This window comes from Homo sapiens, chromosome 11 (genome assembly GCF_000001405.40).
Source record: "Homo sapiens chromosome 11, GRCh38.p14 Primary Assembly".
In the NCBI taxonomy this organism is placed as follows: domain Eukaryota; kingdom Metazoa; phylum Chordata; class Mammalia; order Primates; family Hominidae; genus Homo; species Homo sapiens.
In genome coordinates, this window is record NC_000011.10 from 128,074,872 (window position 1) to 128,201,067 (window position 126,196).

The following is a 126,196-nucleotide window of genomic DNA, read 5'->3' on the forward strand; positions in this document are numbered from 1 at the left end:
GGATTAAAAATGTCTAGAAAAGATGGAAAATAAAAACAAAAACAAAAACAAGCCCTGAGCTTTGGGATGCTCAATGAATCCTAAGAAGGATAAAAAAGACAATAAATCTGGTAAAATTTCAAAACACAAAAAATGAAAAGAAGATATTAAAATCTCCCAGCTTAAAAAGATAGATTGTCTATAAAGAAAGAACAGACTCAGCCCTGACTTCTTAATAACAAGTGTGGTAAAAGCAGGAAAATTATGCTTTCAGTGTTCTGAGAGAATCTCAACTAATCATTGAATAAAGACAGTAGAATAAAGACATTTATATTAAAACAAAAAACAACAGAGTTGACACAAATGACTCACAAGTAAGTAACTTTCGCAAGATATGCTTCAGGTAGAAGAAAATGATCTTAAAGCATGTTTTGAGATATAAGAAAAAATAATAAATTAGCATATTATGTTCGCATATATGTAGAAATTCCTTAAAGAATGGAACTAGTATGTGGCTTATCAAACAGTAGAGGGGCAAAACAGAATATAAAAATTCAATAAATACTTTCAAAGACAGAAAAGAAATATGAAATGAGGGCTATAGAGAAAAAAATATTTAGAAATATTTCACAAACACACAACATACACACATAAAACATACAATTATAGCAATTATGAACAGATTAAACTTTCTAGTTAAAAGACAGAATATTGAACTTGTTTAAACCAATCTCACTATGTGCTGCCTAAAAGAAATTATTCTGAAATATAAGAACACATAAAGGTTGTAAAGAAGAGAATAGAAGAATAAGTATCAGATATATTTACTTTAAAAATATAATGCAATACCATTTAATAATAGAATTTAATAATAGTCTTACACTTTAAGCAAATAATTTAGTGATCTAAAGACAACCACTAACTAATTTTTTTAAGAGTTTGATTTACCAGTATATTTACTAGTACCTAAATTTTGTGTGCATATAATAAAACAGCCTCAAAATATATAAAGTAAAAAAGTATTTTTTAGAAGAAATTTACAAACTTGCAAACAGGGTAAATATTTTAACAACTCTCTTAATAATTAATTGACCAATAAGATAATATAAGTTAGAATATTAAGGACTTCTTTTCAGTATTCTTAAAGAAATTCCAACCAAGAATTTCATATCCACCAAATTAAGATTCATAAGCAAAGGAGAAATAAAATATTTTCTTTTTTTTCTTTTTTCTTTTTTTAAATTTTATTATTATTATACTTTAAGTTCTAGGGTACATGCGCACAATGTGCAGGTTTGTTACATATGTATACATGTGCCACGTTGGTGTGCTGCACCCATTAACTCGTCATTTAGCATTAGGTATATCTCCTAATGCTATTCCCTCCCCCCTCCCCCCACCCCACAACAGGCTCCGGAGTGTGATGTTCCCCTTCCTGTGTCCATGTGTTCTCATTGTTCAATTCCCACCTATGAGTGAGAACATGCGGTGTTTGGTTTTTTGTCCTTGCGATAGTTTGCTGAGAATGATGGTTTCCAGTTTCATCCATGTCCCTACAAAGGACATGAACTCATCATTTTTTATGGCTGCATAGTATTCTGTGGTGTATATGTGCCACATTTCCTTAATCCAGTCTATCGTTGTTGGACATTTGGGTTGGTTCCAAGTCTTTGCTATTGTGAATAGTGCCGCAATAAACATACGTGTGCATGTGTCTTTATAGCAGCATGATTTATAGTCCTTTGGGTATATACTCAGTAATGGGATGGCTGGGTCAAATGGTATTTCTAGTTCTAGGTCCCTGAGGAATTGCCACACTGACTTCCACAATGGTTGAACTAGTTTACAGTCCCACCAACAGTGTAAAAGTGTTCCTATTTCTCCACATCCTCTCCAGCACCTGTTGTTTCCTGACTTTTTAATGATTGCCATTCTAACTGGTGTGAGATGGTATCTCATTGTGGTTTTGATTTGCATTTCTCTGATGGCCAGTGATGATGAGCATTTTTTCATGTGTTTTTTGGCTGCATAAATGTCTTCTTTTGAGAAGTGTCTGTTCATATCCTTCACCCACTTTTTGATGGGGTTGTTTGTTTTTTTCTTGTAAATTTGTTTGAGTTCATTGTAGATTCTTGATATTAGCCCTTTGTGAGATGAGTAGGTTGCAAAAATTTTCTCCCATTTTGTAGGTTGTCTATTCACTCTGATGGTAGTTTCCTTTGCTGTGCAGAAGCTCTTTAGTTTAATTAGATCCCATTTGTCAATTTTGGTTTTTGTTGCCATTGCTTTTGGTGTTTTAGACATGAAGTCCTTGCCCATGCCTATGTCCTGAATGGTATTGCCTAGGTTTTCTTCTAGAGGTTTTATGGTTTTAGGTCTAACATGTAAGTCTTTAATCCATCTTGAATTAATTTTTGTATAAGGTGTAAGGAAGGGATCCAGTTTCACCTTTCTACATATGGCTAGCCAGTTTTCCCAGCACCATTTATTAAATAGGGAATCCTTTCCCCATTTCTTGTTTTTGTCAGGTTTGTCAAAGATCAGATGGTTGTAGATATGTGGCATTATTTCTGAGGGCTCTGTTCTGTACCATTGATGTATATCTCTGTTTTGGTACCAGTACCATGCTGTTTTGGTTACTGTAGCCTTGTAGTATAGTTTGAAGTCAGGTAGCGTGATGCCTCCAGCTTTGTTCTTTTTGCTTGGGATTGCCTTGGCGATGCAGGCTCTTTTTTGGTTCCATATGAACTTTAAAGTAGTTTTTTCCAATTCTGTGAAGACAGTCATTGGTAGCTTGATGGGGATGGCATTGAATCTATAAATTATGTTTGGCAGTATGGCCATTTTCACGACATTGATTCTTCCTACCCATGGGCATGGAATGTTCTTCCATTTGTTTGTATCCTCTTTTATTTCATTGAGCAGTGGTTTGTAGTTCTCCTTGAAGAGGTCCTTCACATCCCTTGTAAGTTGGATTCCCAGGTATTTTATTCTCTTTGAAGCAATTGTGAATGGGAGTTCACTCATGATTTGGCTCTCTGTTTGTCTGTTATTGGTTTATAAGAATGCTTGTGATTTTTGTACATTGATTTTGTATCCTGAGACTTTGCTGAAGTTGCTTATCAGCTTAAGGAGATTTTGGGCTGAGACAATGGGGTTTTCTAAATATACAATCATGTCATCTGCAACCAGGGACAATTTGACTTCCTCTTTTCCTAATTGAATACCCTTTATTTCCTTCTCCTGCTTAATTGTCCTGGCCAGAACTTCCAAGCTGGGAGCTGTGGACCGGAGCTGTTCCTATTCGGCCATCTTGGCTCCACCCCCCAAATATTTTCTAGTAAACAAGCACTAAGGGAATTCATGACAATTAAACAAAACTTACAAGAGATCCTTAAGGGAGTTCGACACATGGAAATAAAAGAATGATATCTCCTACCACAAAAACACACTTAAGTACATAGACCACATAACCTATACGACAAACACATGATAGAAACTAAAAATCAACCAGCTAACAAATTTACAATCTACCTCAAATATCAATATTAACCTTGAATACAAATAGTCTAAATGCCCCACATAAAAGGCATATAATGGAAACTTGAATTAAAAAAAAAAACAAGATCTATCCATCTTCTATCTTCAAGAGATTGATCTCACATGCAATAACACACATAGGCTCAAAGTAAAGTGTTGGAAAAGATCTACCATGCAAACAAAATAAAAAAGAGCAGGGGTTGCTATTCTTATATTAGATAAAATAGACTTTAAACCAACATCAGAAAAAAAAGAAAGAATTACATAATGATAAAGAGTTCAATTGATATATTCTAAATATATACACACCCAATATTGGAGCAATTAAGGTTCATAAAATAAATACCTCTAAACCTATAAAAAAGCTTAGAAAGCCACACAATAATGATGTGGTATTTTAACACCCCACTGACAGCATTACAGGGATCATTAAGGCAGAAAACTGACAGTCTGGAATTGAACTCAACACTTGATCAGTTAGAGCTAAGAGACATCTATAGAATACTCCACCCATCAATTACAGAATATACTTTCCTCTCATCAGCACACAGAACATAACTCAGGATTAACTACATGCTTGGCCATAAAGCAAGTCTCAATACATTCAAAAAATTAAAATTATACCAACCATAATATCTGAGCACAGTGGAATAAAAATAGAAATCAATACCAAGAAGAACTCTCAAAACAATAAAGTTACATGGATATTAAAACAACTTGCTCCTGAATGATTTTGGAATAAAAAGCAAAATCAAGGCAGAAATAAAAAAAAATGTTCAAATAAATGAAAACAGAAAAACAATATAGTAAAATCTCCAGGATACAGAAAATGCAGTATTAAGAGGGAAGTTTATAGTGCTAAGCTCAAAAAGTTAAAAAGTCCCAAGTTAATTAACTAATGCCATGCCTAGAGGAGCCAGAAAAATTAGAAAAAATTAACTCCAAAGCTAGCAAAAGACATGAAATATATAAATCAGAGCAAAACTGAATAAAATTGAGACTCAGCAATCCATACAAAAAGTAAATGAAACCAAAAGTCAGCTTTTTGAAAGGAGAAACAAAATTGATAGACCACAAGCTATATTGACAAAGAAAAAAAGAGAGAAGATCCAAATAAGCACAACCAGAAATGATAAATGTTATGTAACAACTGATCCCACAGAAATACAAAAGATCTTCAGACTATGATGAACACCTCTATGCCCACAAACTAGAAAGTCTAGATAAAATGAATAAATTGCAGGAAAAGTAAAACCTCCCAAGACTGAACCAGGAAGAAATGGAATCCCTGAACAAACCAGTAACAAATTCCAAAATTGTTTCAGTAATAAAAAACACCTACCAAGAAAAAGCCCAGGACCAGATGGATTCACAGCCAAATTCAACCAGATGTATAAAAAGAGGTGGTACCATTTCTACTAAAACTGTTCCAAAAACCTGAGGAAGAGGGACTTCTCCCTAACTCATTCTATGAAGCCAGCATCATCCTGATACTAAAACCTGGCAGAGACATAACATAAAAAAGAAAACTTCAGGTCAATATCCTTGATGATCATAGATGCAAAAATTCTTAACAAAATATTAGCAAACCAGCCAGGTGTGGTGGCACACAATGGTAGTCTCAAGTACTCAGCAGACTGAGGTAGGAGGATAGTTTGAACCTGAGAGGCAGAGGTTCCAGTGAGCTGAGATCACACCACTGCACTCCAGCCTGGGCAACAGAGTGAGACTATCTCAAAAACAAAACAAAACAAACAAACAAAAAACCTCTAAATATTAGCAAGCCAAATCTAGCAGCACATCAAAGAGTTAATCCACCACAATCAAGTAGGCTTTATCCCTGGGATGCAAAGGTGGTTCAACAAATGCAAACCAATAAATGCAATTCGCTGCAAAAACAGAATTAAAAACTAAAACCATATGATCATCTCAAAAAACACAGAAAGCTTCTAATAAAATCCAACATCCATTTTCATGATAAAAACCATCAACAAACTGGGTATCAAAGAAACATACCTCAAAATAATAAGCACCATCTACGGTAAACTCACAGCCAACATCATACTGAATGGGTAAAAACTGAAAGCATTACCTTCAAGAACTGGAACAAGACAAACATGCTCCCTCTCATCATTCCTATTCAAAATGGTACTGAAAGTGATAGCCAGAGCAATCAGGCAAATGAAAGAAATAAAAGGCAACCATATAGGAATATAAGAAGTCAAACTATCCCTCTTCACTCATGGTATGATTTTTTTTATGCTTATTGGCCACATGTTATGTCTTCTTGTGAAAAATACCTGTTCATGTCCTTTGTCCACTTTTTAAGGGGGTTGTTTGTTTTTTTTTCTGGTTAATTTGTTTAAGTTTCTTTTAGATCCTAGATATTAGACCTTTGTTGAATGCATACTTTGCAAATATTTTCTCCCATTCTGTAGGTTGTCTGTTTACTGTGTTGATGGCTTCTTTTGCTTTGCAGAAGTTCTTTATTTTAATTAGGCCCGAATTTTTCAATTTTTGTTTCTGTTGCCATTACTTTCAGCATCTTTGTCATGAAATCTTTGCCAGGGCCTATGTTCAGAATGGTATTTCCTAGGTTATCGTCCAGAGTTTTTTAAATTTTAGAGTTTGCATTTAAGTCTTTAATCAGCCTTGAGTTGATTTTTGTATATGGTGTAAGAAAGGGGTCCAGGTTCAATCTTCTGAATATGGCTAGCCAGTTATCTCACCACCATTTATAGAATAGGAAGCATTTTCCCATTGCTTGTTTTTGTCAACTTTGTCAAAGATCAGATGGTTGTATGTGATTGGCATTATTTCTGGGCTCTCTATTCTGGTCTACATGTCTGTTTTGTACAAGCACCATGCTGTTTTCATTACTGTAGCCCTGTAGAATAGTTTAAAGTTGGATAGTGTGATGCCTTCAGCTTTATTCTTTCTGCTGAGAATGGTCTAGGCTATTTGAGATCTTTTAAAATTTTTTGGTTCTATATGAATTTTCAAATAGTTATTTCTAATTCAGTGAAGAGTGTCATTGGTAGTTTGATAAGAATAGTAGTAAATCTATAAATTGCTTTGGGCAGTATGGCCATTGTAAAGATAATGATTCTTCCTATCCATAAGCATGGAATATTTTTTCATTTATTTGTGTCATTTCTTTTAGCAGTTTTGTAGTTCACTTTGTAGAGATTGTTTACCTCCTCATTTAGCTGTATTCCTAGATACTTTGTTCTTTTTTTGCTACTGTTTATGTGATTGCATTCTTGATTTGGCTTTCAGCTTGGATGTTGTTAGTGTATAGAAATGCTACTGATTGGCCAGGCATGGTGGCTCAAGCCTGTAATCCCAGCAATTTGGGAGGCCACGGTGGGTGGATCACAAGGTCAGGAGTTCAAGACAAGACTGACTAATATAGTGAAACCCCATCTCTACTAAAAATACAAAAATTAGCCAGGTGTGGTGGCAGGCACCTGTAGTCCCAGCTACTCGAAAGGCTGAGACAGGAGAATCGCTTAAACCCGGGAGGTGGAGGTTGCAGTGAGCCAAGATCGCACTACTGCACTCCAATCTGGGTGACAGAGTGGGACTCCATCAAGAAGAAAGAAGGAAGGAAGGAAGGAAGGAAGGAAGGAAGGAAGGAATGAAGGAAGGAAGGAAGGAAGGAAAGAAGAGAGAGAAAGAAAGATGAAAGAAAAAGAGAAAGATGAAAGAAAGAAAAAAGAAAGAAAAAGAAAGGAAAGAAAGAAAAAGAAAGGAAAGAAAGGAAGAAATGCTATTGATTTTTGTGCATAGAATTGTAGCCTGAGACTTTGCTGAAATTGTTTATCAGATCTATAAACTTTTGGGCAGAGACTATGGAGTTTTCTAGTATAGAATCATGTCTGCAAACAGATATTTGACTGCCTCTCTTCCTATTTGGATGCCTTTTATTTATCTGTCTTGCCTGATTGCCCTGGCCAGGACTACCAATATCATGCTGAATAGAAGTGGTGAGAGTGGGCATCCTTGTCTTGTTCTAGTTCTCATGAAGAAAGCTTATAGCTTTTGCCCATTAAATTTGATGCTGGCTATGGGTTTGTCATAAATAGCTCTTATTATTTCGAGGTATGTTTCTTCATTGATTAGTTTTTTTTTAGGGTTTTTAACATGAAAAGCTGTTGAATTTTATCAAAAGCCTTTTCTGCTTTTACTGAGAAAATTATAAGGTTTTTTGTTTTTAGTTCTGTTTATGTGGTGAATCACATTTACTGATTTGCATATGTTGACCAATCTTGCATCTCAGGGATAAAGCCTACTTGACTGCGGTGGATTAGCTTTATCTTGTGCTTCTAGATTCGATTTGCTAGAATTGTTCATGTTTATCAAGGATATTGGCCTGAAGTTTTATTTTTATGTTGTGTCTCTGCCAGGTTTTGGTATCAGGATGATGCTGACCTCATAGGACAAACTAGGGAGAAGTCACTCTTTCTCAATTTTTTGGAATAGTTTCAACTGGAATTCTACCAGCTCTTCTTTATATATCTGGTAGGATTTTGCTGTGAACTTATATGGTCCTGGACTTTTTCTTGCTAGTAGGCTTTTTATTACTAAATCAATTTTAGAAGTTGTTATTGATCTGTTCAGGAATTCCATTTCTGCCTGGTTCAATCTTGAGATGTTATATATTCTCAGGAATTTATTTATTTCATCGGTTTTCTAGTTTGTGTGCATCAAGGTGTTCACAGTAGTCTTTTGAGATTTTTTGTGTTTCTATGGGGTTGGTGGTAATGTTCCCTTTGTCATTTCTGATTGAGTTTATTTAGATCTTCTCTCTTTTTTTCTTTATTAGTGTAGCTAGTAGCCTACTAGACTAATAAAGCTACTAGACTAGTAGCTAGTACACTACTAGACTAATAAAGCTGAATTCTGTATTCAATAATAAAGAAACACATACTGTATTCACTGATCTTTTGTATGCTTCTTGAGTCTCAAATTCCTTCAGTTCAGCTCTGATTTTGTTTATTTTTGTCTTCTGCTCACTCTGGAGTTGGTTTGCTCTTGTTCCTCTAGTTTCTCTAGGTGTGATGTTAGATTGTTAATTTGAGATCTTTCTGCTTGTTTGAATGAGTGCTTAGCATTATAAACCTTCCTCTTAACACTGCTTTAGGTGTATCCCAGAGATTCTGGTATATTGTATCTTTGTTCTCATTTGTTTCAAATCATTTCTTGATTTCTGCCTTGATTTCATTGTTTACTCAGTAGTCATTTAGGTGCAGGTTGTTTAATTTCCATGTAACTGTATGGTTGTGAGTGATTTTCTTAGTATTAATTTCTATTTTTATAGTGCTGTGGTCTGAGAGTGTGATTGGTATGATTTTACTTTTTTTGAATTTTCTAAGGATTGTTTTATGGCCAATTATGTGGTCTTTTGTAAAGCATGTCCATGGGCAGATGAGAAGAATGTATATTCTGTTGTTGTGGGGGTTGAAGAGTTCTGTAGATGTCTATGAGATTTATTTGGTCCAGTGTTGTGTTCAAGTCCTTAATATCTTTGTTAGTTTTCTGCTTGATGATCTGTCTAATACTGTCAGTGGGTGTTGAAGTCTCCCACTATTATTTTGTGGGAGTCTAAGTGTCCTTGAATGTCTCTAAGAAGTTGCTTTATGAATCTGGGTGCTCCTGTGATGGGTGCATATATATTTAGGGTAGTTAGGTCTTCTTGTTAACTTGAACTCTTTACCATTACCCTTGTCTTTTTTTATGTTTGTTGGTTGAAAGTCTGTTTCATCTGAAATTAGGATTGCAACCCTGCTTTTTTCTGCTTTTCATTTGCTTGGTAGATGTTTTTCGATTCTTTTACTTTGAACCTGTGGGTGTCATTGCATGTGAGATGAGTCTCTTGTATACAGCATATAGGTGGGTCTTACTTCTTTACCCAACTTGCCATTCTGTGCCTTTTAAATGGGGTATTTAGCCTCCTTACATTAAAAGTTGATATTGATATGCGCAGGTTTGATCCTGTCATTGTGTTGTTAGCTGGTTATTATGCAGAATTAACAGAATTAACTGTGTGGCTGCCTTATAGTGTCAGTGATCTATGCACTTAAGTGTGTTTTTATGGTGGCTGGTAATGGTCCTTTTTTTCCATATTTAGCACTCCCTGAGGACCTTTTGTAAGGCAGCTCTGATGGTAACAAATTCTCTTAGCATTTGCTTGTCTGAAAAGGACCTTATTTCTCTTTCACTTATGAAACTTAGTTTGGCTGGATATAAAATTCTTCATTGGAATTTCCTTTCCTTAAAAATGCTGAATATATAGACACCCCCAATGTCTTCTGGCTTGTAGGATTTCTGCTCTTAGATCGACTGTTAGTCTGATGGAGTTTCTTGTGTAGGTGACCTGCCCCTTCTGTCTAGCTGCCTTTAACAGTTTACTTTCATTTTAACCTTGGAGAATCTAATGACTGTGTGTCTTAGAAATAATTGTCCTGTATAGTATCTTGCAGGGGTTCTCTGGATTTGAGTATTGACCCCTCTAGTGAGATTGGGGAAATTTTTGTGGATGATATCTTCAAATATGTTTTCCAAACTGCTTTTCTCCCCCTACAGGGACATCAAAAAGTCATAGATTTGGTTTCTTTACATAATCCCATATTTTTCTAAGTTTTATTCATTCTTCTTTATTTTTTCTTTATTTTTATCTAACTCAGTTATTTTGGAGAACTGGTCTTTGAACTCAGAGATTCTTTTCTCAGCTTGGTCAATTCCACTGTTAATAATTGTGATTGTATCATGAAATTCCAGAAGTGAGCTTTTAAACTTTATCAGCTCAGTTTGGATCTTTCTTAAAATGATCATTTTGTTTTTCATCTCCTGTATCATTTTATTGTTTTTATTAGATTCCTTGGACTGGGATTCAACTTTCTCCTAGATGTCAATGATCTTTCTTCCTATCCATATTCTGCATTCTATTTCTGACATTTCACCTATTTCAGCATGGTTAAGAACCATTGTTGGAGAACTAGTGCAGGCATTTAGAGGTAAGAAGACACCCTAGCTTTTTGATTTGCCAGAGTTCTTGCACTGTTGTTTTCTCATCTGTGTGGGCTGATATCCCTTCAATCTTTGAAGTTGCTGTAGCTTCAGTAGTTTTTTTTCTTTTATCTTCTTTGATGCCCTTGAGGGTTTGATTGTGATATAAGGTGGGTTTAATCAACTGGCTTGATTTTTGTCTGCTCTTGGGTCTTGTGAAACCCCCTATGATTACTGTCTCCAAGACTGCATTCCTTTTTGGGGTGCTCCGTTCCAAGGGTGTATCCTTATCGGGTCAGGCCTAATCTGCTGCCTGAGTGCTTCCTCAGGGAAAAGAGGGGTTATAGCTGCCCACAGAGTTCAGGCAAAAGTGGGACTGCTGAACTGGACATACTAGTGGGTGTAGCTAATCTGGCTATGAAAGACTAGGTGAGTGCAGTTGCCTGCCCGGCCATCTGGGTATTTCCCAGGCAATATGAGGCTGCACTCCTCAACAAATTCAAGCAGAAGTCAGAACACTGGACTGGAAGATCTAGAAGATGTGGCTGGCATGGCTATGAGAAGTAGGACTAGGTGGAGTCACCTACTCTGCCATTGGGAGTTTCCCAGGACAACAGGAGGCTGAGCACACTGGCTAAGTTTAGACAGAAGTGGGACCACTGGCCTGAAAGCTCTAGCAGGTATTTCCCACATGTAACCAGTAGCAGGGGTAGATCTAGTCACCTGCTCTGCCATCCCAGTGCTCTCCAGGACAACAGGAGGCTGTACCCACTGGCTGAGTTCACACAGAAACAGGACTGCTGGACTAGAAACTTTAGCCAGAATTGCCTGCCTGGCTACTAGCAGTGAGAATGGGTAGGGTAACTCACCCTGCTGTCTGGGTGTTTCCCGGGCCAATGGGAGGCTTTCCTCACTGGCTGCATTAAGGCAGAAGAGGGATCACTGAGCTGGAAGCTCTAGAAGGAGTTGCCTGCCTGGCTACTAGTTGCAGGGGTGGGTGGGGTTGCCCACCCTGCTCTCTGGGTGATGTTTCCTGGGACAACAGGAGGTTGTGCCCTCTGTCTGAGTTCACATAGTAGTAGGACTGCTGGACTGGCAGCTCCAGCAGGAATTGCCTCCCTAGCTACCTGTAGTGGCAGTTATGAAGTTGTCTGCCCTACTGTCCACGTGTTTGCCAAGACAACAGGAGGCTGTGGCTGCCAGCCGAGTCCCGGGAGAAGTGGGACAACTGAGCTGGAATCTCTTGCTGAGCCCTGTCCAGGAAAGGGCCATTGTGACTGTGGCCTCTGTTGGGAATATGGCACCAGTATTGGTCTGCTCTGGGGCTCATGTCTTGTAGTTTCTTTTGGATTGGAGAGTTTCTCTTGCAAAACATCCAGGTAGCTCTCTGTCTCAGTCTAGAAACATGTTGGGTGAGTGTAAAGGGGCCAAGAGGATTCTCCCATTCTCAGTCTTGCACAGGTCCCTGTGAAGAGTGTGAATCCCCCAGGAGGCTCTCACTCACTCACCCTTTCCCATGTTGTAGGAGTTCTCCTGACTTCATGCTGAACCCAGACAGGCTGGTGTCTACCTCTACTCCTGTCTGCTCTCTGTGTCCCCCTGCTGCCTTGATGAATCCCAACATGATTTCTCAGATGATCAGCCTGCAAGGTCAAGGTTCACTACCCATTTTGTTTTCTCTCTATGAAAGTAGCTCACGTGAGCTGCTTCTAGTCTGCCGTATTGGCCCATCCCTCAAGTATTTTCTTTTATGATTAATGTTATTTCTGTCATCTATGGACCTGGCATTTACATTTAGAACTACACTCTATTTCAAATTGACTTTTGTATATGGAGTGAGTTCAGGATTACAATTTTTATTTTTACAAATGAAAATACAGTCCTTCCGTAAAATATGGTAAAAATAATTTTCTTTCTTTATTGAGTTGACAACTTTGTCGAAAACCAATTAGATATAAATATGAAGCTTTATTTCTGGACTCTTTATTCAATTCCAGTGATCCATTTATGTAATATTGCACCAATACTACCAATAGTAACTGTGTCTTCGTTACTATGGCATTATATTGAATTGAAAATAAGATAAAGTTCTTCAAAGTTGTTCTTTCGACCTTCAAGATTATTCTGTTCTTATATATGCTTTGAATTCCTAAATAAATTATAAGTTTTCTTATCAAAATGCTAGTATTGGCTGGGTGCAGAGCTTCATGGCTGTAATTCTAGCACTTTGGTAGGCCTAAGGGGGCAGATCATTTGAGGTCAGGAGTTTGAGACCAGCCTGGCCAACGTGGTGAAACCCCATTGGCTCTACTAAAAACTACAAAAATTAGCTGGGTCTGGTGGCGGGTGCCTGTAATCCTAGCTACTTGGGAGGCTGAGGCGCTAGAATCACTTGAACTCAGGAGGCAGAGGTTGCAGGGAGCCAAGATCACACCATGGCACTCCAGCCTGGGTAACACTCCATCTAAAAAAAAAAGTAGTATTTTTTATTAGAATGGTGTTAAATCAATCAATATGTGCATTCTACATTATGTACCTCTTGATAATACTGTCTTCTGACCTATGAACATGATATATCAATCCACTTATATATGTCTTCTTTTATTTCTCTCAGCACTATTTTATTTTTCACCTCTTGCATGTGTTTTAAGGACTTTTTTTGGTATTAAATTTTTATGCTGATGTAAATAGAATTGCTGTTTAAAAATTCATTTTCCAATTGTTGGTTGTTGGGTGTCTTAGGGGTTTTTTGTGCTACTACAGTGGAATGCCTGAGGCTGGATAATTTATAAAATCATAATTTTTAATATAGTTCTGAAGCCTGAGAAGTCCATAATCAAGATGCCAGTATGCTTAGTGTCTAGTGAGGGCTGTTATCTCTGCTTTCAGGATGGTACCTTGTTACTGTGTCCTCTGGAGGTGAGAAAAACTGAGTCTTTAAATAGCAGAGGGACAAAAAGGAATGAACTCCCTTCACGAAGCCCTCTTATAACAGTTTTAATTTATTCATGAAGGTGTGGCACTCATGACTTAACTACCTCCCAAAAGGCCATACTATTTAATACTGTTACATTGGAGAGTTTTTTCAAGAGATGAATTTTGAATTATAAGGGACACATTCATACTATGGCATTCTTTCCCTGCCCTCCCCCACTAATGTCCTTCTCACGTGCAATGCACCTTCACTTTATCCAAATAGCCTCAAAAGTCTGTACTTGTTCCAACATCAACTCAAAAGTCTAAAATCCAGATTTCCATCTAAGTAAGTCAGAAATGGGTGAGACTCAAGGAACAATTCATCCAGAGGCAAATTTCTCTTAAACTGTGGGCCTGTGAAATGAGCAAGTTATGTACTTCTAAATACAATGGTGATACAGGCATAGAATAGACATTCCTGTTCCAAAAGGAATAAATAGGTAAGAAGGAAGAGGTAGCAGGTCCCAACTAAGTTTAAAACCTAACAGGGATAACAACATTAAATGATAAGGCTAGAGAATAGTCTTTTTGAACTCCATGTCCCACCAAGAGGACACACATGGGTGGGGATGCTCCCCTCCCCTACAGCTTCACTGACTGCAGCCCATGCCACAGCTCTCAGAGATAGTTAGGTGTCTACAGTCCTCCCAGGCAGGAGTTGCATGTTGGTGGCTCTATAGTTAACAGGCCTTGGGGATAGTTCTGACCCCACAGTTCTTCTGGACATTGTCCTAGCATGGACTGTATTTGGAGCCCCCACCTCTGCTATATAGTTCTCTGCCTCAGGAAGGCTGTCTGAGATATTCTTTGAAGTGTAAGTAGAGGCAGCCATACTTCCACAGCTTGTGTGCTCTGCATTCCACATAGATGATGCCAAAGTTTAAGGCATGTGCCCTTAAGTCACATCTCAAGTCACACCTAGGCCCACCTGCACCACAGCTAGGGTGGCCAAGAAGTAATACACTGGAATACAGAGAACAGAGAGCTAAGGTATCACAAGCACCCTAGGAACCTCTCCCCAAACTATTCTGACCCCAAGGTGAGGGAACTCTGGGCCTGTGATGCGCATGGCAGCCTGGAAGATCTTTCAAATGCCTTTAAGTTCATTCTACTACTTTCGTTATGAATAGTACATGGCTTTCTTCTATTTATACTAATCTTTTTATAAAATGATCTCATGTCTACATCCTTGATTTCCTTTCCTAAGCACACATTTTTTTTTCTTTACATGGCCAGGCTAATTTTCCAAATCTTTACAATCTGCTTCTCTTTTAATTATAAATTTTATCTTTAAATTATTTATTCCTTCTTCCCTTTTACTATAAGCAGTTGAAAGAAGCCATGCAGCATCTTAAGTGCTTTGTTGTTTAGATATTTTGCTGACAAATACACTAGTTAATCACTCTTCAGTTCTTCCTTCCACAGGGTCCTAGGTCACATATAATTCAACCAAGCTCATTGCCCCTTTTTAACAAGGATGGTTGTATCTCCAGTTTCCAATACCTTGTTCCTCATTTCCACCTAAGATCTCATCAGAATAGCCTTTACTCTCCATATTTCTACCAACATTCTTTTCATGACCACTTAAATAATGTCTAAAAAGGCAAGTTTTTCCCTATATCTCTCCTCTTCTTCTGAGCCCTTGTCAGAATTGTTCTTAATGCTCTGCTCATGGTAATACAAGCTTTTTTCTGCATGAATTTCAAAACAGTTTCACCTTCTACCCATTAACTGTTTCCAAAGCCGTTTTTATATTTTTAGGTATTTGCCATAGCAACACCCCACTCCTGGAACCAAGTTCTTTCTATGTTTTGTGATAATAAAACAGAGTACCTAAGATTAAATCATTTATAAAACCAGGAATTTATTTTCTCATAGATCTGGAGGCTGGAAAGTCCAAGATCAAAGTGTTAGTAGGTTCAATGTCTGGCAAGGGCTATTCTTTCTGCCTTCAAGTCAGTAGGATTTATAGTGATATCTCTCTTAATTACTAATATTTGTGGTCCATCTTTTCTCTTTTTCAGTTTGAGGATTTTATCAGTTTTGTTGGTGAACCAACTTTTGACTGTTGACTTTCTTCATTATTTTCTATTTTGTTGAATTTTGTCACCTTTTTATTATTATTTTTATCTCTACTACTTATTTTGGCTTTATTTGCTGTTTCTTCTCTTCCTCCTCATCTTTTTCCTTCTCCTTATCCTGCACCTCCTTCCCCTTCTTCTTTTTTCATTTTGTCTAATCTTCTTAACATGAAGGCTCTGAAAAGGGATTTTAAATATTTATTTTTAACCAAATATAAGAACTTAAGCCTACAATTTTTTGTTTACAATGTTTTACCTGCATTTCAAAAATTTTGACATTTTGTGTTTTTATTATCATTCTATTCAAAAGAAGGATTTCTTTTGGACTGATGAATTATTTTAATAATATGCTGCTTGATTTTTAAGGATTTACGTATTTTTTTTAAATCTTGTTATTGGTTTTCTCTTTAATACTGCCACAGTCAGAGAACATACTCAATAATTTCAGTCTTTTGAAATGTATTAGTATGTATTTTATGACCTAGTACATGGCCTATCATGGTGAACACTGCATGAAAACTTTCAAATAATGTGGATTTTGCAGTTTTCTGTAATGTTTTACTCATTTCAATTAGATTGAATTGATTGATAATATTTTTTCAACTCTTCTGTATATTTCCTGATATTTTTCTACTTTTATAACAAGTAGTTGTTAAAATCTTCATACATAATTGCATATATTTTATGTGTCCTTTTAATTCATTTGTTTATATATTTAAACAGTTATTTTGTTTATATATACTTATGAATGTTATAGTTCTTAATGACATATCCTTTTTTTAATTTTTGGTAATGTTCTTTGCCTTAAAATTTACCCTTCCTAATGTGAATATAGCTATAATTACTTTGTTTTTAGTTTAGTATATATAGTATATCTGTTTCCACCCTTATATTTTTAGTCTGACTACATTTGTATTTAAAGTGTGGATGTTATAAGCAGTTATCAAGCTGGATCCTGCTTTTGTATCCAGTTGGATACATTGTGTTCTTTCCTTGGAATGTAAATTAGAACAATATGGAAGTAATTTTATTTAAAAAATTTCCTTTAATTATTGATGTGACTTTTGTTAGTATCATCAGTTTCTTGTTTCTCTCTTATTCCTTTTGTGACCCTTTTGTTTTCTGTGGCTTTTGGGTATTTGGTTCTTCTATTGAATTTTTCTTTCTGTTCCTGATGTTATTTTTAGTGCTTTCTCAATAGAGTCATTATGCATCTTTACATTATCAATATATACCTTCACATGTTATATTACTTCACAAAAATCTTTCATCAGCATAATTCCTCCCTCATATTGTATTTTGAAATATAAAATTTTCTTTTTATATTTCTGCATCTGCATTATATATGTTTTCTTACACACCTTCTATAATTTTTATTGTTTTCTCATTAGCCTGCTTTTCTAGTGCTGTTTTCTTTATGATCTAAAAGTTATTAGGAGAGTAGGATTTCAGTTTGGTTTTGGTTTTTGTTGTTCATTGTTTCCTTTTAGCTTGAATTTATTGTGGACAGAGAAGGTAACCATATTACTTACTTTGGGAATTATATACATATTTTTAATTGACTATCCACATTTTGTAAATGTTCTATGAAGGCTTGAGAAAATGTGAATATTTATTTTAGGTACAATATGTTCATCTGTGCCTTTCAAGTATATTAAATTTATGAGAACCCTATAGTGGCTTACGTATCTTAGGTCAACAGTACTAATTTTAATGAAAAAAAAACTATTCTCCTTAATTTCTATATTGATTCCAATTTTTGTTAAATTATTATCAAATATTAGTAAATAGACATATCCATAGAGAAGTAAAACACTATTTTAAAATATGTTTTCACCTAATTAATTATTCTATAATATGGTTGTTTTTTCTTTGTTTATTGATAGCTATTACCAAAAGACTGAGATTATGCGTACTAACAAAATATAATGCATGGTATCCATAATTTACATAATTCCTAAACCTTTAATACAAAAAGAGAGAAAAAAATTAGAAAGAAGTAAAATCAATACAAATATTGTATTTTAAGGACATAATATATTTAATTATCAGTGCTATCAACTAACAAATCATAGGCACTTTGAGAGAAAAAGTTAATGTAACATGTTGCAATATAAAACTACCACTATAATTGCATAGTTCTGGTTCTTTCTCTAGGAACTTTGAGTGCCTCTGTAGACCACACAAAGTTAAAATAAGGATATTAAATAAACCTCCTTATACACAAAAATCTCATAATTCAAATGACTAAATCTAAGAGTTTATCTCAAACCATTTCTATCAGTACTTTACATACCTGATGTGACAAGGAATTAATGTGTGTGCTCTGTTACAATTATAATTTAACCAATTTTTATATCTATATTTTGTCATTATATATGTTAGCCGTCATTGAGAACATATAGGTTTATGACCACTATATTTTACTATATCTTAAAGGTATATTATAATATTTAATACAAAATGAATTGTGGAAAATGACTCTAGAGAAACAAAGTTTTAAGGATAAGTTTTCTGAGTTGGTTCTGTGGTTTCTCTGAATTTGTTCTCTAATCTGATTAGACTTAAATATGCTAATTACTCCATTTCCAGTAGTAAAAGGAGGACTAATAGTCCATTGAATAAGCTATTTATAGAGAAACAATATGTTTGTGGTAAGTACTCTTTATCACTCAGTTATGAGAAACAAAGAGCTAGGTGATTCTGTAGATGACACTTTCAAAGATTTCTTGATTAAGACCCCAAAAGCTCAGGCAACTAAAACAAAACGGCACAAATGGGATCCCATCAAACTAAAAAGCTTTTGCACAGCAAAGAAAATACTCAACAAAGGGATGAGACAACTTACATAATGAGAGAAAATACTTGCAAACTATTCAATTAATAAGAGATTAATAATCAGAATATATAAGAAACTCAGCTCAGCAACAATGATAAATGATCTGATGAAAAATATGCAAAAGATCTGAATAGATATTTATCAAAGGAAGACATGTAAGGGACTGATAGGTAAATGAAAACGTACTCAACATCACTAATCATCAGAGAAATGTAAATAAAAATCACAATAAAATATTCTCTTACCCAAATTAAAATGGTTTTTATCAATAAGATGAAAAATAACAAATGCTGGTGAGCTGAGATGAAAGAGGAACACTCGTACACTGTTGGTAGAAATGTAAATTAGAACAGTATGGAGGTAATTTTATTAAAAAAAGGTTTAATGAACTCACAGTTTCACATGGCTCAGGAGGCCTCACAATCATGGCGGAAGGTGAAAGAGGAGCAAAGGCACATCTTACATGTTGGTAGGCAAGAGAGCTTGTGCAGGGGCACTCCCGTTTATAAAACCATCAGATGTCTTGAGACTTATTCACTACCACAAGAACAGTACAGGGGAAACCACCCCCATGAATCAATTATCTCCACCTGGCCCCACCCTTGACCTTTGGGTATTATTACACTTTAAGGTGAGATGTGGGTGAGGACACAGCCAAACTGAATCAGAGCTTCTAGTTTTAAGTGGTGTCCAGAACAAGAGAAGGCCCTGCAGCAAGTCCAGCCTGCTGTGAGAGCTATTCTGCCACTTGGGCTATATAATTCAGCACATCCTATGGTGTCAAAGTATCAACTGCAGATAGGGATATTGTTTGGAGACTTTGGCAGGACCCTATAAAGAAACCATAGTGCAAGACTTGAGGATTTTGGAGTAAGGTTATGCTGTCATTCACAGATAACTACTCTCCCTCTGAGAGTCAGCTCTTGGCCAGCTATTGAGCCTTTATAGAGACTGAATGGCTGACCATGAACCACCATGTTATCATATGTCCTGAGCTGCTCATCATGAATTGGTGGCTACCTGACCCACAAAGCCATAAAGTTGAGAGTACATAGCAACACTCGTCCATCAAATGGATGTGACTGGGGCTAAGCAGGTCCTGAAGGCACAGGTAAGTGACATTAAGAAGTGGCCCAAATGCCCATGATCCCCACTCCTGCTACACTTCCTGCTCTCTGCCAGCCTGCAGCTATGAAGTCATTAAAAAATTCCCTATGAGCAGTTGACAGAGGAAGAGAAGACTCAGCCTGGTTTACAGAGGATTCTGCAAAATATGCAGGCATAACACAAAAAGGGACAACTGCACCCCTATAGCCCCTCTCAGGGATATCCCTGAAGGACAGTGGTGAATGAAAATCCTCCCAGTGGACAGAACTTCAACCATTCCACCTGATGATTCACTTTTCTTAGAAAGAGAAATGGCTAGAGAGGTGATTACCTGCCAATTCATGGTCTGTAGCGAGTGTTCTTCTTTTTCTGGATGATCAGAAACTTAGAAAGGACACATGGAAAAATTGGTGACAAAAAATTTGGGGAAGAGAGATGTGGGCACACCTCTATGAATAAGCAAAAAATAATGGATATATTGTATTTCATGTGAATGCTCACCAAAGGGTGAGCTTGGCAGAGAAGGATTTTAACATTAAAGTGGATGGAATGACCCATTGTGTGGATGAATACAAATCAGTCTCTTTCTCCAGCCAACTTTGTCATTTCCCACTGGGCTCAGGAACAAAGAGGCCATGGTAGCAAGGATGGAAGTTACGCATGGGCTCAGAAACATGGACTTCCACTCAACAAGGCTAACCGGACTGTAGAAAACTGAGTGTCTAATCTCCCAATGGCAGAGACCAACACCTGGCTCCTAATATGACACCATTCCCTGGGGTGATTAGCCAACACCTGGTAGCAGGCTGATTGATTACCTTAGAAAACATCTGTCATGAAAGGGGCAGTATTTTGCCCTTCCTGGAATAGATGCTCTGAATATGGATTTGCCTTTCTTGCACACCACAACTACCATCTGTGAACTTAACTCACTGGCTTGTCCATTTTCATAGTCTTCCAGATCACATTGCTTTTGATGAAGGAACTCACTTCACAGCAAGGGAAGTGCAGCAATAGGGCCAGGAACATGAAAATCATTGGTCTTACTATGTTTTCCACCATTCTGAAGCTTCTGGCCTGATACATTGATGGAATTGTCTTTTGAAGACTCAGTTACAGTGCCACCTAGGTGGCAATACCTTGCAGGAATGGTTCTCCAGAAGGCTGTATATGGTCTGAATCAGGGTCAAATATATGATGCTATTTATGTGGTAGCCAGAATTCATGGGTCCAGGAATCAAAGAATGGAAGTGGGAGTGGCATCATTCACTACTGCGCCTAGTGACTCACAAGCAAAATGTTTACTTCCTGTTTCCATGACATTATGCTCTGCTGGCCTAGACGTCTTAGTTCCAGAGGATGGAATGCTTCACCAGGAGACACAAGAATAATTTCCTTGACCTGGGAGTTAAGACTGCCACCCAGCCACCTTGTGCTCTCCATGCTGCTGATTCAACAGGCAAATAAGGAAGTTATGGTGTGGGCTACAGTGATTGATCTGACTAACAAGAGGGAAATTGCTCCACCATGGGGGTGAGGGAGAGTACATCTGGAATACAGAAGTTCCCTTAGGACACCCTTAGTGTTCCCACACATTGCGATTAAGGCCAGTGGAAAACTACAATAACTCAGTTCAGGCGGAACAACTCATGGGGCAGAATCTTCAAGGAATGAAGATTTGAGTCCTTCTACCAGGTAAGGAAACAGGACCAGCTAAGGGAGTTGCTGAAGGCAAGGGTTGTACAGGATAGGAGTAGAAGGTAGTTATAAATACTAGCTACAACTATGTGGCCAGTTCCAGAAATGAGGACTATAATTGTCATGAGTATTATCTCCTAATTTTGTTATGAATATGCTTGTATGTATGTGTATATACATATGTTAAACACTATCTTTGTTATTTATCCTCTTTTGATTTTCCATATCAGGTAACATAAGCTATACTGACTCTTGTATAAGGATTTAAGTATTGTTCATTTTACTTCATAGTATTTAAGTTATGGAACATCAGGAGAAAAATGTCACTCAAGGACTTCATCTCCTTTTCTGAGGAAGACATTACTGTGTATTTGGTAGTATGAAAATTGTTGTATCATGTTAGGTGAAATCACGATGTTATTGTTATCTTTATCTGGAGATTAGGTATGATTTAAGGAGATACATAAGCCAAATTGATAAGAGGTAGATCTGTAATTATTAATTTTATATGCCAACTTGACTGAGCTAAGGGATCCCCAGAAAACTAGTAAAATTTTATTCTGGACACGTATGTGAGGGTGTTTCTGGAAGAGATTAGCACTTGAATGAGTAGACTGTGTTAAGATCATCTGCCTTCACCAGTACAGGTGGGCACCCATATTCAGAAGGACTGAATAGAACAAAAGAGGGGAAGTTTCTTTCTCTGCTTGAGCTGAGACATCCATTTTCTCCTGCCCTTGGACTTTGATGTTCATGGTTCTTGGGTCTTTGAACTCAGACCAGGGCTTATACCAGTGCCTTCCTGGTTTTCAGGCCTTTGGATTTGGGATGGAATTACACCACCAGCTTTCTTGGGCCTCAAGATTACAGAGGAAAAATTATGGGGCTTCTTACCTTCATAATGACATGAGTCAATCCCTTATAATAAATATTCTCCTGTCTCTCTCTCTCCGTGTGTGTGTGTGTGTGTGTGTGTGTGTGTATACAGAAAGAGAAGTCTATACATCTATCTCTACATAGATACATAGATATATATATATAGAGAGAGATACAGATAGAGATAGAGATATCTATTGATTATGTTTCTCTGGAGAACCCTAACACAGAAATATATGGACTTTTTCCTTTTATTTCATTATGGATGCTATTAATTTTACCTACCTTGTTTCCTTTTATGGGTGGCTTTAGATTTTGTTTTCATTTATTTTGCGTCTGTTATAAATAACACACAAATAGATTCCTTTTTAACTCCAAATGGGCCTATGCCTTTCAATTGAGAATTTTTAAAATTAAATTATACTTCTTTTTTTTTTTAACTTGTGGGTACCTTTCATTTTATGTTTCTTTTATGTCTTCCTTTTTTGGAAAAATATCAGATCATTTATAATTAATTTTGCTTTCTACATTCTTTTGATATTTTGAAAGATAGGATGTTGGTTTTTAGAATTCTATCAATGATTGGTTTTAAGATTTTAGAAAATATTTTTAAAGTTCTCATTGCTTTCAATTCGTAAAATATTAAAAGAAATATTTTATTGCATTGACTATGTGAAGAAGTCAGTATACATTCAATTCTTCCTGAATATCTTTTTCAATTTTAGTTACTTTAATCTCTTATTTTACATCTTGCTTATTATTTTTTCATAGGAATAATTTTATTTCAAAAATAATTTTAGACACCTAAATTCCATTTGTGACCATATTAACAACAATTATTTATTATTTGCCTATACCATTTTTTACCATGAGTACTATAGTAGCATAACTTATCCATTCTTGAGTTATTTTTTTTCTTCTCTTATTCAACAGAAATAGTTCTCTGAGCAATTTTTACTTTGAAAGGGAATTGAGTAGAGTACTTTATAAAAATTATTACAAACGAAATTTTCTTCCCTTTAGGAGGAAGGGATCAGTGAACATTTGGTTGTATGGCAATAGTTGTATCATGTTGTGTGGAATTATGATGTTGTTGCTGTCTTTATCTGGAGATTAAGTAGGATTTAAGGAGATATATATGCCAAGTTGACAGGGTGAATCAAAGAACAGAGTTAGTAGAAAAGAATATAGAGTTCCTTTTTTCCATGTTCTCAGTTACATGTGGGCATTCAATTCACCTAGCATTTTTGTGTTTTGTCTTTATACCCAAAGAGTTATGAGTGTAATTACATCACCATTTTCTGAAAGAAAATGCCAAAAGTATGATGTCAGCTGAAATTTTTACCTTTATGAACATATATTTTTTCTACCTGGATTCTTAAAAGATGCTATTCCTATTAAAAATTAACATAAATGCACTAACAAATTTCTATTTCTTTAAATTTGACTTTTAGTTATCTATTTCATTATGAAAACTTAAATTTTTATTTAAATTATAAACATTTTAAATTACTTTTTATTATTTCATACACTATATCTCTTGTACTCACCTCTTTTGAATTTCCAATTTTATGTAAAATATTTAAAAGCACATATACATTGTATATTTTCTCATTATTTTTGTTCTTTTTTTCTGAGGTTTGTGAGAATTTTTTCATTATGCTTATATCATGTATTCAATTTTAATCCAAATATAAACTCCTACTCATTGCCTCAATTACAGTTTTACTTAACAGAAAAGTCATATATTTTTGTCTCTCCTGATGTTAGATTTTTCCTCCTTTATAACTATAGTTAAATTAACAAATTAAAAAACATTTTTAATATGGCTGTATTAGTCCATTTTAAATAACTTCCTGAGACTGGGTGATTTCCAAAGGAGTTTAATTGACTCACAGTTCAGCATGGTTGGGGAGGCCTTAGGAAACTTAGAATCATGGTGGAAAGGGAAGGGGAAGCAAGGCACCTCTTTCACAAGGCAGCAAGGAGGAGAAGTGTCTCCTGAAGGGAGAAGAGCCCCTTATTAAACCAGATCGCATGAGAACTCACTATCATGAGAGCAGCATGGGGGGAACCACCCCTGTGATTCAATTACCTTCACTTGGTCTCTCCCTTGACACCTGGGGATTATGGAAATTATGCAGATTATAGTTCAAGATGAGATTTGGGTGGGGGAAGTAAACCTAGCCATATCAGTGGGTAGGAACATAAATTTTTCCTATTAATGAAGAGCTGTTTCATGGAAAATATTTGTTCTGACTTCACAGACAGATATCATTTTTTTTAACTGCATTGTGTTTTCACAAAATAGTATTTTTTCTCTCCTAATTCTTATAAAGGATTAACTATATTTAAACAGGATTTAGAGTTCAAATTGAGGCGAACATCTCTATTAGGCAGTGTCATGTTCAGATGATACATGCTTAGATGATACTTAACAATTTAAGAACAAAGGTCATGGGCAGATATGCAGGAAAAATAGAGACTTAAAGTGGGGACAATGGGATTAGATGACAAATATCTGTTTTCTAGTTACAGTAGTGTTCTGAAGCCAGTTGAGGTCTGACTGCCTGTTAGTAGCCAGCCTTGGAAATGTCTCATTTTTTAATCTCCCATGGTCATCTATGGGAAGTGGGGTATAAGTGCTGCTGTGTGTAACCTGGCTGGACTGGCCTATGAAACTGTGCCTTTTCCAGAAGTGGCTTTGAGATCCAAATGTAGCATTAGCCCAGTCCCTGCTCCACTTCTTGCTGCTCTGAATTAACATTGATATTAATATACTGATGCGATCTGTCATGTGTATGTCGGGCAAATATTCTTACTTAAGTGGACAGCCAATGATCAGGCTACCTCTTCCACTATAGCATAAGTTACCAGCAAATTTTTTAAAATTCCTAGCATTAGGGTGCTATCTTTTTCTAGTTTTCAGAATAGAGTCTAGAATTTCCCTTTTTTTATATTTTTGGTTACTTTCATGAGAATGATGTACATGGACCTTCAGGTGTATGTGCTCAAGTTTCCATTTTCTCTATATCCTACAGTGTGTTTTTGTTTGTTTTATTGGAAATATTATGTTGCTGCCCTACTTAAAATTCTTCAGTATTTTTCCATTGTCTGGAAGTTAAATTAAAATTATTTAGGAGGGCACTTATAGCCTTTTAAAATCAAATCATTATGCATTTCTGCTACATGGAATCTCATGTTGCTGATCCATGACCTTAAACTCCAGCCTGCAGAGTACTTTGTTTATATTTATCCAGTATCTTGTCTAATCATTTGACCACAAATATCTTTAGCCTGGCATGCAATCCAATTGCCACAATTCTCTTTACTCCCCATTTTTTTATACCATGTCCTTCCTATTTTTAAATTTTCTGTCTGAGCACTGATGGCTTTTGAGTTTGCCATTTCTCTTCTTATTCTTTATCTTTCCATTTTTCTATTTCCAGTATTTCATTCGCTGTAGAGCTATTCTCACTTCCCTGTGCTGGAATTTCTCTCATTTCTGTTTTTTATGCCTCAGTCCTTTCTCTGTTGGGAATACCCTTCCCTTTCTCATACATTCTTTGCCTGATAGTGCCTATTTGTCCTTCATACTTTACTTGGACATCACTTTGTCTAGGAAGCCCACTGTGATTTTCCAGAATGGCTCTGACATCCAACTAGGGTACTTTTAGACCTCTTCCAGCGCCATTGCACTCTCTTGTCAATCAATATACTTGATTTTTTCTTTCTTTTTCTCTCTAGACATGAGCTCCTTCAGGGAAGAAAGGTCTGTTCCATCTTTATATCCTATGTATATGTCATGTAAGGTGTTCTAGACAAATTTATTAAATTAATAATTATATGAATGTATACAGTTTTCTAAAGGAGTAATTTAACGTTTTAAAAATGTGTACTTTGATCAAGGCTTTAATGTAAATGTATGACAGAACTGGAAGTAAAAATGACTTAACTACTGACTTATCCCTGCCTTTTTTAAGAATTATGTTACTTATTCTTGGGGAGCATATGTATAAGTATTCATGTTTTATTCAACAAAACATTATTAAGTGTCTTACGTGACAGGAACATGATAATGTATGGGGATAATAGTGGACAATATGCCCTATCTTCCAATTTTTCCTTATTTCCTAATCATTATTTGGTTTTCAGAAATGTATTTTAGTTGTTGGATCTGTGCTATAGGGCAAAAAGAAAAAAAGTAAAATAGATTTTGTTTTCAAATTTTTTGCAGGAAATAATTTTCAAAATTTTTTGTAGGTTTTGCAGAGTGCCTCCAGAAATAAAAGTGTTACAAAAGAATCACTTCAGAAAACCTACACTTAGAGAGTCCATTTGAAAATTGCCCTATTTGAAATGAAGTGGAGATCAGTAATAACAAGGACTTCCCCATATAACCCAAGGTAAAACTAAATGCAATGCCATTTCCAGCAACACATTATGAGAACGGGATGTCTTTGGCTTTTAGCTTCTTCTCCTGTTACCTCCTTTCCTAATTCTTAATATTTAAGCCAGAGCCAACTCTGCAAAGTTTAGCAGAGCAATCAAAATTATGAATTTTAATAGAATGTAATTTGAAAGATTTTTGCCTTGTGAAATAGGTATTATTTGCTTACCAGCACTATCTGTAGCATCTAAAGTTCTAGAGTTTTCTTGAAGATACTTATAATTTTTCCTATCACAGTCCCATTACAAGGGTAATATAGTTTAGTTTATGCTGGTTTTACTTTTTTAAAAATCAGTGGGCCAAGTGTTTGATTTAGTAACTTGGAAAAAGGTTCATATTTTTTGAGTCTCCTGGAAGCTCAAAGCATATTTTTCAGGGTACAATTTAACCTCTGAGCTATTTGGTTTAAACCATTTATTTATCTGTGGTTAGGATTAGAGTTTGACTTATAGTAGCTTCAGGAAACATGTTCTGGACCTTTACTCTTGACCAATTTACCTTCAAATCCAAACCTGAGGATGACTGATTAGAATAGTCTGTCAACTTTTCAAAGCAACAGTGCTTCATTCTTTTTCAAGAAGTAAGGTAAGGGAGAAAGATATTTCACTGCACATCAAAATAAATAAAAATATAAATCTTTCATTGGGTTGAAAAATATTTGTCCTGGGGAGAGTTTAGACCCAGCTCATCTCACTCCATTGTGCTATTCAAAAATAACAGTCAGAGGTTAATATCGTGGCCAATTTCTATCTGAATAGCACTAAGGTGAAGGAAACTGTTCTCCCCAGAGCAAGAGGGCTTTGGGACTCACATCTTAAAGATTTAAATGACCACTTTAGAGTTATCAGGAGTCCTGTGAGAAGAAATCATTTTAATTCTGCATGTTGCATAATGCTCTTGAAGCTTATATTCTAAAGAAGATGACAGTCCATTAAAAATAGTTTGACTATATATAATTTCAGATGGTGATAGAGATGAATTACAGTACGAAGCAAGGTAATACAGAAAATCATAGCATGAGGAACTAGAGTTAAATAAGTTGGAAGAAAGAATCTGGAGAGAATTCTGAAGGATGAGAATCTAGTCACCGGGCAATTTGGGTTGAGTATACCAGGCAAGGAACAGCAAGTGTAAAGGCTGTGGAATGGGAATAGGTTTGGGACACGCAAGAAGAAGCAAGCAAGCGAATACAGCTAGAACATAATAAACAGAGAGAGTGATTGGACGTATAGGTGAGGGGCAGGTCACATAGTATCTTCTAGGCCCTCAGTCAGGAGTTTGTATTTAAGATACAAAGAAAAGTCATTGGAGAATGTTATGCAGGAAACTTGATATCATATTTATTTATAAAGGATAATTATGTCTGCTGTGTGAAAAAGGGTCTGTGGGAAGTCAAAAGCAGTGTCAGGTAGACCAGATAGGACTGAGTGAGATAGGTGTAGCCTGGTCAGAGACCAGGTGAGAGGCTGCAGCAGGCTGGGCTAGAGATACAGCTGTGCAGGTGCAGAGAAGGTCCTGGATTCAGAATACATTTTGAAGACAGAACTGACAGAACTTGCTGAAGGATTAGATTTAGAGAATGAAAGCTTTTGGCCTGAATCATTGGGTGAATGATGATAATACTTATTCATTTAGAAACAATAGAGAAAGAAGCAAGTTTAGAAAGAAAAAAATAAAAGTTTTGTAAGTTTTGTTTTTGTTACATGAGTTTAATGTACTTGACAGCCAAGTAAAACTGTCAAGTAGGCAAGTAAATTTTCAAGTTTGAATTTATAAGAGTTTAGGGATAAAGCTATATTTCTGGGAGACATCACCACATAGATAATTAATATTTAAAATAAGGTTGCTGGGTGAAAGCAAAAATGTAGCTAAAGAACAGCAGGGTAAGGACTGATCTCAGGGGATGCCAGCATTTAGAAGTCAGAGAGAGAAGGGGATTCAGCAAAGAAGAACTGGAAGAAATAAGCAACCAGGTAAGAGAAAAAACCGGGGAGTGGGTTGTTCTAAAGTCAAATGAAGAAAGTGCTTGGAGGATGGGGTAGTCTCATGTCAAATGCTGTATGAAAATTGAGTAAGATGAAGAGAGAATGGTTGACTGGATTTAGTGAGATGAATGTCTTTCGTGACTTTGACAAAAATGGTTTCAATGCAGTGGTTGGAAAAAATCTTGATTCAGATGGGTTGGAAGGGAAAGCATTTCAAGGTGATGACAATGACTATGGACAAATCATTTGAAGTTTGTTTGGTGTGAAGTGGGAAGAGAAATGAGGTGGAAGTGAGAGGTTGTGAAGCTGTACAGGGATTAAGAGGGGATCTTTTTGTGTTTAAGATGGAAACTATTACCCTGTGTGCTGGTGGAATTATCCAAGGGAACGGAAAAAGTATACTTTTAACTTGGGATGAAATTTTTTCGGGAGGAAAGAGTGGATGGTATCTTGTGCATAAGTGGAGAGAGTGACAGAGAGAAGGGACCAAGTCCTGAAGCACGGCTAAAAAAAAAAAAAAAAAAAGCTGTTAGAGACCACTCCATATGCAAAGAAAACACTCCATAAGAGGGGCACTTTGTCAAAATCCCAGCCGTAGGCTTTGATCCTTGAAGTAAACAGCAAAGATAGAAACTAGAGCAAAATGGGAATAGAGAGGACAGTCTTCATGTGTGTGAGGGATAGGCAAATTGTACTTAGTGAATGTAGCGACTCCCTATTTCTAACGATAGATCATTTCTAGATTCACTGGTGAGGTCAAGCTCCCTTTGAAGCAGACTTAACACAACTGAGCTTTCCCACTGCAGTACTTTGGCGCAAGCTGACAGAGGCAGTACCAACAGAATTGATTATCAATACATAGTGTTTGTATTTACACTAATGAATAATTAGCTTGTATTGATTGGTTTGTTGATGGGTATAAGAAAGATTGTGAATATCATCCTCTTAATAATCTGATGGGTTAAAGTCAGGCATTGCTGCCAGCATCTGAAAGCAGGAGGAACCAACCTCAAAGTATAAAAGTTAACGAGGATAAACCCACAGGGGATCAGAAACCTCACAGATCATCCTAAGGAGTATCATCACAATGAGAACAGCTAAGAACTGCTAGCTATGTAACATAGTTTTACAAAATAAACGCAGCTGTTACATATTTTTAAACTGTAACATTTTATTTACTGTTTTTCACTTCTAAAACTGAGAATTATTAGGTAGTACAGAAATGTCACTAAAACATTTACACACTGTTCTACCAACTATTATAAGTGAATAGCCTTATAACTCAACAAAGATAAAAATAATGCAACTAAAATAACTCCATTCTCCTGCCCTTTAATCCTTTCTACTCTCTTCCCCCTAGAAATAGCCACTATTCTGACTTTGCGAAATGAAAGCAAATAAAATCTCAGGACCCCAAACTAACTATGCCAAAGCCAAAAGTTCAGCTTGGACACAGATTCACACAAAAAATTGGCTCTCCTTTTGTTCCTAAACAAGATAGAAGGACACATACGTATCTCTCCTCCTTCACCCTGACAATGTAAATTAACAGCTTATTTTCACAGGCACTGGATATAGACAAGACTAGAAATTATTCCTCTGCCCACCCCAAGATAAATACATATTTGACTTATTCCTCTACTCTGTTGACTTTATCTTATGTAAAATGTAGATTTACTGAGCATGCATTAATCCATAATTGACTGTTCCTCTACCTGCTCCTTTTACATGTAATGTGGGTTCAGTGAGCGCTAATCAAAGTCTCACAAGAATGTGACTACTTTTATCACTACCTACACTCCCTTTTTTTTTCCCTTCCCTCCTTCCCCTCCTGCCTACTCTTTACCTTTAAATAGTGAAGTGCTCAAAATGCTGTTTTCAAAAGACATGGATCACAGATGCTGCCTGTGATTTGTGTTTTTCTCCTCCAGGCATGTCCTCAACCTGGGCAAAACAAACCTCTAAATTGACTTGAGACACAACTCGGTCATTTTCTTTGGTTTATGGTGATAATCATTTGCATGCCTTTCTTGGTAGTTTGGTCATATGTAGAAGCATCTCTGATTCCTTTCCTCACACACACACACTATTAAAGCTTTTCAATGATACTTGTTAAAGCACAGGAAGGCAGACTTTATTCAGGACCAACATCATAGGCATGGAGACCATGGCAATGAGATTTTGCCATGGGGTAGAAAGATTAGGCATGGGAATGTATAGCCAAGGAACAGGATGAGGGTCATTAGATAACAAAAATACTAACAGGAAACATTAGGGGTAGGGGAGATTCTGGCCAAACCAACCTAACAGGATTCTTGCTGAAGGCAGGCCAGAGTGATCAGACATCACCTGGGGGATGGGGGAGGATGAGGGCCCTGCTAATCAGGTATCAAGAGTGGTAAATGTTAAAGGTAGAGGATTCTTGCTAAACTGACACAGCAAAGTTCTTTCTTTGCTAAAACTGGGTTTTATAAGGAAGTGTACAGATGGGCCTAGAACAAGGTTCGGGAGCGTGATTAAAGATTGGCCAAATGAAGAAGGTTTGTCAGCACACACACACATAATCACATTCACACACTCCAAGGTAGTTCTGAGTCTTTCTGCATGTTTTCTTTTTGTTGCTATTTCCCCCTTGTGAAAACATATTTTCACATATATGGCCACCTACCATTCTGTCTTGAAATGAGAGTTTATGGTGACTCCTTCTTAGGGTCATGTTTCAGGAAACTGGAGTGGCAGAAATGAGTATGAGGCAGTATCAACCAAGTAATGTTGAGATGTGGACCTAACCCAGTCATATTATTTAACCTCACACTTGAAGAAGGTTATCCAAGTTCTGTTTCTGCATGAAGACACTTCCCAAGGAACTCTAGGCCTTAAGGGATTCCTTTTTTTCTAGACTAGACATGGAAAAATTGTGGAATTGGTGAAGTTACCCTTTCTGTGCCACCCACATCCTCAGCCCCTCGCTTATCAGTGTGGTCTGACTCTCCTCCCTGAAGGCTTCTGGACTTAACTTTCCAAACCCCATTTCCTTTAAAACTTACCTATACTGTTTCCCATTCCTGGACTGTTGATAATCAGAGATATAACCACACAACTAACACTTACTATATGTCAAGTATTTTGGTAGACATTTCGCATTATTAAATGCATTCTATCATTTGATCCTGACATGAATTATGCAAGATAAATCTCATTATTATTTCCATTTTACAAACAAAGATAACTAAAGCCCAAGATAATACACCTAGTCAACATCAAAATATTTTGACCCTGACCTGCCTTACTGGAATATAAAATACTCTTTAATTACAGCAGACTCTGCTGCTTTTCATTAGCTTATTCAAGCTCAAGTATTAGTAACAGATATTGTACAAACATATTTAAGCATAATAAGATAGATAGTGTCTACTCATTACTAAATGTAAATAGGTCTTTTTAGCCAATGTATGTCACAAGGTAATTATACGGACTATAATGAGTAGAAATTGTTGGTTTTATGCAATTTGGTTTTATGGTATTTATTACTTAATAGTTATGTCTCAACAAAGGTAAGTTTAGAAGTACAGATAAAAATTATAGAAAATGAAAATTTATCAAATAATATTTAATCAAGTTATAAAATAAGATTGTGAAAGCTGAGCATCTTAAAGTGTATGTTAATATAGATATTTAAATTAATCTGTACAGATTAGAAACTCAAAGGAATCTTTCTATAAAAATAACACTAGAACCCAGATAAATTATCATAAACAAACTTTTCAAATAAAATGTTGGTCTCTCAACCCTATAACGGTAATATCCAAAAGTAACAAAACAAAACAAAATGATCAACCAACCACCACCATCACTACCACCACAACAAATATTGAAACTAATAAGCAAATGCAAAGTCAAAAATTGACTTATGAGTAAACGTCAATATTCACACCAAAGGAAAAAAGTAGTTCTTTTTGTCTCTCTAAGAGAGGGGAATGGGGTCATAATACTTTTGTATTAGTTCTGCATACAATAATATATAAACCAAAGTAAGTCCAAATAGCATTCCGCAGCTCTTGTTTGATGCAAATAACTGTCTCTAGAGTAAACTGTTCAAAATTTGAGCTCTTAGGATGCCAAATTTTGAGCTACTACTCATCAATTGTTATGTATGCAAGGACACAAAACAACATGAATGGTTGGCTAAAAAAAATAGCCAATTCAAATAAAATAGTCAAGTTAGACTCTCAAGAACTTAAGATTTTCAATTATCAGATATAGAATATAAAATGTATAAAATGTCTAAATAAATTCAATACAAAATAAAATGATAATCAAATTTTAAAAATCAGATTTGAAAACAAAAACAACCAATAGAATTATTAGGTTTACATTAAAATTACACCTGTATTAATTTATATTTATTATGTTTATATAACAAATATATTAACTTAGAAAAAAAAATTTGCTGTTCTGCAATAGTTGCTGTTCTCCAGCCTCTGCTGGTGATACCCAGGCAAACAGGGTCTGGAGTGGACTTCCAGCAAACTCCAACAGACCTGCAGCTGAGGGGCCTGTTAGAAGGAAAACTAAGAAATAGAAAGGAATAGCATCAACATCAACAAAAAGGACATCCACACAAAAACCTCATCTGTAGGTCACCAACATCAAAGACCAAAGGTAGGTAAAACCACAAAGATAGGGAGAAACCAGAGAAGAAAAGCTGAAAATTCCAAAAACTAGAGCGTCTCTTCACCTCCAAAGGATCACAGCTCCTCTCAGCAACAGAACAAAATTGGATGGAGAATGACTATGATGAGTTGACAGTACGCTTCAGAAGGTCGGTAATAACACACTTTTCTGAGGTAAAAGAGCATGTTCTAACCCATCACAAGGAAGCTAAAAACCTTGAAAAAAGGTTAGACTAATGGCTAACTAGAATAAACAGTGTAAAGAAGACCTTAAATGACCTGATGGAGGTGAAAACCACAGCACGAGAACTTCGTGACGCATGCACAAGCTTTAATAGCTGATTTGATCAAGTGGAAGAAAGGATATCAGATCAGTGATTGAAAATCAAATTAATGAAATAAAGCAAGAAGACAAGATTAGAGAAAAAAAGAGTAAAAGAAATGAACAAAGCCTTCAAGAAATATGAGACTATGTGAAAAGACCAAATCTATGTTTGATTGTGAAACAATCAAACCTGAAAGTGACGGGGAGAATGGAACCAAGTTGGAAAACACTCTGCAGGATATTATCCAGGAGAACTTCCCCAACCTAGCAAGGCAGGTCAACAAATTCAGGAAATACAGAGAAAACCACAAAGATACTCCTCAAGAGGAGCAACCCCAAGTCACATGATTGTCAGATTCACCAAGGTTGAAAAGAAGGAAAAAATGTTAAGGGCAGCCACAGAGAAAGGTCTGGTTACCCACAAAGGGAAGCCCATCAGACTAACAGCGGATCTCTCGGCAGAAACCCTACAAGCCAGAAGAGACTGGGGGCCAATATTCAACGTTCTTAAAGAAAAGAATTTTCAACCCAGAATTTCATATCCAGCCAAACTAAGCTTCATAACTGCAGGAGAAATAAAATCCTTTACAGACAAGCAAATGCTGAGAGATTTTGTTACCACCAGGCCTGCCTTACAAGAGCTCCTGAAGGAAGCGCTAAACAAGGAAAGGAATAACTGGTACCAGCCACTGCAAAAACATGCCAAATTGTAAAGACCATCGATGCTATGAAGAAACTGCATCAATTAATGGGCAAAATAACCAGTGAACATCATTATGACAGGATCAAATTCACACATAACAATATTAACCTTAAATGTAAATGGGCTAAATGTCCCAATTAAAAGACACAGACTGGCAAATTGGATAAAGAGTCAAGACCCATCAGTGTGCTATATTCAGGAGTCCCATCTCACATGCAGAGACACATATAGGCTCAAAATGAAGGGATGGAGGAAGATCTACCAAGCAAATGGAAAGCAAAACAAAAAACAAAAAAAAAAAAAAAACAAACAAACAAAAAAAAAAAACGCAAAGGTTGCAATCCTAGTCTTTGATAAAACAGACTTTAAACCAAAAAGATCAAAAGACACAAAGAAGGCCATTACATAATGGTAAAGGGATCAATTCAACATGAAGAGCTAACTATCCTAAATATATGTGCACCCAACACAGGAGCACCCAGATTCATAAAGTAAGTCCTTAGAGACCTACAAAGAGACTTAGACTCCCACACAATAATAATGGGAGACTTTAACACCCCGCTGTCAATATTAGACAGATCAACGAGACAGAGTTTAACAAGGATATCCAGGACTTGAACTCAGCTCTGCACCAAGCGGACCTAATAGACATCTACAGAACTCTCCACCCAAAATCAACAAAATTTACATTCTTCTGAGCACCACATTGCACTTATTCTAAAATTGACCACATAATTGGAAGTAAAACACTCCTCAGCAAATGTAAAAGAACAGAAATCACAAACTGTCCCTCAGACCACAGTGCAATCAAATTAGAACTCAGGATTAAGAAACTCACTCAAAACCGCTCAACTACATGGAAACTGAACAACCTCCTCCTGAATGACTACTGAGTACATAACGAAATGAAGGCAGAAATAAAGATGTTCTTTGAAACCAATGAGAAAAGAATCTCTGGGACACATTTAAAGCAGTATGTAGAGGGAAATTTATAGCACTAAATGCCTACAAGAGAAAGCAGGAAAGATCTAAAATCAACACCCTAACATCACAATTAAAAGAACCAGAGAAGCAAGAGTAAACAAATTCAAAAGCTGGCAGAAGGCAAGAAATAATAAGATCAGAGCAGAACTGAAGGAGATAGAGACACAAAAAACCCTTCAAAAACATCAATGAATCCAGGAGCTGGTTTTTTAAAACGATCAACAAAATTGATAAACCACTGGCAAGACTAATAAAGAAAAGAGAGAAGAATCAAATAGACACAATAAAAATTGATAAAGGGGATATCACCACCGATCCCACAGAAATACAAACTAGCATCAGAGAATACTATAAACACCTCTACACAAATAAACTAGAAAACTTAGAGGAAATGGATAAATTCCTGGACACATACACCCTCCCAAGACTAAACCAGGAAGAAGTTCAATCTCTGAATAGACCAATAACAGGCTCTGAAATTGAGTCAATAATTAATAGTCTACCAACCAAAAAAAGTCCAGGACCAGATAGATTCACAGCTGAATTCTACCAGAGGTACAAAGTGGAGCTGGTACCATTCCTTCTGAAACTATTCCAATCAATAGAAAAAGAGGGAATCTTCCCTAACTCATTTTATGAGGCCAGCATCATCCTGATACCAAAGCCTGGCAGAGACACAACAACAACAAAAAAAGAGAATTTTAGGCCAATATCCCTGATGAACATCGATGCGAAAATCCTCAATAATATACTGGCAAACCGAATCCAGCAGCACATCCAAAAGCTTATCCACCACAATCAAGTAGGCTTCATCTCTTGCATATGAGTCTGGTTCAACTTATGCAAATCAATAAATGTAATCCATCACATAAATAGAACCAATGACAAAACCACATGATTATCTCAATAGATGTAGAAAAGGCCTTTGACAAAATTCAACAGCCCTTCATGCTAAAAACCCTCAGTAAACTAGGTATTGATGGAACACATCTCAAAATAATGAGAGCTATTTATGACAAACCCACAGCCAATATCATACTGAATGGGCAAAAACTGGAAGCATTCCCTCTGAAAACCGGCACAAGACAAGGATGCCCTCTCTTACCACTCCTATTCAACATAGTGTTGGAAGTTCTGACAAGGGCAATCACACAGGAGAAATAAATAAAGGGTATTCAATTAGGAAAAGAGGAAGTCAAATTATCCCTGTTTGCAGATGACATGATTGTATATTTAGAAAACCCCATCGTCTCAGCCCACAATCTCCTTAAGCTGATAAGCAACTTCAGCAGTCTCAGGATACAAAATTAAAGTGCAAGAATCACAACCATAGCTATACACTAATAATAGACAGAGGGCCAAATCATGAGTGAACTCCCTTTCACAATTGCTACAAAGAGAATAAAATACCTAGTAATACAACTTACAAAGGATGTAAAGGACCTTTTCAAGAAGAACTACAAACCACTGCTCAATGAAATAAAAGAGGACACAAACAAATGGAAGAACATTCCATGCTCATGGATAGGAAGAATCAATATCGTGAGCAGTATGAGGCCATACTGCTCAAGGTAATTTGTAGATTCAATGCCATCCCCATCAAGATACCAATGACTTTCTTCACAAAATTGGAAAAACACTATGTTAAATTTCATATGGAACCAAAAAAGAGCCTGCATTGCCAAGACAATCCCAAGCAAAAAGAACAAAGCTGGAGGCATCACGCTACCTGACTTCAAACTATACTACAAGGCTACAGTAACCAAAATAGCATGGTACTGGTACCAAAACAGATATATAGACCAATGGAACCAAACAGAGGCCCCACAAATAACACCACACATCTACAACCATCTGATCTTTGACAAACCTGACAAAAACAAGAAATGGGGAAAGGATTCCCTATTTAATAAATGGTGCTGAGAAAACTGGCTAGCAGTACGCAGAAAGCTGAAACTGGATCCCTTCCTTACACCTTATACAAAAATTAACTCAAGATTCAAGATGGATTAAAGACTTAAATGTAAGACCTAAAACCACAAGAACCCTAGAAGAAAACCCAGGCAATACAATTCAGGACATAGGCATGGGCAAAGACTTCACGACTAAAACACCAAAAGCAATGGCAACAAAAGCCAAAATAGACAAATGGAATCTAATTAAACTAAAGAGCTTCTGCACAGCAAAAGAAACTACCAACAGAGAGAACAGGCAACCTACATAATGCAAGAAAATTTTTGCAATCTACCCATCTGACAAAGGGCTAATATCCAGAATCTACAAAGAACTTAAACACATTTACAAGAAAAAAACAGCCCCATCAAAAAGTGGGCAAAGGATATGAACAGACACTTCTCAAAAGAAGACATTTATGCAGCCAACAGACACATGAAAAAAACCTCATCATCACTCGTCATTAGAGAAACGCAAATCAAAACCACAATGAGACACCATCTCATGCCAGTTAGAATGGTGATCATTAAAAAGTCAGGAAACAACAGATGCTGGAGAAGATGTGGGGAAATGGGGATGCTTTTATACTATTGGTGGGAGTGTAAATTAGTTCAACCATTGTGGAAGACAGTGTGGCGATTCCTCAAGGATCTAGAACTAGAAATACCATTTGACCCAGCAATCCCATTACTGGGTATATACCCAAAGGATTATAAATCATTCTACTATAAAAACATATGCACATGTATGTTTATTGTGGCACTGTTCACAATAGCAAAGACTTGGAACCAACCCAAATGTCCATCAGTGATAGACTGGATTAAGAAAATGTGGCACATGGCCGGGCACAGTGGCTCACACCTGTAATCCCAGCACTTTGGGAGGCCGAGGTGGGCGGACCACAAGGTCAGGAGATCAAGACCATCCTGGCTAACACAGTGAAACCCTGTCTCTACTAAAAAAATACAAAAAATTAGCTGGGCATGGTGGCGGGTGCCTGTAGTCCCAGCTACTCGGGAGGCTGAGGCAGGAGAATGGCGTGAACCTGGGAGACAGAGCTTGCAGTGAGCCGAGATTATGCCACTGCACTCCAGGCTGGGCGACAGAGCTAGACTCCGTCTCAAAAAAAAAAAAAAATGTGGCACATATACACTGTGGAATACTATGCAGCCATAAAAAAGAATGAGTTCATGTCCTTTGCAGGGACATGGATAAAGCTGGAAACCATCATTCTCAGCAAACTATCACAAGGACAGAAAACCAAACACCGCATGTTCTCACTCATAGGTGGGAATTGAACAATGAGAACACATGGACACAGGGTGGGGAACATCACACACTAGGGCCTGTCGGCAGGTGGGGGGCTGGGGGAGGGATAGCACTATGAGAAATACCTAATGTAAATGACAAGTTGATGGGTGCAGCACACCAACATGGCACATGTATACCTATGTAACAAACCTGCACATTGTGCACATGTATCCTAGAACTTAAAGTATAATAATTTAAAAAATCCTTAGATTTGAAAAAAACAACCAATAGAATTATTAAGTTTACATTAGAATTATATCTATATTAATTTATATTTATTATGTTTATATAACAAATATATTAACTTAGGAAAAAATAGAAGGATTAAATAAAAGTAATAGTTACAAAGAGTTAGTAAACTACAATATAGATCCAGATAAATGAATACAGAAAAATAAAATACATAGAAATGAGAAAGAAGTAAGAAGATGTAGAGGATAAAATAAAGAGGTTTAGCAAATTTAAACTATGCCCCAGAATGAGACATAGAGAGAATGAAAGTCGTCATTTGAGGAGATAACAGCTGAGAATTTTACAAATATGTATACAAAAATGTAAGATTCATATAGTCAATAAATTTTTAAAAAGAGGGATATCTACTTATAGGCATAACTGGAAGAACAGTAATGGAAAATGGAAAATCTTGAAATCACATAAAAGAGAAAGAGAAAGAGAGAAAGAGAGAGACAAAGACTATGTTTAATATGTTCGAAGACATAAAAATATATGGTTTATAATATATGAAGGTAAGAAGAAATATATAAATGACTGAGAAAGAGTTAAAGAAACCTACTGAAATTTTGGAAAGAATTTTTTTTTCTTTTTTTTGAGATGGAGTTTTGCTCTTGTTGCCAAGGCTGGAATGCAATGGCACGATCTCGGCTCACTGCAACCTCTGCCTCCTGGGTTCAAGCGATTCCCCTGCCTCAGCTTCCCAAGTCTCTGGGATTACAGGCGCCCGCTACCACACCTGGCTAATTTTTTGTATTTTTAGTAGAGACGGGGTTTCACCATGTTGGCCAGGCTGGTCTCAAACTCCTGACCTCAGATGATCCACCCGCCTTGGCCTCCCAAAGTGCTGGGATTACAGGTGTGAGCCACTGTGCAAACACTTTCAGATTTTATTCACTCTATTTTTCTTGAAATATATTTTCACTAGGTCCAGATTATAGGATGGTGGTTACTATCTCTTTTCACGTTGAAAATACTATTCCCATTTTCTGGCTTTCATTGTTACTGCTGAGCAATCCATTTTCAACTGTCTTATCTCTCTGGCTACTTTTCTGTTTTTCTTTGTCTTCAGAGTGCTGTGATTTTACTATAAAATCTCTAGTTTTGTATTTCTTTCTATTTATCCTGATTTGAGCTCATTTGGCATCCTGAAACTATTGTTTTGTGCCATTCATTGGTTTTGGAAAATTCTCAGCTGATAGCTCTTCGCATATTGTCTCCAACCCATTTTGTTGGAGAAGAATGAAATTCTTCTCATTCTTCGTGTTTGATTAGACTTTCTCAGACTAATTACAAGGTCTTTTTCACTCTGTTTACTTCAATTTCTCTGTTTACTTCAATTTCTCTGTTTACTATTAGAGGATTTTGGATAATTTCTTTTTCTCTCTCAGTTTCATTCATCAGTGTGCTTCATTTTCAGCTTAACTCATTTATTTATTTATTTATTTATTTATTTTTTGAGACGGAGTCTCACTCTGTCACCACATCAGCAGACACAACTAAAGATAATTCCAAAAGACACAGTTCAGGTAGAAGTAAAGTACGTCAGATGAAGAGTTTGAGATATAAGAAGGAAAGCACAGCAAAAGAAAAAAATGATAAATACATGGATAAATATAATGACAATCAATTAGAAATATGTCTTTGGGATTTTTAAAAATGGAATTTAAATATATTACAATAGCATATCAATCAAGACTGATGAATAAAGCTAAAAATAAACGAAGAGGAGTGGGCAGGATTTCAGGAATGGCAGAATAAAGAGCTCTACAGACCCTCTCCAAGCAAAACAATTTAACTGGAAATTTAAAAAAAAAATCATTCATATATCTGGTGTTAAAGTCTCCTACTATTATTGTGTGGAAGTCTAAGTCTCTTTGTAGGTCTCTAAGAACTTGCTTTATGAATCTGGGTGCTTCTGTATTGGGTGCATATATATTTAGGATAGTTAGCTCTTCTTGTTGCTTTGATCCCTTTACCATTATGTAATACCCGTCTTTGTCTTTTTTTTTTTATCTTTGTTGATTTAAAATCTGTTTTATTAGAGACTAGTATTACAACCCCTGCATTTTTTTTGCTTTCCATTTGCTTGGTAAATATTCCTTCATCCCTTTATTTTGAGCCTGTGTGTTTTAATGAAAGATTTCTGCAAAGATGGGTAATTGAGGTAACACCAGAGAAATATACACACCTACAAAATAAAAACTAAAATATCTTAAAAAATAAAAATCAGCCTTGTGCAGTGGCTCACACCTGTAATCCCAGCACTTTTGGAAGCCAAGGCGGGTGGATCACCTGAGGTCAGGAGTTCGAGACCGGCCTGACCAACATGGTGAAACCCCATCTCTACTAAAAATACAAAATTAGCTGGGTGTGGTGGTGCATGCCTGTAATCCTAGCTACTTGGGAGGCTGAGGCAGGAGAATCACTTGAACCCAGGAGGCGGAGGTTGCAGTGAGCTAAGATCGTGCCATTGCACTCCAGCCTGGGCAACAGGAGCAAAACTCCATCTAAAAAATAAATACATAAAAATAAAAAATAAAAATTATTTAAATATCTGGAAATCGTCTAAGGGCATACAGCAAACAGGGAAATATTTATTTAAGAAAACCTACTTCGTATTTATTAGAATAATGAGAGTCTATGGTATTTGAGCTGCATCCTTCTCCCCTACCCCTCACACCCTTTTTTGTGTTATAGAAGCTTTAACTTGGGCACTCTATTCTGGGTAGGTGATGCCAACAAGACAGAAACTCCCTCTCCCCTCAGATTATAGTCTGGGAATATAGATTTTCCAGATACGTTCCAGAAGCCCTGTTCCAGGCAGTCATGGCTGAGAGGACTTTTCTCCTTTTCCCCACCCAGCCCCTACTCTTAGAGTGGAAGATCTACTTCAGGCATTTCAAGCTAAGAATACTGAGGTCCTAGTTGCTTTCCCCTACAGCTGGCTTGTAGGATGAAAGCTTAATGCCAGGAGAAGAAAGTTGAAAAGAAAAGAGGCTCTTAGCCACCCCCGACGCCCACTCAAAAAAGGGGTTTTATTTCCAAGAAAAGCAGTTCCCTCCCACAGCTCCAGTATAGTGGAGAAAGAGTTCTGCTTGGGCGGCGGAGGTTTGGCAGGGCAGAGAGGGACAGACTTGATTAGGAACTGAGTGTGGAGAATTCCACACTAAGTGCATTGTTGCAAATCATGGAAATATTCATGGAGACCAATTAAGAGGAGGCTGGCAGCTTCATAATACAAGCAAAACAGTAGAGCAGCCATAAATTTAATAGAGACAGCCAGGAAGATCCTTCCTAGAATCACCATCAGCACTAGGGTCTTAATGGCTGAGTGCAAGCTGTTGGCTGCATCTACAAGGGAGTAATCAGAGCAGGGCAGATTTGAAAGCATTTCCGAAGGTGCACACAGACCCATCAACATAGGGCGGAGGCGTCACTAGCACATAGATCTTAAACGCAACCTCTGACCAAACACTGACTGGCAGGAAGCCAAGCTTAAAAATAAAATCCTGCTCATCCCTGGAGATCTGTAAGACCGTGTGCGTGCTTAATAATGTGTCCCGTAGGAGCAATCAGAGAAAAAACCTTCAAGCAACTAGTCCCTGAGAAAATGTGGAGCAAGGAAATGTAAACTCTCTGAACTGTAATAGCAGCCTCAAGGCCACACATATATCCAATGGTGTAGGATAAAGCTCTCACTGGCTAACGAGATTGAAGCAGAACCTTTGATAAATAAGTGGCTTATGCCATCCTAGGGGACACTTCTAGACAAAAAGATAAAACCTTGCTTAAAGATAAAGCCAAGGGAGGAAACGCTGAGGAGGGTCATCTGAGGCTGCGCACTCTGGGGGAAATGAACATTGTAGAATTAGTTCAGCCAAGTCACAAAACAATAGACAACAAAACAACAACCACTCCTGAGGGAGAGGGAGAATCAGTATTCAGAGTTGCTACAATAGATTATCTAAAATAGGCAGTTTACCACAAAAATACTATAATACCTGCAAGAAAAAGAAAAGTGTTACCCACACACAGGAAAAAAAAATTTTTTTGACCCAAACCCATGACTTAGAAGTGGCTGAGAGGGTGGACTTAACTGGCAAACAGCCCAAGCAACCATTATAAATTTGTCCAAAGAACAAAAGAGGACCATGATTTAAAAAATGACGGTATGATAATAATATCTCATCAAATAGAAATTATTTTTTAAAAATTAAGTTAGTGACATTGCAAGCATAACAACCAAAATGAAAAATTCACTAGAGAGGCTAATAGTAGGTTGGAGAATCTACAAAGATTCTCAGAAGAATCAGCAAAGTGCAAGATAGATCAATGCAATATTATGCAATTTGAAGAAGGGAGAGGAAAAAAATATGAAGACAAATAAAGTTCTAGGGAAAATATTTGAAGAAATAATGGCTGAAAACATCCCAAATTTGATTTAAAAATTAACGTACACATCCAAGAAGTTATACAAAGTCCAAGCAGGATAAATGCAAAGAGATCCATACACAGACACATCATAGTAAAAATGTTGAATGAAATCAGAAAGTATTGAAGGCATCGAGGTAAAATTACCCATCGTACAGGAAAACTCCCATAGGATTGACAGCTGAGTTCCCATTGAAAGCAACTGAAGTCAGAAAGCAGTGATACAATAGCAAATATGGAATCAACCTAAGCGCCCATCAATGATAGACTGAATAAAGAAAATGTGGTACATATACACCATGGAATACCATGCAGCCGTAAAAAAAGAACAAGATAATGTCCTTTGCAGGAAGATGGATGGAGTGGGAGGCCATTATCGTTAGCAAACTAGCATAGGAACAAAAAACCAAATACTGCATGTTCTCACTTATAAGTGGGAGCTAAATGATGAGGACACATGCATACACAGAGGGGAGCAACACACACTGGAGCCTATTGGAGGGTGGAGGGTGGAGGGTGGGAGGAGGGAGACGATCAGGAAAAATAACTAATGGGTACTAGGCTTAATACCTGGGTGATGAAATAATCTGTACAACGAACCCCTACGACACAAGTTTACCTCTGTAACAAACCTCCACATGTATCCCTGAACTTAAAATGAATGTTAAAAATAAAAGAAAGCAATGAGAAGACATATTCAAAGTGCTGGAAATGAAAACAAACACAAAAGACAATTATCTGTCAACCAAAATCTTAAATACAGCCAAAGTGTCTTTCAAAGATGAAGGTTAAATAAAAAGGCATTCTATAAAACCTCATAGAGTTTACTACTTTGCAGAAAAAAAAAAGTAAAAGAATGTTCTTCAAGCTGAAAGCAGGTAAATCAGACAATAATTCAAATGAACATTTTTAAGAAAGATACTAATAAAGGTAATTAGGTAGGCAGTTACAAAATATAATGATATACTTCTTTTTAAAATTGTGAAGAAATACACATAACATAAAGTTTATTATTTTAACAATTTTTAAATGCACAGAGAAATGAAGTACATTCACATTGTTGTACAACCATTACCGCTATCCATCTCCAAAAATTTTTATGTATTTCAAACTAAATTTCTGTGTTCTTTAAACATTAATTCCCTATTTCCCTATTTCCCAGGCCCAGGTAACCACTATTCTACTTTATTTCACTATGAACTTGTTTATTCTAGGTAAGTCACGTAAATAGAATCATACAATATCTGTCTTTTTGTGCCTAGGTTGTTTCCCTTAGCATAATGTCTTCAAGGTTCATCTATATTGTAGCAATATCGTAATTACTTTCCTTTTTTAGGATGAGTAATAGTCCCTTTTGTGTATATACCACAATGTGTTCATTGATTCATCCACTGATGAACATTAATTTGTTTCCATCTTTTTGCGATTATGAATACTATTGCTATAAACATTCATGTACAAATACCTCTTGGAATCCCTAATTTCAATTCCTTTGGTATACATCCAGGAGTGCAATTTTATCATATGGTAATTATATACTTAGTGCTTTGAGAAGCTGTTACACTGTCTTTCATGGTAGCTGTACCATTTTACTTTCTCTCCAGCAACGCGCAAGGTTCTAACTTCTTCACATCTTCAGCAATACTTGTTATTTTCTGTTTTTATACTAGCTATCCTAATGAGTTTGAAATGACAATTCAGTGTGGCTTTGATTTGCATTTCCCTAATGATTAGTGACATTAGGTATCTTGTCATGTGCTTTTAGCCATTTGTATATCTTGTTCAGGGAAATATCTATTCAAGTTTTTTTGTTTGTTTGTTTTGTTTTGTTTTGAGACAGTCTCCCTCTGTCACCCAGGCTGGAGTACAGTGGCATAATCTTGGCTCACTGCAACCTCCAGCTTCTGGGTTCAAGTGATCCTCCCGCCTCAGCCTCTGGAGTAGCTGAGGATTACAGGTGCCCACCACCACACCGGGCTAATTTTTGTTTGTATTTTTAGTAGAGACGATGTTTCACCATGTTGGCCAGAACTCCTGACCTCAAGTGATCTGCCTGCCTCAGCCTCCCAAACTGCTGGGATTACAGGCATGAGCCACCATGCCTGTCCTATTCAAGTTCTTTGCTCATTTTAAAATTAGGTTGTCATTAAGTTGCAAGAACTCTTTATATATTCAAATATTAGCCCCCTTATCCAATATATGACTTGCAAATATCTTCTTTCATTCACTGACTTGCCTTTCTCTATATTGATAGTGTCCTTTTGGGCACAAAAGTTTTTAAGTTTGATAAAGGCTAATTTGTGTATTTTTGTTGCGATTGTTGTCAGTGCTTTTAGTGTCATTGTCAAAAAATATTTGTCAAATTCAGTGTCATGAAACTTTGTTCTATGTTTATGTAGTATCAGCAGCTTAATAGTCTTAAGTGTTCTAATTTATGAACACAGCATGTCTTTCCATTTATGTCTTCTTTCATTTTTCAGCAATGTTTTGTACTTTTCAGTGTTCAAGTCTTTTGCCATGGTTAAGTTTATTTCTAAGTATTTTATTCTTTTTGACGCTATTATAAATGAATTTTTTTCTTCATTTTCCTGACATGTTGCTCTCCTTGAGTCATTTAAAAACAAACTGCATAGAAAAATATGTATATAATTATATTATTGGGGCCATAATGTAAAAAGTAAGGTTCAATATTCCACTTTCAATAATGCATAGAACAACTAGTCAGAAAATCAGCAAAGAAACAGAACCTTTAATAATACTATAGCACTTTAAACCAAATAGACCTAACAAACATCTATAGAACACTCTACCTAGATCAGCAGAGTACATATTCTTCTCAAGCACATATGAAACATTTTCCAGGAGAGACCACAGGCAACTTCATAAAGCAAGTTTCCACAAATTCCAAAAGATTAAACTCATACCAAGTATATTCTCTAACCATAATAACATAAAATTAAAAATCAATATCAGAGAAAGTTTGGCATATTCACAAGTATGTGGAAACAACGCATTTCTCTATAACCAATGAATAAATCATAAAAAATTCAAAATGTCTTAAAGTACAATATACCAAACCTTATGGAATGCATATAATGCACTACTAATATGGCAAGAAATTGCTATATTAAAAAGTAAAATGTATCAAGTCAATAGGCCAACCTTCCACTTTATGAAACTAGAAAAAGAAGACTTCAAGTAAGTCCAAAGTGAACCCAAGAAAGAAAATAATTTGGGCTACAGTGTTAATAAATTTAAAAGAAACTAGAGAAACAATAGAGAAAAATCAACAAAACCAAAACTAATTCTTTGAAAAGATTAACAAAATCTACAGACCGCTAGGTAGACTGACCAAGAAAATGAGAGAAGGCTTCACCTACTAGGACCAAGAGTGGAAGAGGGGTTATCACTATTGACTTTACAAAAATTAAAAGAATTATAAGGGAATAATGTAAACACCTGCCAATAATTTAGAAAATGTAGATATTATGGAAAAATTCCTAGATAGACATAAATTACAGAAACTGACTCAAGAGTAAATAGAAAATTTGAATAGATTATATTATTAATTTAAAAGCCTCTTACAAGGAAAAGCTAAGGCCAAGATGACCGCAATGGTGAATTTTGAAAAACACTCGAAAAAGAATTAATACCAATCCTTCACAAACTTTTCTAAATATTATAACAGGAAGAGACAATTCTCAAATCATTCTGAGGCCACAATTACTCTGATAACAAAACCAGACAAAAACGTCCCAAGAAAACTACAGGCCAATGCATCTTATGACTATGGACACAAAAATCATTAACAAAATACTAACAAACCAAATTCAGAAACATATGAAAGGAATTATCCACCATGACCAAGTGGGCTTTATCTTAGTGTAAGGTTAGTTTAACATAATAACAAATCAATTAATGTAATATACCAAGTTAATAAAAGAAAGTACAATAAGCACATGATCATTTCAAAAGGAGCAGTAAATTATTTAACAAAATACAATCTCTTTCCTGATTTGGGGAAAAAAAAAAAAACTCTCAACAAACTAGGAATAAAAGAGAATATTCTCAACCCAATGACAGGCATTCATAAAAAAAACAAAAAAAAACCCAAAAAAACAAAAAATATGTTTCTTAGGGAAAGATTGAATGCTTTTCCTCTAAGATCAGAGGAAGGTAAGAATATCCACTATAGCCACTTTTTAAAACATATTACTGGAGATTATAACCAGTAAAATTAGGGGGAGGGCAGTGCTCTAGAGTGGAAAAAATAAAACTGCTCTTTTTGCAGATGACATGATCCTATATATGGAAAATCCTAAAAAATCCACTAAAAAGCTATTAACACTGATAAAATGTTCATTACAAAACATCAAAAATTGTATTTTATAAACAATGACCATTCTGAACATAATAAGAAAACAATTCCATTTAAAAATATTATTTATATATTTTAAAATAATACGATACATAGGTATAATTTTAACAAAGTAAGTTCAAGACTTTTATACTGAATACTATACAACGTTGTTGAAAGAAATGTAACCACATGGATTGTAAGACTCGACACTATTGATATGGCAATACTCCCCAAATTAATTTATAGGTTCAACACAATCGCTATTTAAATCTCAGCTGGTTTTTTGAAGAAATTGACAACATGATCCTAAAATGCATAAGAAAATGCAAGGGACTCGAATAGCCAAATAATCTTGGAAAAAAACAAAATTGTAAGACTCACATTTTTTAATTTCCAAATTTACCACAAAGCTACAGTAATCTAGACACTGTGCTACTGGCATGAGGATAAATCAATGAAATGGAAATGAGAGTTTAGAAATAAACCTTGAATTTTTGGTCAATTGATTTTTAAAACAAGAATGAAGACACATTTCAATGAGGGGAAAAAATAGCCTTTCAACCACTGGTGCTGGAACAACTGGATGTCCATATACAAAAGAATTATGTTAGATCCCTATCTCACACCATACACAAAAATTAACTCAAAAATGAGCATAGACCTAAACATAACAGCTAAAGCTATAAAACTCTTAGAAAAAAATGTAAATAAATCCTTGTGGTCTTTGATTAGGAAGTGATTTCTTATGTATGACACCAAAAGCACAAGTGATGAAAGAAAAAATAAGTAAATTGTGAGATATAAAAATTATAATATTATGAGCTACAAATGATACCAACAAGAGAATAAAAATTCTAAGCACAGATTAGGAGAAACTATATACAAATCATGTGTTCAATAGAGGACTTTTATTCAAAATATATAACAAATTACAAATTACAACTCAGTAATAAAGACACAAACAAAATTTTAAAATGAAGAAAGTACCTGAATAGACATTTCTTAAAAGTAGATAGACAAGTGAGCAATAAATACATAACAAAGTTCTCAACATCTTTAGACATTTAAAAAAACGCAAGTCAAAACTTCAGTGAGATACATTCGTACCCACTAGGATGGCTATCATCAAAAAACAAACAAACAACAATTATAGACAAGGGTTTGAAGAAATTGGAATGCTTATACGCTGCTGGTGGGGTGTAATATGGTGCAGTCTTTTTGAAAACAGTTTGAAGCATTTCCTAAAAATATTGAACATATAGTTACCACATGCCATGGCAATTCCACTCCTAGGCATATATATATCAAAAAAAAAAAAAAAAGCATACGTCCACACAAATACTTGTATATGAATGTTCATAGCAACGTTATTAACAATAGCTGTATTAGTAAGCATTCTCTAGAAGAACAGAACTAATAGGATAGATACATATATGAAGGGGACTTTGTTAAGCAGTATTGACTCACATGATCACAAGGTGAAGTCCCACGATAGTCCATCTGCAACTGAGGAGCAAGGAAACCAGTCCGAGTCCCAAAACCTCAAAAGCAGGGAAGCAAACAGTGCAGCCTTCAGTCTGTGGCAGAAGGCCCAAGAGCCCCTGGCAAACCACTGGTGTAAGTCCAAGAGTCCAAAAGCTGAAGGACTTGGAGTCTGATGTTCGAGGGCAGGAAACATTCAGCATGGGAGAAGGATGAAGGCTGCAAGACACAGCAAGTCTGTCTTTCCACCTTCTGCTTGCTTTATTTTAGCCATGCTGGCAGCTGATTAGATGGTGCCAACCCAGATCGAGGGTGGGTCTGCCTCTCCCAGTCCACTGACTCAAATGTTAAACTCCTTTGGCAACACCCCTACAGACACATTCAGAACAATACTTTGCATCCTTCAATCCAATCAAGTTGACACTCAGTATTAACCATTGCAATGGCCAAAGAGTTGAACAACACAAATGTCCATTAACCAATAAATGGATAAGTAAAATGTGAAATATCCATGTAATAGACTCTCATTCTGCCATTAAAATGAAGTACTGATACATTCTACAATATCAATGAACCTTGAAAACATGCTAAGTAAAAGAGGTCAGACACAAAAGACCACATATTGTATGATTCCATTTATATGAAATGGCCGGAATAGGCAAATTTGTAATAACAGAGGGAAGGTTAGTGGTTACATAGGGTCCGGGAGGATGTTGAGGAGTGGGAGATAGATAAACGCTAAAGGGTAAGTGGTTTCCTTTAGGGGGAGCAAAAATGTTTCAATAACTAGATGTGGTGATGGCTGCATAACCCTGTGAGTATGCTACACAACGTTGAATTGTGCTCTTTAAATGGCTAATTGTATAATACATGAATTATATCTCAATAAAGTTATTTAAAAAAAGCAAAGGTTCTTATGGGTGAGGATAAGGCTACTGCTATTTGCATGTTATAATTGCCAGAGTACCCATTAATAATAAAGTGCATAATTTCAAAAGTAGTATAGGAAAAATTATGATGAGGAAAAAGTACCTAATTAATAAAAGAGGACAAGAAATAAGAGGAGAGAAACACAGAAAGGTGGAACGAATACAGGATACATAACAAATGTTATATATAAATATGCTAATCTATAAATACTTGTAGTAAATGTAAATGCAGTAAATGTTTCAAGTAAAAAACATTACCACTTTCGATTTTTAAAATCTTGCTACATATTCATAAGAAATGCCTCAAAAACATAAGGATCCAAAGTCAAAAATAAAAGTATGGCACAAATATTGTAGGCCTATTTCAATCAAATAAAGGTGATGCAATTATATTGCTATCAGAGTAAATATCTTCATGGCAAAATAGGCTTGGTAAAGATAAAGAAGGTAAGTTCAGACGCGAAGAGAAGGAATGCGGAAAAAAGCAGAAATTAATGAAATAGAATACACAGATATAAAGATCAGCAGATCTAAAAGTTGATTGTATGAAATAGCTGTAACTGTTTAACCAAATTTGCAGTGAGACTGAGCAAAACTAACAATTACAAATAATCATCATTAAAATGAAAAAGAGACATAACTACAAATAGTATAGACATTGAAGATATAATAAGATGATTATTATGAAAAACCTTGTGCCAACAAATGTGAAAAAAATTAGAAAATATAACTAAATAAAACTAACAAAAAAATCTAAATTGCCTATTTCTATTTAAGTAATAAATGTTTACGTAACTTTATACCTTTCCACCATAAAAATCACATGCTGAGGTAATTTTGCAAGAAAGTTCTGCAAAATATTTTTTAAAATCCTATTTTCATTGCATATAGACATTGCAGTAATAAAAAGTGATTACTCCCCAACTCATTTTATATGGCCACCAAAATCTTGACAACAAAACCTAACAGGCACAACAAGAGTAAAGAAACTTTGTGCCCAAGGACTGATATTATACAAGATGGGTTAAGAAAGTGTGAGCGAAGGGTAATTTTAAGTGCCAACTTGACTGGATTAAGGAATAGCTAACACCTGATAAAGTGTTATTTTTGGATGTGTCTCTGTGGGTGTTTCCAGAGGAGATTATCATGTGAGTCTGAGTGAACTAGGTGAAGAAGATTCACCCTCCATGTGGGCAGGCACCATCCAATCCGTGAGGAGTCCAGAGAAAACAAAGGTAGGTGAGTCAATCTATTTGCCAAAACTGGGATACACTCTTTCTCGCCTATACTTGGACAAAGACTTCAGGCTCCACAGCCTTTGGACTCCTGGATTTGTGCTGACAGGCTTCCAGATTCTCAGGCCTTAGGCCTTGAGCAGGGAATTACACCTAAACCTCCCAGGTTCTGAGGCCCTCAGACTTGGACTGAGCCATGCTACCAGCAGCCCAGGGACTCCAGCTTGAAGGAGGTTTATCATAGGAGTTCTTACCCTCCATGAACGCAAGAGTGCATCCCCTCTTACATTTCTCTGTCTGTGTATCTATATCCTATTGATTCTATTTGGAAAACATGACTAATATGCATGGAGTCCCCAGATTATAACATTAGGAATGAAAAGGGGACAGAACTACAGATCTTATAAACATTAAAAAATAATTAGGGGATTTTATAAATAATTGCATACTGATAAATTAGGTAATTTGGATGAAATAAACAAATTGTTTTAAAAATACAATTTACAAAGCTGACAAAGGAGAACTAGAAATAAGTAGCTTTATTGGTGAATTGGAAATATTCCAATCCTACACAGTCTACTGGAAAGTAGAAAGCATAAGCATTTCCCAATTTCTTATATAAGGCCTGATTCCAAAACTTGACAAGGACATAGCAAGAATAGAAAATTATAGACCAAGTTTTCTCCTAAACACAGATGGAAAAACTCTTTAAATATTTAGCAAATCAAATCTAACAATACAGGAAAAAGGATAATTCAGTCCAAAAAACTGAGATTTATTTTGAGAATGTGAGAGAATTTAACATTTGAAAATCAGTTAATGTAATTCTCCACATTGACAAAAAAAGAAAAAAAATCACATTATAATCTTAATATATTAGACTCAGCACAATCAGTTGACAAAATTAAAACCAATTCATAATGAAAAAACTCTTCGTAAACTTGGCATAAGGCTGTCTTAAGCTGAGAATTTTTAAAACTTCATAATTTAATAATGAAAAATTGTAAGTTTTCCTTCTCAAACAAAATAATGAGACTAGATTTATGCTAACACCACTTTTATTCAAAACTGTGTCAGAAGTTAACGCAATGAAGAAGAAAAAGCCAAAATTACTGGACAGGAAGTAAGGTTATTTTTCATAGACAGCATGATTGCATATGTAAGAACAATCAAATAGAATATAAAAGATGTGTTAGCATTGGTAAATGCACTTAACAAGAAAACTGTATACAAAATCAAAACAAAACAAAAAACATTTCTATAAATTGGAAACAAAAAACAAAATTTGAAATGATACCATTTATACTAGCACTAAAGCTATCAAACCTTCGTGAATAAACTTAAAGAAAGAAGGGCAAGGAAATCTACACTGGAAACAACAAAACTCTATTGAGATAAATAAGTCCTAAGTAAATGACAGTTTATATTATGCTCATGGATCAGAAGGCTCAATACAGGAAAAATGTCAATTCTTCACAAACTATATTCAATGTCATCCCAATTAAAATCTAAGCAGGCAAGCAGCTGTGCGTGCATGTGGCTGTACGTCTGCAAATTGACAAGCTGATATCTGCAAATATTTCAAACTGTAAAGGGCCAAGAATAATAAAAAATAAAGCTGGAGGACTTACTAAGAAATATTAAGTCCTATTATGAAGGAATCAAATCAGTGCAGTATTAGTGCACGGATAGACAAATAGACTAATGGAACAGAATAGGAAGTGTGGAAACTGACTCACACATATTTCACACCTGATTTTTCAGAAATATGACATTTCATCATAGGGGGAAGATTAATTTTTCTAATAAATTGTGACGGGTCAATTGGACAGGTAGATGAACAAACATATATCTTGATCCCTACCTAACTCTATACTGAAATATCAATCCAGATAGATAGCAGTTCTAAATATAAGTAATATTACAATAAAGTTTTCAAAGAAAACATAGAAGACCTTATCATGGATAGGTAAAGACTTTTGAAATAGGCCACAAACATGCTAACTATAATTCAAAAGAAATTGATAAATTATATTTTAATTAATAAACTTCTGTTTATCAAAATCCACCATTATGAAATGGAAAAGGCAAAACACAGAGTACAATAATATACATTTATCCAATAAAGGACTCATACCAAAAATATATAAAGAACTCTTACAAATCAGTAAGAAAAAGGTAAATCTGAAAAGGAATTTATTAAGTGGGAGTATCCAAATATCCAATAAATATATGAAAATGTGTTCAGCTTAGTCATGAGGGAGATGGACATTTAAACCTCAACGAGATTTTACTGTGTGCCATCAGAATAGTTATAGTGGAACATGCTGGAAAATAACAAGTGTTGAAGATTATACAACAACTAGTACTCAAATACATTGCCAGTGGGGTGTAATTGGTAGAATCATTTTGGAAACCTGGACAGTATCTACTTAGGCTAAATATGTGCACTCTCATGACCCAGAAATTTTACTTCTAAGTAAACACCCAAAAAAAATGCCTATGGTTGTTTACCAAAAATATGGCCCAGCATGTTCATGACAGCACCGTTTTTAATGGTTTTAAACAAGAAACTATCGATTACTTATTAACAGTAAAATTTAGAATAAATTGTAGTGCATTTATGAAATGAGATATAGACAGCAATTATAATCTTTACACACAGCTATATAAATAAATATCAGAAATATAATGTTGAGTGCAGAGAAGTCAAACAAAAAAATACACTATATGATTTCATTTATAAAGTTCTACAGCAGGCAGGACTCATAGACATCAGGATAGTGGCTATCCTTTCTTTGACAGAGGTAGTAACTGGGGGAGGGGCATCTGGGATACTGTTCTTCATGTTCTGTTTCTTGATGTGGACATCATTACAGGATGTGTTCATATGCTCAGTTTGTGAAATTTATCAAGTTGCATATGCATGATGTATGCACTTTTCTGTATGTATAATTTAATTAAAAAAATAAGAACACTCAGCTGTAGCTGTGATAAAAGTTTCAGGATGCCACCAACTGCCAACATGCTTTCAACACCCATGATGCTAAGTGTAATGCTACTGCAGAGAAAAAAAGAAGAGAAAAAAACAAAAACACAGACGAACAAACAAAACCACTTCACGACATTGCCTACCAGCAGCAACATCCAAAACATTAGCACGCTGCCCCCATCTCACTCTTACTTCCCAAATATTGTGTGAGTTCTTCTAAGTAGAACATGATTCACACACAAGAAAATGCTAAACATGGGCCCCAGCCTCTGAAATACGGAAAAGCCTATGAGAAAATGGTTAAAGTGATGCTGAATGCCAAATCCATCAGTGCCAATCCATCATATCCCTTAAAAAGAGTGAGGTGCTTGTGTAACACAGCAACACATGAGCATCTTTTGGGGGCAGTTGGAAACATCAGTCCTGAGCTAAAGGTGATGTCTACACCCATATCTTTGGGGCCATCAGCATATGGCAAAGCAATCAAAATATCAAAACTGATTATTGTCCCAAAGGACAGTGGGAGTAGAACAGGAACAGATCAATAATGAGGTTTTGCACAACACTATTTCAAAGGGCCAGAGACAATGAACTATCACAGGACATTGGAGAAAACCTTTCAGAGAAATAAAAAGGGGCAGGGCACTGTGGCTGATGCCTATAATCTCAGCACTTTGGGAGGCCAAGGTGGGCGGATCACTAGAGGTCAGGAGTTTGAGACCAGCTTGGCCAACATGACAAAACCCCATTTCTACTAAAAATACAAAAATTAGTTGGTTGTGATGTCGCACACCCGTAATCCCAGCTACTCTGGAGGCTAAGGCAGGAGAATCGCTTAAACCTGGGAGGCAGAGGTTGCAGTGAGCCAAGCTTGCACCACTGCACTCCAGCCTGGGCAACAGAGTGAGACTCCACCTCAAAAGAAAAAAATAAAGAAAGAAAAAGGAAACCAGGAAAGAAAAGAGCCAGATTCCAAGAGAGGAAAAATATTTTAAGAAGTTCAAATATAGAAGAAGAGTCCTTAGAATTTGTTCATGGTGAAACAGAATACTGTATTTGGAAGACACCTTATAAATAATTATCTCCAGTCTTCTTAATATGGAGATGAGAAAACTAAGTCCCAAAAGAGTTAAATTCTTGGTTGTGAGGGAGAGCATGACACCTGCAAGGATCTTGAAGTAAGGATTTGAAGGATTATGAAGCCAATGAATAAGCTAAATGGAACTGAGCTAATTATTTCACCCCTCTGCTTATTCAACTGTAGAAAACAGCAGGTAGGTGGCAGGATTAAATAAGTCAGTTCTCTCATGCACCTAGCACAAAGCTGTCATCTTATGCCCTTGAGGGTTTGTTTTTTAATTCCCTCTTTTTAAGCTCCTTGAGGGCAGGGACCACTCATGCTGGATTCTCTGTTGCATCCCCAGCATTTAGCATGCTGCTTGGCACATATATACACTCAATACATGTTCCTTGCATAGAAGAAGGAAATCTTGGTATTGTAGCTAATCAACCAGAGTTGTAACCGATGTTTCCCTTATTCTAGCTACTCTTTTGAGACTATTTGTTAGTAGAGGCCCTATGGACAGAGTGCCAACTGCTCCACCAGGCTATAGCAAAGTGGAGCTCCATCTTCTCTTAAGGCCAAAGGAGAGGCCCTAGAAAAGTGTATTTTCATATATTAGCTGCCCTACTCTTCAGACTACAGTGTTACTCTTCTTGCATCTGTTTATAATCACTCATGCCACCATTCCTCACAAGCAAGCAGAGGCTAACTGAACAAAAGGCAGCAGGATGATAGGTGGTGTAAATTTCCCAACTCCTTCTGCTTTTCATTCAGCTAAGCATACTTCAGCCTCTTAAAAACAATGTGATTTCTTGATGTTCTATCGAAATTTGCAGAGCTTCTTTTGAATCACCTCATTATAGCTGCCCCCTTCCACCTTGACTAAAATAGGAAAACAAAACAAAACAAAATAAGAGCTAAAATTCCAGATGGCTTATGTGTTTGAGGCTTTTATTTGTTTTCATTTTGTTGTTGTTGTTATGGTGAGTGAAGACCAATGGAAGTTGTACAAATCCAGTCTCGGGTCTCTACCTTACTGACTTGTTGAGAACCCCACTCTCACCAGAAAAGCAAGGCTGACAGAGTATATGAGCAGGATGAATTCTGGCTCAAAAATCCACAAAATGTCAGTGTCCGAAGGGCATACAAGATTATCTAGTGTATCCTCCGTACTTTAAAAACTGAAACCAAGTGAGGTGAACAATTTGCCCATGGTTTCTTGAGGCTGAACAAAATTTTGCATCCCTTTGATCTAATGCTTCTTCCTTTAATTTAAAGTGGTGTGAATTTTAAGCAAAATAAAATTCCACATGCTTCTGATAGGGTTGCATTCACTGCGTCCAAAAAATCATTTAGTCTGAGGCTGTCAGTGATCAAGCCACCCTCTGAGCCTCTTTACAGGCATTTAAACCTATTGGAAATGTAAAACGGTATTTTTGCCAAAGCAAAGTAAAATCCCCTTGAACTGGGGCTTTTGTAGTGAGAGACAGAGAGAGAGAGAAAGAAACAGAGAGAACTGAAGTGGAAAAAAGCAGAAGACAGATGATAAGAATTTGTATCTAAATATTATCTTTTATTATCTTTTTATAAATTGAAGCTGTGTTTTCTTGCTCCTGTTGTTGTCTGATAAAGTCTGGCATAAGACACTGTGCCTTCCAGGTTAGTCTGAGGACAGGAGGCTTAGAGGTCCCTTTTCCGGAGCCACCAGATCCAGTACAGATAATTGACCATTGCTTCTCTTAGGGAGAGCTCTGTGACCACTTGATCACGGAACTTGCTTGATGTTGACAAAAATGCCCATGGATCTGTTAGGAACTGGGCTCACACAATCATTTATTTTCCCAAGTTCACTTCTGAATCATAACAAACCCTCAGTGGGCTCCAGAGAGACAGAGTTAAATAGTTTCCTCTATTCATCATTCTGGAGCTTAGAAACAATTAGCCCAACTAAACCGTATTTGTTCTATTAGAAATAGAAATGGTGGGTAGCTCTTCGCAAGAGCACACAGAGTCTGAAGCCAATTGACCCTGAAAATCATGCCAAACACAGAGAAAACCTTTCAGAGGGGCTGATCACCCCTCAAAGGTGGGGCCCAGGAAAGGGCCTGTGAATGTCAGGAGATAAAGTGACGCAGACACCAGAGGGCATTACTGGGACACTGTCACCATGCTACCTCCTACCTTCCCACTGCTCAACTCCCTCATCCAATATTGCTCCAAAGGAACAACTGTTGACCATCCCCAGGCTCTTAGCAATGTTTTGGCTTGAGAGACTCATTTGCCAAGTGGTTCGCGGCCTTATGGCAAAGTAATTGGGTTTCTCCCTTTTGATCCACACAGTCCAATAAAGACTATAAATACTTGCTTTTCCCCTTGAAAGCCCCCCCTTCCTGATTTCACCTGGGCACACATTTAAGTTTGGAAAGAGGAGGATGAAGTAGTGATGTGATGTGGGCCTGTAGTCTTGTCAAGGCGAGTGCTCCTTGGAGATGGCTCTGTCGGAAAGAGAATGTGATGGTTCTCGGGGGTAGATGGAAGAACAGGAGGTGTAGTCCTGTGAGAGGGCCCAGGTGACTGTACAGCTACTGCTCTATTTCCAAGGGGGAGAAATCATCACTGGAGAGGCCAGTTCTTGTGCAACTTCAGCCTCCATTTTCAAATGAGGGCACAGGGGATGCCCTCATTTGAAGGCGTTAGGATTAGGGGCAGCTGGAGGAGGTGCTCCAGCCCTCATTTCTTCATTTCCAGACCATTTGTCATTTAATACTTATTCAAGCAGGTTTCTCATTCTGGGCCCTAGGGGCATTTTGAACCAGATAATTCTATTTCATGGGAAGCTGTCCTGTACATTATAGGATGATGTTTAGGGGCATGCCTGGTCTCTACTCAATAGATGTCAGTATCAAATCTCACTTTTTAATGATGTGACAACCAAAAACCAAAAATGTCTCAAGAGATAGCCACATGTCCCCTCGAGAGTAAAATTGCCTGAGAAGAATCAGTGGCCTAAAGGATCCAAATGCATTTTACAGGGCTCACCAATGACCTGCAGTTTGGACCAAAAGCTGCACTCAGAAGATTTAGACCCAAGCCAGTTCTGACCACCACCTGTCATTCCCACTGGAAAGGCACCCCAGAACCCAGGCACAGTTGTGCCAGAGCCCCACTCTAGGCTCCCTTATTCTTTCCCCGTTCCCACACAGATATGGGCTCTTCTGCCTGCCCTTGGAGTCCTCAGCCTAGTTTTAGAAGATCCAGAAAAGGAAACAAATAAAAATAAACAAAGGGGTAGACATGAGCAAGGGAGAAAGCAAAATATTTAAAAGTAAACAGTCTGGGGGTAGTGAAAAAAATGTCTCTCTCTCTTCTCTCTCTCTCTCTCCCTCTCTCTGTCTTTAATAGAGCTCCTGGGCTTTCTCAAGTCAGCCGCTGCCTGAGTCTGGTTTTCATTTGCAGGCCCCCTCAACTTCACTTCTTCTCATAGATAATTTGACTTGATTACTTTCTGAAAGGGCAGACAGAGCTGGAGCAGCTTTGCACTCATTTACTTGTCACTCCTAGCACTGGCTTAATTTGGCTTGAGCTGCACCTCCCCCTCCCAGGAATGATTGTGAGGCTGGGATCCAACTTCCAGTGGAAGGGCTGGGAGGACATGGGCAGTCTGGCCCACTCTGTCCAAATTAGGCAGGCAGGCCCTTGCACGTAGAAAGGCTGACACCCTTTGACAGAAAAGGAATGGTAGCTTAACAAAAGGCTGAAGCGGTCAATTCCCCACCAGAATGAATTTTGACTTTGTCCCTTGATATCAACATCAGCTAGGAATATAAAATAAAACTTGGGGATAGTTAAAAATCAAATTGTTGGCATGGTAAGGACAAGAACGCCTGGGTTGCACTTTTTTTTTCCTATTTCTCATGACACCTGGCACAGCACTGGGCACATAGAGGAGTTCGATAATTTTTTTTTTAATTTATTGTCATATTGTATAGAACCCATTCTAATGAGACTGTGTTATGAGTGGTGTTACATTTTCCCAAAATATTGTTGTATAAACTCAGATTATTAATCTTTTTCATACTGTGGTAAAGTGTTACAGGACCAGATATTTTAAAATAAATGGTCTGTGGCCATGTCTCTGTAATTGTTTTAATTCTACTGTTTCTGAAAGGCTCATTTGAAGATTCTACATTTGTGTGTAGCTTTATGAAAACTATAGCCTTCAATTATTTTTTTTCCTAATTGCTAGTGAGTCTATTTTATAAACTAGGGGTTAGAAATGACAATGTGGTGGGGTTTTTTTGTTGTTGTTTTTGTTTTTAATGCTAGTAAGCTGTTTTTTGTTTTTAATATTATTTTTATTTTCTATTAATGGCTTTTGACAAAGCCTGTCCTCTCCAGCTCTTCACCATCCAGATGTCCCCTATGGCCTTATAAGTAATGCTTCAGATACTTATATTTCTTGCCTGGCTCCTGTTTGAAATAATATCATGGTTTATGCCAAACATACAGTGCTTGGAATATGTAAATCCATATTAAATTGCCATTGCTATTGTTAAAAATGGTCAAGAATCAGGAATTTTATATTGTTCAACCTATAATACACTGTTAATTCTCTGCTATGAGACTAGAAATGAATTCTGCCTAGTTCTTGCTTCATAACTAAAAAGGGGTTCTATTCAAGACTCACAGAGGTGCTTAATAGTTACAGTTCGATTAGGGCTTCAAAGTCTTTAAAAAGACTTTGGTTGTCTGGGATTTTAAATTTGGGCATATGCGTACAAAGGAGTAGAGAAGAGAGGTCTACAGTGTGGGGTTTTGGATCAGAAATAATTTGGTTTGAGCTGCAGTTGAAGCCCACTGTGTCCTTGGGCAAGTGACTAAATCTTCCAAAGCTTCTGTTTCTTCATCTAGAAGTCCATAATAACAATGATATCTGATAATAATAACAAGATTGATCTAATATCCTTTCAGAGAAGAATGTTATGACTAAAGCGCTTAACACAAAGCCTCAAATATAATAAGCATTTGATTGATGGCAACTGTTATTACCACCATCTTAAATAATATCATTATTAGTAGTTGGTTATGAAATAAGACAAGTACAACACATAATGCAAAAAATCTGTCCCCTAAAAACTCCACAGAGAGTAACAAACAATATTCATATTCTTGAAAAAACTTTTTTCTCAAGGACGTATCTTTGTGGTGTGTGAGTATGTACTTGCGTGTCTGTGCATCTAGCTATAAAAAAGTGTGTGTGTTTTATGTTGAGAGTGTGTGGATGGGAGTGGTTTCTTGCATTCACATTTCAGTTTTATATGTTACCTCAATTTGACAACTGAAAAGAACCAGTGAGGTTAAGCATCACAGGGAGAAGAAATCCATGGTTGAGAAATAGGTTGATTTTGTCACATACTGTTGGCTCAAGGTTGTGAAAATTAAGTGTAGGAATGTTGCTTTCTTTTTCCTTCTGGCAAATGAAAAGGCCAAAGCTCAGAATTGTTGGAAATGACAGTCCAATTAATCAGGCTCCATGCTTCAAACTAGGTGCTGAGCCTGTCCATGGTTGTGAAATTTTTAAATGACCCCTTTGTCCTCGGTGGTGCCAAAGTGAAATTCCTTTGGGATCACTTGCTTCTTGGCACCTGGTATCTGACCAACAAGAATGCGAGACAAAAGGTTCTTTCAAAAAAAAGAGACCAAGCTGTGCTTTTGTTTCCTCTGAAAGAAAAAGGTAATTTTACAGAAATACAGCAGGATTATCCAACTACACTATATGCCTCTGGCAGGTATCGCTCTATAAACAACTGAATCCAGTTAGACCTACAAATGTTGACTCCATTTTTTAGAATGCCAACAGAAAAGAAGGATTGTAATATTCTTAGACTTTTAGAATGGAGAGTCGAGATCAAATCTTCTTTTCTTCTACTCCCTGAATTTCTTTTGTCATATGGGGAACAATTTTTTTATTAAATGGAGAACAAAGAGATAAAATTAAATGTCTAAGATAGCACAGGAAGATACAGTTAGAATGAAAACCATGATCTCCTAATTCCCAAGCAAAGTCTTTGCACCCTAATGGACCCCCAACAGTAGAGACCTGTGAACTCTCTTCTTCCAATGCTGGAGAAACAACATTGAAATCAACCTAGAGATATAGCCTGCTTTACAAAGTTAATTTAGGATTTCCAAATACTTCATCTCAATTGCTCCTGACTACATAACTATGAAATAAATTGGACAAGTATCATAGGCATTTTATGCACAAGCAAACAGACTCAGAAATGTTAAGGAACTTGGCCTAAAGTCTCAGGAAGCTGAGTATCCTCTCCAGGTCTCCTAACTCCAAATCGATTTTGTACTAAGATGGGATGGAATTATTTCAAAAGAAACATGACAGAAGAACAGAGATTTTTTTTGTTTGTTTGTTTCTTTCTTTCTTTTTGAGACGGTGTCTCGCTCTGTCACCCAGGCTGGAGTGCAGTGGCGCGATCTCGGCTCACTGCAAGCTCTGCCTCCCGGGTTCACGCTATTCTCCTGCCTCAGCCTCCCGAGTAGCTAGGACTACAGGGGCCCGCCACCACGCCCGGCTAATATTTGTATTTTTAGTAGAGACGGGGTTTCACCGTGTTAGCCAGGATGGTCTCAATCTCCTGACCTCGTGATCTGCCCACCTTGGCCTCCTAAAGTCCTGGGATTACAGGCGTGAACCACCGCACCCGGCCAAGAACAGAGTTGTTAAATAGCTTACCTGAAGTTATACAGCCATCTCAGATTAAATAACTTTTCCCTGGAACATGAGTGATTGATAATGGAGGCCTTTTATTGCCTTTTAAAGAAAATGTCAGCATTGATGGTTGGTAATTTACCAAAGAGGGTAAAATGTGCCTAGCCTGCCACTAACTCGCTCAGTGAATGCTTTTTTGTCACTTATTGTATGCTTGAGAATTTTGCTGGACACTTTATGTACACTTAAAATTTACCTCCTTTGAACTCTATGAGTTAAGTAGGACTAATCCAATTTTTCAGAGGAGGAATTGAGGCTTTGAGAGAACAACAAAGTTTCCAAGTCATATTGCTGAAGAACCAAGGTATGCATCAAGGTAGAGCATGATGAAAGTTATTTGAGGCCTTGTAACTATTTATGGCTTTTTATGACTTGACGCAGGTCCTAGCCTCCATGCTAAGGAAAAGACAATCAATGGATTGGAATTTAAAACCCAAGTCTAACCTATTTTAATGTCTATACCCTTTCCTCTACTGGCCAATTTCTTTGCCATAAAGAGTACTATTGATCTAAAGTTTCTCTTCTGAATAGGAATAACAGGACCATTTCCAGCCCTTTGAAGATCTCTACAGACAATACATTTTCATAAAATAATAGTTATTTTCCTATTGAATCACATTGCCTTATTACTTCTACAATTTTGACTTCATTCATTTAACCTCTCTATAGACTGCACAATTTGCCTTCCCCACACGAATATTATTGTGCTATTCTAATACCTGTGGAAGTTAAAACGACACAGTCATCTATTGAATAGGGAGTTGGATCATTACAGCCCAGTTTAGAAAGTAATTTTCCCAAGACACGCTTTATTTAAAGTCAGGGAAGAAGCCTCCATTATAAATGCTTTCCACTGTAAAGGGTAATGAGTTGCCCGGAAGCTCTGATTAGCTGATTTCCCCTGTGTACTCCCTGCAATGGGCAAATCAGTGCTGACTCAGTCACTGCCTACTTGGCCTCAGTTATATGGCTCTATTTGACTTGTTCTTGGTTCACCACCTTCTTTCCCTAACTCTCTCCAGGGCAGTAGTCGCTCAACTGATTTTCTCACCCCAACAATTATCTTGATAAGTTGAGGCCTGACAGAGAGCCCAGGAAGTGCCCTGTTCCATGCCCAACAAGGACATCTTGGTGGCTCTGCGACAGCTATGTCTTGTGAATTGCATTTGTAGGATGTCGGAAATCTCTGCTATGTCTCTAGAAACATAAGCAAATAATCATTCCAAATAGACATAGGGCTAAATTTACTGAAGTGTATGCTTGGAAATACTAGCTCTTTCTGTGGTCACCTTTTGTGGTCATTATTTGACAAACAGTCCTCAGCAGGTACACAGAAAGCACTCTACTTCCTATCGCAGAGATTAGCACTGAATATTAACATAAATGATGGGAGAAATTCTATAGTAAAGAAATTCATGGCCGGGCGTGGTGGCTCACGCCTGTAATCCCAGCACTTTGGGAGGCCGAGGTGGGTGGATCACAAGGTCAGGAGATTGAGACCATCCTGGCTAACACAGTGAAACCCCGTCTCTACTAAAAATACAAAATAGCCGGGCGTGGTGGTGGATGCCTGTAGTCCCAGCTACTTGGGAGGCTGAGGCAGGAGAATGGCTTGAACCCCGGAGGCGGAGCTTGCAGTGAGCCGAGATCGCGCCACTGCACTCCAGTCTGGGCGACAGAGCGAGACTCCGTCTCAAAAAAAAAAAAAAAAAAATTCATCTGGTTTTATTCAACGCAGTCATTACTAAAGTTACTTGACCATGGAACTGGGATTTTCAGTGAACACTAATAAACACCTTCTAGCACTACTTGTTCATGGAATGTACTTTCCGAAATTCTAGATGAGGGAAATTTTTGTTTTACCTAAGAGCTCTTTCTGTTCCCAAATTGTAAGAATGTTAATTAAACTGAAAGTGGTTCATTTAATGAAAGTGGAGCTAAAATAATTAGGGTCTCAACTTAAAATTTTTTCAATTTCCATGCCTTCAGTAAAGAGAGCTCTCAAAATTGGCTACAGCCCCTTTGGGTAAGTTTTGGGAAAACTGCTACCCTCTAAATTGGAGAGGCAAGTGAATATGGATAATCACAGCTTACCAGAGCAGCAGCCCAGAAGTCTACCTCTGAATCCAGTATCATGGTGGGAGAACTTAAATGCTAATTAGTAAATTTTTGGAGGCTCAGAGTAGATAAGCTTGAGAGTTAAAAAATCCAGTGGGGGAAGTTATTCTTAAGACAATCTCTACATTTTCATGTGTTTTTCCCCCAGGTGCCTTACCCAGGTTGTTAGGATGAAGATCAAAGAAATATTATCTTATGCTTCCTTTAGGGGGAGGAAAAGAGCGATCATTTTTGAAATATGCCCAGAGTATTATGTTCTCTTTAACAAAAGCCAACTCTCAAAGGAAACTATTTTACCAGAGCCTAACCACTTTGGGTCTTACAGAGCCTAATTAACCTTGGGGAAGTGCAATATCTAACAACAGCCTGTTTCAGCCTTCTATGTGTGGCAATTTGAAACACTCAACTCCATTTCTATCTAGCCTTTCTATGTCACTGAAAGAGGAGAGGGAATTGAGACACACTTGTAAAGGTTACAGCCCAGGGGTACAGGCTCACTAAAAGATAAAGAACTAATCATAGGACTATAGAAAACCTCTCCAACATCTACCACCACTTCAATACAGCATCCATATAGTAAAGCATTACAACTAAAAAATTGTAAGTCTCAGAATTTATTTAAGAAGTCTCTAGGGAAACCCAAAAACAACAAAGAAGAAACAAATAAGGATACCTCAGGAAAATTTAACCCCTGACACCAACAACTATAGTAAACAATAGGCACACACTAACTCCTAGCCACAAAAACATAAAATCTCACAATAGAGGCTGATTTGCCTTAGTTCCTTTTACTTAATAAATCATGTCTAGCATTCAATAAGAAATTGCAAGGCATGTTGAAAGGCAAAAAAAAACTCAAGAGATCAAGGAAGTCTCAGAACCAGATACAGATATGGCAGAGAGTTTGGAATAATAAAACCACAAATTTAAAATAACTATGAATAATATGCTAATATGCTAAAGGACTTACTAAAAAAAGTGTACAAAAGGCAAGAACAGATGAGTTATATAAAAACAAAATGGAAAGTTTAATAAATAATCAAAAGGAAAGCTAGAAATAGACTGAGCCAAGATGGCCAAATAGGAACAGCTCCGGTCTACAGCTCCCAGCGTGAGCGATGCAGAAGACGGGTGATTTCTGCATTTCCATCTGAGGTACCGGGTTCATCTCACTAGGGAGTGCCAGACAGTGGGCACAGGACAGTGGGTGCAGCGCACCGTGTGCGAGCCGAAGCAGGGCAAGGCATTGCCTCACTCGGGAAGCACAAGGGGTCAGGGAGTTCCCTTTCCTAGTCAAAGAAAGGGGTGACAGATGGCACCTGGAAAATCGGGTCACTCCCACCCTAATACTGTGCTTTTCCGATGGGCTTAAAAAATGGCGCACCAGGAGATTATATCCTGCACCTGGCTCGGAGGGTCCTATGCCCATGGAGTCTCGCTGACTGCTAGCACAGCAGTCTGAGATCAAACTGCAAGGTGGCAGCAAGGCTGGGGGAGGGGCGCCTAACATTGCCCAGGCTTGCTTAGGTAAACAAAGCAGCCAGGAAGCTCAAACTGGGTGGAGCCCACCACAGCTCAAGGAGGCCTGCCTGCCTCTGTAGGCTCCACCTCTGGGGACAGGGCACAGACAAACAGAAAGACAGCAGTAACCTCTGCAGACTTAAATGTCCCTGTCTGACAGCTTTGAAGAGAGCAGTGGTTCTCCCAGCATGCAGCTGGAGATCTGAGAACAGGCAGACTGCCTCCTCAAGTGGGTCCCTGACCCCTGACCCCTGACCCCCGAGCAGCCTAACTGGGAGGCACCACCCAGTAGGGGCAGACTGACACCTCACACGGCCGGGTACTCCTCTGAGACAAAACTTCCAGAGGAACGATCAGACAGCAGCATTCACGGTTCACGAAAATCCGCTGTTCTGCAGCCACCACTGCTGATACCCAAGCAAACAGGGTCTGGAGTGGACCTCTAGCAAACTCCAACAGACCTGCAGCTGAGGGTCCTGTCTGTTAGAAGGAAAACTAACAAACAGAAAGGACATCCACACCAAAAACGCATCTGTACATCACCATCATCAAAGACCAAAAGTAGATAAAACCACAAAGATGGGGAAAAAACAGAGCAGAAAAACTGGAAAGTCTAAAAACCAGAGCGCCTCTCCTCCTCCAAAGGAATGCAGTTCCTCACCAGCAACGGAACAAAGCTGGACGGAGAGTGACTTTGATGAGTTGAGAGAAGAAGGCTTCAGACGATCAAACTACTCCGAGCTACAGGAGGAAATTCAAACCAAAGGCAAAGAAGTTAAAAACTTTGAAAAAAATTTAGACGAATGTATAACTAGAATAACCAATACAGAGAAGTGCATAAAGGAGCTGATGGAGCTGAAAGCCAAGGCTCGAGAACTACGTGAAGAATGCAGAAGCCTCAGGAGCCAATGCGATCAACTGGAAGAAAGGGTATCAGTGATGGAAGATGAAATGAATGAAAGGAAGTGAGAAGGGAAGTTTAGAGAAAAAAGAATAAAAAGAAATGAGCAAAGCCTCCAAGAAATATGGGACTATGTGAAAAGACCAAATCTACGTCTGATTGGTGTACCTGAAAGTGACAGGGAGAATGGAACCAAGTTGGAAAACACTCTGCAGGATATGATCCAGGAGAACTTCCCCAATCTAGCAAGGCAGGCCAACATTCAGGTTCAGGAAATACAGAGAATGCCACAAAGATACTCCTCGAGAAGAGCAACTCCAAGACACATAATTGTCAGATTCACCAAAGTTGAAATGAAGGAAAAAATGTTAAGGGCAGCCAGAGAGAAAGGTCGGGTTACCCACAAAGGGAAGCCCATCAGACTAACAGCGGATCTCTCGGCAGAAACTCTACATGCCAGAAGAGAGTGGGGGCCAATATTCAACATTCTTAAAGTAAAGAATTTTCAACCCAGAATTTCATATCCAGCCAAACTAAGCTTCATAAGTGAAGGAGAAATAAAATACTTTACAGACAAGCAAATGCTCAGAGATTTTGTCACCACCAGGCCTGCCCTAAAAGAGCTCCTGAAGGAAGCACTAAACGTGGAAAGGAACAACCAGTACCAGCCACTGCAAAATCATGCCAAATTGTAAAGACCATCGAGGCTAGGAAGAAACTGTATCAACTAACGAGCAAAATAACCAGCTAACATCATAATGACAGGATCAAATTCACACATAACAATATTAACGTTAAATGTAAATGGACTAAATGCTCCAATTAAAAGGCACAGACTGGCAAATTGAATAAAGAGTCAAGACCCATCAGTGTGCTGTATTCAGGAAACCCATCTCACATGCAGAGACACACACAGGCTCAAAATAAAAGGATGGAGGAAGATCTACCAAGCAAATGGAATACAAAAAAAGGCAGGGGTTGCAATCCTAGTCTCTGATAAAGCAGACTTTAAACCAACAAAGATCAAAAGAGACAAAGAAGGCCATTACATAATGGTAAAGGGATCAATTCAACAAGAAGAGCTAACTATCTTAAATATATATGCAACCAATACAGGAGCACCCAGATTCATAAAGCAAGTCCTGAGTGACCTACAAAGACACTTAGACTCCCACGCAATAATAATGGGAAACTTTAACACCCCACTGTCAACATTAGACAGATCAACGAGACAGAAAGTTCACAAGGATACCCAGGAATTGAACTCAGCCCTGCACCAAGTGGACCTAACAGACATCTACAGAACTCTCCACCCCAAATCAACAGAATATACATTTTTTCAGCACCACACCACACCTATTCCAAAATTGACCACATACTTGGAAGTAAAGCTCTCCTCAGCAAATGTAAAAGAACAGAAATTAAAACAAACTGTCTCTCAGACCACAGTGCAATCAAACCAGAACTCAGGATTAAGAAACTCACTCGAAACCGCTCAACTACATGGAAACTGAACAACCTGCTCCTGAATGACTACTGGGTACATAACGAAATGAAGGCAGAAATAAAGATGTTCTTTGAAACCAATGAGAACAAAGACACAATATACCAGAATCTCTGGGACACATTCAAAGCAGTGTGTAGAGGGAAATTTATAGCACTAAATGCCCACAAGAGAAAGCAGGAAAGATCCAAAATTGACACCCTAACATCACAATTAAAAGAACTAGAAAAGCAAGAGCAAACACATTCAAAAGCTAGCAGAAGGCAAGAAATAACTAAAATCAGAGCAGAACTGAAGGAAATTGAGACACGAAAAACCCTTCAAAAAATTAATGAATCCAGGAGCTGGTTTTTTGAAAGGATCAACAAAATTGATAGACCGCTAGCAAGACTAATGAAGAAGAAAAGAGAGAAGAATCAAATAGACACAATAAAAAATGATAAAGGGGATATCATCACTGATCCCACAGAAATACAAACTACCATCAGAGAATACTACAAACACCTCTACGCAAATAAACTAGAAAATCTAGAAGAAATGGATAAATTCCTGGACACATACACCCTCCCAAGACTAAACCAGGAAGAAGTTAAATCTCTGAATAGACCAATAACAGGCTTTGAAATTGTGGCAATAATCAATAGCTTACCAACCAAAAAGAGTCCAGGACTAGATGGATTCACAGCCAAATTCTACCAGAGGTACAAGGAGGAACTGGTACCATTCCTTCTGAAACTATTCCAATCAATAAAAAAAGAGGGAATCCTCCCTAACTCATTTTATGAGGCCAGCATCATCCTGATACCAAAGCCTGGCAGAGACACAACCAAAAAAGAGAATTTTAGACCAATATCCTTGATGAACATTGATGCAAAAATCCTCCATAAAATACTGGCAAACCAAATCCAGCAGCACATCAAAAAGCTTATCCACCATGATCAAGTGGGCCTCATCCCTGGGATGCAAGGCTGGTTCAATATATGCAAATCAATAAATATAATCAAGCATATAAACAGAACCAAAGACAAAAACCACGTGATTATCTCAATAGATGCAGAAAAGGCCTTTGACAAAATTCAAAAACCCTTCATGCTAAAAACTCTCCATAAATTAGGTATTGATGGGACGTAACTCAAAATAATAAGAGCTATCTATGACAAACCCACAGCCAATATCATACTGAATGGGCAAAAACTGGAAGCATTCCCTTTGAAAACTGGCACAAGACAGGGATGCCCTCTCTCACCACTCCTATTCAACATAGTGTTGGAAGTTCTGGCCAGGGCAATTAGGCAGGAGAAGGAAATAAAGGGTATTCAATTAGGAAAAGAGGAAGTCAAATTGTCCCTGTTTGCAGATGACATGATTGTATATCTAGAAAACCCCCTTGTCTCAGCCCAAAATCTCCTTAAGCTGATAAGCAACTTCAGCAAAGTCTCAGGATACAAAATCAATGTACAAAAATCACAAGCATTCTTATACACCAATAACAGACAAACAGCCAAATCATGAGTGAACTCCCATTCACAATTGCTTCAAAGAGAATAAAATACCTAGGAATCCAACTTACAAGGGATGTGAAGGACCTCTTCAAGGAGAACTACAAACCACTGCTCAATGAAATAAAAGAGGATACAAACAAATGGAAGAACATTCCATTCTCATGGGTAGGAAGAATCAATATCGTGAAAATGGCCATACGGCCCAAGGTAATTTATAGATTCAATGCCATCCCCATCAAGCTACCAATGACTTTCTTCACAGAATTGGAAAAAACTACTTTAAAGTTCATATGGAACCAAAAAAGAGCCCGCATCGCCAAGGCAATCCTAAGGCAAAAGAACAAAGCTGGAGACACCACGCTACCTGACTTCAAACTATACTACAAGGCTACAGTAACCAAAACAGCATGGTACTGGTACCAAAACAGAGATATAGATCAGTGGAACAGAACAGAGCCCTCAGAAATAATGCCACATATCTACAACTATCTGATCTTTGACAAACCTGAGAAAAACAAGAAATGGGGAAAGGATTCCCTGTTTAATAAATGGTGCTTGGAAAACTGGCTAGCCATATGTAGAAAGCTGAAACTGGATCCCTTCCTTACACATTATACAAAAATTAATTCAAGATGGATTAAAGACTTACATGTTAGACCTAAAACCATAATAACCCTAGAAGAAAACCTAGGCAATACCATTCAGGACATAGGCATGGGCAAGGACTTCATGTCTAAAACACCAAAAGCAATGGCAACAAAAGCCAAAATTGACAAATGGGATCTAATTAAACTAAAGAGCTTCTGCACAGCAAAAGAAACCACCATCAGGGTGAACAAGCAACCTACAAAATGGGAGAAAATTTTCGCAACCTACTCATCTGACAAAGGGCTAATATCCAGAATCTACAATGAACTCAAACAAATTTATAAGAAAAAAACAAACAACCCCATCAAAAAGTGGGCAAAGGATATGAACAGACACTTCTCTGAAGAAGACATTTATGAAGCCAAAAAAACACATCAAAAAATGCTCATCATCACTGGCCATCAGAGAAATGCAAATCAAAACCACAATGAGATACCATCTCACACCAGTTAGAATGGCGATCATTAAAACGTCAGGAAACAACAGGTGCTGGAGAGGATGTGGAGAAATAGGAACACTTTTACACTGTTGGTGGGACTGTAAACTAGTTCAACCATTGTGGAAGTCAGTGTGGCGATTCCTCAGGGATCTAGAACTAGAAATACCATTTGACCCAGCCATCCCATTACTGGGTATATACCCAAAGGATTATAAATCATGCTGCTATAAAGACACATGCACACGTATGTTTATTGCGGCACTATTCACAATAGCAAAGACTTGGAACCAACCCAAATGTCCAACAACGATAGACTGGATTAAGAAAATGTGGCACATATACACCATGGAATACTATGCAGCCATAAAAATTGATGAGTTTATGTCCTTTGTAGGGACATGGATGAAACTGGAAACCATCATTCTCAACAAACTATCACAAGGACAAAAAACCAAACACCACATGTTCTCACTCATAGGTGGGATTTGAACAATGAGAACACATGGACACAGGAAGGGGAACATCACAATCCGGGGCCTGTTGTGGGGTCAGGGGAAGGGGGTGGGATAGCATTAGGAGATATACCTAATGTAAATGACGAGTTAATGGGTGCAGCACACCAACATGGCACATGTACACATATGTAACAAACCTGCACATTGTGCACATGTACCCTAAAACTTAAAGTGTAATAATAATAAAAAAAATTAAAAAAAAAAAAACAAAGAATTATTTAATCACCATTCCTCCCTTCTGGAATGTCAGCTGCATGTCTCTCTTGTTCATTATTCATTCATCAGTGCTCAGCAAGTACTAAATAAATAGGTAATGAGTTAAAGTGAGAGACAAAAAATCCAGTAATATTCAATTGTCTTTTTATCTCAGTCTTCTCAAGATTGTTGAATTGTGGTTAGGCAGCAAAGTTGGCCTTTCTGACTACAGGAGTGGGCAGGGGACCTGGATAAGGCCAGTTATCCTATTGCATGTTCGTGCTTCTGTCAGAATTTTCCTTGTAGTTTTCTTAAGTGGAGGTGCTGCAGAAAACTTCTCTATTATTTGCTTGTGGAGCTTTAAGAATATAATCCCAGAGCTGAAAAAAGACAGAGAATAAATCTATCACCCAGAGAGAGGGGGAAAAATAAGAGGTAGGAGAAGGGAGGAAGAACGAAGGAGATGGTTCAGATTCCAGTTTTTAAGATCCCTGAAAGCTGTTTTGGTTTATATTTTTTCTCTTCTTTTTTTAAACTCTGTTTTTGAAACGTTTTACTTATTTTGCTTTCCACCTTTCACACTCTTCGCAAACTGTTTTGGTTTTTCATTCATCCCCAGTATCCTTTTCTCTCAAACTAGTTTGTGTTGAGTTTCTACAAAATGTGTCTGAATAAACTCTAACTATAAACATACTCAGCTTGAATTTGCACTGTGCAAAGATAATAAATCTCAACCATTTGGCTATAAGTTCAATCCACGGGGACAGAGCAGCATCATTCAAAACAAATAAAATGTAGTCCGGCCTGATTCATTTTTGAATTGCTTAATTTACTTAAGTCATATTTCAAAAGACAATTTCACTGCCAAATACTTGCTCGCTTGTAAACATCAGCATAAACAGCAGAAGGCCCTAGATATGCAGATGGTTTCGAGCTGCCCAGCCAGGTACAGGCTAGAGATCAGACCAGCAATGTGGGGAAGAAAAGCAAATCTCATCATATTTTTAGGGTTACCTGAAATGGAATTTTGTACTCTGTATTAACACATGACACGATTGAATCCTGAGACTCTGAGCAGCCAGACTGGCATGGCTTTAAGCCAGCTGTAGCAAGAAACTGAAGGAAATGTGAGACTCCTGCCCTGCAGGGATATCTACAATTTAGTTGGAGAAGAATAAGCCATAAACACAGAGGAAATTAAATAGCTATAAAGTACAAATACCATTTCAATAATGCAGTTAAAGTGAGAAGGCAGTTGTATTACTGCCAAGAGAACAAAACAGGTAGCAGCAGAGGAATTCAAGAGAATGCAAAGTCACTTCAGGCTGAACTGAGCAGGAAGAGAAACCAGGGGAAGCTCAAGGCCAACAGAGTGTCAAGGATTCTGTGGCAGTGGGGATTTGTAGTTTATAGGAGGAAACAGAAATAATAATAGTAAAAACAACGACAACTATTAACAACTAACATCTTCTGAGTGTTCAATCAGTGCTACATGCTATGTTCCACATGGGTTCTTTTTTTTTTTTTTTCCAGGCTGAAGTGCAGTGGCAAAATCTCAGCTCACTGCAACCACTCATTGCCTCTTAGGTTCAAGTGATTCTCCTGCCTCAGCCTCCCAAGTAGTTGGGACTATAGGCGCGAGCCACCACGCCAGGCTAATTTTTGTATTTTTAGCAGAGGTGGGGTTTCCCCATGTTTGCCAGGCTGGTCTCAACCTGACCTCAAGTGATCCACCCGTCTCAGCCTCCCAAAGTGCTGGGATTACAGGCGTGAGCCACCCTGCCTTGCCCAAATGTGTTCTCTTGTTCTCATGACAGTCGTATAAGGCATATAGAAATATCCCCATTTTACAAATTAAAAACTGGGTAGCATCTCTGGGTTGCTTAGCTTGTGAGTGGAAGAGTCAGCATCCAATCAGGTCTGTAGGATCCCAGAGCATGCCCCATCTACCACTAAATTAAGCTGTTGGAGAGCATAGGTTTTGAAACGTGGCAGATCTGAGTGTGAATATAGATCCACCATCTACAAGATCTGGTAATAATCTCAGGCAAGCCGCTTGACTTGGTGAGCCTCTTATTCTCATCGTGGACATGCTCATGCTTACTTTCCATGGGAAGTCAGTGGTTTAGAATTAATGACCGCTCATGAGGGCACCTGGCATGCAATAGACGTTAGACACGCCACGTTTCTTTTCTCTGTTTGCCCATTGCCAGGTCTCCTGCTGATCCCCTTTTAGCCAAATGGACAATATTGTTTAACTAACTTTAATCTCCATCCAGGAAGCCCACCTGTGTTGTCTCTCAGTTCTACTCTGGGTCTTTGGGTGGGAAGCAGACAAACCTCAGAAGGCTCATTTCTGGACTGGCTTGCCTTGCCTCACACAGGGGATCCTTCCAGGGGCATATTTTGGGAAAGCTTGTAACTCTTCTCCCCTCCTTCCTTCCCATCAACATGCCAACACACCCTTTAAAAGGCCCTCAGATCCCCCTTCCACCAGACAGCATAACAGTCAAGCTAATTAATGGTCTGCCTGCTTCTTCATAGTCTATGTGCTCGCTCCCAGTGGTTTAAAAGAATGAGGGAGTAGGGAGCAGAGGGGGAAGGCTTAGGGCTTCTGAGACTTGACCCCAAAGGTGTCTGAACTTCAAGAGTCAAAGCAAATCCAGGGGAAAATGGCAGTTTCTATTGTAAGATCAGTCCCCAATCAATATGGTACAATTTCATAGCTCATTATTCCTGTGTGTGCCAAAGCGCAAGTGGGGAAGGGGTGGGGACAGTGAGGGAGGCTGGGAGGAGGGACAAGGGGAGAATCATATGGAAACAATTAGTGGAGCCTTCATTCAAAAAAGCATTAAGGTACTTGTAGCACTGAGGCTCAAGTGACCCCTAGGCTGGGACCATAATTCACCAACACTTAATACCGTTTACCCTGCAGATGTGCATTTTATACAGAAATATCAGCTTACCACTTTGAAAAATTAACCTATTGAAGGCTGTCAAATTCTGATGCCCTCATGGGGGTATTATATATTGTCTGCATGGCTCTCTGTTTCGCCTTTTACCCCCAGAATCAGGAATGCCTGGGTTAATTGGCAAATTAGGTGGCTAACAAGGGGGTGGGAGGTTGTAGAGGAATGAGGACCCAAACAGAAATGCTGCTTTTCCTAAGCAGAAAATATTCTTTTCTTCAATTCCAAAACATGAAGGGTTTGGGGAAGTGACACCCCACCGCTGCAAAGACACACACACACATACACACACACACACACACACACACACACACAGACACTCTACAAGTTCTAAGTCAGAAAGTCCAGAGTTAATCAAGGAGGTAAGATAGAAGTTAGCATAAAGGGAAAGTGTGGCTCAGTGGTTACCGTGTCTAAATTATATTTAACAAAGATTCGTCATTACAATGGGGTTGATAAACCTATGACTAATAGAGAAAGCCTATGTGGTTAAATTTGTTTTTTAATTATCTCAAAGAATGTGATGCTGATTTAAAAAATTCTAATGAAGCACCATTTTTACCTACACAATTGATATTTAAAAGTGTGAATATCCAGTGTTTTCAAGGTTGGCAACAATAGGCACCCTCTAACAACACAGGTGGGAAACTGCTTTAACAACAACAACAAACTTTCTACAGAGCAATTTAATAACAGGTATCAAAAAACCTTAAAAATATGCATACATAACACCCACAAATTCAACTTAGAGGAATTTTACATAAAAAGTACGAATGTAGAATTTGATATTTGTGTAAATAATCTTTGTCATAACTTTGTTTTATAAAAAGGACAAATGGATAAAAACTAAACTCCTATAATAGGAAATTGGTTAAATATAACACATGCATATAATATAATAAAATACACTCACTAAAAATCATACCTTAGAAAAATATTTGCCAACATGAAAAAATTTTTAGGTTGAAATAGAAACAGAATTTTCAAAAGAACAAGCCACAAACCAGCATTTGCACATGTTTCTAGATTTTACAATCCCATCCACGTGTATATACATACATTACTGCTACATCATGTTAGCAACATCTTTAGCTAGTGAGAATATGTTTACAAATTTCGTTGTATTCGATTTTTCATTGCACAGGTACTATTGCAGTGGAGGAAGGTGGCCTGAAGCCAAAGTATGAAGTCAGAAGCATGGTCTTCTGAGCAGTGCCCTCCTTTTCATTCCTGGCCTTGCTTCCTGAACCTGGTTAACAGTTTTTCTAACAAAAATAGCTCTAGCTTCAGTACCCGCCATGCCATAGCTCCCTGCTCAATTCCCCGCTATCTTGTGCTTTGAACAGGATTCACTAACACTCAATGGTATAGCAGGTCGGATGTGAGTAGGAAGCCCAGCTTTATGACCTTTGGCTAACTATTTCATCTCACTGAAACTTAGTGCCCCCTTCTAGAAAATAGAAACCTAATGTCTGTCTTATAAGGTTGCTGTGAGAATTGAATAAGAACATGTGTATAATGAGCTTGGTCATATACCAGATAAACTAATATTAACTCGCTGTAACTCATGATTAAATATCAGGTTAACATCTACTGAGTTCATCTTACCACGTATCATCCCACTAACTCCAGAGGGTGAGAATTTATTCCCTGCTTAATGCAAAGTTTCCCCATGACCAGAGATTCTGGTTCTCTGAGGGTGATTGGGGCTACTGAAAACCATAAGAACAAGCTTGTGACTGGTGGTATTTTACCCTGCTATTCTCTTCTCTCATCCAGAAGTGTCTTTAGAGCACAGGGAGGGGAGGTGGGAACATACAGCTGGGTTCTGAACTCACTCCTACCAGCATCCATCAGGGAGCTCAGGCTGACCTTTGCAATGTCTTTAAGACACAGGGATTAAGGCATAGGTGACCCATGAAGCTTAGGTAACTAGTCAAGGAAAGGGGAGAGGATGAAAGAAGCATAGGAAGGAATATTTTTGGGGTGGTGAGTTTGTAGTGTCCTTCGAGTTAAATTGCACATTCCACAGAAGCAGATACCTAGTCACTTAATGATCAAATCATTTAGGATGCATCCTCCTGAGAAGATTAGAAATGGGAAAGGTCTGTCATAGCTACTAGTTCTGGTATCTGAGTTGCTCTCTCTCCGCACTTCTCAAATTTGGCTACACATTGGAATCACCTACGGAGCTTTACAAAGTGCTGATGTCTGGATCTTGGACCCAGAAATTTTGACGTAATTAGTGTAGGGAAGTGTTTATTAAAGTAAAATCCCCAGATCAGCAGCCTCACCTGGGAACTTGTTAGTCTTTAAAATCCTCAGAGCTCACCACAGACCTGCTGAACCAGATACTCTGCAGGTGGAGCCTATCAGCCAGTTCTAACAAGCTGTCTGAGGGCCTCAGATGAGTGCTAAAGTGGGCAAACCACTGATCTAGGTTGGGGCCTGGGCTATCTCCCCAGCTCCCCAGATGATTCTAGTGTGCATCCAAGTTTGAGAACCACAGCTCTACATCCTTTTTTTTTTTTTTTTTTTGAGGATTCTTAGGTCTTTCAAATATTCACCTTCACTTTCATCATAAGCTTTCAATGGCCTTTCCTTATGTGCTTATGGGGTCTGTGGAAACAGTTTTCTATTATTTCCAGGTGAGGTGGCAAAATCTGTCATTGCACTGAGGGATGTTAAATTCTCTGAACCACTGACAAATGGGCCACAGAAAACTGCCCTCCAGCTGCAACTGCACACCAGCAAGTCAAATGGCTCAGTCAGGGCCAAAAGAAGGATAAATAAGCAGAGTCAACAGAAGCACTGTCAAGCCCTAAACAGGAGGATAGATCACAAGGCAGTCAGCTTGGCAGATTAGCAGTGGCAATGAAATACAAGGGCTGCAGATTTAAATCTAACCTCTTTGTTTTCATGCTAGAGAGCCCACAGTAGGTCCATGACCTATTTAGTTTAGATCTAACACAGCTTAGATTCTAGCACTTTGGAAGGCTGAGGCAGGAGGATCACTTGAGTCCAGGAGTTCAAGAATAGCCTGGACAACATAGTGGGACCCCATATCTACAAAAAATTAAATTATCTGGGCCTGGTGGTGCATGCCTGTGATTCTGGCAACTCGGGAGGCTGGGGCAAGAGGAGCTCTTGAGCCTGGGAAGTTGAGGCTATACTGAGCCATGATCGTAAGAATGCACTCCAGCCTGGGTGACAAAGCAAGATCCTGCCTTAACATATAAAAAGAGTGGGGAAACAATCACAATACTCTCATTTCCAGTAGGAGAAACTACAAATTTGATTGAAAAGAATCTAACCCAGGTATTTCAAATCTTGGCTGAATTCTTGTGCTGGTTTTGCTGTTAAGTCTATAGATCTAATACACAGCATGAAGACTATAGTTAATAATATTATATTGTATACTGAAAATTTATTCAGAGAACAGATTTTAGGTGTTCTTACTACACAAAAAAGTAACTATGGAAGGTGATGGATATGTTGATTTGCTTCGCTGTAGATCATTTTGCTTTGTATATGTTTATCAAAACATCATGTTGTTCACCTAAAATATATACATTCCTATGGAAAGAAAAAAACAGAGCAAAGGAAGGAAGGAAGGAAAGAATGAAGGAAGGAAGCGAGGGAGGGAGGGAAAGAGGGAGGGACGAAGGGAGGAAGGAGGGAAGGAGGGAGGGGAGGGAAGGAGGGAGAGAGGGAGGAAGGAGGGAAGGAGGGAGGGGAGGGAAGGAGGGAGAGAGGGAGGAAGGAGGGAAGGAATAAAGTAAAAGAAAAAGAAAAGAAAAATGAAAAAAGAAAAGGGAAAGAAAGAAAGAAAAGAGAGAGAAAAGAAAAGAAGGAAATACCAATGTGAATAATTCTTTTTCCCTTTCTGGGTCTCAATTTTGTCATCTATAAAATGATCACTCTGGTCCATTTTCCATTTGGCAGAGCTCAAACAGGCTGGAAGCCGACTATGAGGATGAAGACAGCGCCTAAACTTTCTAACACTCTTTATGGGGCCTATTTCCTAGAGTTCATGCAACTCATCTTGAGTCACAATTTATATATGTTTAGGTGATCAAACTACCTTTTATTTATATTTCCAGTTTATGAAGCATGGTTGATATGGTATTTCACTAACCCTCACAAGAACCCTAAGGTAGGTAGGTAATAATGTCCCCATTTTACAATGAGGGCACCGAGGCTAGATATGGCCCACAAACCTTCTGTAAGCAAATAAATGCAAATGCAGGGTTAGTGCTGGAACTCACATCTTCTGACTCCTTCTGTGCAGCTGAACTGTGAACTCCAGCTTGTAAAATACAATTCCTTGCTCTGTAGCCAAAACAAAACTGCATTTGGAAATCAGAATCAGAAGGTTGGTGATAGGCCGTCAAGTGTTTCACAAGTGATTAAAGGAGAATCTGGGTTCCCCATCTCTTGGGGCCTCCTATTCCTCTCTCAGATCCCTCAACACTTAGTATAAATTATCTGGCATTAGGATAGAGATCTTTTTCATTAGTGTGTCTTTGAAAAACATTAATGTACAGGAAAGAAAAATTCCTCTTCATAGGGACAAACATAATCTTATCAGAAATGAGCAGGACAATAACAGGAAGGAGAGGATTCTGGAATGTCAAAGAGAGGAGGGGCAACAGGGAAAGAAGGCAGGCTGCAGGAAAGGCCCGGAGAGGCTTTCATCAGGGGCCGGCAGCCAGGATATTATTGTGAGCTGGAAACATGGGCAGAGCCAGGCAAGGAGGAGGGCATATTGCAAAATGGCTGCCTTGCTGCCCTTGTTGACGTGCGCCCAAAGACTGCACATGGACAAAGACATATTTATGCAAAGTCCATTTTCCTTCCAATGACTTCCAGGGGAAGCTCACAGCCGCTAAGGTGATGAAGCCTGAAGCTAGAGAGAAAGGACCTTCAAAGACGTTGAGTCCCTCTCCATGGGATGGGATTCCATCTCCCATCCTGGACTTGAGACCCTGACAGCAGCATCGATTCCTTCTGTCACTAATCCAGAGACAGCGCATCCCACCGCTGCCTAGACTGCCCGGAAACTCTATCCCCTCCCTCTTGCAGCCTTCACACACCCCCGGAAGGGTCCCAACCAGACTACACCTACACCTTCCCAGACCAGCACCAGCTGTTAACAAAGTGAAATGTCCCTTTTCTTTGACTGTTAGATTTCAAATGCTGCATGGTCCAAAACTGCTTTTTCATGTCTCACCTACACTCATCACACTGTTTCAGCCTATTTACTTTATTTTGTCCATAGGGTACATAGAAAGCAGCTGGCCATCTTCCTGGGCATAATAACACTTTAGACACTTGACAGAAACAATGGAGCCACAGAAAAGACCACCCAGACATAGATATCTGTCTCCGAGGAAAAGTTGGGGGCACAGCAAATATTCTCAGGACTTGGCAACATCCGCTTCTCTCATTATGCCCTATACAAAATTACAAAAATACTCAGTTCAGACATTTGATTTTGGTCTTGAATATTCTATTTAACACAGTGTACTTGTCTTTACATATAGACATGCACATCTGTTCCTAGAATTCTTGCAGAATAACTTGCTTTCCTTGCCACTTTACTTTGGCTTTAATTGTTGTCATGAATACAGCCTTCCGTACATCTTCCCATAATGTTCTTCTTAGTTTTTTAAACTCTTTAATCATTTTCTCCCCTTAGAATTTCTGAAGTTAAATGATAAAATGGATTGGGATGTCAGTCCAAAATCTCCAATGCTCCGAAAATCTCAGACACATGTTGCCTCGGAGATGGGTCTTTGGGGGCAATTAAAAGATAATGTCAATAGGGCTGGACAATGACAAGCTAATGGTCTCCTGCTGCCAAAGAAGGGGCCTTGGAGAAACTGAGATGTTATTTTCAAAGCCAGAGCCCATTATGCTGTCACAGCACCATCCTCCGATGACCTGGCTCCTATTATGCCCAGTGATTAGAACAATAAATAAAAGAGAGGCAGTAAGGAATAAGTGCAAATTTCTGCAGCTAACCAGCAAACCAATCGAGTTAAGAGTGAGGCTCCCCAGACACATTTAGCCATCAGCATGTATGTCTGAACCACTGGCTCCAGAAATGTTACCTTTTCATCTCCATGCATGGCATTTCTTGCAACTGACATTTTAGTTTTTTCTATTAACTCCTACAACTGGATTTTATTCTTGCCAGCCAACTCCTACCTAACCTTCAACACCCAACTCAGAATGCTTTTAGGAGTCTTCTCAAACCCTGTAGCCCACAGGTACCCTCCTCTAAATCCATGTATTTTCAACCTGTTGTGGTCTTTGTTGTCATCATTAACATCCTTTATAACCCCCTTTGCATAGTGGTCCCTTTCTTTACTACTGCTTAAGTTCTCAGGAACTGGTGTTGACCCAAATGGAGTGTAAATTACCAGTCAACAGAGATTATATCGCACACATATTTGTATACCCTTAAATCCCAATATATGCCCTCAACAAACACCTCTTAAGTGGTTGGACTTTTGTGAATGTTTCTGTTTAGATTAGTCATGGTTGAAAAGGTAGAGTATGTGTCAGGCCATGATGTTTATCTCCTCCAGCAGGTGAGTAGGAAGAAATTGATGTTGCCCAGAACGTAATCATCAGAATATAAACTGAGATGGAGTGAAATCACCCTTTATGGTCTGCTGGCTCACTTCTCCTTCTTGTTTGTTGCTTGTCATAGATCCTACCCCTTTCTGAAATGGCATGACTCTATAGGAGGTCCCAGGCCTGGTATCCTGGTTATTGGCTGACTGACCAATTGCTTTCTAACTTAGTTTCAGATTTGTTTTTCTGTGAATTCAAGAAAAAGGAGTGGTATTTGCTGGCAATTTTGCTGTGCAAGTACCTTGCATTTTAACCTTCTGGGACCGTTGTCCCTTTATTTTTATATTGACTTTGTTTAGTTGGTTAATTAATTTGTGAGTTAATAGCTTTGTCAGAGTACAAAAAGATAAGCATATATGGAAAGCTGAGATGCAGTTTGTTAGTGTATGTTCATTTTAATCTCTAAACTTTAAACCAATTCTGTTTTTCTTCTAACATTTCAAATTACTTTAAAAGTGTTAAATTATTTATCGTCAAGGAAGACGCCATCACAAGAACAGTGTTTTCTCCTCCGTCAGTGGATTAGGAATCAGAAGATCTGAGATGTATTTCTCTTTTACCACTGACTTATTCTATTGCGTATTTTTGGAATGTATTTGCTCATTTCTTACTTTACAAATTCTAGAGGGAACACACAATCTATTCCATGTGCTCTCTTTTGAGCACTAGATAAGGAAAGGTTTTTTTTTTTTTTTGGCAGATGATTGATTAGTTTACAAGTATCCTTCTTCAACAGTAGATATACCATGGCAGGGAAGTAGAACCACTGTCCAAGGTTACCTAGAAGCCAGTGACCAAACTAGACTTCGGGCTTTCATCTTGTGAGTCACAGTGTTACAATCACTAATCCCCATTATCAATGAGGCATGAAGTTGTGTATGTAGAACACTGTAACAGTCACCAGGGCAGCACACTCAGTTCAACATTACTTACCTTGGGTTCTATGCCAACGTCCTCAAGCATTTTAAGAAAATGGCTTAGAGCTTAAGTCGTACAATGTAAAAAGCTGATAAAAGATTGTCCCTATGTCAGTTTCAACTTTGCCCTCAAATGCCAACAGCAAGGACACCTTCATGAGCAACTGGCCCTAGGACTTAGAGAGGCTACTAAGTGGCTGTAGGAACCATGACACTCTGACATTCCTGGCCCAAGTAGAAATATGAAAACCTAAGCATGGTGGGTTGAAACTTCATGAATGTCTCTCGACCCTGAAATGGGTTGCAGGTGTTTGTCTCAAAGACGAGAACAGATAATGAATAAAACATGCCTGGAGCTTTGTGTTCAGAAAATGTGACAAGCTTGAATCTGATGACTTCAGGAATGAGATGAAATATGAGTTTGAGCTCATCTGCAAAGCTCTTAACGAATCCAAGATGTCGTTGCTGGTATTGCTGCTCATGGACTACAGTTTGCCCCAGGTTTATGGGAGGATAGGGGTGGAAACGAAGGGGGTGAAAAGATCTGGAAAAGAAAAGAATGAGGAGGGAAAAAGAACATGAAAGCAAGTTTTGACTGCAGATCTTTAAGGGAGAGCTCTCCCTGGAAATCTCACTGAAGACTAAATTTGACCTTTATTTTGAGCCCATAGAAGAGAGATGAAGATAAAAATACTCTGCAGATCAATGTATTGTATAAATATACTCAGCTTTATGGACTCTGAGGTTATTGCATTTCTATATCATCACTGATTCCACTTTTGCTTTAGGTAGTAAAATAGAGACTATTCTTATCATATTTTCATCTAAAATTGCACATTTAAGGTCAAGTTATCTCTTACCACATGAAAAGCTATACTTACACATATGGAAAGTAAGATAACTTTTTGTGACTATTCTTTTTTCCATGGGACATTATCTTATTTCACACATGTGTTACTGCAAATCTTTTGAAGAGAGAGATGGATTGACACTAAGATTTTAAATTCTGTCTTGGATTGTCACACTTAGTAAATTTCTGTGGAAATTCCAATTGTTGGTTTAGGAAAATTCCAGCAGGTGGAGCTGTAACAGCGCTCAATTTCAACAGAGTTCTCTGTTATTGGCAAGATGGTCTGGAGCCAATATGGACTCCAAGCTTCTGTTTGTGAACTCTGTACTCTCAGTGAAGGGCTCTCTCTATCTGAACTCTTGCTATATTCAAGAAAAGCTGGTAATTTTGGACCCTAACTCAATCCTTGATATTTTGGGGTCTCCGGAGAATCACATAGTTGAGGTACTAGTTAGCACTCTCACTGGAAAAAGCAATTTGATAACGGCCCCCTAGTGGTCTAAACTGGTACATGTGGCTTTGTAAATGCCAACCCACCCATTCATTAGACCTCTGAGGGCACAGAGATGTTTTCAATCATTGGCTCTGTCGTTTTGACTTTTCTCGCCAAAAGCTTAAGGGAAGAAAAAGTGTGTGATACATAAATACAAAACATGCAACAGTCAGTGGGACAACTCCAAGTGCCACTATTTATTAATTTTATAATATTAGGAAGTTCGCTTTTCCCTGAGCCTCAGTTTTTTAAATTTCCCAAACCAAAATGAAAACAACATCTACTGCAAAGGATTGTTGTAATGGGGAGCAAACGACATGATACACATGAGAGAATATGTGATACACTTGAGAATGTTTGATAGAACATATTGTGCATACCAGGTTGTTTTTTATTATTAATAGTAGTACTGTTGATTTTATCAGGATGAAGAATGATCTCAGGGCTTCTATGTAGAGCTCATCTCAATGGATCAAACTATAAGGAGACAGACCTCCCCTCTGTGCTCAAATTATAAAGTCCATTCCATTCTGTACATATGGGTCTATCAGCCTGCAAGTTCATTACAGATTTTTCTCATCAGTCTTGCCAAACTCCTTAAGGTCAGGGACCATAAGATTTTTGTTTCTTTTACCAAAGCATTTGGCATGATGTTTGGTTCATTGTGGTTATCCCACAATGTCTGTGGACTAAGTATCACTGAGTAAAGTACAACATTACATTTGTAAAGGGAACTCTCTCATTCCACTTATTTATTCCTACCTAGGAGTAAACAAACCAGAGAAGAGAGTAATATGCAGGCACTTTGGGGGAAGTTGGCATCGCAGTAATTCTGGTATACTGTTCTAACTCAGTACAAACCAATTAAGACACTTAATGAGAACAAAATATGCTCAAGGTAGTAGTATATGCTGTGGGAGATTAAAATTATTGCATAAAATTATTGCATAATTAAGACGGATTGCATAACAGCTCTCCGTCTCCATCAAGAATTTTAAGGACTGAAATTAGAAATGTTTCAGAGAGAGAATTAAGAATATAAAATGTGTGACAAAGCTAACCATCAACCAAAATTCAAGCTTCCACCTCCGTAATTAAGGATTGCCCTTGGAAGGAGCCCTTTAGCCAGGGGCTCCATTTCCCATCACCCTTGCAAGTGAGGCCATGTGACTAGTTCTGTTCCAATGCAAAATGAGAAAAATGTTTGTCATTTTGAGGCTAAGATAGGATGGCTTCTCTGGTCTTTTGGATGCATACAGAAGACTCCAAGGCCTTGGGACTATTTATAGAGAGCATGACGGAAGAAGCCTGGGTTCCTGAACCATCACGTGGAGGAAAAACACCTAATGGCTGGAAATCTGCAATGGACTATGTCACGAACAAGAAATAAGTTTCTGTTGGGTTAAGTCACTCAAATTTTGGAATTTGTTAGAGTAGCTAGCATCATCCTCACGTAAGATGGAAGAAGGCACCACATGATTTTCAAATGAAATGAGAAAACATAAAATACATTTAACTCAGAAGATGGAAAAATCACTGCATGGCAAAGTAGCCAAAAGCTTTCTTCAAGAGATGAAGCTGCAGCCGGGTGCGGTGGCTTACCCCTGTAATTCCAGCACTTTGGGAGGCTGAGGCACGTGGATCACCTGAGGTCAAGAGTTCAAGACCAGCCTGGCCAACATGGTGAAACCCTGTCTCTACTAAAAATACACAAAAATTAGCCAGGCCTGGTGGTAGGCACCTGTAATCCCAGCTACTCAGGAGGCTGAGGCAGGAGAATCACTTGAACCTGGGAGGCAGAGATTGCAGTGAGCCGAGATCGCGCCACTGCACTCCAGCCTGGGTGACAGGAGCAAAACTCCATAAAAAAAAGAAATGAAGCTGCAGCTGATTCTTATGGATTTATGGATCAGGGGACATACCTCTTATGGAAGGAACTACATGAGCAATGATACCAGTGTAGGGAGATTGAAAACATATTGAGGAGACAGTGAGTGGAGAAGTTGTACTGGAAAACAAAGGCCATCTTAGCTCCAACAACTGTCACTAAGCACATTATTACCCATTTAAGTCTTTACCTTGACTGTTGTCTTTAAGTTATTATGGACCATAAGATCCAATTCAGTCAGGTCTCTTATTACCAACAATCAGATATTTAATTCTCCCTGCAAAGCCAGCTTTGGATCCAAGAGGGGCAGATTTTGCCAGCTGCATAGAAATACGAAGCACTTGTTTCAATTGTATTTTTCATTTGTAATTTCTGCTATTATAGATGCTACAATCAGACATAAGTATGAAGACTCAGAATTACTTAGTGATGCCAGAATGTAGCAGGCACATTCTGTTTTTTAGCTTCTCTTACAGTTGGCATCAAGAGTTGGTGGATTTTTATAGCTATTTGTGTAGATGTCTTACCACTCATCTGTAAGGACAGAAATGATTTATTACTTGTCTTTGTATTCCCCTTTAACTAAAACCAAAATCTGCCTTGAATAGAGACATAGACTTATAGGTTAGAACAGCATAGGATGACAGAACTCATATAATTCAGCATCCTGATTTTGTACTAGGATCATTAATGTTCCTTGTTGAGAACCAAATATTCTTAAGTGATACATCCAATTAAAGATAGCAGTAAATCCATGAACAAAATCCTACAAAGTGTTAAATTAGTTAGCTTTTTTTTACTGTAAAAGACAAAGTAGCTTAAGAAAAGAAAAAAAAGGCAATGAATAATGAGGATACTAAAATTTCTCCTAAAACCCAGGGAGATAAGTAAGGCTAGGCTTCAAGAACAAGTGAATTTAAGTAAATTATCTGAGTTTTTCTCTTTATCCACTGTCTTTACTATCTGCTTATCTACTTTACTCTCTGTTTTACACAGAATAGTCTTCTCCAGTTCCTTGTACACGTGATGAGAAATGGCTCTTGCCAAGAGATCTCAGTTTATATCTCAAAGAGAATAGATTATTCTGAGTTGGAATATCTTAGTCTCTATTCCAAACACAAGGGTAAGAATGTAATTGAGGCAATGAAATTTTACCAGACATGTGACTGATAGGCTCATTGTCTGGAGTGAACCTGGGAAATGCATGGAAGCGAGGGATAGACAATTCCAAGAAATTGTGAAGCCTGTTAGACAAACATGTGCTAAGGGACTTACGCAAGGAAACACACAACTCGTTAATGCAGAAAAGAGCAGAATACCAAGAGGTCAAGTAGCTACGTAACAAGTAGTTAATGGAAGAGAAAGGACTAGAGCCAATTTCTTAATCCAGTACTGGTAACTTTTTATTAAATGTTTCCTTCTCATCATTTCAGTCCTCAAGGGAGAGTGTTAGCCCTTGAAACCATTCTAGACAGGAATCTGCCTCAAATGTCCAACTCTTGCCATATATTTTCCCCTGAGATTCTAAATACCAAACTCCAGGGTCATTTTAGTCAGTGATCTGTTCCTAGGCACTGTTCTGTTCCTTTCTGTTTCATGTAGACGCTGTGCATGCTGCTTAACACAGATGGTCTTCTGTCAAAATGATTGCTTGCTAGAGTTGTCAAAACAGATGCCAAATTGTAAAATTTGGTATGGATGATGCTTTGGAAGGAGAAAGACATATTCATCACTGGGTTGAATTCACACCTCCTGAATTTGCTTTAAGAAAATGAATTCCCAGTGTTGGTCATAGTTTATCATCTTCTGAAGTTCAGATTTGCCAGGTCAGTTGAAAAGTAGATGAAACAGCAAAGACTTAATTAGCAAAGCTGACATTTCTGGCTCAGCTTCAATCATGGTGAGTGACACCTTAAAGGTTCTGAACCAAAAGCTTAGATTGTTACTTTATACTTTATCTTCTCAAGAGAATTGATTAATTGAATGCAGTCTATTGAGTTCCATCTAACTGATGTATCTAAATGACAATGAACTCACCCCTGAAGAACTAAAGGCCAGGATTTTTCATGGTGTTGCTGTTGTCAGTTTTGTCCCAGAAGACAGCTGCTCCCTGAAGCTGCTCTTCTACAACCCCCAAAAGGGAGATTCACTATTAACTAGTAGCATAAAAACATGTCTGCCTCTCCAAAATCCAATTGCCTCACATGGCTGGAATTTGATCTGTTGCCGGTAGGTTTACTTTGATGTCAAAAGTAACATCTCTGCTGACTAGATTTCTTGATTAAATATAGTCTGTTAATATTAAATGGAATGAATCAGAGACAATATCTTATGCCTATCTAATTTAGAGGCTATGAACACTCTATTAATTAGCCAGCTTCTCTTTGGGATGGATATTTTGGTTCATGAGTTTTTAAAAAATATTAATTGCTAGTCACCAAGTCTTTTTGAATCTATAACTTGGCTAATGCAGTTACATATAAGAAGACAGACTGAGAATTAATGTTATCAATATTTTGCAGTTTGAAGATTGATATATTCTCTTTTAAATGGACTCTTTTTAAAGAAAAATATCCTTTCATGTTTATAAAATATGTTCATTTTTGAAAAATACAGAAAACTATGAAAATTAAGTCACCTATAATCTTCAAGCCAAGGAATAACTACTAATATTTTGAGTATTATTATTTCAATCATGTGTGTGTGTGTGTGTGTTTGCATGTGTAGACATTTTCTTTCTTCTCTTTTTCTTGCACATATGAAAAAGGATTTTGAATAAGATAGCTAGAGGTGGTGAATACTGGCAAAAAACAAATGCTTGTTTGTCTGGAGATAATTTATTCTTAAAAAAGGCTATGAAACCTAAAACTATCACAAGCAATGCAATGCCACCCCTTTAAAATGAGCCAGGTATAATATCCAGAAATACATGAGCCAGATATTCCTCCAGGGTGAAGCAGGACCATCAGTGAGAGAGGAAAGAGATTCAAAGACCAAGGGATTCTCAAATGTGAAGGAAAATCTCATTGCCCTCTGCAGTGAACACAGTATAATTTGAAAGATGAACTTCATAGGAAAGAAACAAATGGTTTGAATCTTGTTGTGAGCCCTAGGAGCATGTGGCTTGCCTAAAAGTAAGTAAGTTAGTTTGTTCATTTTTTTCTGACAACCAGTATAGGCCCAAAATTGGACTTTCAGCTGTTATTAACATAGAAATGTGTCATACACTTTCTAAAATTAGAATTATATTCCAAAAGCATTTCTACTTTTACAAAACTTAAAATTGTATAGTATTGTTACATTATTAAATATTTTTGAAATATAATTCTTTTTGAGGATTCCATAATATTCCAACAAGTGATGCACCATTGTTTATTTAACTGATTCTTTTATGTTGGTTTCTATGTCAACATTTGCTTTTAATTATAAATAAATTTGCAAAAGATGCCAATCTTTGAGTGTAGTCTTGACTGTCTTTTTTACAACAACTTCTTATAGGAGGAATTTGGAGGTCAAAGGTTAAGGCCATGTTTTTAAATTTTTAATAAATATTATTAAATTCCTTTCCAGAACAGTATAAACATTCCCATTTTCTTCACTCTTACATATTTGTTAGTCTGAAAAGTGACTAAGTTAGATAACTGAAAAGGTATCTGCATGGCCACTGGGTTAGATTTTTAAAATTAGAAACATACCAAAATTAACAATGTACCTTAGCTCTAATAATTTTCTTTTTTTTTTTTTCTGAGATAGAGTCTCACTCTGCCACCCAGGCTGGAGTACAGTGGCACAGTCTCAGCTCACTGCAACCTCCACCTCCTGGGTTCAAGTGATTTTCCTGCCTCAGCCTCCTAAGTAGCTGGGATTACAGGCGTGTGCCACCACGTCTGGCAAATTTTTGTATTTTTAGTAGAGATGAGGTTTCACCATTTTGGGCAGTCTGATCTCAAACTCCTGATCTCAGGTGATCCGCCCACCTCGGCCTCCCAAAGTGCTGGGATTACAGGCGTGAGCCACCATGCCTGGCCTGCTCTAATAATTTTAGAAGTGCAGCAGCCTGTTGAAAGTTCATATGATTATCTGAAGGAGAAGGAAGCAGAAGCAGAGATAATGATACACATTACCCCAGCAATTGTGATTTCTACTCACAGTCAGGAATTCCCTATCTATGAATATATTTATGCAAACACAGGGTCATGTGGTGTCATCAAAGCTCTCACTTCTGGGGTCCACACGGGGTCCTCCAGCGGATTCCGTCAGCGTTTGCTTGTAGTCTTCATGCATGATGACCTCAGAGTCCAGTGCTTTATGTTTGCACTGCATCTCTACCCAGGCAAGCTCATTACCATTCAAAATCCCTTTGTGTTACTTCGGGAAAAACAGATTAGAATTCAAAAGTCTCTGGTTGTTCATTGACTGTTAACATACATAACCATATAGATATAATAATACTTCAGAGAGTGCTGAAAGTATAATTTGGAATAAGTAAATAAAACAAACAAAAAGACTTTAGACTTGAGCGAAATGCTTGCTTGCATGTAGAAAGGGTTATTTATTAAACTGGCTCCCCAAACAGAGCAAAGGAAATCCTACTGCTTGGGACAATTGAAACTAGATTGAAAGAACAATTCCCTATTGTCAGAGGCTGAGACTTGGGTGACAAATACTGTATTTCTTTCTCCCTCTTCACAAAAGGAAGTACTCAAAAGAAACTAAGAAGTCTGCTTCTCATTTTGAACCCCAAAGTTGCCTTAAAGTGTACACAGCCTGCTGTTGTAAGATTACACATACACACACACACACACACACACACACACACGTCAGTCACACAGTCAGGACAAAGTGACAAATAGCTTCACACACTAACAGATCCAGTACTTGCACTAGCTCCTTAAAAGATCCTCTCTTTTAGGCCAGGCATGGTGGCTCATGCCTGTAATCCCAGCACTTTGGGAGTCTGAGGTGGGCGGACTGCCTGAGCTTGGGAGTTCAAAACCAGCCTGGGCAACATGGCAAAACCTTGCTTCTACTAAAAATACACAAAATTAGCTGGGTGTGGTGGCGGGCACCTGTAATCCCAGCTACTCAGGAGGCTAAGGCAGGAGAATCGCTTGAACCCGGGAGGCAGAGGTTGCAGTGAGCAGAGATCATGTCACTGCCCTCCAGCCTGTCAACAGAGCAAGACTCTGTCTAAAAAAAAAAAGTTCCTCTCTTTTAGAAGCAGTTGTATGTGTGCACATACTGAAGTGTGTGTGCGTGTGTGTGGCGTTCCTAGGAATAATCATATTACTAGTAGATAGAAGGGTAAAGGATTTCAGGGAGGAAATAAAGGGAAGGAAAACCCTCTTCCCTTCATCCTGATTTGTTATGGCCTAGCTTCCATTTGTGCTGATAGCTTTCTGCGTATTTATTTTCCTTTGAGTGACATTGTCTAAAGTTGCAAATAACTAATCTGATCATTTCATAACTCAGGACTGGGCAATGAAGGCTTTTCTACCATGAATGTTAATCATTCAGATGTTCAATATCAATATAAAATATTTGTGAATGCTTTTTTTCCTTTAATGATGCATTTGTCAAAATAAATTTGAGTTTCCCTTGCTGGCCTTACATATTCAAGAGGGAGAAAACTTCAAAATTCCACTACCGGAAAGTGTTTGCAAGTGGCTTATCCATGCTGGGAAGAAATAGAATCAGTACAGCCTTTCTGTCTTCTGAGCAGGCTAGTTTCCTGTGAGGTTTCAACTTCCTTCACTTCCAGCTGCCTCTGCTCTCTTCTCTACCTCTCTTCCTCTTTCTCCTCTCCTCTTACTCTAGGCTTTCCTCCTCCTTTTCTTTGTAGCTTCTCTAGCTTTCTCCTTTCTTCTCCTTTTTCTTCATAACTCTCTTTTTTTGTGCTCTATAGACAACTCCACGGTCGAGAATCCCTAGTTCAAGTTCCAAGTCTGAGACGGATCTTAGAGAGCATTGTTCCATCACCCACTTCCTAGTTCTTCAGACTCACCTGATTTCCCTCCACACATTTTGTCTATGCCTGTTCTTCTTCCCAACTGTTTTTCTTCCATGCCCAGATTCATAAAAGTTATGTAAAATATTCTAGATCTTTCCTAAATGTCATTAGGTCAAATAAATGGAACAACAACAACCACGAAAAGGCTCAGGGAAATAAAACAGAAATGTTAAATACTTTTGATTTTTTTCTCTTGCAGAAAGTCAACTGTTTTTTGAGGGAGCAAAATATTAAAAAGAAAGAAAGAAAAGGACCAACATATGACATTTCTGGTGCTTTCTTTTATCATGCTGAAGAGAAATTATCTGCAATTCCTTCTCAGTGGTTATGATGTCTTTTAAAAAAGTTACTAAGGAAAGGTGTTGAAAATCTGGTCAAGGATATGGCAGGAGTAGTACTAAATTATGGGCAATTGGATATGGATTCTTAGTTATAATGCTTGGAACCTCAACAGATTAGTAAAATTTAACATTGCAAGGTCCTTTGACTCTTCTATTTTCCTAGGTTTAGCTTTAGGAGGTTATTAAAGTATGTCCATTTCTTTAATGTAAAGTTTTGTTAAAAGCACAGACTTCTGAGCACCACCAAACCTAGCGTGTGTGCACCATGACACACGCGGATGTGACACTGCACCAGCCCACTCCTACCATGTCTCCTCTTGCTCTTCTTATGAACTGAATTTGTGCCATCAATTTAGGCTTAAAAAAGATAAATGCAAAACAGAAAAAAAAAAAAAGAAAAAGAAAGTGCTGTATTCAGGCACTCTTCCTCCCTATTGGTTTTACGAGTCAGTATCAAGCATCTTCTTTCTTATCCTTGCCAAACAGAAGAAAATGGATCTGTGCCTTGGTAGAAACCTTTTGGAGGGCGAGCAGCCGCTGCTTTGATACCAGCTTGCAGCTCTGCTGGCACCTAGCCTGTCGACTTTGAATGCGACCATAGTTTATATTTTTATCTGCATTTCCCTGATGTGATGAATGTCTCCCATGTACTCCTGCAGGGTCCCTCTTTACTTGCTCCGCCCTTTGTGTGCTCTGGGAGGCTAATCCAGATGTGCCGCATCAGGAGGCCTCAAGCTTCTGGTGGAGCTCGGCTTGTGGGACAGTCAGCCTCTGGGAGACGGAGCAAGTGGAGGAAGAGAGAAGTTGAGACAATTATTTCCCTAATTCCCTTTCTGGCAGGTCCTACTGGGTTAGTGTGATCTTCTGCGGAAGGCTGCAGCTGCTGTCAGGAGGCCCTCTGTCTACACTCCTCTCTGGAGAAGTGTAAGTGTTTTGTCAGGTAAATACTTCGTCACTCTCCAGCGTAGCAGTGAGAATCATCCCTCCTATCTCTAGCATCAGAGTCCCTCCTATTGTTTCTAACCACCCACCCCCCGTATCCTTGTAAATAATCTCTTTATTAAATTGTCTGCAAATTACTTCATTTTAATGTGCTGTCCATTTCCTTTTGGGACCCTGGCTGATATTGATACTGATGTTGGGTAATTACTGATTATTGATACTGATAGTTGACACTGATACCGATAATAATTATTATTAATAGCTAATATCCATAATTTGATACTGATTATCAGAAAAGGATACTGACACTCTAGGATATTAGCAGGATCAGTAAATACTGACACTGATACTGATATTAATACTGGCTGCTACTGCTAGGTAATTACTAGGTCTGTCTATCAATCTATCCATCTATCTAGGATGTTCTCACTCTTGTAAATATCTCTATAAAGCCTTGTCAAACAGAAAAAGGAGACAATGTGAAAGGGTCTTGTGTACATTTAGTCTCTATTCATCTATTACAAGTTTCCTTTCTAAACCAAATAGTTCTATATTGTTTTGGAGACTATCTAACCCTCATTAATTAGCTGTTTTATTTCTATTTCTTTATTGCTCATATATAACAATAGGAAAACTTGGTTAGTCAGTTAATTAACAAATATTTAGTAATGTATATTATTATATGACTTGAGACATGATAAACATGTTCTAAAAGTGTGGAACACAACATTTGATAAGAAAGGCAGAATCTCCATCTTCAAAGAGATTGCATTATAGTGGAAAGAGCCAGACAATATATAAATATATAAACCAAGAAATAAGATCATTAAGGTACTGATAAGTGTTATGAAGAAGATGAAACGGGGTGATTTTGACAGACATTGACTGTAACAGGACCAGTTGTTTTAGAGAGCATCAGAGCAGCTCTTCATGAGGAGGAGCATCAGAGAAGCTCTTCATGAGGAGGAGCCTCATGAAGGTGAAACCTAAATGATGAGAAGCCAGCTATGTAAGAGGAGCATTTGACACAGAAGGAACCATAAGTACAAATGTAATGAGATGAGAAATTTCTTTGGTATGTTGAAGACATCAGGACAGGTGAGTAGCATGCACCTGTGTCCCAGCTACACCAGAGGCTGAGGCAGGAGGATTGTGTGAGCCCAGGAGCTTGAGGATGCAGTGAGTTATGACCATAGCACTGCACTCCATCCTTTTGTGATGTCTTTTTTTTTTTAAGAAACGTCACTGTGTTCCGGGTGACAGAGCAAGATGACATTTCTGAAAAAAAAATGGGGGGACATCACAAAAGACCATGGATAAAACTAAGTAAACCAGAGAAACAAGAAGGAAGAGAGAGAGATGAATTGGGTGCATTGGCAAAGCCAGATAATGTTAGAATGACCAGGCCATGGGAAGAGTCAGGTTCAAAACATACTTAGAAGCCACTGGAGACTTTTAAATGGGCATAGGAGGATCTGATTTGTAGTTTAGAATGATTTCTCTGGCTGCTGCGTGTAGAACAGATCCTATGTAAGGGAGCAAATGTGGAGGCAGAAAAGCTACTGCAGAGGTGATAACATTAGCTAAAAGATCACAGTATCTGGGGAAAGGGTGGTTGCGGTAGAGAGAGTAAAAAGTAGTTGGTTTCAGAATACATTTTAATGGAAATGGAATAGCAGACTGATGATTGGATAATGGGAATTGAGGGAAATCAAGGAATCCAGAATGACTTGTAAATTTTTGTTCTAAGAAATTGAGTGGATAATGATGGCATTTACTTAAATAGCAAATACTTGTGGAGGTAAATTCTGGATATGTGGGGCAACCAAGGGTTTTGTTGATGCCATGTAAACTTTGGCATGCCAATTAGATACGAAGAGATACTGAGTGGAAAGCTGGATACTCAGGGGACCACAGTCTTCTGTTTCCTGGATTTCAGGTCCCTTTTAAACTGAAGCATAGTGAGAACAAGTGTAAAGCACAACACAGACGGAAGATTGCACCTTAGCTCACTGCCCCGTGCACCCCGGTTACACCGTCTAAGAAAACACTCTGGATTCAATCCTTGGAAAAGTAGGTAGGAATTTGCTTTTCATGGAATTCAATCTGAATGGTTTATAAAAGAATCAAGTCAGTTATTCATGTGGCAGCATTATGTGCCCCTAAATTCTCTGATTTCCATTAACTAATCTCAAGTAAATAACAATAGGCAATGTGTCCAATATTTTGATCTCTCCAAACTAGTAAGAGGCTCAAGATCAGAATCAATTCTTTGCAGAAATTCCAATCTCTTCATCACTAACATGGTATTTACTCTCAGTATGTGCTGAGCTACCACTTCTGGAAGAGTCTTTCCTGGTTAATTACTTGAAACCTGTTGCATTGGGAATTTCTCAGAAAGTCTGCCTTGATGAGCTTTACTCAAGAGCCGCAACTTCACGGATCGGACAACAGAAAAGACTTCGGCAGTTACCAAATCTGAAGTACTCATTGTGCATGCTAGCAATCTGGGACTAATAAGGTTAAATTGTCTGAGACCTCAAGGTGGAAGTGACAGGTGGGTCTAGAACTCAAGTTTACCAATGACAGTCCAGTGTTATTGTCATTATCCTTTAGAATTGTTCATTTATTCATTCATCACACACTTATGAAAGTCCTATTATGTATTATATACTAAGCTTGAAGACCAAAACAAATCAGTAAGATCCCTATCTTAAAGACTCTTAGATCTAGTACATGACTTAGTATAGGTGAAGAATTTTAATATAAGACTCAGTAGATGCTATAATAAAATAATGAGCAAAACTATATAAAATCCCAGAGAAAGTTGAAACTTATTCTGTCTTGGATCTTTGGAAAATCCTAAAGAAATTTGCGAACTTTTATAGGGAGTCTTATATAATGAAGAAACGTTTACTAGGCAGAAAATGGAGGGAGAGGTAGTTCAGAAAGGGATAACAACAGAGAAATTCAAAGTAGACAGAAGTGTGAATCATGGGGGAATGGAGGAAAGTGAGATTACAGAGGGGGTTTGGGGACAGACAGTACAAGCCTGGTAGACCCATCTAGGGAATTCGGAGTCTAGGAGGCCAGAAAGAGTCATGAAGCTTTGAAAGCAGGAAAGTGACAAGTTCAAATTTGTTTTAAAGCTGCTTTGGCTACAGCATAGAAATTGAGGGCTGGGCATGGTGACTCACGCCTGTAATCCCAGCACTTTGGGAGGCCGAGGCGGGCGGATCACGAGGTCAGGAGATCGAGACCATCCTGGCTAACACGGTGAAACCCCGTCTTTACTAAAAATACAAATAATTAGTCGGACGTGGTGGCGGGCACCTGTAGTCCCAGCTACTTGGAAGACTGAGGCAGGAGAATGCCGTGAACCCAGGAGGCGGAGCTTGCAGTAAGCCAAGATCGGGCCACTGCACTCCAGCCTGGGCGACAGAGAGAGATTCCATCATCTCAAAAAAAAAAAAAAAAAAAAAAAAAGAAATTGAGCAAAAGAAAGAGAAGCTGTCGATGGGGTGGTAGCTGTATGTTCACAGACATGTGCACCATATTGCTATGCTGTTGCAGTTTTGGAAGAGCGCTTGTGCTTCTGCCACTAAGTACTCGCACAGTTTTACATTAAAAATCTCTTATTGAGAGCTTACTAGGAGCAAAACAGCAAGGAGAGTCCGGCATGGTGCGGAGATTTCCATCTTCTTGCCCAGGAAAATGTTTATAAGGAAAAAGAACTAAAGAGATTCAAAGTGAGGACAAGGCACTGTTGAAGAAATTAGAATGGCTTTTTGGAGTAAATAAAATTTGGCATGGAGGGGTGATGGATATACAGGACTTTTGTAAGTAGAAGAGATTGACTGCTCTGACCAAAATGTCTTCCCTAACGCGCCCACTAAAATGCAAGCTAAAAATTGAGATTAGGGCCAGGCGCGGTGGCTCACACCTATAATCCCAGCACTTTGGGAGGCCGAGGCTGGCGGATCACAAGGTCAGGAGATCAAGACGATCCTTGCTAACACGGTGAAACCCCGTCTCTACTAAAAATACAAAAAATTAGCCGGGCGTGGTGGCGGGTGCCTATAATCCCAGCTACTCAGGATGCTGAGGCAGGAGAATCACTTGAATCCAGGAGGCGGAGCTTGCAGTGAGGCAAGATCGCGCCACTGCACTCCAACCTGGTGCCCCAGCGAGACTCCGTCTCAAAAAAAAAAAAATATATATATATATATATGTAGAAATTAGAGTGTCTATTTCTAACTTCTCTTCACTATTTCCTTCTTAGAAGTCAGAATGAAAGAAGTGCTCTAACAGTGTCGTCAACCTCGATTAAGCCTCAATCAAGCCAAAATTTGTGCTTGAAAAACCTAAAGAGGAGAACTACCACTGTTTATTTTTGTTACATGATGGCAAACAGTATGAGTCATGTTTCCATGGAATTGACTAGCTGCAGGGGCAGGTAGAAACTCAGCCAAAACAATAGAGTTAGAATTCTAAGGCTTTGGCGTGCACTCAACCTGACTGTAGATAATTCAGCTAATTTTTCCTTCAAGGTTTCCAACCATAAGCCCCTAGGAATAAAGCACTATCTGATTGTCTCTGGCCATTTTAAAGTTCGCACCAACAGGTTGGTCTAGATAGGCTTATTTTATTTTGAAACTAAGCCCAAGTCCAGTTTGAGTTAATGTCAGAAATATAACCCAAATCATTAATCAGTCAATCTATTTATCAAAGCTTGCCCCATCTGTAAATAATTAGTTGCAGCCCATTTTACACTGTGGGTAAATAAAGTGTTTCTATTGCTCTCTTGGTATTGTTTCTGAAAAGCCATTGTTGTCACCTCTTATATATGGCCATGAGCAAGCTCTCAACAGCATAACTGGAAGACCAAAGAAAGAAATTAACTGAGCCATCCTGCATTAGTAAGGAAGGTGCTGATAGATAGCAGCAAAATCAAACAAGTTAGGAGTGGACCAGACAAGAGGGCCTTCTCTTTCAGTTACGAATGCATCTGGCCTGTGTCCATGGCTAGATCATATATCTGACAATATCCTCCCTTTTAATGCTTTGCAGATCCAAGGTATAGTATCATACCCTAAGACTGAACTCTCCAGGGAAATTATGTCAAGCCATAGCCAAGAAAGTAGGATTGTAAAAATCACCCCAGGAACCAGCTGCCTGGATTTCACCTTCAGAAAACAAGGGAGAACATGGGCCAAAAGGTGGCGCTGTGAGACTGAGAATAATGCCCGATGCTGCACTTTAGTCTCAAGTCTCTGAAAATATGCTCAGCACTTACCCCAGGGGGAAAAAAAAAAAAATAGAAGTTAGCTTTATTTTTAGAATTTATCTCTGTGCACTCAGGATGGACTTAAGATTCCCATAAACTAATCTTCCTTGTTGATTATGTGTAGACAACAGATTCCCAGTGTGGGCAGGAAACAAAATAATTTTTATAAAGCCTCTGCGTCAAATGTATTCATTATTTGGATCTTTTGACCTGAATGGCAGTATTATTTTATAAGAATGGAGAAAATCAACATGGCTTCTAAAAAAGATAAGGTTTCTGCAAACTATTGGGAAAATGACTTGGCAGGCAATTAGGAATATTGATCTGTGCCGATGAGAACATGAAACAAATAGTCCCGCAGATTTCACATAGGGTGTTGGAGAACGCACCTTTTACAAAGAGAGATCTCATTGTTCAGCACTGTTGGAAATATAAGTGGGCATTCTTTGACCACAGCTAAGCTCCCAACATTTTAAAAGGTCTGCAGAGAAACTGAAATGTAGAAAAGCCCCATTGTGGCCGGGCGCGGTGGCTCACGCCTGTAATCCCAGCACTTTGGGAGGCCGAGGCGGGCGGATCACGAGGTCAGGAGATCGAGACCATCCTGGCTAACACGGTGAAACCCCGTCTCTACTAAAAATACAAAAAATTAGCCGGGCGTGGTAGCGGGCGCCTGTAGTCCCAGCTACTCGGGAGGCTGAGGCAGGAGAATGGCGTGAACCCGGGAGGCGGAGCTTGCAGTGAGCCGAGATCGCGCCACTGCACTCCAGCCTGGGCAACAGAGCGAGACTCCGTCTCAAAAAAAAAAAAAAAAAAAAAAGAAAAAAAAGAAAAGCACCATTGTGTCTATGTGACTGAGTTTCTTTCTAGCCAGGAGTTTCGTGGAATAAACATCAAAGCTCCTGCTTGCATTTATGGCAAAGGAGATCACATTCTCCAGCAAACCTTATTCCCTGAGCACCGAATATGTACATCATATTGCGCCAGGGGCCAAAGTGAGACAAGTACATCCCAAGTTCATTCTCCTTGAGCCACCCCTAAAAAAAATACACCAAATAAGAGACCTGTGATACCTTCTTGATCATCAACGTAATGGGATCTCATGCTATTAAGCTAAGACAAGTTCTATAAGCCCAAATTTCTGGTCTCTTTAAATCACCATAGTAGGGTTTTTCTGGTTGAAGTTCATTAAAATATATAACCTCAGAATCTGAATGGACCCAAATGATTACTTACATTTATTTCACTCTGGGTTTTTGTGTCTGTAATGATGCCATGTACTTTACAAATCTTTTCAAATCTTTAAAAGATGTATTATCTTTGCATATTAACAATCCATTGGGTTTGTCCCTAATTTAAAAATAAAGAAATAGGCCGGGCACAGTGGCTCACACCTGTAATCCCAGCACTTTGGGAGGCCGAGGCGGGCGGATCATGAGGTCAGGAGATCGAGACCATCCTGGCTAACATGGTAAAACCCTGTCTCTACTAAAAATACAAAAAGTTAGCCGGGCGTGGTGGCGGGCACCTATAGTCCCAGCTACTTGGGAGGCTGAGGCAGGAGAATTGCTTGAACCCAGGAGGCAGAGGTAGCAGTGAGCTGAGATCGCACCACTGCCACTGCACTCTAGCCTGGGGGACAGAGCGAGACTCTGTCCAAAAAAAAAAAAGCAGGTTAGAAAAATTTAGTGATTTGTTCAAAACTAATTAATAAAAGACAAAGCCATGGATTTTAATTCAACTATATATGATCCTAGAGTCTGTGCTGTGCCAAACAGTTTTCAAGACCTGAAAAATCATGTCGTCGAGTCTACACACCAAAAGAGATTGTATCAGCTGCCTAACATGCCCACTAAATATTCACTCAGTCTCCTAAACACAAGAAACTCACTCCTTTCTGAGGCAGGTCGTTGCATTTTTGAGCAATTTTAGTTATTTGAAAACTCTGATGATCACATTTTCAAAGAATGGCAAAACCTTGATGTAGAAATGAAAGAGATAATTGAAAAAATCCAGGAAATTCAGAAGCTGCGGCTCACAAATTCTTTTGCCCACTTTAATTTGAATGTTTTAGCTCCTGTGAATGATGCATGAAGCCGCTGACATTGCAACAGATGGCGCTTTGGAAGAGATTCCTTTCTGAACTGCCTGGCCCTCTTATGGAAATCCTGTGAGGGGTGATCTCTGGTGACCAGGCTCAGCAGGAAGAGGAATGTGCATCCGACCTTGTGCGGAAGGTGTCCCCCAGCTGTTTTTGCAAATATCTGTTTTGTCACGGGGGTGGCTAGGTCACAAAACCTAGAGTGGCTCATGGCTTCATAGTAATATAAGTCTACCAACCTCCAAGACAGACTTCAAATCTCACTGTCAAAAGCACCTAATTGCTACATCTACTGAGCCCAGCAGGTCCTATGATAAAATTCAGTGCATTACATACTGACCTAATTCTTATCTATTCCTTTCCCAAACCCTTTTTCCATCTTCCTTTGCCTTCAAAATCAGGAATATGAAACTGTATCCATACAGCATTGCCATGTAAATTACTGGATGCACAGATACATTTGAATTGCAGATCAACAACTCATTTTTTAGTATAAGCACAGGACATGCTCACACTGAAAAATACTTGTTGTTTGTGTGCAATTCAAATGTGACTGGGCATTCTGTGTTTTTATTTGCTAAATCTGGTGACCCTAACCCATACAACAGCAAATCTATATTTTATTAAAGTATAAATGAGTACATTATTGTATATAACAGCTGTATTGAACGATTTTTGAATAGAAAAAGTCAAACTATGTTCCAAACATCTTTTAAATCTTTTTATAAGGCCAGGGATCCCTTTGTAATTAGTAAAACGAAAGCACCCCTGGATTTGTATAAACTCAGGTTTCCATACCTCAGATCCGTTTGAAGTGAAGCACTCTCAAATTCCCTCAGTTAGTGATAATGGTGGTCCTTACAGGAAGTACCTTTGTTTCATTCCCTAACATTTGTTTTCCTCACCAAGGTGTTACCATTAACTTTGAATGGGTCAAGTTCATGCTCCCCCAATGCTGCCTCTTTATTGACTTGTCCTGCTCTATGTGGATGAAGAGGCTCCAGAGATCCTAAAGCTGTACTCTGGACATAGCTTAGTGGCAAGCACAGGGAAAAGTGTACAGAGGAAGACAATAGGCTGGAATCGGAGGCTTCCAAAAATAAAATTGATTTTCTTTCTTTAAGAATTCCCAACTTTGTCTTAGGGACAAAGCCGCTGGATTTAGCAAATAAAAATACAAAGCACCCAGTTAAATTTGAATTTCAGATAAACAACAAGTAATGTTTTAATATAAATGTCTTGTGTATTGCATGAGATACCCTTATACTTAAACATTACTCATAGTTTATCTTAAGTTCAAATTTAACTGGCATCTTGTGTTTTATCTGGAAAGCTTACCTGGTAACATGGGGAGCTGCTTGCTGTCCTCAGCACTGAGGTGTAAAATATGTAGGATGACTGGCACAAAATAGGCAACAACAATAGCAACAAATAAACAGTCACAACAGCAGTAGCAGCACTCAACAAACGCCAGCCTGGATAGATTTCCTTTAAGGCCCAAGAAACGGTTTCCAAGTGCTCCTCTCAAGCTGGGCTCTTCCTTTATATTGCCCCCTGCTATGGTTTCAGTGTGTCCCCTCCAAAATTCAGGTGTTGCCTATGTGATGGTTTCAAGAGATGGGGTCTTTAAGAGGTAATTAGGTTTCTTCATCTGAAAAATGGAATTGATGATGGTAATAGCCTCCCAGCATTCATCCCAGGATATTCATGAGAAGCTTTACCATTCAAGGGCCTTGTGTATGTAAATGATTATGCTACACTTATTTTTCAGGTCTGGTTTCCTCTAATAATAGAAACAATAAACTGTTTGATATTTCTTGGCATCATTAATAAATCAAAAGTATGTTCCCCTTGTGTTCTATATTTTGCAAAATAATGAGGAAAAGAAAGAACAGGGTTACTGAGCTCTTCGTTGGAATTTTCAGGGAGTTTTGGGTAGAAATTAAAACCAAGAGTAATTAAAGCAGCAGTTCACTGACTGAATGATCATCAGACTCAACTGTAGACCAGGTAGAACTTGAACGCCCAGATCCAGCATACACTTGCTGAATTAGGATGTTTTGGGGTGTAACTTGGAAGTGTGTCCTTTGTAAAAGTTCCATAGGTCATTCTGATGATCAGCCAGGCTTGGGAATGACTGATCTAGGTGGAGGATAAATACGGGTTACCTGATCGATGTGATGTCTTAATTAGTAGATACATGTAACAATTGCTCCCTTTTCACCATTTCCACATGCCTTCCTCTCCCAGGAAGAAATGGCCACAACTCACCACTCACAACCCCAGATCTGTTTAGTTCCTTCATTCTTACCATGTTATAATCTGGCCAGCCAGAGGATTTAGGAATTGATTAATTTAGGAATCTAAATTGATAATTTAGAGAGATATCTAGGAGGTAAAAGTCAGGAGGATTTGATAGTAGATTGAAAGTGAAGAGGGAGAAGAAAATGGTAAGAAGAATGACCTGTTTTCTTGTTTGAGCAACAGAGTATGTGAACACATGGATCCTTCTCAGAGAGATGGAATTTAAAACAAGAGGGTGGAGTCAATTGTTTTAGTAGATACGTGTGACAATTATTCCCTTTTCACCATTTCCCCATGCCTTCCTCTCCCAGAAAGAAATGGCCACAACTAAGAAATAAGAAACAAGTTTGGAGATGCAGGCAAAGTCTCTATTCACCCACTCATTCAACCATCCAATTATATCCTTCAGCACTAACAGAGAAAAACCTCTTCAGACACTGGTGCTTTCCACAGCTCTTCTCAGGGGTCAGTCTGGTAATGAGTTTGGGACTTCAAAACATGCCATGCAGCCAGGCAAACTGCTCCTCTATAGTAGTCATGAGGACCTCCACACTCCTGAGCCCAACAGACATCTTTCAATTCTCATGGTACCTGACAACTGCATTGCATTTGATAGGGTTCTTTCCATTCTCCTGGTTTATTTTCATTTCTCCAAATATAGTTTTTTTTCCCTATCACGTCCTCCACCAATTTGACCTCTTCAGTTGGAATTCCTCAAGCCTCAGTTTTGAGCCCCCTTTTCCTCTTACTCTATGCTTTCTGTCAAAACATTTGACTCCACACTCTTGTTTTAAATTCCATCTCTCTGAGAAGGATCCATGTGTTCACATACTCTGTTGTTCAAGAAAGAAAACATGTCATTCTTCTTGCCATTTTCGTCTCTGTCTTCACTTTCAATCTACTACCAAATCCTACTGACTTTTGCATCCTAGATAGCTCTCTAAATCATCAATTTCATTTTGTTTCTACCATCATCATCCAAACCCAAGCCACAGCCAGTACTCACCTGGCTCCCAAAGGCTATCTTTGCTTCCACTTCATCATCCAAACCCAAGCCACAGCCAGTACTCACCTGGCTCCCAAAGGCTATCTTTGCTTCCACTCATGACACTCCCATCTTGCCCCTGTTTTCCAAGGAGCAATTAAAACAAATGTTTAAATATTTAAATCATGTTTTCTCTTCTACTTAAAATGTCTAATTTAGTGGCTTCCTTGCATACTTAAAGATACAACATTCTTAATAGAAATCCCAAAGCCTCCATTTACCCCGCACTTAATTGACATTTGCAGACTCACCCTATACCACCTCCTCCCTCTCGTCAGGCTGTAGATACACCGGCCTTTCTAAAATTACTGACATTCACCAAGATCTGTTCTCTAATCTGCTATGGACTCTTTCTGAAATGCCTTTCCTCCTCTCTGGAGATCATCTCTACCCCTTCCTCAGGTCTCATATTTAACAGTTCTTCCTCAGGGAAACCTGTACTTCTCTGCCTGTACTATACTTTCCTCTTAACAGATATCACTCCCAGACTCATATACATATATATATATATATATTTGAGACAGAGTCTGCCTCTGTTGGCCAGGCTGGAGTGCAGTAGCATGATCTCAGCTCACTACAACCTGTTCCTTCTGGGTTCAAGTGATTCTTCTGCCTCAGCCTCTCGAGTAGCTGAGATTACAGATATGTACCACCACTCCTGCTTAATTTTTGTGTTTTTAGTAGAGTTGGGATTTCACCATATTGGCCAGGCTGGTCTTGAACTCCTAACCTCAAGTGATCCATCAGCCTCGGCCTCCTATGGTGCCAGGATTACAGGCATGTGCCACCATGCTCAGCCCCACACTCACATTTTTATATGTGTGGCTCTCTATTTAATATGTGCTTCCCCCACTTACTGTGGACTCCCTAAAGCATGGAACATATTTGTTGGCTTACCACTGTGAAATTAACAGAAAACTGGTACTTATGAAATACTCGTTGAATATTTGTTATATAAATGAACTGATATATGAATAAATGGAGGAAAAAGAGCCACTCCCCATCTTTTACTCCTTCTCACAGTATTGCAGGTTTGGCTTGCATTTCGAGATTTTGCTTTCTTTCTATCTGAGGTGGTTCTCCCAGGTCCAATTATACCTGAGCTTCCCCTGCTTCTTTTGCAGCTCTGGCCAAGCCACTAGATTCCTCTGAATGTTAATCAAGCCATCTGGAAAATAGGGCATGAAATTGTATGTCCCTGACTAGCAGCAGATGCAGCAACTGAGCTGAGCTGTGTTTCCTTTTCAGTAACTAATTGCACACATGCTGCAATACAGAGAAAAACATTATAAATCAATTAGGCTATTACAGCAACATTGTGCTCTGTAACTAGAGAACTAGGCCTTGTGTTGCATAGTGGGAGACAGGAGCACCTGATTCTCCTTGCAATGGCCTTGGATAATTACTTACATCGTTGCATTTGATTGTCTCACCTCCAATGCAGGTTTCCAGGAAGATTTGTTTACTGATCTTTCTTAAGGGATTTGATTTCCTGGATTGGCAGGTGTCATGTTGCTGGAGGAAGACAGTGGCTTAAAAGTATTATTGAATAAAACACACATGTAAGTGTTTGATGCTCATGCTGTCTTCAACAGTCAAGGTCAGAGCTTAGTTGGTGCTTTGGGCCAGAGTTACAGGAGCAAGGGGAATGTGAAACCATGAAGTAGCTGTGGAGTTGGCAATGTCCCCAAATGCCCAAGGCTTAGGAGACATTTATATGGGCATAATAGAAATCAGATGAGCTGGATTTTGGGGAGGTGGAGAGAGGGAGAGTGGAGAGAGGGGACTGTAAAAGGTACTTAGTATTCTCTATTTCTCCTCCTTGCTGTCTTTGTTTTAACTTTCATGGGAAGTGAACTTATAGAGAAACTTATAAGTGAACTCGAATGTGCTTCTGGAGATAAATCTTTCACATTTTTACAGTCCACAGAGGAGGGGGTAGGCAAGAGAAAGAGGCCAGAGTTTTACTAAAGATAAAGGAAATGTTGTAAAAGAAGGTAAATATGGATTTTAGAAGAAGCCTCTAATACAATTGTTGGATAGTCAACGAGTTTGTTGGAAATTTGCAAAGCTCATCTGGATAATTTGGATGAGAATGTTGCCATCAGGACTAATGTTATTTGAAAGGGAATGCAGACATGTTGTGATCAACTTTTCTCTAATTATGCCATGTGTTAATTTTGTCTTGTCACACAGTTGTCCTCAATCCTGGCTGCACATTAAGTGATGTGGGAAGCTTCATAAATAGAGCAATGTTCCTAGGATCTCTGGAGGTGGGACTTAGGCATTGGCATTCTTTAAAATTTCTCCAGATCATTCTCTTATGCAGTAGTGTTAAGAGCAGAGAACTATAACCAAGATCTTGAAATCAGGAACTTCGATACATACATAAATTATCCCATTGAGCCCCTGGATGTTCATATGTATTATCTCTGTTTAATATTCACAGTTTGTCTCCATGAGGTCATACAGCTGCTTGAGGTTGCTCGGAGAGTAAGAAGCAGAATGAGAACTAGAACAGAAGCTCACTTTGGCCTGAAGGCTCATGTGCTGAGCATCTTCCCTTGTCTGTCTCCACCCCTAGCCTGGTGCCCAGCATGTAGAAGACCTTCAGTAAGTACCAGGTTGCTGACTAAGTAACTGAGGAAATGACTCACAATTGGACCATTCCCATGCTGAAATTCCACAAGAATCTTGTTATCGCCTGCACATTGCTTAGGCAAACATAATTCTAGACAAAAATGGAACCCCAGAAATCTCAGTCAACATCCCTCACTCAAAGCCTAGCACCTGGCTTCCTTCTAACAGTGCCCTCTGTTGAGTGTTCACCTGGGATTTCCAGGACTGCAGCTGCTGTCTCTTTATAAACCCAGGCCTGGGTCACAGGGTGGGGAGAAAACAATGAGTGTTTTGGTTGTTTGGTGATATCCGGTGCCACTTTGTGCCGCTTGTTGCAAATTCAGTCCCATTTCCTGTGAACTGCCTCCTTGGGCTTGACTCCCCAGCACCATACAGGGGCTTCAGGGACACTTGGAAAACAATCTGTGCTCTGACCTCGGTGTCCCTGGACCTATCAATTGCCTAAGGCAGGGAGACTGCTCATACTTCAAGTAGTGGCCTGGGGACAAGATGGATCAGGAAGTAGAAAATAGAAAAGGATGGGGGTGAGGAGCCAGGGCAGGAGAGGAAGGTTATAAGGAGGAACAATGAGAGATGGACAGCTTTTTATTCTCTACAGAATGGGCTGTTTCCTAGACGTCACGGGATCATCATGTGGTGGAGATTGCAAGAGGCCAGTTTGGGGGTGAGGAGGGATTGCCGAGTACATATTTTATCACTGTGATGTGACTCAAGGGCGTCATTCCCTGTAAACAACTTTTGAGTAGGAGGGTTTTCTCTGGATAAGAAATTAACCAGTTAGCAGTCAAGAAATGGCAAAAGCTCAAGTAACAATTCTGTATACTTAACAAAATACTGTTAAACTCATTCATTCATTCGTTCAGCAGAAGTATGTCCAGGTACATCTCTGTACAAGGCATTGGGCTGATTGTCAGTTATATAGCAGCCTCCAAGAACAACATCATATTCGACCCCAGGAACTATAGTCCAGTGGGAAACACAGACATTGAACAAAAAGTACAATGTGAAGAATATAGTAGGAGGAAAGAAACAGGAGCATGCATTATGTCATTTATTATTATTTTTATTTGAGACAGAGTCTTGCTGTCAGCCAGGCTACAGTACAGTGACATGATCTCATCTCACTGCAACCTCCACCTCCCAGGCTCAAGTAGTTCTCCTGCCTCAGCCTCCAGAGTAGCTGGGATTACAGGTGCCCACTACCACACCTGGCTAATTTTTGCATTTTTAGTAGGGATGGGATTTCACCATGTTGGCCAGGCTGATCTCGAACTCCTGACCTCAGCTAATCCGCCGGCCTTGGCCTCCCAAGATGCTGGGATTACAGGCATGAGCCCCCATACCCGGCCTATTTTTTAAATACAACTTTTTGATGATTAACCTCATTATAAACTTCATTTATTAATGCCATTTCACATTGAGGATCTGAGAGGTTAGGTGGTCAGGACTTGAACATGCACATTCCGCCTTAGTTCCTCCTCTCCTGTTACTCTGTAATCAATACCACAAAACCTCCCCAGCTCAGCTGCTTTCCACCCTTGTGGCCTGAGGCCTGAGACTGCTTCCACCATACTGAATACCATTCTGTGGTGCTTCAATGTTAACCCCTGTCATAAGCAACAGGCTCTGCAATAGTGTCCCCTGGCTTCTCAGCCCAATGCCTAAGGTGACCGACGCTCAATCAGCAACGCAATTATGCAATGAAAACAGCTACACAGGGAAAACCAGAACCATGAAAGTGGGTCAGGTCCAAACCATCTTTGTACCATGTGGCTTGCAGAAACCCAGATCTCGTTTGCTTGCTTGCTGATGCTGAATTTGGGGATATGCATGCCTTTTAAAATAAGAAAGTATTTATTCTTAGATGCTCTTAGACTGTTTTGAAGCTAGAGCCATTGTAGTTTTGCACACTTACTTCATAAAGGAACTGTACCTATAGTTTAAAAGTTGTTATTTGGTAATTGTCATGTAATGATTATCTCCTTGCTCTCCTTACCACTCTGATTGTATACAAGTTGATTTCCCTGTTTCAGGAGGGGTTTTCTGATGCATATACTATAGACAATCTTCTCTATTTACACTTCAGTTTTTAAAAAACTAAGCTTTTTTTTTTAAAAAAAGTGAAAGTCATAATCTGTTTCTTTTCAAAGTCCTAGATGCAATGGGATTAAACTTGGAGAAAATGGGATTAAACTTGGACAAACACTACCTATTTGGACTTGTGATGATGGCTTTCAAACTTCTTAAAGCAATGAAGTATTTTTTCCAGAAGAAACCTTACACAAGAAGCCCAGCACACTGAGTCAAGCATATGTAGGTGGAAGATATCTGGTTGAGACCAAGTAGAGATAAACCTGTAGATTCAACTGTGCCACCACAGTGAATTCTAAGAATCCACTGACTGTGATCTGTAAGCTCCTACTCCACAGGAGGTCAGGGCACACAGCTTGAAACCGGAAGGCAGAAGAGTGACAGGGAAGGGTCATGGACTCTGAAATTAGAGCTATCTGTGTTTTAATACTAGTTCCAATAGGCACATGGTCTTGGATAAATGGTTTAAATTATCTGAGTCTCAATTTCTTTCTCTGCAAAAAGGGATGATTAGTACATATGTAATAGGGTTTTTATAGAAAATTGTATAACTTGTTAAACACACATGTACTAAGTGCTTGGTGCCCAGTATGCACTGAATAAATGCTAGCTCCTTGCCTTTCATCTCTATGACCCTTCCCAAATCTCTCAGCCCCATATTGCTTCATGTAGTGTGTGTATATTTGGGAAAATTTGTGTGCATATTTACAGATGGGATCCTACTCTTCTATTGACAGACTGTCTTTTCAGATGTGCCTTACTTTCATTGCATTGGTTTTTCAACTGAAAGTGAACATAAAGGTTTTAAGCATGCCTAGGTCTTATCTTTTTGGTCAAATATCTAACACCCTCAATAACAGTTGTAAATCATTCTTTTGTAATTTGATCATTCATTTTTATAAAGTAAAACACAACTGCCCACTGTAAAAATAGACTTCATTTGCTCTTTTCTTCCAGTGCAGCAAATGACAGACACTTTAAGAACACACATTTAACTTCAGCAAACAAATCATGTATATTTTAGACATAACTGTCAAGTATAGAAATGATACCATCCAACTTACCAAACTATCACATAAGAATGCCCAATAGCAGACATTAGGATGGGGCAAAACTGAAAGAAGGATTGACTTCATCAAACCCTTGATGACATACAAAATGGAAACCATTCAAGTTCAACTGAAGAAAACGATATCCCACAAGATCTAGGGGTAAAAAGCAGACAAAGTTTAGGAATGAATTTAAACTACTGACTTACGTGTTGTCAGGAGTCTATTTCTATTCCTCAATTTTACTCCTTTTTGTACAACTGTGTGCATTCTCTCTCTGACTCTCTCTTCCTCCCTCCCAACACCCCCCACCCTCTTCTTGTTGCTGTTTCTCTCTATTTCTTCAGATCAAAGGGTTGATCTCTTCCAAATGTACATATTACAGATCCACACTCTTAGAAAAACAACAGAATCTCTCTAGTGCTTAATTTAATTTGTCCATCTAAAAGATATTACTTGGCCCAATTTGACCAAGCACCATCTACTGGACCAAATAATGGTGGCCAGAGAAGCATGGTCACAATGGGGAATGGGAATAAGATGGGGATCATATGGGGACTAAGAATGGGCAAGAACATCTCCCAGAGTGGTAAGAGAAACAATCTAATGGGCATATATTCCCAGTGTCCTCAAATACTCCTCTACCCTAAATTGCTTGCTCTGCTCTTGGGCCTTTGGATGTGCTGACCTGAGTAGTGGTAACAAGTTCAGAATTGTAGGGAAAGGGCTATGAGTTTATATTTTAAGGGCAGAGAGTGGCATTTATGCAGTGGAAACACATGGAAGATGAGTAGGATTGTGAAGGATAAACTTGGGAAAAGAACAATGACCTGAAGAGTACTAATAAATGCAGGGATGGGTGACCAGAAAGAAAGGATAGATAGGAGGAAAATCTTAGAGTAAAACTGGCAAAAGTTCACGGCCAGTTTAGTTAATGGAATCAAGGACAGTGAAAACGCAATGATAACTTCAGTGTTCTGGTTCTGATGACCAAAGAAGGTCATCATTGTGATGGATATTTTCTCTTATTTCATAACCTCTGCTCTATGCTCTGTGTGATTCCTCTCCTTCCATTCAACTTGCCTTGCATTTTCCGGAGTCTACTCCTTGGCTAAATAGGGTCCTTCTTTCTCAGTAGCCCTTACTACCGAATTAAATCATGGTGCCAGGGCTCATTCTGCTTTGTTTCTGGAAACCTGCCAAGCATGCTCCTGCCTTGGGGGCTTGCACTGATTCGTTGCTCCATATTGAAATGTTATTTGCATGGTCACCTGTGGCCCTGATATGGTTTGGCTGTGTCCCCACCCAGATCTCGAATTGTAGCTCTCATAATTCCCACGTCATGGGAGGGACCCAGTGGAAAGTAACTGATTCATGAGAGCAGGTGTTTCCCCCATACTGTTCTCATGATAGTGGTATAAGTCTCACAAGATCTGATGGTTTTTATAAAGGGGAGTTTCCCTGCACATGCTCTCTCTCTCGCCTGTTGCCATGTAAGATGTGCCTTTTCTCCTCCTTTGCCGCCCACCGTGATTGTGAAGCCTCCCCAGCCACGTGGAACTGTGAGTCCATTAAACCTCTTTCCTTTGTAAATTACCTGGTCTTGGGTATGTCTTTATCAGCAGCATGAGAACAGACTAATACAGGCTCCTATCCACACTTCCTCAGGACTCTCTCAGAGACCCCTTGCCTTACCAGCCTATGTTATTCCCAGTAGCCTTCTATCCCTGTATCTGGCTTTAGCTTATTCATGACCTGATATTTTACCATCAGGAAATAAATATAAATATCAACAATGAAAGTATAAATGAATGATATCTCTTTTCTTGACCATCCCTACACAACAGAATCCAAGTTTCATGACAGCAGGGATATGTGTGGCTTACTGCAGTACTTTTACCTCCTAGAAGTCTCCTAGGCCAATGGTAGATGCTCGATTAATATTTGTAGGATGAATAAGTGAAAAAAGTTTTGACTAGGGTCAGTAGTGTTAATCTTGGTTCAAAATAAAACATGAGGTAAAAATAAACGAGTAAGAAAAGAAACAATTTAACAGACGATGGCTTTTCCCACTTTTATGTGATGTTGCCTAGGCTTTGCCATTTTATTGAATGGACAAACTTCTTTATGACATAACTTCCCTCTCACTCTCTCCTCCCAATAGCATAAAATAATGTAAAAGTCAGGAGATCAAAATCTAGCAGACCCAATTTCAGTTCAATATAATATTGTAACATTAACCATAAAAACCATAGAAAAAAACCTAGACAATACCATTCAGGACATAGGCATGGGCAAAGACTTCATGACTAAAACACCAAAAGCAATTGCAACAACAGCCAAAAAGTGACAAATGGGATCTAATTAACCTAGAGTTTCTGCACAGCAAAATAAACTATCATCAGAGTAAACAGACAACCTACAGAATTAGAGAAAATGTTTTCAATCTATCCACCTGACAAAGGGCTAATATCCAGAACCTAAAAGGAACTTAAACAAATTTACAAGAAAAAAACAACCCCATCAAAAAGTGCGTGAAGGGTATGAACAGACACTTTTCAAAAGAAGACATTTATGTGGCCAACAAACATATGAAAAAAAGCTCATCATCACTTGTCATTAGAGAAATGCAAATCAAAACCACAACGAGATACCGTCTCATGACAGTTAGAATGGCGATCATTGAAAAGTCAGAAAACAACAGATGCTGGAGAGGGTGTAGAGAAATAGGAATGCTTTTACACTGTTGGTGGGAGTGTAAATTAGTTCAACCATTGTGGAAGATAGTGTGGTGATTCCTCAGGGATCTAGAACTAGAAATATCATTTGATCCAGCAATCCCATTACTGGGTATATACCAAAAGGATAATAAATCATTCTACTATAAAGACACATGTACACGTATGTTTATTGCAGCACTATTCACAATAGCAAAGACTTGGAATACTATGCAGCCATAAAAAATGATGAGTTCATGTCCTTTGCAGGGACATGAATGAAGCTGGAAACCATCATTCTCAGCAAACTAACACAGAAACAGAAAACCAAACACCACGTGTTCTCACTCATAAGTAGGAGTTGAAGAATGAGAACATGTGGACACAGGGAGGGGAACATCACACACTGGGTCCTGTTGAGCGCTGGGGGACAAGGGGAGGAGTAGCATTAGGAGAAATACCTAAAGTAAATGATGGGTTGATGGGTGTAGCAAACCACCATGGCACATGTATACCTATGTAACAAACCTGCACGTTCTGCACATGTATCCCAGAACTTAAAGTATAATAAATTTAAAAAAAGAAAAAAAATTGTTGTCTTCTCTGTGCCCGTTTTCTTTTATTTTAAAATGGCCTGAAATAATTTAATATGTGTTATGGATTAAATCGTGTCCCTCAAAAAGATGTTGAAATCCTAAGCCCCTTATCTGTGAGTGTGAACTTATTTGAAATAGGGCTTTTGCAGATGATTAAGTTGATATGGGGTCCCTTCAAGGGGAGCCAATAATATTGGATTACAGCTCACTATAATGACCCCATATCAACTGGGAGATACAGAGACAGGTATGTACAGAGCAAAAATTAAGTGAAGACACAGAGAGAAGATGTCTGTCTACAAGCCAAGGAACGCATGAAGCTAGGAGAGAAGTATGGAGCAGATTCTGCCTCGCAGCCCTCAGAAGGAACCGGCAACCAACCCTGCTGATAACCTTGATGTCAGACTTCCAGCCTCTAGAACAGGGAAGCCAAAATTCTGTTGTTTAAGCCACCTGGTATTTAAACCACAAGGTATTTATGGAACTTTGCTACAACAGTCCTAACAAACTAATACAATGTGAAATACACACACACACACACACAGCAGCAGCAGCAGCTCTGTGCCCAACATAGATATCTAGCTCTGTCACTTATGCTTATTTATCCATCTTTTCTCTCGTCTCTTTCCCTCCAGAAGCTGCAATGAGGAGAGGAACCTGGTTTATTTCAAGGGACACAGAGTTAGGGTTCTTCAGAAGATCACTTTCTTGTTCTACAGGCCAATAGGGGAGTAGCAGGGAACACAATTTTGTGAATGAGGAGAAAGCTAGCCATGGAGCCTTTGGAACATCTGTTGGAGTCCCCCACTTATTCAGGACCAGATGCTAATGGTGTACGCAATTGCACATGGAGGGAAGTTTCACTGACACTAATGAGCCATTCATTGTCCTGCACTCCAGGGCTCCTCCCACAAGGCCTGTTTTCAGATGTTCTACATTAAGTGAAATGCAGCACCCAGTTTCCATAGGAACTGAAGGCAAAGGCTCCCAGAAGGCCACATATGTTAGCATAGACTGATGCTCTGGGAGACTGCAGGCATTGATTCATCTGAGAGTGAATGAGCATTTTTTCACATCTGCTATTGCCAGGCACCATGTTAGGCACTAGAGACACAACCCAAAGAATAAATTCAGGGGCTGAGGCAGACAAGCAAAAATGATCATGTAAAAATGCTGTTACACAGTAAAGGGGCGGGTCACTGAGTTCACAGGATGGGCCTCTACCTAAGCTTTGAGCCAGGGAAAAACAAACAAACACGTATTCTAGAGAAGGAACCCTGTAACCTCTGAGGTGTCAAGGGCATGGAGACAAGTCAGGCAGGATGGCAGGAAGAGGACAAGGAGGCAGCTCTTCCCGACAGAGGGAGAATTGGCTGTGTCTCTAGGAATGTGGATGAAAGAAATCTAACTTGGAATGCCTGGCTTCAAAACTCAGCTGCCCTGTTGACTGTGCTCTGTGATGTGAGGCTTTCAGAAATACCTGAATTCCACCAGCCAGGATGTCCTGAAGTGTTCTAAAACCTCACCCTTCCCTCAGAAGTGTGGACTGCAGCTTCATTCAGCATTCATAAGGCTGGTTCAACGTCCAGCTCTGGAGAAAGCAAGTGCTTCTTATGTAACGTGAGGCACGTCTCCAGCAGCAGCCACCTCACATCCCAGCCCCGCACATCATGTCACACATTCCTGACTCCTCACACTACCCTAAAAAATGTGTGTTATCGAAGATTGATGTTCCCTGCCTTTGAACTCAGCCTAGGCTTTTATATGCTATTAAGGACAAGGGTAAAACCCGAGTCCCACTGTGAAAGTCATTCCAGTTGTCTCCATGGTCCATTTTCCCAGCAGGGTCACTTTGGCACACAGAGAAAGCGAAGGCCTGGGAACAGACTTGCAAGGAATTATGGAAAACATATTTGGCTGAGACACTTTGCTTGACTTCTACAATTTCCATTGTCCCTGCCCATGTTTCCAAATGACAAATGTATCTCCAATTGAGACACTGCAAAGTGCCTCGTATATAGTAGTTATTAATTATATGTGATATAAAATTATATATACATATACGCATGTAATTATGCATGTTTTTATATGTAATTATGTATACATATATAGTATGCATATGTGTATATATACACATATAGTATGCATATATGTACATATACATATATACATATATACATGTATGCATATGTGTATATATACATATAAATACATATATACAAATGTATATGTATATATACAATGTACACATGCATATGTATATATAAATATACATATACATGTATATGTATATTTGTGCATATACAAATATACATATACATGTATACGCATATAAAACATGCATATATATTAACATATTCATATGTTAATATAAAATATGGATATGTGTATATATACACATTATATAGATATATATAAAATAGAGGCAGAACTGACTTTTCTCTGCTTTAAACTTTACTGTAGCTACCAGAATGCTTTTGCATATAGTAGGATCTTATTAAGCATCTGTTGGTTGATTGACTAGCTAATTGTCTAGCTGGTGGGCAAGAAGAAGTAACTTGTCTTCGTATCACAAGGCCAAAAGTCTATAACAAAATGTTAAAGTAAATTCACCAAAACTTCTATTCCAAACAACAAGAAAAATATCTGGAACATATACAAAATTAAAGAGACAAGAAAGAAAGAAACCAGTAAGTACCTTTTTAGTCTAGAAATCTTTTTATTTAAAAAAAAGTTATTTTCTTATTTATTTATATGGCTCCAAACCTAGAGATCAGAAGGTGTTGTATGACTGGCTGGGGATATCAATGAAACAGATTATGATGTATGCATGAAGTGTGCATGCAGGCCAAAGTAGAACTTGATCCTGTGCCTCTCTGACAAAATAGGTGCTACTCACAGCTTTTACTTCCCTTTTGAAAAGGGCACTTCTCAATGAGGGGAGAAAGGGCACTTCTCAATGAGGGGAGTAGGCCAAGGGGGGTCAAGTTTCAGGACAATGTTTCAGCTCTACATGGGGCCTAGAGCAAAAGATCATAACGCACGTTTAGGTCTACACAAGATGTTTCTCAAGAAATGTTTTTGTTTAAAGTTTGTTTCCTACAATTCTCTCACGCACGTGCATGCACGTGCGTGTGCACGCGTGCACACACACACACACACACACACACACACACACAGCTTGTAGACTCTTCGTTATGGGGAATGTCAGGAAACCACACCCTGAAAGATTTTCTCTGTCTTACAATATTAAGGGATCATGACCATATTAAAGTCCCTTCCAGTACAGGGTTTGTCCATGTGAGCTTCTGAGAACAGGCGAGCTGTGGTTTTCTCACTAGCACAGAAGAGGTGAGAACACAGCCTTGGAACCCCTCCTTCTCACCACCGACCCTCATCAAAGGGCGTATGCAGTGCTCACAACCAGTCCTGGATGAGAGGGCTTCAGGCACTCAGGAGAACCAGTATCTAGACCACAGAGCAGCAGGGAGAGTGTGGCCACCTAAAGATGTGAAGGCACCGTAAAGACCCACTTGAATCTTTGCTCACCTCAACGCCATCCAACAATTGAAGCCTGGGCAAAGTGAAACACCCATCTCCTGATTCAGTCTCTTGGCTCTTGGTGAGCCAATGCTCACCTCTTGGCTTGAAGTCAGAGTGAGGGGTGTCAATAGGACTCCCTTATGTCCCACTTTCCCCACATTTCAGTTCCTGGCCCTGGACCCCACTCTCCACTTGACTCCATCCCAGATAGCTGATGCTGGTTCTCCCACATCTCCCCTATCAGGCAGCCAATGCTGTTGCCTAATTTAGCACAGAGTAAATTTATTTTGCCTTTATACTTTTACAATATGTTTAAAAAATGTGGACTCTGTTTCTCAGTTCAAATGTGATAATTGATTATGTCACGTTGAAAGATCAGTTATCTGTGATCTCCTGAAATAGACATATTAATGTTTGAAATTTCTGAAATGATAACACATTTCAAATAGCTTTTTAAAAAGATTACCATTCAGTTGCATGTCCCTGAACTCCTGTGGCAGACAATTCTACCATTTTTCATTTTCTTCCTTTTGCTATGAGGTGGCACTACGTGACCTAGATTTGACCAATGGAATAAGGGTGAAGCTTATATATCAGAATTTCTGGCCTGGCCCCCGGAATCCCATGATCTGCTCTCTGCTTGTTCATGATTTAGCAGATTGAAGAGAATCTGGAGAACTGCAACTCCCTGGAGTCCATCGAGTCAGCAGATGGGGGACTTCTGAGTCCCCACTTCAACAAATGTGATACAATGGACGAAGTATCACTTCTCCACCATTATGGACTGACGTTGTATACAAATATGAACGAGAAGTAGATCTTGCTCCATTAAGCTTCTGAAATGTTAGCATGATTTGTTACAGCAGTGGGCCTTTATTGAAGAATCCTAGCCCATTTCTAGAAATTCCCGTCCTGACTCTGATCCGCTGCACAAAACTCACAAGTTCTCTTGTCCCTAAGGCTATTTCTTTGTGGCTTTATGGTCTTGACCTTCCCTAGCCTCACTGAGCTGTTGCCTGAGCCCCAGCTTTGACAAGAAGTAGCTATCTGTAATATCTTTATATAAATAGCCGGGGCTGAAAGAAAGACTGTGGGAAAAGAGAAAATTCTCCTCCCATACTCATCACTTCCCTCCTCTTACACCCCTGGTTTTAAGTGCCCATATTTTCTAGGTCTGAAATCTCTGTACATCTCTCCATAGAAACCTGATGATTTGTGGAATTATTGTTTAATTTCCTATTCTTTCATAAAAATTTGAGTTCATGCAGTTAGGTAAATATTTATTAAGAATTATCTGCCAAGTGTTCAGGTACTATATTTTTAATTTACTTTAAAAATAATGTACTTTATAAGAACAGACACAGTTTTATTTGAAGAGGTTAAAGAAATCGGGGCAAAAGAAGAAGGCAGAAGAAAGCTCACCTGCAAAATACACACAGTATGACCTGATGAACATGTGAGAGGTAGTCCACAAATTTGACAGTAATACATTTACTTCTTGAAAATAATGTAATTCAAAATCAAAATATTTGGGGATATTTTTGATATTCCATATTTTGTCCTTTCAGGTATTGGAGGTCCGCTTAAATGTGTTTTTCCATTCTGAATGGATATTGAAAAGCTCTCGAAAGCACAGATGCCTGGGCCACCACCAGCTCCTTAAGTCAGAATCTCTAAGGCAGGACAATTTAAAAGCCTTTAGTGATTTTTATGTATACCCAGGGTTGAGAATCACTGTTTTTCTAAGCATCTCCAAATACTGTACGAATTGGCATAAAAATCTCAAATATATTCATATTATGTCAATTAAAAATTATTTCAAAACTAAATATATTCAAGTCAAATATGACACATACACACATACACACACACTCTCATGTGTGTTGAATCAACTGTCACAAAAATCCCATGAAACCTCAACTAGAAATTACACAAAGGGGATAAGGATGATAGCCACCCCTCAGACTGTGAAAATTAATGAGATAATGGGTATAAAGTAAATATCAAACTATCCAATAAATGTCTATTGTTATTGTTGAAATAATAATTAGCAATTAAATATTAATTGACCTTCTTTGACCCCTGAACTCCTGCAGGTCATTTTCAAAACGGCAGCCAGAGTGATCTTTTTAAAATGTAAGCCAGATAATGTCATTCTACTCAAAACTATCCAAGGCCTTTTCATCTCGCATGGAATTAAAATCAGGGTTCTTACCAGGGCCTACAAAGAGCAGTAGGATATGCGCTGTCCTTTCTGATACACTCTCCACTGCAGCCTCCATAGTTCACTTTGCTCAGAGGGACAAGTTCTCGTGTTTCCTTGGACAGGCTGGACATTCCCCACCTTGGGGGCTTTGCACTTGGTTTTTCCTCAGCCTTCAAGGCTCATCCCACAGATATTCGCCTTCTCCTTCTTTATCTTCTGTAAGTCTTGGTCTAAACACTCTCTCCAGAGAGGAGGCTTCCCTCAACACTCCAGCCCCACCTAGGCCTCTTCTTTGCTCTATTTTTCTCCTCCACACATAAAATGGCTTGATAAAAATATATTTGTTTATTTCTTTAGTTATTTTTTCACCTCCCTTTCTCACTCTATTTTTTCTCTACAGTACTTGTAACTGTCTGATAAACTATGCATCCTATATATTCATTTTATTTAGAGTGAGTTCCATAAGAATGCTTATCTTCTCATTTACAACTGTACCTCCAGTAATAAAAAATTGCCAAGCACAAAGTAGGTCTTCAGTAAATATTGAAGTAAGAATTAGCTGTTCATCACAGAAATAAATAAAATTATCTCTGTGGCTGGTCTGATGGATAATTAGGCATTTGTTCTGCAACTTGAGGTGTAATCTTCAAGTTGTGATCCCGTGAAACATGTCGCAGAGCTCCTTACTAATCACAATCTGTGACTCCAACAGTTAAAGCCTGTGAGAACATGGGCACATTAATTAACTCTCTAATCCTATTTTCTGATTTTGAAGTGGAGATAAATCCACTTTATGATATGAGAGTTAAATGAGGTTGACATTTAATTTCTAGAACTCCTCATCTGAGTTTTGTGGTTGCTGTTGTTCTTTCAGGCCAGGGGATGTGGCTCCATCGCATGGAAGATGAGAACTGTGCCTTTGTATCTGGTAATTTGCTTATTTTATGGAGTTATCTTTCTCCATTCATATCCCTTGCTAGTGAAGTATGAATGATGACTTGACAGAAATATGTGAGAAGCTCCTGGCGATGAAGGAATTGGTTTAGATCGTGTTTAGGGAGGTTTCCTTCCTGCCCTGACAGGCTATGGCTCTTTCATTCACACCCTAGTGTTTCTATCTATCAGAACATCGGCAGACACCTCAGTTGGTAGAAGGGTTTGAAACGAAAAAAGAAAAGTAAATGTAAAAGGCAATTTTCCTTTTATCATATCCCTGTCCCCAAGGATTCTTGATTTATGAGTAGGTTTTACAAATCTCCATAATGCACAACTTAATAACTCTTTTGTGTTCTCTTGGCAAAAGGTTGCATAAAGAGGGTTAAATGACCAGCCATCTTCCAGTCCTTGGTGGCTATAAAATCCAAGGTATAAAAATAAAGCACAATGAAATAGTGTAAATAATAGGATGACATTTAGAAAAAAAGGAACTTGGGGAATAATAACTGGAAAAAACTTCCTTATGTTTTAGATCAGTTGGATGATGAAATAGTCTCTGAGGGAAATGGTGGGAGCCTTCAAGCTTGAGATATTTTGAAATCTGGTTGTACTGAGCCCCAAAGGTCAATACTACAGGATCATTTGTTTTGTTATGTTTTGTTTGTTTTGTTTTTAAAGAGAAGGCAGCAACATAAGTTAATAGGTATTTTTCACCCTAATGCCAATTTATTGAATCAGAACTTGAGACTGTGTCCCTTACTCAAGTAACATATTCATTTTTTAACCAAATGGCAATAGTCCCAGGGGTGGTTCATGTAGCCACATATGGTGGTTATTTCTGGAAACTTTCTCCATAAGTATATTGACACAGTTCCTTTCTTCCTCCCTCCCTCCCGCTCTTCCTTCCTTTCTTTCCTTCCTTCCTCCCTTCCCTTCTCTTCTTTTCCTCTTCTTCCCTCTGTCTCTTCTCTTCTTGCCCATCTATTTTGTTCTGTTTTGTTGTTTATTTCCAGAAACATATGAAAGGTTCAACAAACATCTTTTCCCTCATCCATCATCAACTCTTAAAGCATGTCAGATCTTAGACAGAGCCCCAACTGCAAGTGACTATATCCAAGTGCTCAGAAATGTCCTATATGATAAAGAAATACACAAAAGAAGTGGGAAGGTATAATTAAATAGCTAACAGAAAGTGGCTGTAAATCAATGAATTTATCACAGTAGTCTTTGCACTCAGATATATCATCTTTAAATATCAGCGATGTCTAAACAACACTTGAAGTCAATGGTAGTGGAAATTCAATAGAGATAAGCACAAAGTCTTCCCCAGTTCATAATTTTCCAAAATATCGCTCAACATATTTCAAATCTGTTATGTAATTTCTTTACTTTCCACTTGGCTTTGCTGTACACCAATTCAAAAAGCCATCTCTTCCTGCTTCTATTATACTGCCTTGCCCTGAAATGCATTTGGACGCAACTGAACCACAACGGTTCCCGCAGTAAAGGAGTGAGCAGAGGCAAGAGTAATCTTATGTAACAGTTACATAGGAAACAGCTGGGGAAGTGAGAGATCGGTACAGCCAAGGCCAGCCACAGGAAAGAAACACCCAAGCATCAATCATCATGTTCAGAAAATGACAATATTTAATTCTACCAGGAAAAAAAAAAAAAAAACTGAGGTGGTGAGGGAGCAGAGAATGGGTGAATGTCTGTCCAGGCTGTTAGACAAACATAGACTCTGGATTTATTTTGAATTTAGATAAATAATCCCTGCATCCTCAGCAGGAATTTTGTTCTGGGAAGTTTGTACTTCTGTTTACGTGCCTGCCCTGGGTCTCAGTGTGGGAGCAGGCAAATGGTTAGTGCCTGGCTTAAAGTTTACAGTGGAAAGCACTTCATCAACAAAGTGTATACATTCATTCAGCCACCCAAAAATGCAACATATATTTCTCTGGATTTTTAATTTCCAGTATCTATCAGATAAATATATGTATATTTACATTTATATATATATATGTATATATTTAAAATAAATATATTGTATATAAAAAATATATATATATATTATTTTTTCTTGCCCTCTCCAAGTTCTTAACCACTTTAATTAACTTACTAGCTCTCCCACATGATATGAGACATGATTCACCTTCTACTGGATATGAGCCTACATGAAATTCAAATAGAGAAACGTCCTTACTGTCTAAACCTGAAACCACAGGGAGAAAGAAAATAGAAAACTTTTCACATAAGACAGGTAATTTTCTTAACAACTACAGATTAATATATTTTTTGCTGTAAATTTTATAGGACATTCTGTAGCCCAATTGCAAGAGCAAATTTTTCACAATGTATGTGTAGGTTTCTACCTTCAGTTTTAGAGAATATTTAGTGAAATCAGAGATTTGTTTTATTTATTTGAATATCTTTATTGTCTGCAGTTTTATTACTTTTGGAAAAAAAGAGGAAAAATCCAGCCTCTTCTGGTTTGCAATCTAAGCTCCATTTTTTTCAGGCTATTTTAAAGAGACTTCCATTATGAAATCCATTCTCTAACATCTGCAAGACTTGTCTTTTTCTGGAAGAAGAGTGGTTATAGTAATTGAGTAATAGGGAGTGAGATATGTCTCAGCATTCTGCACATTTTATTAATCACCAAGTGGTAAATAGTAAGCCTCTGCCCTCTATTTATAGTATAATTGGATGTATTTCATGACACTGGCTACACATCTGGTCAAACTGTAAAGCACACTTGCAGCCACCTTCTCTTTTTGAACTCCTAATGTATCACAGACTACAGAAAGATGTCTGCAGATAATAACAGAAACACAAAGTAATGAAAACCTTCATGAAGGACACTTCCATGGATTGCCAGAGCATGTGTCAATCTATGAGAAACTTTGATGGATTCAGCGACCTTCTTGAATTAAACAACACAATAAAAGGTTTTAATGGTAATGTAAATTAAAAATGCAATGTTAAGTAAGGCCTTAGGGATCTTGGTGAGCAGAACTGTTGAGATGGTGTTCGCAACGGAGTCTAATTCTTTGCACAATCATACATTCACACACATCGGTATACAAACTCCTGAGTTCCCACATGTGGATTCACAATTTGTAAAAGATTCTGTTTTTCATTAGGCTGGGAAGAAATGTGTTCCACATTTCTTTAGGATTTGAATTCTTTATAGGGAGAGGGTGGAAAAAGGAATCTATCTGAATATTGGACTTCAAAAACATAAGAACCAAATAAAGAGATCTGCACTCCAGAGTATAACTAATTCCAAATTACTTTGCCCAGTGATTTTAAGAAGTGAGATTAAATGTAATAATGCCTACTTTCCCCAGGATTTGAGTTTTCTGGACAGCATTTACCAAATGGGACTGGTAGAGGGTGTAATAGTGCTAATAGAAATGGTACCATTCTTACCTTCCCTATTAGATCTTCAGTTAGATATTGGCAGCCCCATGGTGTTTGTGTTTACTAATCAATGCTAGTGGTTCCAGGAAGCATTTCACAGTATTAATGAATTACAGGCTTAATAAACCTGTTTTCCCCAATTTCATGACTTTCTAGGTCAGAAATTCTCAAATATTAATGTACCAAAGAGTCTCCTAAGTAGCTTGTGAAAAGTACAGATCCAAGCCATGCCCAAAGATGGAGTCTACATCTCAGTCTCAGATTCTGCGAGATATCCGTAGGGTATTCTGAGATACCCTACGGATAATCCAGATGCAAATGATCTCTAAAGTTCACTTTTAATAAATGCTGTTCCAGAGATATTTCCCTACTTCATCTTCTGTCTTCTCCAAAATCATAAAGCTATTGGGGGGAGAGGGTTCAGTAATTATGCTTATTCTTGATTGTTGGACAGTAAGTCACTTCAATAGCACTCCCTATAGCACCATCATATTTAGGGGCCTTAAAAAATAAGTTAGCCTTCAGTGAAACTCAATCAGTACTTAATCAATTACTCTACCCAAGGATGATTAGCATTCTTTTTGTTCTAAGACATAAATTAGATGGAGGATGAGAGTCATCAGTGAAATGGATGCCCTACTACCATAAAGTCATTTGGCATTATGTATTATAAGACATAAGTGTATTGTGATAAATTAATCCTATTATATTATTATATGACTATGTTATATTACTATTAATATGTCAAATAATTTGATATTCTTATGATAAAATGATATTCCTGCATGGTTGTATCAAATAGCTGTCAGATGAAAATTACGAGTTATTTATCTACTGTCACTAATCAATGATTTTACTATCAATAATTTGTGCTACTGGGAGATTTTATTGGAAACTATAACAAAAATAAGAGGTACTATCTATATGTTAAAAACTGATTTGATTGTATTATGCTTTTTTAGCTCTGATTACCTGAAAGTTATAAATACATTGAGTTTTTGCCCTAATTATCCAATAATTGTCTTATTTCAATATTTTATTCTGTAATTTAATATTCTGTTCCATCTATGTTCATGACTGTCACTCTCCAGAGCACATTTTTTTTCAATGAGTAAAATTACTAACAGAAAGGGGGGACTTAATTTAACAGGAAAAAAAATTATGCAAGAAAGGATTTATGGTCCTGCAGATGTTTCCAGCTGAAATACCAGCTGGCATTGTAGTTGTTTGTGTGGAGTGGAATCCCATAAGCCAATGAAAGGAGACAATCAGTTTTAGCTGACTCAAATTTTTTTATTTCCATTTTTCTAACACAGATGAATATGATGCAAATTGTTTGAAAATAAGAGCCTTACAGCTAAGTACATTACCATACTCTGTTGAAAACAAAAAAAAAAAACCTGGTGACGTGACAACTGTCTAGAAATACTGCCTTCTAAAGGTTGTTAAAATGTGGCGGGAACCCTGTTAGTTATTTTGACTTTTGCTGCTATTGCTGGTGCCACAAATGATGGGAATGCCTCAGTTTTATAATGTACTTTCCTTAAAGAGTTCAAAGGTCCTTACCAATAAAAGCCATTGGGGGCCAGGCACAGTGGCTCACGCCTGTAATCTCAGCACTCTGGGAGGCCAAGGCAAGTGGATCACCTGAGGTCAGGAGTTCGAGACCAGCCTGACCAATATGGTGAAACCCCGTCTCTACTAAAAATACAAAAAAAAAAAAAAAAAAAAAGTTAGCTGGGCATGGTGGCGCGTGCCTGTAGTCCCAGCTATTCAGGAGGCTGAGACAGGAGAATTGCTTGAACCCAGGAGGCGGAGGTTGCAGTGAGCCGAGATAGTGCCACTGCACACCTGCCTGGGCAACAGAGCAAGACTCCATCTCAGAAATAAATAAATAAATAAATAAATAAATAAATAAATAAATAAATGTTGTTGGGGAAAGTGTATACCACATCTTTTCTCATGTCCAGGCATCATGGGTGACATGGCACGGCAGACTTCCATGACATCAATCTAAAAATGACTGGAATATGGTATCCCACACTTGATGAGTGATGAAATGTTAACAACTCTAATAGCTCATATATACTCAGTGTTTATTATATGTCAGGCACTTTATGTTATCTAATTTTCACAAAGTTCTATGATCTATTGTTATATTAAACTCATTTTACAGATAAGGACACTGGGGACAGTTAAATTTTAAATAACTGACCAGAGGTTGTATGGTCAAGACCGTACCAGAGATTCACACTCAGGCCTGATCCTGAAACCTCTGTGCTCTTAACCACTTTGCAGTATTAAGTCCTTTGTTTCTTACATTTTATTAGGATATGTTCAAGACATATTGCAAACAATCAGAAAGTTGGAAGAGCAGAATGGCAGGTCCTTACATTGCTCAGTGTCAATATTAACATTCACTAGGCCAATAGACATTGCTGAGCATTTACTAAGTGCCAACTAGGAGCTCAGGATATGGATATAAGTGTTCAGAAAATAATATGACAAAGCTTAAACAAGGAATGCCCTATTATTTAGTCATTAAGAGAACAGAAGTAGACAGACAGGCAAGCTGCTAGGAAAACTCAGCTAAACCATACTAATTTTGCTTGAAACTGGAAGACAAAATTTGGTGAAGAATTGGTCTCTATGTGAAATACGCTGATCTGTGCCAAGAATCTGGTCTCTACCACATAGTTTCAAATGATCCCACTGAAGAGAAACTCATGATGGACATTGGGGAAATTTCTCAATGAAGACTTCTGTGTTCTCTGCCTCTTAAAAGTGAGTTGAAGGGAGTGAGGATGATGACATTTTGCAGGGTGATTTTTTTGCTCTCTCACTGTCAATACCCATTCTCATATCATTCTCTTTTAAATTAAGTAGATAAAATTTAGGCCATTTTGCTGCACACTTGAATGCATGTAGTGAGCCGAGACTCCATCAAAATGAAATCAGCCAAACACAGCAACAACAGTGCATGAGAGTGGAAGGTTGGGATGGATCGATATGCTTAGGAAAGCCTAGGAGACCTGCCTGAGCCACTCTCATTTCTGCAACACCTCCTGAATCACTGGAGGACTTGGGACATTCAGTGAGATCAAAACCTGCCTTTTAGCCTTTGGGCAATGTCATGCTCACAAGGCTTGAAAAGTAGACATAGATCTCCCTGCCAACAGCTGACAAGGGACTCAATCTTCCTCACAGCTGCTGTTGATCCATTGCATACAGTTTATGACAACATCTATGGGCAGGGGGAGGCTTTCCAATACATCTCCCATTGTCCAGAGCTGCTCCTGAAATCCGGCGCATGCAGAGCTGGGACTCATCTCACCATATTGTCTACTCATGAAATTATTAACAACAACCTCCTGTGGTTGGTGTTTGGCAGGGAGATCTTGTTTCACACGTGGCTGGCATATATTTGGCCAACAAACCCACAGTTCACCCCACAAATAGACAAGTGATCTCAATTATCCACTGGCTGAAAGTACAATATGTCTCAGAGCCTCCTCTCTAGCCCATGGTTGGTTGATCCATGGACAAGGGTCTTGCTAAAAAAGCAAAAACATAGGTGTCAAGTCTTGGCAAGATTCCAAACTAAGGTCATCAATGGCAAGGTTTTCTGTGAGAATACGGCTCTAACCAGTGCAAGATAGTTCAATAAGCTTGTGAAAACGTTATGTTAGGTTTGGAAGACAGACGAACGGAAGGCCGCAGTGTTCGTTATAGCATTGGTCTCTCAAACTCTCTCAGCATTTCTTTTTCAACATCTCATTAAAGTCTCTATTCAGGGACCACCTTGAATATGCAATGAAGAAACAAACAGAAAGCGTTTATATTTTTTCCAGATATGTTA

General features: G+C 38.3%; 1 long non-coding RNA gene across 1 annotated transcript; it reads left to right on the forward strand.

The window, feature by feature from the left end:
• Positions 1-20,887: 20,887 nt before the first annotated feature.
• LINC02725 (long intergenic non-protein coding RNA 2725) lies at positions 20,888-108,685 on the forward strand. Its single transcript, NR_183639.1, has 6 exons — positions 20,888-21,228; positions 26,371-26,513; positions 92,301-92,384; positions 94,342-94,475; positions 105,589-105,752; positions 107,930-108,685. It is a non-coding gene; the product is annotated as a long intergenic non-protein coding RNA 2725 (long non-coding RNA).
• Positions 108,686-126,196: the final 17,511 nt, after the last annotated feature.